Source organism: Molothrus ater, chromosome 3, assembly GCF_012460135.2.
Source record: "Molothrus ater isolate BHLD 08-10-18 breed brown headed cowbird chromosome 3, BPBGC_Mater_1.1, whole genome shotgun sequence".
Classification (NCBI taxonomy): domain Eukaryota; kingdom Metazoa; phylum Chordata; class Aves; order Passeriformes; family Icteridae; genus Molothrus; species Molothrus ater.
In genome coordinates this window covers 73,488,912-73,593,284 of record NC_050480.2, presented here as the reverse complement: position 1 = coordinate 73,593,284, position 104,373 = coordinate 73,488,912, and the positions used below count along the sequence as shown (strand labels likewise).

General features: G+C 42.8%; 3 protein-coding genes and 1 long non-coding RNA gene across 7 annotated transcripts; 1 reads left to right on the top strand and 3 right to left on the bottom strand.

The window, feature by feature from the left end:
• Positions 1 to 3,895: 3,895 nt before the first annotated feature.
• Positions 3,896 to 18,106, bottom strand: MATN3 (matrilin 3). Of its 3 annotated transcripts, none has more exons than XM_054514439.1 (7): positions 17,818 to 18,106; positions 15,555 to 16,124; positions 12,671 to 12,793; positions 12,129 to 12,251; positions 11,464 to 11,586; positions 6,190 to 6,294; positions 3,896 to 4,396 (listed from the first exon to the last, which is right to left on the bottom strand). In XM_054514439.1, the coding sequence occupies exons 1-7, from the start codon at positions 17,945 to 17,947 to the stop codon at positions 4,341 to 4,343; spliced, it is 1,230 nt and encodes a 409-aa protein (XP_054370414.1). In that variant the 5' UTR covers positions 17,948 to 18,106; the 3' UTR covers positions 3,896 to 4,340. The 3 variants fall into 3 exon arrangements, with proteins under 3 accessions (XP_054370414.1, XP_054370415.1, XP_054370416.1); XM_054514440.1 differs by having other exon boundaries at positions 11,464 to 11,591; positions 12,134 to 12,251; XM_054514441.1 differs by lacking the exon at positions 12,671 to 12,793.
• A 2,452-nt stretch (positions 18,107 to 20,558) lies between these two features.
• Positions 20,559 to 33,903, bottom strand: LAPTM4A (lysosomal protein transmembrane 4 alpha). 2 transcript variants are annotated; one of them, XM_036380373.2, is made up of 7 exons: positions 33,748 to 33,903; positions 27,030 to 27,150; positions 24,841 to 24,917; positions 24,626 to 24,748; positions 23,343 to 23,438; positions 21,865 to 21,963; positions 20,559 to 21,339 (listed from the first exon to the last, which is right to left on the bottom strand). In XM_036380373.2, exons 1-7 carry the CDS (start codon positions 33,844 to 33,846, stop codon positions 21,265 to 21,267), a joined length of 690 nt encoding a protein of 229 aa, XP_036236266.1. In that variant the 5' UTR covers positions 33,847 to 33,903; the 3' UTR covers positions 20,559 to 21,264. The 2 variants fall into 2 exon arrangements, with proteins under 2 accessions (XP_036236266.1, XP_036236267.1); XM_036380374.2 differs by having other exon boundaries at positions 33,755 to 33,868.
• A 245-nt stretch (positions 33,904 to 34,148) lies between these two features.
• On the top strand, positions 34,149 to 38,132 carry LOC118684928 (uncharacterized). Its single transcript, XR_004979907.2, has 3 exons — positions 34,149 to 35,470; positions 36,307 to 37,348; positions 37,669 to 38,132. It is a non-coding gene; the product is annotated as an uncharacterized LOC118684928 (long non-coding RNA).
• Positions 38,133 to 41,752: 3,620 nt separating this feature from the next.
• On the bottom strand, positions 41,753 to 72,536 carry LOC118684926 (protein LYRIC-like). The gene is made up of 11 exons (XM_036380195.2): positions 72,027 to 72,536; positions 61,527 to 61,586; positions 60,228 to 60,318; positions 57,791 to 57,859; positions 55,717 to 55,932; positions 54,758 to 54,832; positions 53,093 to 53,191; positions 46,644 to 46,747; positions 45,825 to 45,944; positions 44,425 to 44,554; positions 41,753 to 43,963 (listed from the first exon to the last, which is right to left on the bottom strand). Exons 1-11 carry the CDS (start codon positions 72,330 to 72,332, stop codon positions 43,908 to 43,910), a joined length of 1,326 nt encoding a protein of 441 aa, XP_036236088.1. The 5' UTR covers positions 72,333 to 72,536; the 3' UTR covers positions 41,753 to 43,907.
• Between the last annotated feature and the right edge of the window lie 31,837 nt (positions 72,537 to 104,373).

The following is a 104,373-nucleotide window of genomic DNA, read 5'->3' as shown; positions in this document are numbered from 1 at the left end:
GTGGTGGTCCAGTTTCCGAAAGGAAGAAGAATCCCATCTGGTGAAGTCCAGCTCCCCAGATGTGGGTCCACCTTTTAATTGCAAGGACTATAAATCTAATAACAGTGATGTCCAGCTTCCCTTGGTCAAAACCATAAATCCTTGAGGTGATGTTCATCTTCCTTTCTCAAGCTGCTTTTCTCTGTTTTGTTAAGGCATAAGATAAGCATGTTTCCTTTATATATATTCCAAAGCTATAGTTTCAGGGATACAAGCAATATTCTAAAATTATACTTCAAAAGTTTATTATTACAAAACTCTTTAAGGCTTAACTACAAGCAAAGAGCAACATCCTTAACACTTTAATTCAAATACTCCTAAATCAACTAAGGTTAATTGCGAACAAAAGATAGGTTCAAAGGCCTTCTTCCATGCTTTAGTCCTCAGTTATTATTAGAATTTGTCTTTATAATTGTCCTATGGTCGGTTTCCACACATATCACAATCACAAATACACACATTGTCTGTATGTACCTGACACAAAACACAGCTTTGTATTTCACACTAACAAGTTCTCAGTGATGCTGAGGTATTAGAAAAATAAATTACTTGTCACTAATACTGCCATGTTAAAATTTACAGCTGGACAAGTTTTGATGATCTCAGACCTAGGGGGAGGTTAATAAAGCTTGGGAAGAAGGATGTCACACTGATAATGGACACAAAGAATGCAGAATTTATGGGCCACAAGGCCCACATTTGGCAGAACTCCCAAGATAAGAAGGAAACTAATAAAGTCAACTCAGCATCGTGCGGCAATCAGCTCAGACTGGGTAACGGATAATTCTGGCAGGGCAGATTGCAACCATCGGACCCAAGAAATCCACCAAACCAAAAGCAAAAAGAAAGACTGAGCACATGGACTGATTAACATGAGAAGAAAGAGAATCATTGACCAACAGAAGGTAGAACACTAATTAATAGAAGAACTATGTAACTTGTAGCACTGTAACTCCAGCACCCATTGGCATTTTGGTCAGGGACTATCTCCTCATCCAGGAGGGGATAAGAGACACAAAGATGCAATATATGAAAAGAGACTGTATAAAGTAAATAGAGGGGTTGATATAATATTGTGGAATTGGTATTGTGTAGTAGAATTTTGGAAAACTCATACATGCTTGAGAGTGACAAGTGAGTGTATGAAGTCATGGTTAGAAATCTTTCTCTTTTTGGGTAATAATGTGGAATGGGGCAATCAGTTAAACCTTCTCCTTGTTCTCCATTGGGATGTATTTGGAATCACTGGGAAAAGTTTGGTGGAGAACTTCTTATAAAGTGGTAGTTAAAAGAATACTGTACTCAATGGTGGCCAAAATATAAATTGGATGGTGATAAAAAGTGGCCAGAAATGGGAACATTAAATTATAATAACATGCTACAACTGTTATTTTGCAGAAGATTAGATAAGTGGGATGAAATCCTGTGTGTGGATTTATTTCTCTCATTGAGAAATGGTCATAAAACAAGAAAGAAATGCAGGTAATTGGTGTCCGATTCAAATGTGTTAATGATGATGGAAGAGAAAAAGAAATTATCTTGTTGCTGTTCTGCTTCTAGTATAGAGAAAAGGTGTCTGAAAGTGGATAGTGAAGAAGAAGGTGTACAATTGTTGGTTTCTCTGAGAAAGAATCAGGATAGTGATAATTGGGACCAGGAAAGTACTGATGGTAAGACTGAATTAAGGGATGCATTTAGTCCAATTGCAGGTAGAATTTGGGCACACCAAAACCCTGTATATCTAAAAGTTCCCTTTTCAACCACTGATTTGATACATTGGAAGGAGTCTGCCAGGTTCTAAAAAAAATTTGAGAAAAATTTTAAATTCTGTATGGTACACCACATAATGTGAAACTGACAGGAAAAACTGACCAGATGATGTGGTAAGAGAAAAAGCTTTAACAGATTATCTCTTGTCTTTAAAGAAAAACCTGAGATTATTACACAGGTACTTGCTCTTTAGAACACCAGTCCCAATCAAGTCACCAATATATTCTTTCAAGCATGGAGATCAAGTCTACCTGAAAACCTGGAAAGAGATCCACTAGCTGAGAAGTGGAAAGGACCTTTTCAGGTACTGCTAACCACACACAGAGCCATGGAATTGAAATTATTGGACTCATGAATTCATTACACAGACCAAACGTATTCCTCCAACTTTGTGGTGGTCTTAACAGAAAGACCCCCAAAACTGAAATTGACTTGGGACTCATGAACTGCACATGGACAAAAACAGAATCTGTACTGCAATTTTATTGTATTCAGGAGAAATTTTACTATATTTTTGTGTTTTACTAAGTTTAAGAAGTTTTTATAGGCAATGTGCTTGATTTTTAGAACACCACTGAGCACCCAGACCTGGGTGCACAACTCTGAAATAAACAATCAGTCTCTTTTGAGTGTGTAATTATTGGCTTGTAGCACACTGGATAATAAATCCAATTTTTCTGAACAACAATATGTCCTATTTAAAACAAATCATTTATATCATCTTGGAGTTTTACTTGGTACTCACAAAGTGAGGCAGGTGATTGCTCAGTGGAATTGAATGTAAATATTATCACTTGTAAAACAAAATGAAGTTACAATTACTAGTGCATGAATCAAAGCCTGCCCAGCTGACAGTTTGCAAGATACATCTGGCCTCCAGGACAATATTCCACTATCCTATAAAATTTTACATCTCATCTGACAACTGGCCTTAGTGTAAATAGGACTGATGTCATCCCCTCCCAATTGCCAAGAACTTGTAAAGTCTTGCATTAGATTTACAATTTGTTTATTACCAATTACAGAGGCCAAGGCATACTTCTGGCCCTGTAAATGCCTGTATAATACTCATGCTTAAGCAGAGGACATGAAAGTAAGCAAAGTGCTGGATATAAAACTCCATGACTTGGAGAAATATAAAAAAAATATGCATGCACAGCACTTTGAAGAAATAAGTGTAGTATAATAAGGACGTCCCATGCTAACTTTAATTGTACTGCAGCAAATTAATATCAGTACAGGGACACACCACAAAATACAAAGCAGAGCCAAATCCAGCATTCTTGGAGGGTTTATAGTCTCATTTTTAGCCCTTACAGCTGAAGCTGTGTCCCATGTTCACTTGTGCTGTTTCGTGTTATATTCCAGCTTCACATTACTGTGCAGGCATACCTGCAGTCACACTCCCATGTGTAGTGAACATAACTGAACGTGCTTGAATGTGGTATGTGCAGGGTGTGAAACAAGTACAGATGTTGTTTCATACATCCTTGGCAAACCAGTTACCACATATGATATTTTGTATCATTATATTGCAAAGGTCTACAAAATACGTGGGATTTTTCCATTAAAAAACCCTATCGTTTTGACTCCTAATTTAAATATAATTTCTAAAGTATTTGGATGATTATAAATGCCAAGTGTATATAATTGGATTCCTTTAACAACTATTTTTTTAATTCTTAGCTTGTGTGTTTTTTCCTAAAAGCCTGACTGACACAAGTGTCAATAAAATCTGTAATGACAACAGGAAAGTCTGACTAAGAACATAAGTAAATCTTGCAGGATAAAAATATTAAATTGGAGGATTTTTTTGTTCTCCTACATTTTAAACATTATTAGTACTTGAAATTACTGTTCAATCTTTTATCTATATATACAGTTTATACAGCTTATATTACAGACATCTAAATTTTAAAATCAAATACCTCTTTTTCAAAACATGTGACGTGGGGCAGTGTTCTGTTTATTTCTTCCATGTATGCCTCCTTTATCCTTGAAGTTTTGTTTCCTTGGGTTTTTTAAACCCTTTATTTCATAACACATGTCCTTTAGGTTGAATACAAAATAACTTCCAACATCAATGTGCATATCATATTGTATTTTATTAAAATAAGTTACAAGATCCCAACTTTCCCATTTAATTGAAAGAATACATAGGCACATTTTTTCATTCTGCCTTGCCACTTCAAAGTTTTATATAATGTAATATACTGTATCCATTCTTTTTTTCCTGTATTTTCTTTGAAGTAAGAGAATAAAAAATGCAGTTACTACAGAAAAGCAGTATCTGCAGTAGACACTGAAGCACAGCAGGTATGAGTAGCTTCATGGCTATAAAGTGACTGTACATAAAGATCCTTAGGGTCACTGTATTTTCAAGACTCTTGTCTTCCTGAAATCTTCTTGATGTTTGTCCATAATAATTAACCACTGCTGTTTTGTAAGCTGTGCAATGAAATAAAGCTTCCTGAAAACAATAAAAAGGCTTGATTCTGAAAGATTATTTTAAAATAAAGCAAAATGATAGCTCAGACAATCTGCTGTCTGTCTTGATATGCCTGCAGCTTCTCAGACACTTCCTCTAGTGGTCAGTTGTTAAGGACAATAAAATAGATGTCTATAAGGTTTGTTTTATTTACAGTCTTTCTCATTGTTGCATTTTCAAAAAAAACCAGTCTGGTTTCTGGGTGAGGTCAATACATGCTTGAAACAGAGATTTCCAAACATATTAGAGCTCTGTCAAGATCTGGCATCTTCTCAAATAATCTCAACAACGCTAATTTCTTATAAAGTGTTGGATCAGGTGATACCCAGGGACGAGGAGCAGAAGGTCTCTGCTATGTTTTCCAGATTGTCTTGATAGGATGCTAGGGATAGAAATGGCCATCAAAGAATAACTTTGAAAGAAAGCCTCGGTTCTTTGTATAAAGTCTATTCCTAACTTAAACCTACAACATTTTCTTGTTTAACATGAGCTCTTGGGGCAGAAAGATTGATCTCTGAAGGACATGCTACTACTGAGATGACATTACAGGTTTAAATATCTTGGTGTTCAGATTTAACTAATTAGATTCCATGGAATTATATATTATAATCCAGGAAAATGTGAGTTCTTCCCCTTGCTTTTCCCAGGCAGATAAACTGAACTCCAAGCACACTGCATGAAGAGGGATGTGCAATTAGATCTCATAAAAATAACTTTGAATTTATCCAAAAACTGGGAAAGTTTTGTGTCCTTGGCAGAAGTGTTTATTTGACTTTCAGAAACTTTGGCAAACTGAAAAATTCTTGTGTCTATCTAAATTATGTATAAAGCTCTCCTTTTTTTTAATCTTAAATAGTCCACTCTTCCTTGGTTTTGAAGCCTCAGAGATTGGGATGATAACTACAGACATAATGCTCCTTTAAATCAATTCCTATTTGAATAAGAGCACCTTTGACAAAAAAAAGCCTTCAGTCTCAAAAATTTTCAGCGAAGAAAATCTGTGACCTTCCTTGGTAAATTGTAGCAGTGATCAACCACTCTCACTTCTAAAAATTATGCCTTATGATGTACCACAGCTTGTCCAACTTCAACTTCCAGTTATTAGTTCCTACCATGTCATCTGAGGGCATTTATTTCAGCATTCAGGCTTACTGTGGTACCACAGAGATCACCACTTTCTCTTTGTTTATTGCTTGGGGTTTCTTTTCTCTCCCACATGTTTGTGGAATGTCTGATCCGGGGGCTGACCGCGATTCCCTTCCCGGCTGCAGCTGCGGCACTGCAGCAAACGCAGCCGGCAAATCCCACCCCAGCCGGCACCTCGGGTCCCCCACGGGTACCCGGCCTGCCCAGAGCCTCCAGCACCCTGCCTTGCAGCCCTCTCATGCTCCTGCATGCCTGCATATTAACAGGCTCACACGTTTTCAGGGAAAAGAAGGTGCTTGAAAATCACTTGGGACAGTGCCTGCCCATGGAGGTGGGATGCAGAGGGATACCACAGCTAATGGGACTCTTGTCACACTGCCCGGGAAGTTGTCCCTAAAGTTTTGGGACATAATAGGAGGGCTCAAAACTGAGTGTCTGATGTAACAGTAAAAGCCACCCAGTAGAATTATGAGTTTGATGAACAGTGCTTGATGTTCAACATGGCAGATATAATCTGGGGAGTGTGGGCATATGCATTTATTTTATCTGTATCATGTTGCTCTTCAATGAAATGTGAAAACACAGTAGTGTTTGCAACAACCTATCTTTTTTTCCATAATATTTCTAAAATCACCCTGAAAATACTTTCTTCCCTGGATATTTCTTCCCTGGTTAATAACAAAACAGCTACCTCTAAAATACCAGGAAAATGCTGAATGCAGGTGATCATGTCAGAAAAAGGATATATTTTGTGGACAGAGCTTCGAGGCGTGAGGTCACTGAGTCCTGGAGGGCAGCTATGGCTTCACACTTACAGGACTCTTCAGTTACAAGACTGCTCGTTATGGCTCCTAAGAGAGAAAACAGCATTTACTATATTTACTACAGTTATTGAACATTTAAATCCCAAGAAAATTCTTCATCTTGTGGAAGGATCAAACCCACGCTGAAAGACTACAGCAAGCACTGCAAGCCAGGGCAGGTGGGAAGGAGGAGCAGCAGTGAACAGGGGCTGGTGTGTAGCCAGAGACCTGAGTGAGTCCAGGACAGGGACTCCAGGACAGAGAGCTCAACTCGAGCCAAGAAGGAAGCAGAGCAGGATGTTCCTCACCTGCCTACCTGGATCCTCTATACTCTTTAAATTAGACCATTACTGAGAAAAAATAAAAATAAAAAAGGGCCTGGCTGCAGAGACCAAGCAGCCTCCCTTTCAACTTTAATTGTGTTACCCCACAAGTACTCTTGGTTTCTGACATTTGCGACATGCTTGCCTAGGGAGGATGGACACAAATCCATTCAAATGTCACATGAATATAGATGGAGGGAATGACATCATTCAAATACGCCCAAGTGAATTTATAATCTGGCAGAAAGACCCAGCAATCTAACTGGAGGAGCCAGTTAGTATAACAGGAGTTACCAATCTCTTCAGAAAGGGAAAGTGATCATTGCTATATTCCACAGTGCTTCCATTGAATCTGTTCCTAAGTCTTGAACTCAGTCTTCCAGACTTGCAGGAGACCAACCTCAGCTGTCCTCAACAATTCCTTTTTCTCCATAATTCACAGAAAAAATCAGCAATGATGACAATTTCACTGTAGTATAATAATATCACGCATCAGTAGATGGCTGTGAGATCTTGGCTGTATGAAAGGCAATTTAACATCACCTACTCCATAAAGTAAATAAGTTAAGGCTGCACCACTTTGCTGAAGGCTGAGAACAAATGTATCAACAGCTACTGCAGCACAGGTACTGTAGTGAGTTCACCATCCACATCTGAGACTGGAATAATAAGCTTCCAAAAGCAAAGCCTTCTTCAAAGAGAGCCTACAAATACATTTTCAATAAGTTATCAAGAGGTATTACATGTATAAAATACCCATCTCTTAATAAATGGGGTTTTTTTTACATTACTTGCAAAGGCAACAATAGCATATTAATAATTTTTTTCTCTAGATATATAAATGCATAGCTGATCAATGTCAAACAATGTGTGTGAGCATTGTAACAGTAAATTATAGAAACAGTAAATTGTACACAAGTACATTTCTGTTTTTCCCTGGACTGTTTTGGCTTCTTTTTTTTTTATTTGTTTTGGTTTGGTTTGGGTTTTGGTGGTTTTCGTTTTTTTTTTTTTTGTCAATCATGCCATTAATACTCCCATTTTAAAAGGAAACTGCAAAATCTATGAGGTTGCAGATCTGGCAGTGCAGAAACTCATTTGTGTTAAAGCCAATGTTGAAATTGGTGTCTCCTTGATTCCACTGAGGCTGTATTTGTTCAGCTCCCCTGTTTGGAACATTCCACTGGCTTTATGGTCAATGTACAAAGAAGAGCTGTTCAAGAGTCAGCTGGAGAAAGGCCAGTTCAGAACATCACACCAACATGGTTGGTTTCCAACCAACTGCCAGTTAACTTTTTATGTCTGCATTTAAATTCTCCAATGATAGATACTGATCCTCCTTGGATGTTGTCTCTTTTAACAAAATGATTTTTCCAACCACCTCTGGCAATTGTTCAAAGGTATTCTGAATTCTTCTACAGTCCTACTGTGAAATTGAAAGTGTTCCAGTATTTGATATTCAAAATTTGGGGATTCCTGTTGCCCCTGGGATGCCCAACAAGACACACAAAGCATGCTAAGCTGTGTTTTTACACTGCCTTTGTGGTCAAGTCCAGACCAACAAGGAACTATTTTTGCAGATGGTGTTTGTCTATATCCACCAATTTTATAACTGTGCTCTTACACAGCATCTTCAGCCACTTGATGTGATGGCAGGTGATTCCCACTCTGAACCAGAGGTACAGCTAGGCAGCTCTTGAGGTCCCTTCCTACCCAACTTAACTTTGGATTCTACATCAAACTGTGGAGACGTTCTGCCAACACTTGATCCCAGTATTGCCCATCTGAAAACAGTTGGTGAGTTCATTCTTTCCCCACTGAGCTCAGAGGAGATGCCAAGGATGCAAGGTTTAGCATTGCAGCAGTTCTAACCTGAGTATTTGTGTTCCTCTGGGGACCCTCCAGCCACTCTCCAAATGCTGGTAGGCAATGGAGACTCACATCCCTGAGACAGATGCCCCAGAACCCTGCTTTCCCAACACCCCCAATTATTCCCATTTCAGGAATGCAGAGTGTATTTTTAAATACAGCGAGTCCTTCAAGGTGTGATGACAACATTAAACTAGCTTTAAATACAGCAACTGCTAAAACTAAAGGAGAAGAACCAAACTAGCTCAAAATATTTTGGAAAGAGGTATAAAAGAATGAAAAGGGATTATACTTCCTGAGAGCTTGTGAGTTGATAGACCATTTCTCAAACAGATTAAAGATGTTTAACACATTAAAACAAGGTGCTTCAATAAATAAACATATTCAGGAAAAAATCCAAATACTTGAGCATGTTTTGTCATCTGAATTTAAGATAAAGCCTCCATAGCAGTCACAGGTCTGTGATCACTCACACAGATCTGCTGCCAGTCATAGGTTCCTGGTGCACACACACCAGTTCACACAGGATGTGCTTTGGAGAAGCAGTTATCCAAAACTAAGATAACATTTTTTAATTCTTCCCAATGGCAATGCTTTTCCATGCTGGGAGCCTCTCCTCTATGAATCTTATCAGGGACTGCTGAGATGTGTAACTGATCTCACCTTGGAGCAGCAATTGTATTACTGGGGATTAATACATTAATTAATGCAAGGGATACCTCAGAGCTTGCTCCCTCTGACCCAGCTGTGTAACCCCACCAGATGTGAGATGCCACATCAGCTCCAAAGGCACACTAGGAAAGGTTTCCAGCATGCAATAACTTTACTGTAAGCAGACTGAGAAGGAAAGAAACACTTCTGAAATTGTTCTATTTTTACTGTAACACAAAGTCACTGAGAAGCTAAAGAAAGGAACAGCAAGATGAAATTCAGGCTGGAGGGGAGGACATCACCTCAAACTGTCTTGCATGGTGGTACACACATTCCACAGTACTGCAAAGTGTGTGACTAACCCCAGCTCTTCTCAACAATTTGTCACTTCTGGGTTTGCTGAATATTACATAAATTAGGGAAGGCCTTATTTATAAGTTGACAAAGACGGCATGGGGACTATTTACTAACATTGTTCTATATAAAGTTCTTTGTGTCTCTGACATTTGCTCAAGTGGGCACAGAACTGTTTTTTAACACCCAAGTGCAGGTGTAAGCTCCAAACTTTAGAGAATATCAACCCATATCCAAACTTTAGAGAATATCAACCCATATCCAAACTTTAGAGCTGGTCATAGTGATTCCCATTAGCAAATGTATCTTCATTTGCATTCACACCAGGATGTTTTTACTGCATGTCAGCATGCTGTTAACCAGAGCAGGGTGCACAGAGCATGTTTTTATCTGACTATCAACGTCACAAAATTAGTAGGAAATTTTGGAATACTGGCAACGCTTTTTTGCAGCTGTAACAGATGGCAAAAGGAATGGAACTGAAAGTGAAGAAGTTACAAAACAATTATCCAACAGAATTTCAGAGAACAAATATCTTGATTTTAAGAGACTATTTGGCATTATTTCAGCTCTAATTGAGTTGGAGAAGACACTGTTTTATGGAGTGAAAAGACCATAAACAGAAAAGTATATGTGGCTGCTAAAAAAGATGTGACACCCACTGCCAGTTACAAAGTGGGCACTTTATGTGTGAGGCTGCTGTTTTCTGCCAAATTTAACACGTCAATTCTGAAAGGGCAAGCTGAGAAGGAGTTCCTATATTTGGATATCTTTGCAGTAAGAGGGCCCAGCAAGGCACAAGAAAAAATAAAGAGTAGAGAAAGAAAGGAAGAGAGAAAAGAGAGCAAGAAAGAGAGAAAGAAAGGAGAAGGGAAAGGAAGCAAAGGAAAAGAAGAAAAAAAAGGAAAAGGTAAAAGAAAAGGGAAAAAAAGACCCTCTCCCAGACCTAGACTATTTTTGCATCATTTAAATGAGATTCAAAAGGGAAAAAAAAGTAAGCATGTGAAGAAAATAATTTAAAGTTTGAGTAAGCAGAAGGAGAATCAGGGCTATGAAATGAGGTTTGGGATTAGACTCCCAAAGGAGAGGCCTAACTGAATTTACATTCCATTACATGTTTATTGCCTCTCTGTAATGCCAGCTAAGAGCTCATCCTAAGCACCATATTTACAAAATCAGCTCCTAACCTAGGCAGGAAGAAATACTGAGACCCTCTGGCTTCACCTCTTTGAAATGTGAGACGTGTGACTTACCTTGAGAGATTTGCCCAGGAACTTCCTGGAACTGGAAGCCTAAATCCAACAGTTTGTCACACAAAATACAGGAAGGAAAAGGATTATAGTGGAACTGGGAGGAAAAAAGGATTTTGCCTAAATAAATCATGAGACATCCAAAGAAATTCAGAGTGAAGATCAAACCCTAATCAAGTGAAGATATTATAGAATAGATAACAATTTGTAGATAATATATACTTATGTGTACATCCCTGAGTACCAGCTACATCTATGCTCTTGTTCTCCACAAGAGACCAGCACTGAGAAGGAACATTTCCCTCTATCTTCTAGAGCCTTAAGGCTGGAATATTTTTTAAGGTCCAAACACATCCACCAGAAAGAGCAATCACACTCATGATGATACAGACTACAATCATTCTTCCAGCACAGTCCATGTTCTCCCTCATCTCATTCCCTTGTGCTGCTTTACTGCAGATTTTCTGACAGAAGTGGTCCAAATCACATACTGGATATGGCAATTCATGCTCCATGGGTATGAAAATACTGTGAAGTCCTCAAGGAAATGCTAAATGGCATTTTAATTTTAACCAAATACAACCTTCACACTACTGCAGAAGAGCCAAGGATCTCATTTTACTACTGTACGTATGGAAAAACAAAGTTGCCCTGAGTTTTCAGGAGTTGTACAGAAACTCTGGGATAATTTATCAGAAAAAATCAATTAGCCAGATTTTTAAAAGCTGCTTGCTTTCAGTGGAACACATTTTTCCTTAATCAGATCTTACCTGAGCAAGTCTTCTTGTCTGGATTCAGAGTGTATCCTTCATAGCAGCCACAGCTGTAGGATCCATCATTACTCAGACAGACTTGGGCACAGTCATGCCTCCCAGGTGCACACATGTCCATGGCTGTGGTGAGCCATGGTTTAGGAAAGAAACCTGTTAATCCCTCCCAGATACTGTTTTAAATGCTCAACATTTTAAATTATAATTCCCTTATGATTTAACCAGTGTCCTACTACATTATTTTATTATGCTGCAGACAGGTCAATTCAGTTATTAATTATTTAATGGAGGAGGCAGATACTGCAAGACATGACTACACCACATCTCATGCAGTTCTGTCTTTCATCAGCAATTCCAAGAGTCTTGTACATCCCCAGTAAGGATGAAGCTAAAAACCCCCAGGAGATGAGCAATAACCTGCCCTGTGTCAGACTAAGCAGCTAAACAGCGTTTATGGAATTCTGTGAAGAATAAACAAATAAAATAAAATGGTAGATAAGTGCAAAACTGCATTTTCTAATCAACAAATGTAAAGAATAATGCAATGTTACTGTTATTGGAAACAAGGAAAAGACTTCAGCTGAGTTCTCATTTTAGGGTAATTCACAGAAAACATGTCCATATCTCTATGAGTTTCATATAATCAAGTAGCCTTTAATTCTTACCTGAGCAAGTCTTTTTGTCTGGATTCAAGGTGTAGCCTTCATAGCAGTCACAGACATAGGATCTGTTGTTACTCACACAGATCTGGTCACACTCATGCCTCCCAGGTGCACACAGGTCCATAGCTTGGCAGGCATGTTAGAGACAAAACTTATTGTTAATAACAAGCAGTTTGAGATGGAGTGCACACTCCTATTTTTAAATAAATTTTGATTTGGAATCAGCTCAGAAATGGCAATAGTAATTGAAGGAATTAGAACAAGTGGTAGGAGAAAATATCTATAGTGTCTACATTTGGAGACTTTGTTCCAGCATCTGGCCCTAATGAATGGATCTGTAGGCACAATAAAAAGGACAGTGATAGAATCAAACTACATCTCACCATTACTTGCAGCTGAGTTTTATTTATTATTCATGTCTAGAATTCTTATTGAAAAAGATACACGTTTGTTGTTTCAACAGAAGCAAACAAGTAGCATCTCAAAACCACAAATAGTGTGGTTTTTTTTTTCCTAGTTGAACTCATTATCCAAAGGAATAATACCTGAGCAGGTTCTCTTATCTGGATTCAGGGTGTATCCCTCATAGCAGTCACAGAGGTGGGATGCCCCATCACTCACACAGAGCTGCTGGCAGCCGTGGCTCCCCAGGGCACACACGCTCACAGCTGCAAAGGGCAGTGACAGAGAGCTACTTCAGCCACCCCGGAGGACAGGAACAGGCATTACTCATTCATGCTTACACAAGTACATCTTGCACTGTTTGCTGGATTACTGGTAGTAAATGTCAGTGCAGTGTTCCTGTCACAAGTTACAGACCTCCTTTGCAGCACTCCATAGCCAGGAGAGAGAGGCCATAAACGGCAGGGAAATAACTCGTTACCTGAGGTGGCAGGGGAAAAGATGAATTGAAAATGAGATGGTTCAACAAGGAGAGATATTAAGCATTCAGTAACATTACACAGGAACTCAGCCATGAAAAGCTCTTCTGAGTCTTTGTATGCAATTCCTTTCTATTATGGGGAAGGGAAGGGAAGGGAAGGGAAGGGAAGGGAAGGGAAGGGAAGGGAAGGGAAGGGAAGGGAAGGGAAGGGAAGGGAAGGGAAGGGAAGGGAAGGGAAGGGAAGGGAAGGGAAGGGAAGGGAAGGGAAGGGAAGGGAAGGGAAGGGAAGGGAAGGGAAGGGAAGGGAAGGGAAGGGAAGGGAAGGGAAGGGAAGGGAAGGGAAGGGAAGGGAAGGGAAGGGAAGGGAAGGGAAGGGAAGGGAAGGGAAGGGAAGGGAAGGGAAGGGGTTTTACCTGAGATTTTTACTTAGATTTGTAGTTACTAATTAGTATTATTGTGGGTATGGACTACTGGTTAAATCAATCTCCAAAGTAATACTGGTGAGATAAAAAATCAGAAGCAAGAGAGCTTAAACCTTCTCATGTGTTTCTGAAAACAAGGCAATTTTGTGGCAACAAAATGGCAACATTCCCATTTTCTAAAACAAGGAAGATTTAGAATTCTTCTAAAAAAGGCTGATAGAGTTGTCTTGTCTTTCTTTACATTTTACATGAGCAAAATCTCTGGGTGATCTTTTCAAGCATAAGTGAGAAGCTTAGATTCAAATAGTCAGATTTTTGTGGTAGGAAAGTCAAACGTCCACTGACTTGGACAGCTACTAAAGGCTAAGACTTTTCCATCTCTGGGATGGCTTCATGCTGAATAATGCTCTCAGTGCATCAAGAACTTGATCTTAGCCAACTATTTTTCCCCTGAACATTAATTTCCCTGTTTTCAGTTCACCCTGCAAATAAATTAATTGCCTTGGTCAAAGTGAAAGAAAATCCTTATTGCCACTGGTGAGTCCAGATTTCTGACCAAAAAGCACTCTGGAGCTGTAAAGAGACCCAGTTTACCACACTGACTTAAAAGACCCTCTTAGATTCATTTGGTTTATAGGAGTCTTTTTAAAGACTGTTTTCCTTCACCCTGTTATTTTCATGAATCCCAGATTCTGGCAAACTGCACGCAAGCGACTCAGAGTTCCACTGGAAGTGTACATGTGTGAGCTCTCTGATTTACTCTCCAGCCTTGTAGGGGCCTAATTTCTATGCTACAGCACAATAAACAGTTTATTCCTAAGAACAAGAGATTTTTCTTTGCTGCTATGAAAGGGCTTGGTTTGGTGAGAACATAGTGGACACGAGTGCTGTGTTCACAGCACATGTACCTGTCCAGCTGGGTGGGCACTTGTGAGGGTCTGGTCACACCAGCAGCACAACGTGCTGTCAAGCCAAACCTCAAGGCATTTCCTATGCTAATTATTGGCAAAGTGTCCTCTCTGCAGATGGTCTTACACAATTATTTCATACCTAGAGAAAGAGGTTTATTCACTTAAAACATACTCAAAAGGTGTAGTGGTCATTTTTAGTAAGGCTCTGAAATAACAAAAGTAACACACTGCCAACCAAGTTCCCAAGAAAGTGGCTGTTATTTTAATTCTTTTACAATGTCATTTATACCTATTTTACCTATTATTTGCTGGAGATTTATTTTAAAGTAAATTTCTTAGAACTTCACTAGAAAAATCTACTTTGCACAAGTTTTTTAATTGTCAGAAAGTTGTATTTTGATTTTTGTGAGTAGGGCTGTGTCACAGCTATCTATAGGCAGTTTTAAATACTCCAGATGATCTTTTTTCCCTGTAAAAGACAGTAACAGCCCATTCTGGCCTAGCATTGTTAGGGGAGTTCTAGCCTAAACCAAATACATACAGCATTCTTTGAAGATGAGCCCTGAAAAAGCAAAGCTAATTAATCCCATCCCACAGTTCCTTGTCTAAATCAAGTTGTAGAGAAACAGAGGGAGATGTGAGCCTGGCACACTGGAAACACCCAGCAGTGCCTAAGGAGTGAAAGCCTGTCCTGAGATGATCTGCTGCTGCATTTGGGCACTTTATCCTGCACCAGATTGCTCAAGCCAGTGTGGTGGTTTACCTGCCACGCTGATTGTCCTACTCTTGAACCTACAGGGAATCCCTTCAGCTCCACACTCCCACCCTCCTTCCTTCCCAGTGAGATGGAAAAAGAAACGAGCAGCCTGCTCAGCTCTGGTGTACCTTCAGTAATTCAGTAATTATATACAGTCAAACCTTGCCCAGATTGCTGTGATTTCTCTTTCTCTCTAAATCTGACCAACTGCACAAGGAGGTTCACGTGAGTCAGGTCTGTCACCTACATTACACTAAGGTCACTATTCAAAATGAAAAGGCCATTACTTGGCCTCCACTGAAAAAGAGGGTTGGCTTGTTTGCCCAATGGATGGTAAAGGATGTGATTTAGATGTGATACATAACACTTCTGAAAAACGTCTTTCTTACGGAGTGCAACCACAGCAGCAGTCAAAAGGAGCCGAGTTACACTGCTCTCTTGGACTGCTCCGCTTACCACAGAAAGTCTCCCTGAATCTGGATGTCAGCTTTTCGATCACGCCGTAGGTCTCCACATAGAAGACGTGTTCATCCAGGGGCTCGCTGGCCATCATCCTCAGGGACTGCACGTCTGCCCGGCCCACTCCGACTGCGTAGATCTCGATGCCGGCCGTCCGCGCGCTCGCCGCCACACCTTGGACCTGGTCCTGCGGCCGTCCGTCCGTCACTACAATGACCACCCTGGGGATGCTGAAGGTTGCTGGCCGGGCGCCCATTTCCTCAGTGAAGACTTCTTCCATGGCAGTTTGGATGGCAAGGCCGGTCATGGTGCCAGCAGACAAGGGCGCAATGCGGGACACAGCCTCCTTCAGAGAGGCTTTGTCAAAGTGGGTCCGGAGGGGAAACTCCACCTTGACAGTGCTGGCGTAGTTCATGACAGCCACGCGCGTCGCTCTTTCACCCACATCCAGGGTATCGATCATTTCTGACAGGAAGAGTTTCACTTTCTCAAACTCTTCGGGTCGGACGCTGCGGGAGCTGTCTACGATGAAGAGGAGGTCTAGAGGCCGGTTCTTACAGGCAGTGTCTGCCAAGAGGGAAGGAAAATGCTGCAGTCATCTCCCACACGGGACAGGAGCTTCACCCAAGGGCAGCGAGTGCTGTCATGGCAAACTACTCCTGCCACATAATGCTGGTGATTCTTTATGAAGACGCTTCAAATTATAGTGAGCAACATATTAGAGAGCCGTAAATATTAATTTTGACAAGTAATAAATAACTGGGTTTTTCTAAGCATTAATAGATAGGTGCACATTTGAGCGCTCAAAATGTCTAACTATCCTTGAAACAAAGGGTGGTGGTTTTCATGTAACAGCCAACAAAGAAATGAAATAATTATATATAAATGTATTTACTGTTTATTTTCATAATGCCTGAATTCCAGTTTTTATAAGATAAAGAAATAAAATGGCAAAACATCTGACTAGATCATATAGGGAATGGATTGTAATAGATTTTTGGATAGTAACAATATAAACTGCTAATCAGGAATTATTTCTTGTTTGTAAATCACAATCCAAAATACACAACAACAACAAATAAAGGCCAACCAGGAAAAAGACACAAATGATGTTGTAAAAAGGCTTCTCTGGAAATTGTTATTGTTTATGGCTTGTAGAGCAGAGAGAGAAAAATGAAATTACTCATTAAATAATTTTATATGTAAAAATAAACATTTACACACACATTTCCAAAGTTCCTCACTGCCATATAAATCTAGACAGAAGCAGAAAAGCCATAGCCTAGATCAGAGACAAACATCACCTCTAGGAAGACAAAAACCAATCAAGACAGTGACAGCAGGCAAAGGAAATGCCCCCTCCCTGTCCTGATATACCACATCCTGACACAGACAGTACCTTGTACTTAATTTATACCATCAAGGCTGGATTTGCAGCTGAAAAATGGGCAACCCAAAATATGAGTATTTCTATAAAAGAGACATCCTGGCTCACCAGTGCATTAAATAGCAAAATATGAGGTGTTCAGTTTGAATTCACACCTTGAGGGCTGTTTTGGGAACCTGACCCACCTCTCCTGGCTACTATCAAGGTGACTTTTATTATTCCATTCCAGCTGAAATTTTAAAAAATCTTCACACGTATCTTAAAAGTAGAGGTGAGAACAGCACTTTTTTTTCCCCCAAGACACTAGAAACCTTTTTTTCTAATTCAAGTGAAAAGAGAGGGAAAAAAAGAAATTGCACAAATTCCCTCAGGAAGCACAGCAGCATAGTTGATTTTGCCTTTGGATGGAGTAATAGACCAGCCGAATCTAGGATCCCACACAGCTATATTCTATACAATTTTATATTCATCCTGTAACTCAGTTTCACTCAGTTTCGCCTTTGGGAAGCTGAAAAGAACATGAAGAAATGTTAGTGCATGCATGAGTAGCTTAAGACATGAAGAAAAAAAAAAAAAAAAGACAAGCAAGGTTTGTCCAAAAAAAAAAAAAAGAAAAAAGAAAGAAAAGAAAGAAAAAAGAGCTAGTGAGCCAGTGGAGCCAGTGGCCAGTGCAGTATTTGTAGGTAGAAAACTTCCCTTTTTTAGATTGAAAAGGAAAAAAACCTTTTCAGTAACCTGGTCCTTCCACGAGTCTGAAATAAAGATGTTTCGAGCAATGAGCGCAGGCAGGGAACAGCTACGCGGGGTTCAGGTAGGGAAGAGCTGCGCGGAACGGCAGCGGGAGCGCGGAGCGGGCCGGGCCCGGTGCGGTACCTGCGGAGCGGCCGCCGGGGCGCGGCTGCCGGCGCGGGCGGAGCGCGGGGCCCTGCGGAGCCGCGGGCAGCGGCGGCAGCGCCAGCGCCAGCGCCAGGCAGCAGCGCAGGATGCCGAGCGCCCGCCCCATGGTGCTGCAGCCGCCGGCCCCATGCCTGCCGCGCCGCCTTTAAAGCTGCTGGGAGCGGGAAGGGGGACGGGACAGCGAGGGGGCATCGGCCGCCCCCGCCGCCTCCTCCGCAGGGCAGGCCGGGAACCCTCGCTCCCCCGCCCCGACGAGCGCTCAGCACCGGGGAGAGAGACGGGGCGAGGATCAGAGCTCCTCGCTGGGAACGTGCGGCAGGGCCGGGGCGGAGCTCAAACCTGGGCGCAGCTGACACACCGTTCCTCCTTCCAGGCTAATTTTGCATTTCAGCCTCCAGGACAGTAGTTGCAAAGAACGGGAGAAAAGCTCCTAATGTGATCACCGAGGCACAAGGAACTGCCCGCTCTGTTGCCAAACGTGGCCAAGGACATTTTGGCCAGTTCCTGCAGGAAGCTGCAGTGAGCTTTTGGGAAAGCACGGCTTTAGGCACAAAGGCACCCTCATCTCCAGCACAGGGCGTTAGAAGACGCTTTTGCCAAATTGTATCTCGTCGCACTGCAGTGTGAAAAATAGGTATTTTATGATTGGCTTTTCGCAAATTTTAAAACTAATATTGTATGTGTTATGTTAGAAAGTTGTGTTAATTTTCTTAAGTAGTGTGTTAAATATAGTTTTAGGTTATAACATAATGTTAAAATAGAAACTATGCTATGTAAGATACTTTTTTAAAGAAAGGACTCACACCGAGATAGCAGCCACAGGACACCTAAATCTTTCAGAGAAAAAGAATTTATTGCTCACTTATCAGAAGAAAGAACTTCTTCCCGCCTTGCTCAGGCATGAAGACGCCGTCAGGAGTAAGAGGAAGAAGCTGACACTGATCAGACAGAATCCTTTGTTTGAATGGAATTTATGCATCATGTATGAGATGTATGAATATGCAACAGGCTATTGCTTTTAAGGGTTAATCCTCTGTTAACGTGTGTCCTTTTTCGGGCTTCTTTTGCCCAGAAAGAGGTACCCAGACCGTCCGTAACTCTTTGTTTTTATCGTCTCATATTGTCCTAATCCCAATTGTTCAAATTTTTATTACTCTAATTATACTACTATTTTTATAACCATTTTATTACTATTAAACTTTTAAAGTTCTAAAAACAAGTGACTGGCATTTTTGACATGCAGGATCATCTTCTCTCTCATCACCTCCATCAGGGGAACAGGAAGCCTTGATTTAGAAGAGGAACCACCAAGCCCCCAGCTGTACAGTATCAGGCAGGCACTGACTCTCTTCAGCAAGTTCTACCATGAAAGCACAGTAGAAGAGGCCACCATCACATTCCCAAAGGCTGCAAACGGTGGCAGGGAAGAGGGACCACCACCCTTCAGGCAGAGAAAGCCACAGGGCAGGCAGGGCTCCAGGGGAGTATAATGGTTTCTCTCTCTCAGAAGACACTGCAGCTTTTTTGAGCAAGAGCACATGCACACACCCCCCAGACAAATTTCAGGCAGTGCCTGCTGCTGTCAAATACTACTCACACACATGGTCAGCCACCCACCAGGACAGTCTCAGTAAACAGCCCTTGGCAGGAGCTCTTTGCCCACTCATGATCAGACACACAGACACTCCCTCACTGCAGAGGGACCCAGAGCAGAGTGTGCTGGAATCCATGTTTGAGCAACGCCCAGTTTCAGCTGTTTCTTATACGGCATGAAACCACAGTCGCACTGAAACAGTCCGTAGCAGCATCTAAAGATGCCCTGGGGTTGGAGCCTCTGTGGGAGTTCAGATCCAGTGCAGCTCCTCAGAATCTGGAAATAAGAGTGCAGCTGCCAACAGCACTGGGCCCACGCCGGGTACCCCCTTGGGGTAACCACCAGGACAGCACTGCCAGAACAGGGCAGAGAGGCTCTGAGACCACTGCACTTCAAAGTGCTCTCACAGGTGGCACCCGAGTTAATTAAAAAGGGGAAACTACTGCTGGTAGCACAGCCCTAACAGAGCATTTTTAAATGTGTACAGAGATACATATTGAAAATACAGGAATAACCCCAAAAATTCTACACTGCAACAATTTTAATCCATTTTCCCAGAATTTAACACCAGGAAGCTCTTCTCTTCCAAAGCAGTAAAGTGTTTTATTTCTTCAGCCATACTAAATCATTAAATAATCTTTTACCTCTTTACAGCTCTTGCTACAAAAGAGGAAGTGTGGAAAGTTTTTTGTACCTTGGTTTTTTGGTTTGGTTTTTTTGTTGATTGTAGAAGAACATCACTAAGTTATGGCATATCTCCAACAACTCTGGACATTTTCCAATGTAAATGTTGCAGTCCTACTGGGTGTCTGTCCTGCTTTTAATGCCTGAGCTGACCAGACATCAGATTTCCCCAAGGGCTCAAAGCCTCCAGTGTAATTCCCTTTTCCCAGTTCATGGGTAAGTACCAATCAGACAAGGGGAAGTCACCCAAGCATTTGAAATGCAAAGGTTTTAACACAGGACTGTGTGTTAGAGAGAATCCAAGTTCTCCAGCCACATAAGGACTTCTACTGAAGCATGGATCAACCACTAAACCTGCAACTAAGTATGCTGGACTGTCTGCAGCACACTGAAGCACTTAAACAAAAAAGTCACCAAAAAGATCAACCAACACTACTGGTAAACATTTTGTAAAAGATTTATTTAAGTATCATTTATCACAAAGAGGAAAATACATAGAAGATTAGAAGCATGCAACCATCTTCTACATTTCTATTTATTTTTCTTGCATTCCCAGCTCGTTGTAATAGAACTCCTGTGCCACCCTCACTTGTTCCTCAAAAATACTGTTTCAAGACAAAGGATAACCAAAAAAAACACAATAAAAGGTAAGATAACATATGAGAAAAGTGCAAAGTAAAAAAAAGTCACATATATACCACATTCAAACCCTTCCCCTTCCAAAAAATGGATAAAGGCAAACTGTCATTTTGCTGCACGATCAGATTGTCTTTATGAACTACTTTACAAAAAATTAATATAAATTAAGGGCATAATCCTGCAGACACTTATAATCACAGCTAACTTCAATCAGAGTGGCTCAATTGGTATTATTAAAAGCCACAAGTTAGTCACATGCATAAGTTCTTGCAGGTGTAAGGCCCTAAGGCAATAAAATGTTTAAGAGCACTAGGGAGAACAAAAATTAAAGCAAATGAAATCACTCTCAGATGTGTGTTGCTTAGTAAGTTTATATCAAACATATTTTAAACAGAACAGTTTGCTCCTAAAGCCCTGAATATTTCTATTACTTAAGCAGTTTTGCAAGATTAAAAGACAAAACCCCCAGGAAGCTGGTACAGATGTTAATGAACATAAAAATTGCTTCAGGCAGGTATGTAGGGAGGTGGAGGTTCCTTCTCAGGCATCTTCACTGCCATTTCATAGGTTGGCAGAACATACTAAGGAGAAGACATTTTGAAGTGATTAATGCAAGAGATTTCAAATGGGAAACAAAAAAAAAGAAAAAAAGAGAAAAGCATACATGGCTCATCAGCAACTTAATCCTCTGTTGCAGGCAAAGTTATTTTAAGAATTTACTGCTGTTCCTAGTAAGCAAATGAGGAAGTGAAAGAAGGTGCAGAAGCAGTTTACTGCTCTGCTGAGCCTAACCCTTGGTCCTTTATTCCACACCCCACTGCATCTTGACTTTGCAAAGCAGCAAGGAAGGCTCAGACTGGTGCAGTCAAAGTTTCCCTCTACCACAAGAAAAATATTCAAAGACTCCTCTCTAAAGACCCTTCTTTTAGACACTCAGAATTTAGTTAAGAAATAACCCGCCACAAAATTAGCTGCTTTATAATTTTTTATCTTTCCAGTCTTTCTTTAGAAAACTGGACAAGGCTTGGAAACATACATGGATGTGGTGATTTTTCTACTTCAAAATTAATGATACTGCTTCCTTTTAACTTGAAACGAGATTTTACCTGTGGAGGAGCTTCAAAAGCAGGGTACACAGCAATCTCTGGCAAATTTCTGCTGATGATGTATTTATAGCAGTTCCATACACAGTTAATTAGATATGCCTGAAAGAAGAGAGATTTTTCTTTTAAACACCTCATAAGCATTGGCCGATTCAGAAATTAGATGCTGGATGACATTCCTATGATAAAAAGGAGCATACATCAACTTAGACAACACATAGCTGAGGAATGGTTGCTATTTCACAGACCTGGCCACATACATATGTTGCTCTCCATTTTGCATTCACAGTGACTCATAGAGGATGCACCACACAGGTTTTAGCAAAGGAATTCACAGATCCATTCAACTAATCTCTGTCTGCCTCAGCAGTGCTAATCAAATTAATCCCCAACTGGCTGATGCTTCTGCAGATCTCAGTCCAAGCCTGCCAGGAGGAGGAGGAGGAGAGGCCAACAGTAGAATCCCACTCATCCCCCCAGTTAGCACTATAGCTCCAACTAACTGCCAGTGTTAAGGAGAGGGCTCAGACACACAACTGAGGCAGCAGCGAGAGCGTAGAGCAGTGAACCCCGAACTTCGAGTCAACACTGACTGCTGCAGAAAGAAACATTATCATGATATGATGAGGATTAGGGGTTTTTTATTACTAATTTGTGTAACATTAACCTCTCCAAATCTCTCACTGACAAGGTAGCACTGTTGTACAAAAGGTACCAAATTTCCCAATCAATACACAAGCGCTATCTACTGTATTAGGCTTTCACTCTCCCCAGTTAAACGTTCCTCTTGGAAAAAGTATAGAAAATCAGTAAAAATATTTTTCATTATTTATTTTTTCTTAAATGCAACCTGAATGCAATAAAGGAACAGTATCATGGCCAATGTATTTATAATATACATTTCTCTAATATACTTTGTCTACAGAAGAGTTTTTATAAACCAAATGAATGCCTCATTATTTAGATCTTCAGAAAGAAACTGCCTGCTACTATCACCCTTCAGAGAAGGGAGGAAGATGCAGGTCTAGAATTAACTTACATGTTTCCTCATTCTATCATCTTCCTTCCAAAACTTGCATTCTGGTGTGTTAGGCACAGTGAGAGATTTTAAACATTTTGTTTAGAAGCTTACATACATTAACTCAGTATTATTTCACTACAAGCCTAATTACAAATATTAAAATTATTTCCACATAGACAAAAAGTCTTTTTGCATTCCTCCTTTCTACTTAGGAAGGGCAGAGCTGCATAAGCACACCCCACTACACACACACAAGTTAGCTGAAGACACCAGTTCACAACAGATTAGACCTAAGTCATACTGGAACTGAACATCCTAACAATTGTGCTCAAAGAAGTTCTTACCTCAGCATTAAGAAAGCAGCTGGGTTCTAAATTCAGCATTGAGAATTAACTCAGATTGACACCATCTTAATATTTATTAACTCTTGAAACAGACACATGATTAAGTTTTAACTTACCTTTAAAATGATAAATAATACAAAGAACACCAGAACAATAAACAAGAGACAGCTGGAGTCCAAAGAAAGGAGATCCTCTTTGTATGGAAAATCCGGCTAGTGAAAAAAAAAAAAAAAAAAAACAAACGGGGGGAAGGGAGAGAAAGGGAAGAGATAAGAATGAACACTGCACAATCTAATATGATAGAAAAATATCCAAACTTCACACCAAATAAAACAAACCCTTGTGTAAACTACTCCCCTGAAACAAAAAGTTCCATTTCTAACAAGTTTCCTCTTTATCCTCCCACAAAGCACAGTATTTATCCTGTCTCTGTCCCACAAGAACAGATCACTACCGTACAGTTTGTGTCCCTGTGTCACTTCATCAGTCTCATGCCAACACAGATTCTTCTTCACAGCTGCAGGACAGTATTTGTACTCATGGTCCTCTACAACTCTAATGACTTACTGTTAATTACATCCTGTCAGTCCAACCTGTAACACACTGGTGTGCAGTGTAAGATGTCACCCCAAACTTGGGGGAGCAAAAACAGAGAACTTCTGCAAACCTGTCTCTTTTCCTTCCCTGACCACAGTAACAAAGCGTCTCTCAAACACCAATCCAAGATTTTATCTGTTTTAAAAAGGACTTGCTTTTAAACATCTACTTGAACAAATCACAGCACCAGCCAGACAGAGCTCATGGTCTGTCAATGCAGCCAGTACATTCCATGTATTGACTCTTCTTGCAGTTAAAACACAGGCAGTGTTAGTGAGCACTCCACTGCAGTTTCCTTAGAAAGTGTTGTTGCAACTTGAGAAGAGACACACAGAATGTAAAAAGGAAAGCTCAGATTCCATGTGTAATGCTGTGGGAACCCTTACCTACACTTCTACAGTCCTTACCTATACTTCTCTTCCTGTTCCCTACCAAATAAGGGTCAACACATTTTTAATCTGCAGTAGCAAATGTGCCATTGAGCCCCACTGCTTAAAAGGCACAGGTAAGTGTGTTAAAGAACACACTTTCAAATCCAATTGTAGCCAACACAGTTTAAACCAGTAGTTCCCATCACAATTCTTTCCTTACTCTCCCAGGCTTTCCTTTTAGGGAGCAATGACAACTTTAACTCTTCCACCTCTGGTAAGCTACCATGCCCATAATAACCACCTATGGCTGCTGCAGGCTGAATTCCTTTTTCTTATGCAAAGGGAAGTGTAGCTCAGTCACTGATCCAATTAAAAAAAAAAAACAAACTTTAATTTCAAATGTAAAATATCAATTTGAACTGAATACTTACCAACTGATCCAGGTAATCCTTGATTCTGGGCAAGTAGGTTAGAGAGCTGATGGCAACCAGACAACTGAGCACAAAGTCAAAGAGTTGGTAACAGAAAAATGGTATCAGCCAGCCTACACGATGCTAAGAAATAGAAAAAAGGAGGAGCATGTAAATTATTTAGTTAAAAAAAATCAAGTAGCAACTCTCAGAACATGGATTATAAATATACTTACAGCAATGGCACCATACACCATCATTGCACTGATTGTGAACATGAGGAGGGAGATAGCAAACAGTACACAGGCATTTTCTGCATTAAAAAAAAAAAAAAAACAAACAACAAACAACAAAAACAAAAAAACACCAGTAAGAATCAGTCATTTCCTGGAGCTGTCACACTGCAGCTGACAGGTACCCAAGCTTTGTCCATTACTATGATCTGTTCCCAACTGACTCAGCCATGCCAACTACCAGCAGCAGAATAGAGTAATTCAGATCCTTTGTAACAAAAAAAGATCTCGTTCAAGAAAACCTACAACTGCTTGGAAAAACCCCTCTGCCTTAATCAAAAGCCTGACTAAAGCCCAGGAACACCAATTAGAAGCTTGACATAGTTTGACAGTAATGCACCATAATGATGCTGATTTGCAATATGTGTCAGTGCTGAAAGTATGTGAGTGAATAACTTTACAACTGGACAGGATCTTAAGTGAAGCTAACACACTATCAACCTTTACACTTGAAAATGGTTTGGTTACATAATTTGGTCATTGGCAGTGGGAGCAGCACTGCTCCTTCAGTAACACTAAGGAAAACAGGAAATCACTGTGTGGAAGGTATCCCACTATTTACAAGAAAAGGCAGTTGAACAGAAACCAATTTGTAGCAAAATCCAGGACATTCATGGAAGCTGCATGATAAAGATTCTCCTTGTGCATCACAGTTACGGATTACAGAAGCAGAGCTGCTTTCCGCAAGTTAGATTAAACTTGTTCTTTTTGAAACACAAAGAAACCAGCCTGAGAGTCTATAGACACGGTAAATAAATGGGTTTTAGCAGTATTGAAGCCCAAATTTTTTTGTTCTCCTGCTTGAAAAAATTATCTGAGAATCCTTTCTACTCTGCAATTACTATCTACATACAGAGATGGCATCAAGGAAGAGCCCCCCCATGTCTGAAATGCACTGTGTTGATCAGACATAAGTCTCAGCAATCACCAGCGAGTGTGGCTGTCTTCTGAGGAGTTATTACTCACAATATACACTAGTACAATAACACCTGTAAGGTTCTTTCACACACACAAAGCCCTCCAGCCCAGATCCCAACATAAGGAATAAGAATTTTTAAGTCAAAAGCATGTGATAGATTTTACACTAAAGAGTGAAGAACGCACCTTCAGCTTCAGAAGCATCTTTCACTCATGTAAGCTTAAGGCTACCAAGTACCCCAAAGGCCTTTACAGGTCATATGACATTTTACAGACATCTGCTGTGATTTTACTTAATATCTTAGCCTCATGAAGAATTTGGTCCTTGCTCCCACTCCCATTTCATTAGTAGCAAATGTGAGTTACAGTCACAGGTCAGAACTGACAGATCCTCAACTCAGGTCATGAACATTAATCCAAAATGCTCAAAACCAGTTTTGTGCTGTTCTATTTAACTTTGCTGAATCTGACCCTCTCTAAATTTTCATGAAATACAACAGACTGAGGTAGATTAGAAGTGCCATACTAAACATTTCTGTACATTTAAAACCAAGAGAAGCAAAGCATATGCTCAAGTTTACAGATACAATAATTAAAAAGCTTGACACCAATTACAGCTGCATATATATACACTTAGTAAAAGAGTGAAAAGTGGGCACAATTCTGCTCAAGGTGCTTTCTCTCATTTATTCTGCAGGTGAAACCTCGAGAAACACTTTGGCTTCACTCAAATACTTGGCATCCCAATTGTTCCTCTCTTCTTCAAAAGGTATCATGGTTTTCTTCTCAGTAAATTCATATGCAGGAGCTCTAAGGTATTTCCTGATCTATGAAGATGACCAAAAATTCTGAAGAAAAGACTTTAAACTTGTTTTCTGCTGCTTGTTTTACTGAGTCAGCAAAGATAATTAATGTTTATGGAGAAAGTGAGTCAGAGATGTCCCACACATACTTCAACACTCAAAGTATCAGAAGGCCAAGAAATCTCGTGACTTAACATGCTTGGGTATAAAATTAAGTTATAATAATAATACATAAAGCTTTCTTTTTATTCTTGTAGAAGAATTCGATCCCAGAATAATCGAAGAGAAATTCAGAAAACAAGATAACAATATTTATGAAAAGTCGTATGCATATATTACAACCGAGTGTAAGACAAGTCCATGGTAGTGCATGCTGTATATTCCCATCAGCCAGCAGAGCTCTAGACCTACCAGCCATTCTCTCGGAAGCATAGTAATTTCCAATGACTTCATACTGGATATCAACAGTTGGAACCATATTTGGATGAGTCACTTCTACTGTCAACAAGATGCCCATCAGCAAGTTCACCACCTGAGAGAGATCACAGTTACCTCAAGGTTAATTACTTTGCAACAGCTAAGATGTTTTTAATGACCACTAATAATCCTTTATTTCAGTTAAAAATAAACTCTTCTCTTTGCCTCTATGTGGAAGAAGAAAAAAAAAAAAGAGCCCAACTTACAGTTAAATTTCAAGCTCATTTAATTAAATGACTACTAAAACAACTCAAAGAGTGTGGAGCACTTGCTAGGTTCGATGAATCACCACTGAATAACTTGGCAAATCGAGGGGATGGTAAGATTCCTAGGGATTCAAATAACATAATTAAGCTGATGCTGCCTGATGAATGTACAGGCTTGTGAACTGAAAAACTGGAAACAGTTAAAAATGGTCAGGAAGATAAAGGTACAGAATGAGGAATATTTTGAAAGAATTTCTGCTTTCTACAACAAATTGAGTTAATTTAACATACCAATAAGTTACTGGGTTTCTGCCACATTTCAGCCTTAATAAGCTAGAGAGAAGATCTTCCTCTGCTTCCCAGGTCACTTATTAAAACCTCACCTTATCAAAAAGGTCTACACAACCACAGGGGAAGTTAAAAAATTTCACACAAAGATCAACCCCCACAGCGTGTGCTCACCAGTCTTTCCCCTCCCTCATGCTGCCACTTAAGACTCCTTCTGTTGCCCCATTTTGCTACACACCAGAAATGTCTTCAGTAAGAGCTCAAAGACTCAGAAGTAGCTGAAGCCTCTGTAAAATTGCCTTGACAGCATTTATAAGGTATCCAAGGTTTACAGGGACATAGTTTCTGTTACTAGTATCTGGAGACACATGCCAAAGGTTGCATAACACAAAAAAACCCTCATGCTGGTCTTTTCTAGCTGCAGACATTTTCCAATCAGTATTCAGTACTGTCACCACCACAAGCAGGATCCCTTCCAATTAGCCTCAAAAGAAAAAGAAAACTGGTTTGTAGCTTCTAACAACTGAAGAATATTTGCCAGGTATTTCTTCTTCTATGGACATGGTTCCAGAAGTCATTGATGGTGGCAAGTCTATGCACAATTACTGAAGATTTCAGAAAGGAAAAAAAATCCGAATCTTGTAAAAATTTTGAGACTCATAGTTCCTATAACTTTTTTCCCCCTCACTGTTTTTATTAGTTTTTTCTTATTTTTCCCCTGGGGTTTACAGATATATAGTGATAAGCTTGCTTGCACTTTCTGCTAAAAGAACCCTTCAGTGGAATTAAAGTCCATAGTGCATTTCACTTTGTAGAAATGCAATCATCTCATCATGTATTACACAAATTTACTAGAATTTCCAGCTATTTTGAGCCACCTGTATTTCTATAAGGCATTTTATATAAAACATTGTAGCCAAAAGGCTGGCAGTGAAGAACTCTATTTAACCACCAATATCTTTAGCCTAGAACTGCACTTATTTTCACCCTCACAGGATACTTCTTAAAGGGCAAACTGTCAAGTTGCTCACCTGTCTCATTTTCAAATCTTATTTTGCTTCACTATTCATCAAAAATATGGAACACTTTCATCTCCCACCTGCTTCATCCTTCTGTACTCTGGCCTTCTGCTCTCAATACTCTCTGCATTTTCAACCCTCTATTTCCTCCTCTCAGTGAGTGAACTGGGTATGTTGGAAAATACCTTTCTGCACTGTACTTGTTTCAAAAAGCCTAAGTCAAGGTTCGTGTCTCTGGCAGCTGAAATATTGATCTCTACTTTATAAAGCACAAAAGTACATGTTCAATTACAACTAAATCATTTCTTGTTTATACATAGCCTATCATGGCAGTCAAACTCATGACTATCTGCCTCAGGATAAGGAGTAAGCAGCACCTGAATTACTACAGAAGTACTGAAGAACTTGAATGCCTCACAATTTTGAGATTGTAATTCTCAATCTGTCACTTTCTTTTTTATTTTCATCTCATCTGTGGTCCTAATTCAGTGTACCGAAGTTTTTGGTAATTTCACTAGTTACTGAGTGTAGTTCCAAGTATTAAAGGTTTATTTTCTCAACCATATATAGTATCCAAGTAAAACAGAAAATAAGAGTCATTCAAAATCCAATCTATTAGAATCAATGAGACAAAATAAAAATAGTTACAAAGCCAAAACAAATCTAAACAAAAACAAGTAACAAACTAAAACCATGGCAAATTAACACCTCAGAGTTTCCAGCGCTCCATTACTGCTGTTTACAAATCAATCACAACACTGAGCAATTAATTGAAACTCAGATGTTAAATGCAATCAAGACCTAGAGAGCCAGAGCCTCTATTTTAACTACTTCCATTCTTTCCCAGAAGCTTGATAACAGCAAGACCACGAGGCTAGCTTCAAAATAATCAGTGTAATAGGCAGCAAGAATATGGTTTGGACCACAGAACATTGTTAGAGATTTTAAGTATATACTCATGGCAAATCAAATGTATGTTCACAAATGTTTACATAGAGAAGTCAGAAAAAATGAAACTCATGTATGCCTCAGTATAATATGAGGATTAAACCCACCACCATCTCCCCCTCAAAAAAAAAAAAAAAAAGAAAGAAAAAAAAACCAAACTGAAAAAACCCCAAGCCTGACAAGACAGCACTCAGTGGATACTGCAGCACCCTAAAATAACACCTCAGAAATCTCAGCAGCATCATTCTGGTCTTTTTTGCTAAGAAATCAAAAATAGTAACAAAAAAAGTTTGCAAAAAGCATGTTCAAGTTCTTATTTAAAAAATAATCCCATTAAGATGAAAATAACCTTAATTTAGTTTTGTAATAGTTTAAGGAGTGTATTTTACATTTTCATATCTGGGATAGCTAAGTTTAATAGTTTGGTGTAGCTTGTATCAAAATTCAAATAGCTGAAATTTCAAATTCTCAAGTAGAAAGTCGTCATTTATTACACACTGGTAGCAGAAATATTAGCTCCCCATATGATTAGAACTCAAAAGACTGCGGAACTCTTAAGAAGCATTAGCTTTTTAATTAGTGAGTTTTATCTCCACAGTGTGCACTTTATGCCTCATCAGCTAAGTGCTTCAACTCTCTGGAGGCCCAAGCATGAAGTCAAGTTTTCCCCAAGCACTCAGAAGGACTTGGGCAAAACCAAGAATTCCTACTTAGAATTTGCTTATATTCTTTCATGAGGGGAAAGAGGGAAATTGCCTTGCACTACTACACTCATTTTCCTTTCACTTTTCCAGTATTTTTTCCCTAGACATGTTTCCAAAGGGAAAAAAAAAAAGAAAAAAAAACCAAACAAGATGGAGATTCTGATTTGGTTTGATTTATTAAGATATTGAAATAGTAAAAACTGCAGAAGAGTAATTTTAAATAGGGTACTTCAGAGCCTCTAGGAGTACCAGTACCAGACTGACAGAAATGAGCCAGTATAACTAGTCTCAATCTGGTTCAGTGAACACACAATTGCAGAGATCCCCCTCATGCTCCTGCTAAGCAGCAGCAATTGCATCACTGCCTGCAGCCCTGAAGCTTGCTGCCAGAAGGCAGCAGCCCCTCCCTCCAGAACAATACTATTGGCTTCTATGCTGTTTACTGAACTCTGATCCCATTTTTGCCAGGGCAGTGTTCCTGCTTCCGGTCTCTGGAAAGTGCAGTGCCCAATATGAAAGTTTACAGGAAGAAACAAACTTCAAAGTAACACGACTGCAATTATGGAGAGAGGAACAGGAGGTTTCTTTTTCCTTCCTACACAGAACAGCAGTGGGTGTTGCAGAGCTAACCAAGCTTTATCAGACCTGGAACTCAAGTACAATTCTGCCAGAAATGTTCTTAACTTGTCTTTTGGTAAATACACTTTTATGTACTGATATGTACACAAACAGCAGCAGCACACAGACAGAACTGTGCTTGAGACACACTCTGTTCACACAGCATCAGCAGCAGACATTTTAGAAAGTAGTCCTGGCTCTCTCTGGACTTGCAGAAGCACACAGCAAGACAGTAATAAAACTGTTTCAGTAAGGAGCAAAGTTAATTACAGGCATGATTTAAAAGTACACAAATAGCAAGGAATAGGAAAATGCCTAAAGAAATGGTTATGTAAGAATAACACATGTATTAAGAAGACAGAAGTCTTATCTTACTAAAACATCTGGAGTAGATTGCTGTGAGACTCCATTTTAAGTTTGATAGCAAATTCCTTCAGGACTGCACTGCACAAGAACACAATTTATACAGTAAATAGCAAGATTTTCAGTAAAATAAAACTATTCTTGAACAAAACATTCTCCCTCTCCAAAAAGCTACATCCTTCAAAAAACCCCAACAAAACCAAAACACACAAAACACAAACAAAAAGTCCCACCAAACCCACAAACCAAAAAACACCACCCTATACATAAAGTTATTACTACTTGCCCCACTGCAACTTAAAAGCAGAGATTACTTAATTGATTTAGAAATACTTCTCATAAGAACCTGAAAGACTAAGTTAGAGCTATTCGTAAATGGGGCATTAATTAACACGTCTAAAAAGTCTGACATGTTCTGGACAATTTTTTAAAGCTTGGCAGAAGGCAATTAAATTTAACTTTCACTGTCAAAACTGTATTTTACCTTCAAAAAAAGTGTAATCTATATTTGAATTCTGATTTTAAAGCATTAGGGAAGACCACCATGTTATAACCTTTTCCAGCTCAAACAGCTGTTGCCAGACGTTAAAGTTCTCACCCTTACCCAGGTGACAGCCGAGAACTGGATAAAAATATTCAACGCACGGCTTAACAAAGTGTTCCATACACAGGTTTTTTTTTTTTAATAAAAACTCGCACTTTGCATGCCCCCTGCTACCTTGAACTCCGCTCTACTTTTCCCTGCAGCGACCGAGCGGCTGCGGTCACACGAGATCAAAGCCGCACTCCGCCCCTGGAGCCGCAGCCCCACGGGTGCCCGGGGCAGCCGCCACCGTCCCCAGCACCCATTCAGAAAGAAGAAAGAGGTGCCGCATCCAGGCAACGAGGGGAAACATAAGCACAGCAGGAGAGGTAGAAACTGGAAGTGCTACCAGGTCTGTGGCCACGGAAACAGCTCCCTGTCCCCCGCCCCCAGCAAGTTCCTGGGTTTAGGGACACTCCCGCGAACAGGAATCGCAGTGCGGAAGGCAGCGAGGTGCTTTTGTTCTGTAACAAGGATCACCGTCCCCCTCGCTGTTCACGATTTATGCTTTTACTTCAGGGACCAGAAGCATATTCTTGAACTCCATCCATCAGCACAGGGTGGTTTGCAGGTTTCCAAAAGTTTGATTCTCAAAATTCCAATGGACCTTTTCCTTTGAAATGAACTTATAATGGAACTTAATCGGCACCAAGACTTTTGTCCAGTTTCATTTTGAAAGAGATACCTTTTCCCTAAACTTTTGTTACATTTCCAACGCCCTACCCTCCCTTTTCCTCAAGTCCTGTCTCTCCAGAGACTTTGTTTGCCTGTGCATTTTTTTTTTGCCAACTGAGGGACCAAGATGCATAAAAATAAAGGACCTCCCCATACTTGTTGAAAATAAACCATAAGCTCCCCAAAATCAAACCCCCGTGCCTCTAAAGGCAGTTTATGTGCATGGCTGTTTCATATCAACACAAAAATTCCGCATTGTTTGTTTCTTACAATTCGGAGAAGGCCAGAGGAGAACACACTTTTGATTACAGCTTCAGAAGAACAGAAAAGGTATGATGCAACTTTTGTAAACTATCCTCTCATTTTTACTGCCCACGAGGGTTAAGGGGAAGGAAGGATGAGGAAATTACTTCAATAAAGGAGAGTTCAGGCCCCCTTTAAGGGAACCAAGGGAAGTTAGGGCTCCAGGCCTTTAACTTGCTGCTACTGTTTTCACTTTTCTACTTTGCCCTAGTTCAGAACTTTATTTCTAGTATTTCGTCCGCACTACCACAGCTCTTCCTCAGAGAGAAAGCACTCACCAGTCAGAAAAATGGCAGCGTTTTGGGAGCCAAATTTGTTTCTACTGCTTTTCAATCACTGTTTCAGGAAAAGAGTATGGAATAACCAGGAACTTCCCTTGCCACAAAGTGGGGGACACTCATCTTCCTCTCAGAGGTTGCACACCACTCACGGGTACGTCATCTTATTCCCCTATTACACACTCCAAACTCCACTCTCCCCCAATCTCCTCCCTTACACGCTCAGTACTGTATTAAAGTCTCAACCCCTCCAAACTAAGAAAGAGAAAAGTAACACAATCTCTCTGAAACGCAGATTAAAACACTCTGAACTTTGTCTTCACTTTCTTTTTGCAAACACATCAAGGGGGGCTGCCGAGGGACAGCAGGACTTCGTTAGCCCAAAGGAGACCTCGGGAAAGAAGAGGGACCCGAGCCCCGCCGGGTAACCCCAGGAAATCCCCTGGTGCAGCTTCCCCCGACCTCCCCAGCACAGGGAACGGCTGCCCGGGACGGGAGCGGGACAGGAGCGGGGACGGAGCGGGGACGGGAGCGGGACGCGCGCGATCCCTCAGAGCGGCCGCGCGGGCGCCGCTCCTCCGCCCCACCGAGCACCCCGCGCACGCGCGCTGAGCACGGCCCCCACCGCCGCCCCTCCAGCCGCCGGCCGTCCGCCCCCGCCTCTCACCATGTACCAGGTGCCCAGGATGATGGTGCCGGTGCGCACATGGCAGCAGCCGCAGCACCGGGTGCTGTAGAAGCGGTCACGACTCCGCTTGAACGTCATGGCGGCAGCGCGCAGCTCCAACCGCCGGACGCACCACCCGCCCTCTCCAAGCAGTTCCCGACACCGAACACCGTAAAACCCCCGGCGCGCGTCACCGCCGCCCTGACCAATCAACCGCCGAGAGAGTGTCGTGGGGCGGGCCTTTGTTGCCGTGGTGACAGGTGATTGACAGCGCCTCTAACCAATCACAGTAGCTCTGGTACTGACGCCCCGCATTCACCTGCGGCGGCGGGGGCCGCACCTGAGGTGGGGGCGGTGCCCTTTCCGCCATGTTGGGCTTTGCCCGCCTCTGCTGCCGGCCCTCAGGCGGGTCTGGCAGGAAAAAGTCCTGCCCTGCGCTGCCCTGCCCTGCCCTGCTCGCCTGGCGCATAGGGAGCAGCTCGCCGGGCGTTTGGAGAACCGGAACTTGGCAGCCGGGGAGGTAGCGAAAAACCTATGCGGAAAGCTGCGTTGTCTAGAGACGTTCCCGTGTGCTTAGCGCGGGTGAGAGGCGGCTCGAATTCTCAGTTCTGTGTCCCTGAGTTCAGGAGGGACATGGAAGTTGTAGAGAATGTCCAGAGAAGGGCAACAGAGCTGGTGAAGCGGCTAGAGTAGAAGGAGGAACGGCTGAGGGTGTTTTGCCTGGAGAAAAGACAGCTCAGAGAGAATCCTACCGCTCTCTACAACTCCCCGAAAGGAGTCTGTAGCCAGGTGGGGTCGGCCTCTTCTGCCTCTTACCAGGCAGCTGGCAACAGCTTTAGAGGACACGGCCTCAAGCTGCGGCAGGGAGGTTTAGTCTGGACGTCAGGAGGAATTTCTTCATTGAAAGGGTGATGAGACGTTGGAACAGAAGTCAGTGTTCCTGGAGGTGTTTAAAGAAAGACTGGACGTGGCACTTAGTGCCATGGTCTCATTTGACATGGTGTTAGGTCATGGTTTGGATTCGATGATCTCACAGGTCTTTTCCAACCTAATTGATTTTGTGATTATGGACAGCCCTTAATTCTAATATAGTAATGAGTAAGTAATGTCTCCTGATGTCCTGATTCCAGCTGGGGTAGTGTTAATTTTTGCAGGTGCCAGGAGGGAGCGTGGCTCGGATGTGGAGGTTATTCTGTCCCAGCTCACATCATTGATCATTGCCAGGAGCAGGGGAAAAGGGTTTTTTCCTGTGGAGAAAACGTGGAGGAGGGAGCCGACTGGTATTGTGTATTGGGAGCGGGGGCAGGTTTCTTATCTCATTGATGTTTCCAGTATATTTTTGTGCCTCTAATTCTCAACTCCATCCTAATGCAGCAGGAAAGATGAGGGGAAGGGGGAGTGAGAGGGAGCAGTGTGTGGTTTGGGAAGGTCTCAGTGGGGGTCCTGAACTGAGAAGTACCATTATTAAACCGTGACACCTGGGCAGAGCATGAAGAGGTCTGCTGCCAACATCCTCCTGCTTTTGCTGAATTTCGCTGCAGAAGGTTTAGCTCACGTGAACCGTTTTGCTGTTCTTTTAATTCCTTGGATTAAAGAATAATATTAAGACTGTGTTACATGCTAAGAGCATATGCCATCAGAGGGAAAACAGAAGAGGTGAAATTTAGTCCACAGAAGTGCTTTACTTTGTTGGTGACTCCAAGCCCTACTCAAGCTCCTGCTGGTGAGTGGGTAATGGAAATGCTTCATTAGTTCCACTGAAGCCTGCGGGTGCTGCACTTTTGAATATGTTAGTTAGAAATAACGTGTGTAAATCCAAGTGCTGTCTTCATTTGTGTATGTGATAAGTTTCGCCACCACTTAGACACACAGTCTCCTGTTCCCACATGGAGCAGGATCTGTAAACTTCCCCTGACCCCATGGTTTCTGGAGAGACCTGTGCTGTTGGTGCAGAAGTGCACACAGTTTATTTAACCTTCTACTTGCAGCTGCAAGTATTTCCTTCTTGGCAGTGCACAGTCTGAGACACAGAACCATAAATATTTGCTGTGCCTATATACACCAAGATGTACGTCAGTATTGAGTTTTTTCACTTTGAACAATGAGAAGGTAATGGGGGTGACAGTGGTTGTCCTTTTGATACATTCCAGATTGTACAATTAACACATTTTATTGCTTTAGCTGCCTAGTCTGTTTCTAATGTGAGCTGTTGCTGAGTTGTTTGAAATTATTTACTTAAGGGCTTTAAAAGTGACCTTTTTATTTTAAATCCCCAGAGTTCCATAGTTGGTGTTTTTCTTCCTTAGGGCATATTTCATTTTTGAATAAACATGTTGTAAGTGCTGCTAAGATGGCTGTAATGATCCTCTTACAAACTATTGTTTGTTTCTTTAGTGCTATGATGTTCTCAGCCCTGTGCATAATTATCAACACTCTGATTTATGTAACAAGAAGGGACTAATTTTAATCAATATACACGTGTCCATGTAAAAAAAAAAATAGAAAAAAGAATGTGCATTTTGTTGTAATCAGTCATTTAAAAAATCCTTTTTCTCACAGATAGCACTTTGGGAAGCCTAAGCCAACTATTCCTGCTGCATGCATGCCTGAATTGATGGCATTGTTCTGCGGAGCTGAGAGATTCTCCTTCCTGTTGGTCTGTCCCTCTGTGAAGCAGGAGTTCACAGGATTAGAATGAGCCAGAAATTAAAGGAGGAGCCCCTCCCTCAAAGTTTGGACATCCACTTGGAAACCTTTAGATCCCACTCCCAGTTCAAGCGATTTGTGAGGGCAAGTGTTCCAGCTAAGAGCTTGCAGTTGGACACTGCCTTCGCTAAGATCAAGCTCTCCTCAGGCTCAGATTGTCAGGGCTATTTTCATGAGATGAAAGAAATCTTAATTAAGTGTTCATATCTTTGTCAGCCAGACTCAGAATAAAAAATGATGTGATTCCCTTGAGCTTCACTGCTTGTTATACTCTGCAAACGCTGCTTGTTATAATCGGCAACAAAGATACTGGGAAGAATAATGTGAATCTCATTTAACATCACAAAGAAGCTTTCCACAGCAGGAAAAGCTGATGTGGAACTATAGAATTTGCATAAAAAAAAACCCTCTCCACTTTCTCCTCCCCAAAAAAAAAAAAAAGGAAAAGAACGATTTAAAGAGTATTTTGAGAATGATGGCATTGTTTCTTGTACTTAAGGGAAGAGGTGATAGGGTAATGATTTTAGTCCTACCCTCTGTGAAAGATTCCAGTTCTTCCTTGCCACAAGCAGCCCAGATGACCTCAGGCAAGAGACTTCCTTCTCGCTGAGCCTTAATTCTCTCCTTTTTGCTAGTTCAAAGAGGATTTCTGAGGCTAATATATTAAAAACTCTGGGCTCAGCTTACAGTCATGACAGACCGAGCAAAATCTCAGAGAATCAGCGAGTACTAGTGATAAAACTTCCTCACGAACAGACCATGGCATGCAGGACCAAAGCATCCACAGCAGTAAGAGCAGGAAGCCATACACAGATCTGCAAGTCAGAAGCAGCTGCAAAAGAATGCTTGGGATTCCTTTACCAGCATGACGTTTTAACTCCTTCCCTCTCAGCAGGTAGGGAGGGTTTGATATCGAGGTGTTCCTCATTAGCCAAACTAGTCGGGCTTTCAAAACCCATGTCTAGACAGGAGATTTGCACTTCTGTCTTGAGAGAGCCTGACAATGTTTTACCAAACACAAATTAGTTTTGGATAATCAGATTTTAATAAGGTGACAGCAAAACAGCTAGGATGAGGTAAATGAGAGACCAGGCTTCAACTTCTTCAAAAATTTCAAGTCCTGCACTTGCAAGATGTCAAAACAATGCAGCACTAAGACTGTTTTCTGCTAATTTTTGTAATACCATATTTTCTCTCTTTTGTGCTGTTCTTCAGTCTGTCCTTGGCTAGAAGATGGGGGTTGAATGCTGTAACCACACACTGAACTATAGCCAGGATGGCAAGATTTTGAAGAATAAGGTGCTGTTCTGCTTCAGCATTTGCTGTGTTGTGTGAATGGAAACCTACAGACTCTGAACTGATAATCATATGCAACCTCGGGCAGAGCTCACATCACTTTATAGTGAAAATATTGTCCTGATGGGGGTTCAGAAACAGAGGCACAGTGAGATGATCTGATCTGACCAACACTACTACAGGTCAACCAAAGTTACAGGAACACCTTGTCCATTGGCTTCTTTGCCAGGAGATAAAAGGTGCAGTGCAGGACATGTTGGTGCTCCTCCATCCCAAATGGAAGGCACTTGAGTATGAGGGCAGGAACAAGCTACTGCTATTTTTAGTTTTTTTTCCTATAACTTTATGCATGTGCCTGCTACTCTGCATTCTAAAACTAAAAAAAAAAAAAAAAAAAAAACCAAAAAAAAACCCACAAAAACAAAATGGTTAGTTAGCTCCTCAGATTTGGTTATTTTCCATGCTGAACAAACATTTTTAGATTTAAAAAGTTTTTCAACGTCACAGAGAAAGTGGTATCTTTACATAGAAACTGCAAAATAAAGTATACTGTATCCCCTTAGCAGAATTTAGAAAAATCTATAGAACTGGTGCAGAAGGTGTGAAAAATACCCAGGCTGAAAGTATGCATTGACTTTTTGCTTCCTTAAAAAAGAGAAGAATGTACTCGAGTAAAAGCAATGGATTAACATATCAATGAGAGGAAAAAAAGCCCTCATATAAATTAGTCAGGGAGAAGCTTGCCTGTTGGTGACTCATACAGCAAAATCACAGATATCCTGAAGTCAGCATTAACAAATTTTACCATCCTTTTTCTCCAAGATGAATTTTGTAGGAAAACAGCCTAATTTGGAAGATCAGTGGTTTCTTGTAAAAAGGACTAGAAAGTAATAAAAATGTGTCACAATGAGTTTTGTGATTATTGAATTTTACTCTTGTTTACTGAATTAATCAACTTCATTTTGGGATTCCTAATGTAATGTTCCAAGCTTCTGTACTATTTGTTCTAGTTGGTTGCTGTTAACAATATGAATTATCTTTTACCAGTATGAGTCAGTTTAACTCAGTTCCAAACCTTTTAAACTCATAACAGATGGGTCAGAAAGTCAGGGTTAGAAAATAAGCTAAAATATGACAGCATGATATAAAGTTTCTCTAAACCCAGGACTGTTTCTGGGTTACTCACTGTATACTCAGATTTTCTAAGTCTTAAACACCGAATAAAAATTCTTTTCTTCATTTAGAGAATCAAAATATTCAAAACTGAAAGAGCTGTGGTTCATTTATAGCAGCCTCCACACAGTTGAGGAGCTATGAAAATGTCTAAAAATAACATGATCTAAAATGGTACTTGCAATATCTCAGTGCTTTCACATGAACAACAGTGAGCACTGGAAATTGAAAATCTCCTGTACTCACTGGCAGCCTCTCCCTTCCGGCCTCAGCCTGGATTTGCCCCTCCATGAATCTTGGCGGGGTGAGCAGGAGGAGCCTGAGCACCTGAACACTGCCTCCTCAGGGAGGCAGGGAGTCACCCCCTAATGGCTGTGGTTTCTTTACACATGAGCTCCTTGACTGGCTTTGCAGTTGGGGACACCAGCAGGTGTCCAGGAGGAACACTGGGCAGGAGACTGGTGCTGCCAGAAGAGCTCGATGAAGCCGTTTATCGTGAGTCCCTGCAAGGTGTGCTGCACAGAGCCACCACCAAAGGAAAATCATGTGTACTAGGAGAATCAAAGTTTGATAGAAAATAGTGTTTGCCAAGTTTCTGATACACTCTTGGTGGGATGACACAGGGGTCAATTACTCTTACAGTGGCCTTTTCCCCAGAAGACACAGAGTTGTTTCTGAGATCAATGCATTACAGTGTCTGTGCAGTCAGTACAGGAGGATCTTTCCTTTGCAAGAACACCCTGCAGGGCTGAATGTCAGGGATGGCACATACTAGAAAGTTCATTTTACCTTGAAAAGATCCCTGGGTCTCGTTCAGTACAATCAAAGAAGGCACAAGGTTTCCTATATCTGATTTTTGTGGCCCATGACTTAAAAAACCTCTCTCACAACATTCAGCTACCTTTAGAAAATACTCAGCACTACAGAATTGGCCCATGTTGTAAGCATAGCAAAGAACTTATTTCCTGCCAGGCAATTAGCATGTCTACCTGCTAGTCAGCTTGTGCACGTGTTGGCTGTGCCACTGATCTCCACATTGGGTGGGACCTTGCTAATTATAGACAATTACAGTTATGGATAATTATGGAACAGCAGGCCAAATTCCTCTCTATGGTTGCCTGTCTTTACCCTGGCAGTGTTACACCATGGTTTGAGTGTGAACCTTCAGCCTCTACATCTGCATCCTGCTGTCTGCCTGCAAGTAAACACAACTTTGTAGGTCAGGAGCTTGTCAGTTACATAATCAGCCACATCTTAATGCCTATGGATTCATCACATCTGGACATGGCTCTTTTATTAGGGATATAGCCAATCTTCCCCCTTCAAGAGCTGCCCACAAGAAAGAGCATCATTAGAAAAATAGAGCAGACTGAGTTTAGGAGAAAGTGGAAACTTAAAGCCATGTATTTCATCATTTACAGCTGCGGCTGTACCAATTAATTGCTTGCCCTTAATGAGATCATAGACGTTTGCCAGCCACACTTCATCCCACATCCCACACTGTGGCTGCACCAGAGGCTCGATTTCCAGCTGCTGGGCCATTTGCAGGCATTTGGAGAGCTTTTGGCTGTTCCTAAGGCAAGTGCCCCTCAAGCAGCTAATGAATTGCTTAGGGAAAAGGCAGGGGGTGCCAGCTGGACCTGGCCCATGAACTGGCAATTAGACTACACTGAGTTATTGAATGACCAGAGAGAACGACTCTCTGCTATTTACTCTTCTAAGGAATAACATTCAGTTATAGCTCAAGCAGTGCTTCAGCATGTTGGGGGGATGTTGAATCTTCTGTCTGAGGATTTTCAATAGTCTTCAGCTAGCAAAGATCAGAGACTGGGAGAATGCACACATCCAGCACACCCAGTTAACCCTCCTGAAGCCAGGAGCAGCAGAGCAGGCTGATGATCTGCACAGCCTCTGTCCTAAAAGCACAGAAACCAGGGATTCACCTGAACATGTGGTGATGAAGGGGAGTTTCTTCAAGAACTCAAAGCTTTGTCTGATTTTCAAAGCAACTGCAGAGACCATTTATTAAGCTGTGTGATGATTTTTCAGCCTCTGACAAATGGGAAGTGAAAGAATGGAAGTTGACAAGAGTTGCTTAGAGCTTTGTGTTTTGTGTTCTGATTTGGTTGTTTTTGTAAATTCAGTTCTCTCACTAAAGAACACTTCTGCATCCCTGGGAGCCTGTGCAGCAGCACTGCTGGGGGACGTGGTACTGGAAGGCTCCAGGCACTGCCACAGCCATATCAAACAAGCAACAACCAATATACCCTTTCCTAACTGCTGACAAAAGAGATTAATCACACAGGCATGCTGTACATTGCCACCTAATTTACCCTGAAAGGTGCTTTTCAATTATTTAGGAAGGCCTATGATCAAGAATATTTAGTTGTAGAAGTGTATTCTTTTTTGCCTACATTAGAGAGTGGTATTAAATAATGTACTGCTGTAAACTATTGAGCCCATCTCTGTATTACTGTGATGAATTCCCAGGGATGAAACAGTGAGGCCAGAAGGAAAACGCAACCGTCAGACACCACTGAAGTCAGGAAGAGGGGTACTGAAGAATTTGACACAAAAACAGTAATATCATTTGCTGCTGCTTGTCATCAGCACCTCAGTCAGCTTGTCAGTGTTATAAGTCTGGATTGTTCTTTCATCCCAACAACAAAAGAATGTCACTAGGATTTCCTAAACATTGAAGAGTTCAGATGAAGGGAATCTCTTAAAAAAATTATAGTACCTCAAAAAGGCTTGAAAATTGAATGGTTCTAGCAAAAAACACATGCTCTTACTCAAACACATACAAATTAAATAAAACACCTCATGAGTGTTGGGCTTTGGACAAAAGTTTTAATGTTTTATTATAAAAACAGTGGCATTTGAAATACTGAAAAATGTTGAAATAAAGCATAATTACAAAGACATCAAAACGTTTACAAGCAGATATAGAGAAAAAAAGCAAAAGAAATCTGTAGTCCACCAAGAGCTTTTCTTTATCTCTTTTTTTTCTTTCTTTCTTTTTGCATGATAGTGCTTCAATGCTAAGCAAAGGCCATGGGCAACATCCTGGCCCCAATGAGGTCAATGAATGTTTTCCATTGGCTTCGGAGATAGCAGAACTTTGTTCATTACCCACATACTCATTACCACATCTTCTAAATCCTTGAACTTGCTGTACCTGTTCCTCCAGCAAGGCCATGTATTTTCTTGTTATGCATCTATTCCAAACCAGTTGCTTTCCCCATAAAAGCTCTTTGGTTTGTTCAGTCCATTCATGAACTGCCAATATTTCACCTACACTGAGACACAAACACCAAGATGTGCAGATCCTAGACAGTGGGCTGTTAAGTGGCATCAGTTAAGATTACCCATCCCCTGCCTTCTGAAACAACCCTACTGTGCTAAATTTCAGGGCACACAGTACAGCTAACTACCCCAAAAATCACAGCACAAGAGTGATTCAACGTATAGCAGCTTCAACATGTAGTAGCTAAACTCTAAACACAAATACATTGCTGCAGTTAATTGCTTCTCTGAAGGGTACAGCCGATCTGACAGCTATGCAACAGATGAAGGCCAGCAGGGAAAAGTGTTGAGCTGCAAGTAAAGCTTAGACAAGCTGGGATTGGGGATCAGGGATGCAATGACAGAAGCACAGAGCTGTCCTCTGGCTCCATGATGCAAACAGGAGTGCATCTGTGGCAGTGTAAAGCCACGGACATCCCTGGTTATTCACTATCCTAGTGAAGAGTTTCACAGCATCAGCCCAAAGCCTACAAATGTGCACACATTTAACATGCATTAGTAACTGTCCCCCACCATCTCCAAAGGCACAGAGTCAAATGCAGATGGAGATTTGAGAAAAACGATCTCATCCTTTGAGGCAGCACTTCTGGGATGGGTCAGGCAGAGTCTCAGGACTGTCTACCAGCTACAGAAGACCCCCAGCTACCACCAAAGCTGCAGCTCCGCTGGGGATAAAAGGCTTCTGCTTTTAGTGGTGTCAGTTCAGCATTGTTTATAAACCACAGTATTCTATTGTAACACATTCTCCTCCATACTATGAGCCCTCTGACAAGGAGAAATACACACCCATCAATAAATACTAAACTGACTTAAAAACTTCATTCACAAATTTAGTTTACATTAGAATATTCAAGTGACAAAATGATACAAAACTTCCAAACATCAGGTTAAAAAAAATTATTTTTAAAAGTTACCTCAGCCTACTATAAGTACAAATGCAACATGCTTTGGACATACAGACTTTAAACTTTAGCCCACCATGAAATCCAGGGGAAAAAATGGGTTTAGACCATCTTTCCAAACAAGTTAAAAACCTCCTTTAGAAATGTTCCTTGAGGAGCAAACTAGTCTGATGTGGGGTAAAAAGTATAAATATGGCAAGGTAAGAGGCAAAAGTCTGACTAATAGCAGCCACCAAGGATTTAAAAGAGTTAGGAGGTTGGAGAGTGATCCATGTTATTCTCCCTTTGTTTCTGAACAGTGCTTCCTTCTGTACATTACTAGCCTGTCGATGAGCACCTCTGCAGAAATGCCAGGGGAGACCAGACTAGCTGGAGGATCCTCCACAGGACCAAAGTACAATCACAGTCAGGTACAGCCCGACTATTTCTACAATGGCATAGAACACTACAAGTTGACAAACAACGTGACAGCAAAAAACTGAAAGGACTTAATGCAACCAGTCAAACCCCATTCAACAGCTTTTGATCAAGGGCAGCAGCTTGCAATGAACAGCCACTCTGTTTCAAAACCACCTCCTGTGCACAGCCTGCTCCCTCTCTCCTCTCTCACACACTCACGCTCTCTGGCTCACTGCTCCTCTTCTCTTCCTCTCGCTGGGAGGTATCCCAGAGCCTCTCTTTGCCTGGGGCTCAGCAGCATCGCAGAAAGCAGAATCCTTGCAGCTCATTGGCATGTCTGCCCCATCAGGTTGGCACCCTGGCAGCGACACAGCTCCCTCAAGTCTCTTTCTTCATTTTCTTCCTCTTCCTCCTCTCCTTTTTTCCAGGTACACCTGCCGTACAAACAACAGGGACAATGCACAAACCTTCCACATGCAATTGCATCTCTGAGAACTTGGCTTTTTGCCTGATGAAGAGGATTTAAAGGTTTTTAGATGTGTTTTACAAGGGCCACCTACTTTCTGGGGTAATTCAAAATCATGGGGAGGACTCAGTGTTTTTAAGTGGGCTCTGACTCACTCATATTTGCTTCTGTTTCATGTTGGAAAGAGCTGTGCAAAAATTACAGTCACTAAATGCAATACTAGCTTTTTTTTTGCTCAGTAACTCTGAGAGGAACAGCAACAAGTATTTGACAGAATAGCCTCTGAGTAATACAGAGCCTCTCAAGGAATTAAAATATGCAGCTAAAGGAGAAGCATTTCACATATTCACTTAAAAATGCATTTGTGAATACTTCTTAGATTACACATTATTCTGAAAATTCATCAGATGTGCAAAAACAATCACTTACCATTATTGGGTGAATTATTAACAATGTCCAAGGATTTTTCGAAGGAAGCACTCACTGCATCACTGCTATCTCTTGTAGATATCAAGTCCCTGGGGCCTTCTTCCATTCTTGTTTGCAAACCTTGCTGGGGCTTAATTGAAACAATATGCTTCACTAAGCATATGAGTTAAACAAAGCATATGCAAGTACAAAATATGAGAGAAAATGTCATTATTGTGGGGCATTTAAAGAAACTGCAGGACAAATTAATTTTTATATGATTAGAATAGTTCACCATGTTGTCTACCTACCTCTTATTTATTTGTTTTAGAGGGGATTAAAGTGTTGAAGTTGTCTTTCAGTGTTATTTTTCCCCTTGCTTCTCCCAGTGAACAGAAGAGCAGCAAGAAATACTGAGATGAAAGTACTGTCATTGTGTAGTGACATTGAAGAGTAACATGTGCCCAGTGACTGCTAAGTGACTAGAGTCCACAGAAACACTGGAGTGGGATGAGCAACTTTGTGGATCTGGCTTCATAAGTAATTTCATTTTTTATGTCCAGAAAGGATATAAAAAGGTATGGCAGCACTCTGGGAACTCTAGGATGTCCTAATGATTATGTGGACTGTGGTCAGTCAGGCAGTTAAAACCTTTTCCTTAAAATGGGAGCATCAGGAGATCTGGGAGCAAAATCATCTCAAGCATCATGAGAGACCTCACAGTGGGTGTGAGGGGAAGACATATGATTAAAAAAAAAAAAAAAGCAGCTGTACATGTCCAAAACACATTCTATGACAAGTGAATGAAATACAATTTGGACATATCGGGCATTTCCCCCACAATTTCTCATTTCACTGAACACCAGTCACAGGCAAGCACTGGACCAAAAGCCAGTCAACATTCTGTTCCTGTGCACTTCCCATCCCAAATGAACTGACATTCTCCACAGCCTTTCTCTGTTACACTCTGAGACATTTTTCTCTCAATAAGCTTTTTAGTGGTATAACAATGGCCTTGTTTTATCTTCACTGACTTTTGGGAACCACCTTTTCATTACTGTTGATATCTCTGGGTGACCTTCAGCTACAGATGAAACACAGGCCAATTGTACACTAAATTTGGAGTGCATCTGGTTTTAATCATGGAAAAAATGTTTAGGCAGATGCATTCCAAGTTTAGTGCACAACATTCTGTACTGCAAAATCAAAGTGTTTTGAAAATATATTAGGGAATACCATGTTGCAAAACTCCACTGTTCCCTGTGCTCATAACTGCTTTTTATGGGAAGACAGGGAGAAAAGAGAAGAGAAAGCCAGAAGACAGAGAGGAAGAAAAGTCTCCCTTAGGTCATCCTAACAGAGAAGAATCCCCCTCTGCTAATGGAAAACCAAGCACTACTCTTGGAATACAAAATACTCACATGCCTCAGTCCAGCTCCACCCTTTGCTTCCTTCACTTCCATCTTCTTCTTCTTCCGTCGTGTTTTACTTTCAGGTCCAGAAAGACAGAAACGAATGCCTGCTTTGCCTTTTGGCAAATCCTGAAATCATCAGAGATTTTGTAAGAGGAGTCATGGGACAGCTAATTTTGGTTTTTTTCAGGAAAACTGATTACCTCCAGGAGTATGTGTTGACAGTGTACGAGGGGCTGTCTCTCTGGATAGGGTGCGCACCTCAGCTTATTGCATATCTTTGCAAAAAGCTCAGCCTGCTCTTCCCGCTGCTGCCCGAAGGGAACATTTCTCTGGGCTTCTAGAAAGCATTTAAACAGCAAGACTTCTGCTTCTACATCTCCACCCAAGATACCACTGTATCACTGTCACCAAACCCTCTTATCAGCAAACTTAAATAAATATGTCCTGGCTGCCTGAGATGCTGTGAAGGCTGTGTCAGCTCTGGACTCCACACCTCTTTTAAGGCCTGGGTATTTGAGAAGGTCAGCAGCAGTAGGGTGCAAACACCCAAGGTTTGCTACTTAGGACAGTGATCACAGGGGGATGATGAACTCCCAGAACCAACCAGCTCTCCCCAGCCCATCTCATGCCTCCTGCAAGTGTGTTCCCCAGCTCCAGCTATCTTAGACAGGTGAGGCAGGGACCATGCCAATCATTTCCTCCCAGCATGAGAAAGCCCCCACAACCAAAGGAGCCTGGCTCCAGGGCTGGACTGGAGACCCCAGTGTGGATGAGACTGACCCCAGTAGACCAGGTCTCCCTTGGCCATCAACAGCACTGCCTCACCTTCTTCTCATCCCTCATCTGATGTTCCTCAACTCCAGTCCAGTTTCCCCACTCCTCCGTGGGAGCCTTCCAGTCAGAGTCCAGGTCAATCATGGAAGGGTCACCTATTAGGGCACGCATATGAATGAATTATGTTCAAATCCATACTACTTCCCAGCCTCACATGAGCAGCACAAATGCTGCAAAAATATCTTCTTGCTTGCTCATGTGATATTTGGATGTGCATGTATGCATGTCTTAAATGTGTTAAAACATTTACAAATTTATTTTAAAAATGTATTAAGACATATACATTGACTGCCAATTCACAATTAGTGACAGCACTCTCCAGGACAGGAGAAAAATTAAAGAAGGGCAGAAAAGCACATACAAAACCAAAAGCCCTCCTAGTTTTGTAAAGCTTGTTTTTCAAGAAAACTCTGGGCAATTATTCATATGGAAGAGTAATATTAACAAAGGATTTGTGCATTCATTATTGCTCTCATTGGTGTTTTCTTTCTTACAAAAAATAGAACCAACTACATTCTCAACCTCATCTTCCTTTTCTATTTTCTTTTCTTGAATGTAAGCCAGAAAAGCACCATCCAGTACTGATTTCCAAACCTCCTTGATAAACACCTCTAAACAGGCATGAAATAGAGAACACCTACGCTGCGTCAATTCTGATAATTTCATGGGAAATGGGCAAAAAACTTTTCAAAATCGTTTAGGTTTCTCTGTCTTTCAGCATCTGGTACCTTTGAAAATCTGGCTGCAAGCCCTCAGCTGCCTCTCCACAAAGCACTGGCAAACTATCCTCAGTCAAGAAGGCAAAACAGACCAGTTTAATTCCTTCACCCAAACTGAATGAGGTGCAAAAAAGCAGATAAATCAGCATAAGATGTTGAAAGGACTACTTGATTATTTTTTAACAATTTGAATGTAACACTCTTAAGTCTTATCCTAACAGGAAGAATGACTTTAAAAACACAATATAAGTTTGAAAACATATAATAATAACTCTTAGCTGATTACTTCTCTTAAAAAAAAAATCCCAAGCGGGATGGAAAAACTTCTACTTGAAGCAGGGCCAAAACCAAAGGCATGCTGGGAATGATAAAAGAAAACTGTTTCCAAAAAGTTGCTCTGACCAGTTTGCTGTCAAATGTTATAAACATGATTATAAACATTGTTTAAGCTTCTCAGTTTAAAATCCACACCCTCTATATAGACAATATGTCTTTCCTTCTTCAAAGGGGAAAGGAACAACTTATTTTGAATGCATTCCCCCATAAAATTCCAGTCCAAAACAGAATTCAGCCTCCTGAGCTGCAAGGCAGCAGCTCTGCTGATGATGTTCTTGTGGGTGTGCAAGCAAAACAGACCATAACTTAACACATGGAAAGCCACAACTGTTGTTTACTCCTTTTTAACTTCTGATGTCTCAAAAAGTGCATTTATGTATATGCTTCTAGACATGAAAATAGTTTTGATTGGCCTGCAATGGGCTTACATTAATGCTTCACCCTTGTCACACGTGGGCATGAAACTTTGCCAGACAGTAGTGACTGCCTCACCTCAGAATTACTCCCCCAAATTACTGTGTCCCAGGGGTGTTTAAAATCAACTCAGACTAAAATTAAGGGCAATATAAGATTCTCTACAATTTGCTGGATTTGATGGGGAAATCGGATTAAATGTACTTATCCCAAAGCTCTGATTAATGTACTTATCCCAAAGCTCTGACTTAAAATCGCTTCTGTTGTGCAGCATATTTCCCTTCAGTAACATCTCCCACAGTGTCCTTAAACTTTGAATACTCTCTAGTATTATTAAATTTGATTCTCCTTGGGTCATCAATTCTCCAACAGGCTAAAACTGATCATTAATGCCTGTGAACATAAACACTAAAAGAAATGTGCCATGCATGTCCCCCTGCTCCCCATGTGGGTTTAGCCCTGACAGAGGTGATATCTCTCTCAGAACCAACACAGGCCAACATCTTAGCAATTCCTGCTGTTCATTTTTACAAAAGCAATGCTGTTGAATGTCATTTTCCATTTCAGTTCTTGCTTGCAACCCACCCCAGTCCTCCAGCAAACTCCACCCAGACAAAGCTGTACTTTTCTGTTGGCAGCAAACATTTGCAGAGTGCATTTCAAGGCCAAGGTAGTTTCCATGTACCCCATGCAATGAAAACACTTTTAGATCCTGAAAGGCACAACACTGAAGGTGTCTTCAGAAACCAGGGAGGCTGCCAGCACCTCTGCAGGCAGAAAGTCCATCCCAGCACCAACTACCTGAACGCCCTTGGTCTCCAGTCTCTCTCCTGTGTAACGAGGAGCGGACGGGGAGTGGATAGGCTGCACCCTGGGGGGGTGTTGGGGAGCAGGAAAACAGGGCCCCACAGCAGCAGGATCTGCTCAAAGGGGACAGTCAGCAACTTCTCTGTGTCTGCTGATAGGTAGGGTGGAGTACAGTACTGTACAGGCTGAACCTAATTATCTGGCCTGGAAAATGAAACTGGAAAGTATTGCAGCAAAACAGTCTGTGTCACCAAGAAGGGGATTCAAAATTTTCTAATCTGGAGTTGTACATTTGGATTCTAATCTACCAGCATCTCTCTTGCATGCTGTCACAAAAATGGGCAGCAGAAACTTAAGGGAGGCTCATCTGGCAGGGCAAACCCCTCAGTAGGCTGCATATCGTCCATGGCACTGAGCTTTTCTGTGCCTGCTGTAGAAAACCCATCCCTTTGCAAAGGGCAGTTTACTGTGTTAGGAACACAGTCCTAACCCAAATCCTTGCCAAGACATCACTTGTAGACTAAGTGTAATACATTCAGTTGAAATGGGTAGATAATTTCCAGTCTAAAGCTTGAATTTCTGTGTTACAGGTCAATAGCTGGGTGGAAGAATCCCTTATTTGGCACCTTCCTTCAGCCTAATTCAGTAGAGGCAAAATATCAAATAAACCCCAGACTGAAGACTTCTTTTAGTGGAAAAAAGCTACTGATTCCCATAAAACAAAGGAATTACAATTGATTGTAACTCTGGAACAGAAGGAAGGTTGGGAGTCAGGAGGCATAGGATCAGGAGACATTGAACTTTTCTTAAGGTTATGGGGAAAATTTGCTTTGGCAATCAAGAGGGATTCATTGGGAGGATGCCAGAACACAGATAAAAAGTGTCTCTCGTGGCCATGAGCTGTTGCATTTGCAAAGCAGAATGTGGATTTTCTGAGATTGCACTGCGCTGTTGCCAAAGCACAGGTCTGCTGCACTTGGAAGCAGATGCATGGGATAAAATTAGTATTCCCTTGCCTTGGAACCAGACACAAGTGCTCAAAAACAGCCCAGCTGGCCACACTGTGTGGGTTACATGTTTTATAACAGCAGAACCAGCCACAGCTTGCAATGCATTCTGTGGGACAGCAAAGCTCAAGTACATAAATGTCATCAAAGAGGCAGTGGCAGATGTATGCCATAGGTACAACAAAGGGAGTGTTAGGAAGCACATGCAAGTAAAGCTTCCCAGGCAGAGAACAGCCCTGCAGAACAGGAACAAGAAAGGCACCTGGTGAAAGCAGAGCACTTCCTGGGCTCAAAAATGAAGTGAATTATGTCAGGACCAGAAGAGGTTCAGCCCCCTTTCTTTCTCTTTGTGACAGGAATGAAAAGTATGCAAACACTAATGATGAGTAGGGGAAAAAGATGATGAGCAAAGCTTCCCACTTTGGGGCTCTCATGGCAGAGTCCTGGCCACCTCATCCTGCTGGTGGGACTGCTGGGACAGCAGCCATCAGTGCTGACCCTGTGGCTTCAACTCCAAGACACTGAATGCCCCCAGCTAACAAAGGCTCAGATTGCTAAGGACTAATTGTTTGAATATGCAGAGACAATGACTGATGACAGAATGACAATTTCAGAATCAATGAGGTTGGAAGTGGCCTCTGGAAATTGTCTAGTCCCACCTCATGTCTCTCAGAGGGCTCAGCTAGAGCAGGTTTCTCAGTAATGCAGCAAAGTTTTGAATATTTTTAAAGGTGGAAAGTCTGCAACACCTCTGGGCAAACTGTTCTGTTGCCTGACCACTTTCCCCATAAAAAAAAGTTTTCACTTATGGTTAAGTGGAAATTCACTTCTTACCCATTTGCCTGTTCCCCACTCTCCAGGCCATGACCCCATCTGGTGCTCATACACAGGCATGGCTGGACCTTCTCCAGTGTATCTCTGCTGTTTTGTACTGGGGAGCCCAGAAATGGACACAGGACTCCAGATATGACAATAATTGAGAATTAACCACCAGCAAGCGTGTATCATTAATGAATGTCAACACAGGAGTGTGTTGTTTGGAAACCAGCCTGATTGAGAGTCTTTTAAATATTCCAAAAGTGACTGCCTAGTTCCCTTTACCACTAACTCCCTCTCTCCCTATGTGTATATATGCTTTCAGTTGTGCCAACACTTAAATCTCAAGCCTTTTGTAAGTGAGGGTGTTATTATTGCTGGTACTTCACAGAAAGATAACCCGATGTGGAGCAGGGAGCAGGCCAAGGCAGCTCCACCAGCCAGGCCAGAGGCAGGAGTCCGGCATGCATCTCCTTTGGCTGTACCAGCCCAGCACAGAACAAAGAGACTCATTACATGTACTGCCCTGGATTTGATGAAATGACCCCAGGTCATATTTAGGCTATGAATGGCTTTTTTTTTTTTTTTTTGTTCCCAAGCCTGCAAGAGCTAACAGGCATGTTTAACTGTCTAAGAGCTCATTTTGCTTGCAGCGCCAACCTTCATGCCAACCATTACCTCATCTAAATTCAGGGAATACATGTTCCTGATGCACCCCTCCCCTGCATCAAGAGCAAGGCTGATGATTCAAAGGAAAAAAAATACCAGGACAGAAAAGCAAGCTGTAAGACAGACTGAATCCTCTAAAAACTTCTGCTCTGATGTTTGCAGAAGCAAGCTCCTGAATTTGCTCCTATCGTTCTACTCTCAGACAGATATCGAACTCCAAAAGCAGAGCTCTGCTTGGCTTTGCAAGTGCAGATCAAGCCCAGAGTGTGCCAAGTCTGACATGTGCTAAATGTAGTGCAAGAGCTGCCCACACTGCCTCCCTCCATCCCATGTGGGCGCAACGGGGCTCCAAAGTTGGAAAGGGCCAGGGCGCCCTTTGCAGCAACGCAGGGGTAAAGAAACACAGCACCAAGGGAAGGGAAGGCTCAGGGTTGGGGGTTTTGTTTTTATTCTTTTTAAAGCAAACAGTGTTATTTATAAAATCATGGCCAAAATGGTGCATCTGCTGCAGAGCTTCAGTTACCACTGAGCAAAGGAGGAAGACAACCACAATCTTTTCTCCTTAATGCATTCCTCCCCTCTGGGTTCTCCTGCAGTTAAGCAATCAGAGCAGCTAGAGAACAAAGAGGTTTGCTCAGCTCATCAGCCATCATTCCTGCAAGAGCAGGGAAAGGCTTCCCAACAACAGGGGTGTATATATATATATAAATACTTCACTTGATCCTGACCAAAAGGTCAAGTGAAAAGGTCATCTAATACCCACTCTGTTTATGCCAAATTATTCCAGCCACTCAGGACCCATGCTTGTCTTTCTTTTAAAACTAAAAAAACACCCATTACCAGTCATAAAAAGACTGAAATCCTGACTGCCACAATGCACTGGAGTTGTATTCTGCATCTGGGTTCAGGGCATTTCCAAGGAAATTTAAAGTTTTGGCAAAGGTACATGGAGCTTGAAAAGCACTGTCCTCCCATGGCTCTCCCCCAGCCACCCCACTGAGCCCAGGCTGCAGCTGCCTGGAAAAGGCCACTCTGCTCCACCTTCCCACATAACCATAGGAGGGAGGGAGGGAAACACAATGCTTCAGTTATGAAACCCAAACACAGCTTTGAACTCATTTCACAAATTTAGTAATCTGAGTTGACTGCTAACACATGGGGCTTTTTGAAACACAGAGCCCATCCTGCTGCCTCTGGCTCAGGAAGTCCCTGACCCGCTCTCTGCAGGGTGTGGGGAGGGATCACCCTGTGCTTGCCCTGTTCCTGTGCTTATCTGCCCACAGCTGATAGCAGGGCACTGCTGCAGAGCCTGCAGACAGCCCCCTACAGCGGCTGCTGCTGCCCAGCAGCTCTAGTTACACTTTGGACCAGTATGTACATACCAAAACAGACACTACCTACCACATTATTTGTTTTTCTTCAGAGGGAAGAAATAAATAAAATGCACTTTCTTGCCTTTCTCAAGGATTCCACCTGGACAACTGCTGCCCTGACTGACTCGCAGCAGCTCTGGGCACCTGCTCAAAACCAGACCCACATGGGATTTCTCCCTCATCAGCAAATGAACCCCATGGGAAGTGGACCCTGATGTCTGACGCTTAGGGAATGGACTGAAGAGAGTTCCTGTATTGGTCCACTTGTCTGTCTACAGAAGAAGGGCAAAGAGACGTACCCTGCCCCAGCCACGCATCATCTGCTGGGAGGAAAGTCGAGCTGCCATGCCAACAGCATCTGGAAGGACTGTCCTCAGATGATTTACTCTTCACGTTATCTGCACACAGGAAAGCATCTTCATTAAAAAATTAAACCAAAAAAGCCCAAATCCCAAACCTAAAAGATAATCACATAGGTATATTCACATTATTAAAACCAATTAGTCATGCCTCTGTCTGCTCGCTATGTCACGATGCCTGGATGTTATGTAATTTAAGCCACACATTAATCTCATCACTGTGGATTTATTAACAAAGGCTGGACGAGGACACTACATGCATAAGTTATTAAAAACAACTCACTCAGGAGTGGCTACACTAACAGCATTCAGAAAAGCAAACTTCTGGCACATCTCTGTTGGGGACCTAAGGAGGGAGCTGTAGTTCCTGCAGAACAAAAGCCTCATCCAGAGTATCCAGCTCCAACTCCCACCACTCTCAGTGAGAAGGCTTCTGCTCAAGCTAACAGAAATCCATAATTACCAAATTAATTGCTCCATGAAAGAGCACAGGTGAGAGAGATGCTGGAGGAAAAAGTTGCTTTGATGATTACTTTCAGTAACTGAAGCAACCACTAGGATTCTCATGCCTCCCTGAATGACTCGCCTTAGCCCCTTTCTAAGGCCTGTACATAAAAGATTAGGGTATTCTTTACATCTTTCATAAATTGGTTTTTTTTTCCTTTCTTCCTTTCACCTAATAAACTCTGAGGTTTATGCAGTTGTGTATCATTTTGTTTTTTTACTGCATAAATGCACATGTTAAAAAATATTTCTCCTTGTTGAGTACTTATACATTAGGAACTGCTTGAATCCACTGACAAAGTGTTGGAAAACAGATGGTTAAATATGGCATGTGTTATATTAATTGCCTTATCTGGCTTTAGAAGCTGATTTCATCATTCTGGCTAACATCACACACACTGTTTTGTGCACAGGTATCTAGATGTATCTATGCTTGTCTTTAGCATCTCTAATAGATTCAGGACCAGACTTCGCATTCATCATCAGCTAAACTTTCAGTCAGAGTGAGTTTCTGGTAGGCAGGAATGTATGAACCAGGGGCACATGCAGTCAATCAGTGAAGACTGACAGGTGCAAAGATGCAAAGTGAAAGCCAAAAATGAGGCTTAACTCAACGCAAAATGAGGAGATGCTCCATCCTTCTCAAGGCCATGCATGGAAAGGCTCAGGCAAGAAATCCCTCACTGTGCTGGATGAGAAGCTGCTGGCTATGCAACCTCTAACACAGTCTTTCCAAGCTGCACATTCACTCCCTCCCTCGCTCTGAAATTCTCTGAATTTGTTGGTTATCAGAGCACAACAGAAACCTTCTGTGTGAGTCAACCTAACAGAAACAATCTGCAGGGGAGGCAGTATTTTTTAAAATTTGTTCCAAGATGAGTACATGAGTTTGGAAAGCACTCAGTAAAGGTTCTAATGTTGCTCCCTAAAACACTGGTGTGCTGGATTGCAGATGTAAGCAAGCTCTGCAAGGGAGAGTGACTAATGAGACGTGGCTCCAGGGGAGAAGTGCCATGTGTGATCCATGAGAGCTCTTTTCAGCCAAGCAGCTAGGAAAGTGATAGAAGAATTCAGACAGAAGTACAGCAAGAGGCCACTCACCTAAATCCCTGGAGAGATCTGACAATGTCCCAAAGGTCACAGGGCAGGATTTTACATCTGCAATATCCCATGTTCCTGAATTTAAAATGCAAACAAAATCTCATGTCATGTTCACAGTTTCCACCTCATGCTCCCAAGCTCACTACAACTCTTCCATGTTCTCTTCATTCCAAGCCTACATTCACTGCTGTTGCTGAACAAGCATCCAGCAAGGAGAAATCACCTTTATGGACAGAGAGAGTCCAGCCCCATCACCATGTACACCTTCTCAGACCTTCAACGTGCATGTCACACCGGCATGACACTTCTCTGGACTTAAATTCCTCACTCATCTGAACTGATGCCCCCTTTATGCACTGCTGGCAAAGTTCTCATCATGTATTGGAATTTGGCCTTTTGAAAGCATTAGAGTAAAAATGGTAGTAATGTCCTCCCCCACCAACCCTGTACTTGGCAAGAAAAGAACTCTAGCAGAGAAGGCAACTCACATGAGGGCAACCTAAGAGCATTTTCTGAATCATCAGAGTACTGGATTACTGCTACTGAAGGTGAGTCATCATGTGGCCTTATATACCATTCAGTTCAGCCACCATGCTCAATAATCACTGAGAATGTAGTCAAAATCAAATGCTTTCAGTTTAGGAATATCCTGGCTTTTCCTTTTTTGAAATACATGGATATACCCTGCAGCCTAACTCTGACCATGTGTGAGCATCCTCAGAAGGCAAGGCTTTGGTTGTAAAAGACACAAATAGTACCTGTGGGTAGAAAACAACTTGCACCCAGCAGGTAATCTACAAGACAAGGAATTCCTGCCATAAGGACCCCTCTTTTCACATTGCTGGGAAATAAAGGGTTGGACAACACTGTGTGTGCAGGATGAATGCCAGTGGGGCTGCAGCAAGGACACAGCAATTTGTGAAGCTTTACCTCAGCAATACTGGAATGTCAACACTCACCTACATTGGAGAACACATCATCTTCTGATCTGGAGGTTGCCAATTCTTCCCGTAGGGCTCCTGAGCCCTTCAGCACAGTCCCACACTCTGCCTTGGCAAAGAAAGCACCTTTTCCACCACCACCACTGTCCTCTGTGAGCGGCCACACTGCTCTCTTCTCGTCCCAGTCAAAGGCTGGCTCAACCACTGAGCTACCCAGAGATGCTCTGCTGGGGTCTTCTCGGGAACAAACATTACCACAGGATAATCATTATTTTTAGTTACAAGGAAGAGTTTGTTCAAGAGAGAAAACAGATCAAAGCTTGATCTAAACCCATCAGACTCTCTCCAACTGAAATTATTTACAGACATGGTGGCAGTGAAACACAGCTCCTGGGATGGACACTGAAGTGGAGAACAGGAAGGCCAATGTGAGAAGGATGGCGCCACAGCGGCCTTGGGCATCCCTCCCTGGAGGGGAGGCTCAAGGCCTCCAGAGTCCTGCTGGGGGTCCAGAGCAGTAAAGGGAGAGAAAGAGAACAGCTGGACCTCCAAGAAAAAAGAAAGCAAACCTCTTGGATGTTGGTAGTTCAAGGCTGCTAGAGAAATCAGTGCAGGCATATGAATATCTTAAAAAATGACAGTTATCTCCAACATTTTTGTTCCAAAGGACTCTTCAAGCGTTTCATGACTCCAGCCTTCAGAATAGCAAAGCATTTTCTGGACCTCTGGTGAGGAGGAGACCACCAACTGCTGACACCAACTCCACCTTCACATCCCTTAATGGTGATGCTGCTGTTTCTCCCCTGCCAGGGAACAGCAGCCAGCACTCGGCAGGATTAGGGCTTCTTCCTGGATCAGATCTCACTACTCTGGAAATGCCCATGCCAGCATGATCAGGGGGTCAGCATTCTGCACTGCCCAGGCTGCAGGACTGCACAAAAGACTTCTGGTGCTTCAAATGAGACTTGGTGAACTGAGCTCCCTTTCCTGGGTCAGCAAAGCCTTTAACACCTGCATGACCTTAGGGTTAATCCCTGTGGGGTTTTGCAGATGGAGCTGGCACCACTGATGACAAGAAGTCAGCTTACATGAAGAAAGAAATGTGGACCCATTCACTTTGCTGGAGAGAAAGTGGAGACCTCAGCACCTCCAGCCTCTAAAGACCCTTGATAAACCTAGAGTTAAAAATCTAAACTCTTGATATTTAACTCTATATAACCCAAATCATAGATAAAGTGGTCCCAAGGTGTCTGCATATTTTTCTACGGAAATTTCCTGTTCCCTTACCCTTCAATTTTAATAGAGCACCTGAGAGCACTTTAAGAGCCTTATTGAAGACAGTGCACTACTCACACATATATCCAGCTACATCTCCTAATCCAGTTACATCTCTCCAATATCCAAACTCCTATCTTAGCTTCTAATACTTAATATTATAAACCTAAAGTTTATTTTGATCATTTTATCACAGATCATGAAAATATTTCCAAATGTCTTAATTCCATGATCTGCTTTCATATAGTGGTTATTACATATAACATGATTAGCAGACGTGTATAGGCATAAGTGAACAGCAGACACCCTGAAATCCCCAGAGAAAAAATGTGGAGTGAGCACCAAGTGTTGTTTCATTTTATCTCATTAGGATAAGAGTATATTCCTTTATAGTTCTTTAGTCTGGGCAATCCTGGACTAAAGAACCTGTTTAGAACTGAGAAAATTATTTGTGGTTTTAAACATCCAATATCCAAATTCCATCCAATTTTCCGTATCAGAAAACTTCCGTCAAGCCATGCAAAAAGAACAAGCCCACGTGACACCAAGCCTTCAGCAGATCTACCATCTAAGAGACATCTGCTTTCCAAGTCCTGTGGGTAATGCTGTGTGCTCTGCTGTGTGTTTTAATGAGAGCATGGAGTAAAAGACAAGCTCCCAAGTAAAAGCTCCCAAAGCTGTTTTTTCTTAAGTAAATAGCCTCAGTAAGTGCATGGATTTTGCTGCCAAATGATAAACAGAGCAAACAGACACTGGCACTGGGGAGGGGTAAGCAGCCCAGCCAGATCAGGTGTGTAAATTGAGCCTGTACATTTACCTTTTTGTTTCAGCCTTTCCTTCCTTAAGTGTCTCTTTTCACGGCTGCTGATCTTGGTCTGCCAGACTCCTGCAACATAGAGCGAAGTTCATTTTTAAGCTATCAAAAAACTATCTTCATTGCTTTTACTGCTCAGCAGCAAGGTAAATAGCCATCTGAAAGTTTCTGATGCTGGCTGTAAAAGAGGCATCAGATCTTGTGCAGCATGTCTCCTGTGTGCAGCCTTTGCTTCCTCTGCAGAGATGTGTTACATAAGAAATCCCCATCACAGACCTGTCTGTTGTGTCCTGACCCATGTAACTGCACATATTCTTCTGTCCTGTGTGTCAGGCTGATGTGACACCCATTCCCTTGGGAGAGGTGTCACAGCAGAGCATCAGCCACCTTATATGTCTGACAGTGGGGAGCAGATTATGTAACTCTTAACCATTAAATAAGGCTTCTATTTACTGGGTTCCATAGCCCTAAGACTTGTCCTACAATGTGGACACCCTCTCCCACTCAGCTGGTTTACACACACATTCATTCACACCAGTGGGGCCACATCCTGTCTCCATCCATGCCCTCCATGGCCCAAGAAGTCAGAGGAGGTGCTGGCAAAAATGGTTAATGAAGGAAAAACACAGCCCTGGAGCTGACCAAGACACTTCTTTTCTCTGAAGCATCCCTGAAGGACACATGAAGCATTCCTGAAAAACACATTAAACAGTTCAGCTGGCTCATCCATTCAAAAAATTACAGATCCATTTGCAGGAAGCCTCTGCTGTGTCCCCTTCTCCCCCAGCAGCCTCAGAGGCCCCAGGAAGGACTCTGGTCCAACAGCAGTGAGGGCTTCTCTTGCTCTCACCACCACACTAATCACAATGTAATCTTTTAAGCCCAGAAAAGCTTAGATTTGTTGTTTTCAGTGCAACCATGGTGGGGGGAGGCAGAGAGGGGCTCATGGGGTGCAATATATTTTACAGTGAAATTCTAGCTGCCTGAGCCTTGCTGGCCTCTGCCAGATTTCTCTGCAGATCTGCTTGAAACAAAGGTCTTGGGCTCTGCTCACAGGCATGCTGCAAGTTAGCTGTGAATTGCCCCAGCACCTTTACCAGCCTCAGTCATGGGCACAACAGTGTGCTGCTCCATCTGTGCATCAGCATGGCAGAGGCCACAGGATTAGGGGAAGAGCATGAGGAAGGACCCCTTGACCACTGGGCCTCTGACCACTTCAGAGATCCTTCCTCACCTGCAGATTTGCCCTCCCTGTGTACACAGTCAGGACTTGAGGAGTGTGGCAGGAAAGCACATGGCCCATGTCAGAGACTGAAATGTTGTGGTTTATGGCTTAAACATCTTTATGAAGGACTTTTGCCCCTTATAAGAAAAGTGCATAATGAAACTGCACCCCCAAAGCCCTCCCTGGATGGGCCTCCTGACTGAAACCCCAAACTGTGAGTTAAACCCATAGGACAACTTGAGATAAGGAGAGTGACACTATTGTTCAGAGCATCTGGAAGAGCACCCATGGCCCAGCCCAGCACCTGCTTCAAGATGGAGGCCACAGCCCCAGGTTTATCAGCTGCCAAGCTCAGACAGACCCTGCACCAAAGCGGGGAGGAGGAAAGCATTTGGGTGTGTGGCACAGCCTCTGGCCAGTGAGTGCCCAACCTCTGCTGTGCACACCAGCTCAGCTGTGAGGCCCCTTCACCCAGGACAGCCACATCCAAGGGACATCCATGTGAGGGACAGCAGAGGGGTGTCATGGCCCATCAAAGTCCCCTCCCAAAGGAGCCCCCAGACCCTGCACTGGAGCACTGCACGTGATGCAACAGATCCACAGTGCTGCAAGGGACAGTGTCAAACCTGCCCCCCTCAGGGGAGGCACATGGGCATTCCCACCTGCCCAAATGTATCCATGAGATTCTATACTTTAAGGCAGGGGACCCTCACCACCAAGGAGACCACATGGAGGGAAATAACGAGACATCATTGGAACCCATGGAGAGGTGATACATTTCTAACCTTTGTCACTCTCCCTGTTCCTCCACACACCTCTTTTTCTATTTTTCTTTCTTTTCTCTTTCTTTCTCTTTGCCTCTTTTACTATTAAATAAAATATATCAATTTTTTTTTATATCAACATCTAAGCTTGTTTGGTTTGAATCACGTTTTTTGGTTATATTCAAATCTTCCAGGGTTCAATCCATTTTATTCAAGGAGAGTTTAAAAAGTTCTCTTTAGTCCTCTGTAATTAAACCAGATCAAAACAGCACCTGTCCACATAGTTACACATAGGAAGGAACAGGTGATAAAATAACTCTCAAACTGGCAGTTTTCCCCACTAACACAGAACTCTAGAATAGTGGAGAATACCTCCCTTTTGACATTTTTCATCCCATGTTATTATTTGGTAGTATGCATCAGATAACAGAAGAATCAGATCTTTTGTTACCTTCTTCCTCTTGCAGTTTGTCTTTTTCCACAGAAAGCAGATCTTTTGGCACTTCCTTGTCTGAGCACTGGGTTTTTCTCTTCTTCTTAGGCTGCAGTATGGAGGAGATATAGAGCAGAAAGATAAAACAAGTATTTGTTAAGTTTCATCCGGAAGAAAAAAAGAGTCAGAGTAGTACTTGTGAAATGGAGACAACCCATGATACTCAGAGAGAGTAGAGGGTTGCTGGAGTCTTTTAAATGTGTGCAAAAGCCTTCCTGCGCAGATTTTATTGCAAATTCCAAACCAATAAACACTATTGCTTTGGATCTACAAATCCTAACTTATCTGCTAGATTAGAAAGTTCACATTTTAATTCAGGTACCTGCTCGAGTTTGAATACAAACCTGTAAGATTTGTATTCATTGTTCCTAAGTTCTAAAGTTCTTCCTCTGAAGGAGGAAAGTCTGAAGTATTTACCCCCTTTAAAATTAGAAAATCAGAGTTAGGACCCTGCCAATGCTTAACAAAAAAACCCCAGCCCCACCTTCCCACCCCACTTCAAACCATGGAACAGCCTATTTTTAATGAAGGTATCTGCAGTTTGCACTAATCTGAAAGGGCACGGGAGTAGCTGAGGCCAGTTGCATAAAGCTTGATGAAACGGTAGCACTAACCCTAAACCATAAATTTTGAATGTTCTAGTTTAAACTGTGGCTCTTGACTTTTCCAAGGTGGGAAACCCCTGCCAGAAAATGTAGTTCCATTCCCAGGCTCAGGGGCTGCTCCTCACTTAAAGTCACAAAATCACAGAATAGTTTGGAAGGAACCTTAAAGACCATCCAGTTCCAACCCCCCTGCCACCTTCCACTAGACCGGGCTGCTCAGAGCCCCATCCAGCCTGGCCTAGAACACTTTCAGGGACAGGGCAGAGAGCTTCTCTGGGCAACTTGGAACTTGCTGTAAAGCCTTGGAGGCTCTTTAAAGCATTAGCCTCTTCTTCCATCCCAGTACAAGTGCTCAATGCCCAAGGTAAAACCCTTAAACAGACCCAAGGAAATGTCCCTGTCAGAGTTGGAATGGAAATACCGGAGATTCCAGCACGCAGATTCTGGGCTTGGATGATGAGACCATCCCCCTTGTGGTGGCAGTGACAAACACTACAGTGTGGCTGTGCCAGAAAATTAAATGGTCTTATATTCCTACATCATCTCTTAAGTGCAGCAAACCAAGGAAGAACAAACTATCTTAAAAAAGGAACATTCTTAAAACAACTGTCTCTTAAAAGATAATATGTAAACTCTAAAACTCTTGCTGTACCTTGAGGAGCTTTTTCTCTCTGATGTTGACTGATGTGATAAGATGGCCATTCACTGGAACCTAGGAAGTGGACAATAACAAAATGCATTATAGTACATATACATGCATGAGTATGTGTAAATACATATAAAATATATTTAATTCAATACCTTTCTATAATACATTTAATAGTCTGAAAGATACAGCTAAGTAACCCCCTGTACAAATCTGGGCTAGGATTTGTGGCCTTATTCCAACTGGAGTAATTTATTCCAAATTAATTAGTGTATGCTAAGCCTTTATGAATGTAAATCCAGAAACTCCAGAAAGATTTATTCCAAAGCAGACATATTTGTAGTTTATCAGAAGATTTGTCTGGGATCAAAATCCTAGTTTTTGTTTTTGTTTCTAGGATCAAAATCCTTGTTTTTTAAATAGGGTAAACCTGTCTTAAAGAAACAGCATAGACATGAGAGGGCTTATTTTAATATTCTTATTTTTAATTCTTGTTTACCACTTGGGGTGGGCCTTATGTTCCCTCTCAAGTCTATCTGACCAACTAAAAGAATAGATTTTATCCTACCTAGATCCAGTAAACAATAAATGTTTAAGGACTTTTCAAATTATAGTTTGACTAATGTCTCAGCTGTCTCAGAATTCCCTGGGAATTGCCAGCCACCAGCTACAGGGATGGGAGGGTGTAAATCTGCAGCTGAGACAGCAAGGGCTGTGCCAGCCAGGACCACTGCACACTATGCAGAGCCAGCAGCATCCAAGACAAGGCTGAAGCTCCCTCCATAGGCACCTCTGTTTCCCCTGACACACAGAGCAGCTCCTTGCTGGATGTATGGCTGCTCCCCCTGTGCAATGCAGCTGCTGTTCAGCACTGCCCAGGCTTCCTTCAGCCCATCAGACCTGTTGGGCTGCCCAGCCAAACCCACATCTCCCAGAAGGGAGCCTGACTCAGGCTGTCACCCAAATATGTGATCCATCCTCTGCCTCCTCTGCCTGGGGCAAGGGGATCCCTGGCAGGTGAAGGCAGCCCTGCCTGGAGCAAAACCCATCTGATCCCTGTTGAATTCAGGTGCCCAGTTCCCTTGGGGAAGGGAAGGCAGCTGATGCTTCCCCCTGCCTCCTCCCTCTCCCCAGTCTGACAGGTCATCTCTGTCCCTGAGATGGGGCCATGAATAGTTAGGAGCAGATAAAATCCTGTGGGTGACTGCCCATGTCTCTCCCCAGCAGACCTAGTGGGGCTGCAATCCTTCAGACTCTTAATAGTCATCTCTTTGATATTTTGAGGATTTTAGAGCTATTTTTCACAAGTCTCAGAAGGTCTGGTTTGAAGTGCATGACAGGCACCTGTATGCTGGCAAATGCTTCATCCCTGGAGGTGTTTGCTTGAAATTCCAGACCAGCTACAAGCCCATGGTGGACACAGAACCAGCAGTCTGGTGTTCATCCCAAGTTCCATAATGATTAGGAGAGGAAGCCCCAAAATCGTGGACTTTGCACACAGACAATACTGATTTGGGGTCTTCCAGTAAAACGTCACAGCAGCAGGAGGCAAAACCCTGCCTGTTGTATCAGTAATTCCACCAGCTTCACATCACAAGCTTGAGCCAAAATCTCCCCCGTCTCCCTCGGCTGTCAAATGTAAACAATATAATTGTTTACAATTATGTTATTCTGAACATCAGTAAAATAATTACTTCTCTGTTAAAACCCAGCAACATTTGTTAGTAGCTAGCAAGGCTGTCTTGTTTTTTCCCATGGGCACTCTCTTCTAAGCCTCTCAGGTTCATTTACTAGAGGCACTCCATAAATCCCACCACAAAGCAAATCATTTTCCATTTCCTGCTCTGCTCAAGGGAAAAATCCCACTCTACCTGCAGCAGGGAGGGAAGCAGCTTCTCACATAAAATATGGGATATAAAACACAAAACCAGGGGCATTTTGGTGAAAATTTGAACCACATAGATATGGAAAATCTTGAGTTTATATTATTCTTTCTTTCTCAGCATATGTTTCTGTCCAATTAAATATGTGAAAATACAGATGGATCTTCTCTCAGTAGACAACAATTCCTATGCAATATAGAATCTTGAGGGAATTACTTTCAATTATATGACAGCACTTCAGGAAAACTGAATTTTATCAGATGAATGCAAGAAGAGATGAAGTCAAACAACATGTAAGTGAAATATTCCTTCCTGGTGTCATCAAACCCTGGTGTTTTTCCTGTTTTCCCATAATGAAATCTTCACTGTTTTCTAAAAGCTTTGCAAACGGACCTCCCAAGTGAAGGCACTTTGAGCAAGACTGCCACCATGGGCACAGAAATAGCAACACCAGCTTAGGAGGCAAGGAGGAGGATGCTTTTTTGCCATCTTTCAGAAACACACAGATGAGAGCATAAGAGACACCCCACCTCCTGTTAGCCTCTCTTTATATCAAGATGCTTCTGCAAGCACGAGGGACTGCAGGCAGAGACAAGGAAATGTCAGGATTAAGGACATGAAAGTGCCTTCCTCCCCCAGGCTGGCTGAGTGAGCACAGCCCCAGGCTGTACAGGGCCCTCACACAGGCAGGGAGAATCCAGAAAGAAAATGCTGAGTGCAATAACAGATTAGGGAAGATGCAAATGATATTGGCTCTGACAGACTTGTCTCAGCTGGGGCAGGATCACGTTCCTGGACCTTCTCTCTGTATAAATGACAGCAAGCAAGGAGCAGGAAAATTGCAGCACTTTGTTTTAGTGCTTTGCCAACCTGACTGCTGCGTACGTTTACCAGACAAGCACAACTTTTGCTACTGAAATGATATTTCAGCTGCTAGACAAACATCCCCCTGTCTCTCCATCACTGGCTAGGAGGTTAAATATATACTGTTGACAGTCATTTACTATGTCCCAGGGGTCTTCATGATGACTGAGTGTCTATTCAGCCCTAAGTGCCCACCTGGGACTCCTGAACCTTGTTGCATCCTTCCTAACAAGCAGTTGAGTGCAAAAAAATGCCAAACCTGACCACTGCCTGATGCTCAGCAAATGTCCCACCACTGTGGTGATGCTCTTTTTTCAAACCTGAAATATCTCTTGCTTCTCTGCCATCCTTCAGTAATACCAGCAACTCCCTTTCTTTCATCACCAAGAATTTTTACTGAGTTCTATTTCCTTTCAGTGGAAATGTATTATGTTAGCCTGACCTTTTGTATTAAATCCTGCCCTTATCCAACCCTTTTTCAGGCAGTAAGCTGGCTGTGTGGCTGAGGAACCCCACCCTACCCTATTCTTTCCTTTTGAAGCCCTTAGGGTAGGGGATTAGTCATGCCTCTCTATCGTGCCATTTGGCCACTATGAAAAGGAAAAAGGAATTTTCATTATTTTATTTCATTTAACCTAATGCAATCATTAAAGATAAATTAATATTGTCAGGAGAATTTTTTTCTTAATGAAAAATGTAGTTTTGTACGGGGAAAACACATCTAAATACACCACATTAAATGACTATATTAAGTCTTAAGTGCAATTCCAAATACATCAAATATATGCAGAGAAACAGAATCAAGACTTTTAGGGAATCAGACTTAGCATATTAATTTCTACTCACATTCTATGGAACAATAGAAAGATTATTTTTAGTTCATGGCCATTTGGTTCATGACCCAGTGGAACAGGATTTCCCCCCCCACCCCCTGCCTTTTTTTCCCTTTTTTATGTAACTTAAGGTTATATTTCTGATGATTGTTCTGAAACTAGCAATTTCTGATTCTCTTGAGCTAGGGTTTAATTTATTTCATGCTTTTAATATAGTTCTACATAAAGTCACAAAGAAAGGAGGCAAAATGATACAACTCCAAGTGCCAAAAAATGCTGGGTTTAGTATATAAACCTTATATTCAAAGCCATAAAGCTGTACACCTAGAGACTTTACCTTTATGCATTTTAATAGTTTTGCTAGACTAGTCATTTTTATAAAACCCAACACCTTTGTGTCTATCAGATCAGGCTGCCTGCTTTCACATCTCAGTGCCACCAACTGGTTAGAGGGGTAATTAAAAATTGTGTGAATATCAGCTTCAGGTTCACTAACTGCCCTTTGTCCCTCTTGGGAAAGGTGCTTAAAATTGCCTTCCTGAGGAAGGCATGGAAAGGTTTGCCCAGTAGAGGGATACTAGGACAAAATAAACTCAGCCTATGAAACCCAAAGGGAGCTATTATGTGCTTCACACACTGGAAATCAGGAAATTCATTTAAGAACATGAATAAAGATTCAGAAAATTGTTCTCAGCTACCACTTTCAGAAAACTCAAATTAAGTGGGTTGGACACTGGAAATGAAAGGAAGCAAAACTACCCCATTCTGGCAGGGGGTCTGTGAACACAAAACCATTTCCAGATTTAAGAAGTACTTCAATTAAATTGTTTCATAGTGTTCAATTCCAGTGAAAAAAACTGGAGGTTTTTTTCACTTTGTTACAACACATGAAAAATGTCATGGATGTAGGCCAAAAGGCAATACTGCTATGACAAAAGTAACACCAACAGGCATTAAATTAAAATATCAAGGCAGGGAGTGGGAGAAAAGAACAAAAAGGACTTTCTAAGCAGGGAAATAAATAATCTCCCTTAAACATGCTCTGTTACAACTGAACAAAGTATGACTGCACTTTTCAGCTTTCTCAGTAGATCTTCAACAAGCTGAAAAGTGAGCAGGAAGTCTTCATCCCTCTCAGCATCCTCTGGAAGATCCGGTCCTTGCTCCCTACTCTCCATGCTCTGAGTCACATTATTCACAGCACCACTTGAGGTGGGTTCTTGTCTCCTGTGCACAGAAGCAGGGGCAGGGCCACAGGGAGAGCAAACCCAAGTGCTGCTGCTGCTGCTGCAGCCAGACAGGGCTAGCACTTCTCCATCCACGGACAGCGAGCCATCGGCGAGACAAACGTGTTGGGAAACAAAGCAGGGCTGGCTTTCATTAACTCTGACTCATAAATGGAAGCAGACATCCTGGCCAGCCTGGCTTTGCCACATGGTCTCGTCCAGATGATGGACTTTGTTCTGGGAGACCAATTCCCCAAACCAATGGGGACCAGGTGAATGGGAAAAGACAAGCCTGCATTTGTCAGAGGAGAAAGGATGGGGTCTAGGCAGAGGCCATCAGAGAAACAGGAAAGTACCAGCTTCAAAGAAAATCACTCATTCAGTTCTAACAGCTAGAGAAAGGATAACAAAATGGCAATTTCTGCTCAGGTAAAAATGGAAAGCCAAAAAAAAAGTTGGGTTTGTTAGCAAAGGAAACTGAGTTGCTCTCCATGCATGGCAGAAGGACATAAAGGATCTTCTTTGGGACGTGGCTGCTCACAACACTACAAAGACATATCTGCAAAGGGGAGGGGAAAAAAAGCAGAATCCTGGGTTTTGATCAATACTGTAAGTACTAATAATTTTATTGTTAATAGCTGTTATTGATATATGGTAACACAAAGTTTTCCCTGGCAAAATCACTTCAGACAAATGTGTTCCCATTAGGAAAGAGGAGTTTGTTAGAAAGGAAAATTACATGGGAAACACTGCAATGAACAGACAAAATAAAGTAGAACTACACACTAGGAATATGTGAAATTTTCTCTTTCCCTTAAGGCACCTAATGTAGAAAAAAAAGGGGCAGTTCTCCCATCAAATGGATACTCCAAGAACCTTGTGGAAAAGTATCTGGGCCATCAGCACAAAAAACCCATTCATCTGCACATATTCCCAGGGATGGAGTTGCCCATAGGAACCCCTTGAGCACAAACACAGTTTGATAACAAGGAGTGGGAGGCAGGACTGCATATGTATGTAGCCATTCACATCCAAAAGCAGCTGCACAAGAAAATTTAGGGAAACATCCTTAAGATGATGCTGCCTGCATTACATGTCCTCCAGCTGGCCAGCCTTCCCTGGACACATGAGAAGCCACACAGCAGCCATAAACACAATCACACATGACACATACCTGCCTCAGTTCAGCTGCCCTCACCATCGGGGAAAAAAACATATCTGGGGAAAGACTTTCTGCAGCGTGAGTAGATTAAAACTACTGTTGTGAGGAGGGATGAAGAAATCAGTTTCCTGGCATCTTCTATTCTGATTAATTAGAGCACCATCTCAACAAGGCATAAAGGCTCCATTTTAAGGAGGCAATTACCAAACTCCAACACCTTCCAGGATACTTGAAAAATCAATGCTCATCCAAGATAGTTGTATAAAAATAATTGTGCAAGTGTGTTGCATTGGCATGAAAAATACTGTGTAACCTGAAAGGGTAAAAGAAAACGTCTGTTTGCGATTTGTGAAACTCTGGAGCTGAAGAGATGGATATGAAGTTCTGGTACTGTTAAGCAATCCTGCAAGATGCAAAAAGTACCTCCAGTTTATAAAGACACTTCAGAAAAGCAGAAATCTTTCTTTTGGAATGTATCAGATGGCACATATTTTTAGCAGCTTTTTAAGGAAGATGATGTCACTGCACTTGTAAAAAATGCTCTTCTTTACAACTGACCAATTTGCAGAACAGCCCAAAAACTTTGAATAAACACAAACCACCCAACATAACAACTGCCATTCAGATCAGATGGCTTCCAGCAAGTCTCATTAGCAATTTCCCAAAATTAAGGAAAAGGCAATTCTGAAAAAGACTAAACACACTCAGCATAATTTCTAGATGGGTTTTTTTTTGGTGTGTATGGCTGTGTGACAACAGCCAGAATGTAACTTTTTCTTCTATGCATAAGATGTGATCTCTATGCAGAGATCACATTCAAAATGTGCTTGTATGATTGTGTGGAGGCCATGTATCCATTGGAACAAAGTGGTGGGTGAGAGGCTGGACATAACACAGCCATGTGCTCTCACAGCCCAGAAAGCCAAGTGTGTCCTGGGCTGCACCCAAAGCACCAGGGGAAGGGGGATCCTGCCCCTCTGCTCTGCTCTGCCCTGGTGAGACCCCACCTGCAGGGCAGCATCCAGCCCTGGGGCCCCAGCACAGAGAGGACATGGACCTGTTGGAGCGAGTCCAGAGGAGGCCACCAAACCAATCAGAGGGATGGAAAGCCTCTGCTATGAGGAAAGTCTGAGAGAACTGGGGTTGTTCAGCTTGCAAAAGAGACAACTTCAGGGTGACTGTCCTGGTTCTGGACAGGACAGGGTTAATTTTTTGCAGAAACTGTCAGGGGGTGTGACCAGGACCCCAAGCCCTTTCTATCCCACATTACAGTCATTACCAGGGGTGCCAGGGGAAGGGACTCTCTTTTGGGGAGAAGGGGCTCCTTCCAGTCTGGTATTGTCTATTGTCAAGGGGTTTCTGTGTAAATAATTTCTTTTCTTGTAGCCTCTGTCATTAGTATTACTCTTGTTCCTGTTTGTTTTCTTATCTCGTTGCTGTTTCCAGTAAAGTGATCTTATCTCAGTTTACGATCTTTACCTTTTGTGCCTCTAAGTCTCAAGTCCATCCCACTGCAGGTGGGAGGGGAAAAGCTGCCGGAGCAGGAGGGAGGAGCATGTGGTTTTGAGGAATCTTGGTGGGCACACGAAATTGGGGACTACCATTCCTAAACCATGACAGTGATCCAACTGAGGCCTTCCCCTGCCTGAAGGGAACTTCAAGGGAACACAGGGCAAAACTATTTACAAGAGCACAAGAGGACAAGAGGAATGAGTTCAAATTGGAAGAGAGAAGGTTTAGATTAGATATTAGGAAGAAGTTCTTTACCACGAGGGTGGTGAGGCACTGGAACAGGTTGCCCAGGGAAGTGGTGGGTGCCCCATCCCTGCAGGTATTCAAGGACAGACTGGATGGAGCTCTGAGCAACCGGGTCTAGTGAAAGGTGTTCCTACCCACGGCAAGGGAGTTGGAACCAGATGATCTTCAAGGTCCCCTTCCAACCCAAACCATTCCATGATTCTGTGAAAGCTTGTTCAACAGACTGATCTCACAAGGGCTGTTGAAGCCACTCAGTCTGGGTCTAACAGGGACCGTGGCTCCTGGACATTTGCTATGGGGAGTAGGGACACACAAAGGGAAGATCAGTCCTACACCATCCTGCAGCCAAGTAAGAGCAGATTTCATGGGAAGGCAACCTGACAGCCCACCCCTGGGGCAGCAACTGGGAATCACTGGCAAACATGCATTCCCAAACTGAAAAAATAATTAACCACCTAGGTTCTTTTAATTAAGATCTTGACTTATCCACCACTCCAGGATATGCAGATGTTTGGCTGCTGGGATGTATCAACACACCTGAGCACTGGAGGCAATTTGTGTCTTGTTTTTTTCATATCTCAGCAGGCAGCAGAGAAGGGGTCCCATCTTGCACACCTCATCTTATCACATTGGCCATGTGTATGAATGGGAGACTTTGTTATTAATGACACCTCTGCTGCTGCTTTGGTGGAGATTTTCATATGCAAATTTCAGCATATCAAAGGTGTTTGGCTGTTCTGGCATCCTCCCATCCGCTAAGTGCCAAAGCAGTGCAGCGTTTTACACTTAAGTAAGGAGATACAGTTTTTGCCTCAAGGATATGATGTTCCACAGACAGAGAGAACCTGATAGGAAATGACAAGGAGCAGTGGAGAAGACACGATGGGGAAAAGAAAACAAAAGAGACAAACAAAGGAAGGAAAGGGCACGGTACTGTCATGGGAGGACAAGCCTTCGTTTTTAATTTCAGTATGCAAGATATTTTCTCTGGGTTATCTATCTTTAGGATCTAGTAAGTTATTCTTCTTGATCACCCTCTTCTCGTCCTCCACCTCCTCAGGACCATGTTTTCCATACTCTCCACAATAATCAGTGGGTCTCATACAGAGGATGATGCTACTGTGTAAATGCAACTGCTAGAGCCCAGTCCCTAAAGAGCAGGGATTGCTCAGCACTGGAAAAGATGAGATTAATGGCAGAAACTGCACATGACTGTAAACAAATTTATCCCTTCAGTTTATCCCTCCTCCTCTTTGGTTTCTGTTACTTAGGCCTGTGAGATGCAGCATCTCTGACTAGAAGATATCTATTCAAATCAATGCCTTCAGCTTGAACTAATAACCCTGCCACATCACAGCAACTGGACTGTCTCTGACACATTTCTGTTCATGAAGAACAAAACCATTTATTTTATAGCACATGTTTAAAAAATCCCTGCAAATTCATTTTGTTTGTCTTTTTCAGAACTGAGACTTAGGAGATAATAGTAACAGATTAAACAATAAAGTGGGTGTCTCCCCTTCCTGTCCCACACTGCCTCCAGTACTGGTTGCTCTGGAAAATTTTCATTTGTTCTGCAGGCAACTCAAGTTATCTAGTATTGATCATTATAAAGGTATGATAAAAATTGTTACTGAAATCCTTCTTCACCCCTTGACACTGGCAGCTCTGTTCAGATTGCTTTTGGATTTAATTGTTCCTTACTAATTCTGGGGCATTTGTGCTGCCAGGTCAAGATTCTGCTCTGACTGATGAAAAAAAATGCCCTAAAATGGAATAGCTATTTAAAATATAACTATAATGTAACTAAAAGCTAAAGCTTCCTTCCATGACAAAATAATAAACCCTTGAAAACTAGCATTACCATGGAAAGCCTGACACATTTCTGTTCCTGAGGAACGAACTCACTTATTTTATAGCACACTTTAAAAAAATCCTGCAAATTCATTTTGTTTGTCTTGCTCAGAAATGAGACCTAGGAGACAACTGTAACAGATGAAAATGTTAAAAAAGCTCGATGTATTAATTTTAAATACCTACTTAAGTTTGGGAAGTTACTCTGAGACCTTTACTTTCCATATTGCAGTGCCTTGGTGAAATTGTTTTCTGTAATTTACAGAGATTTTCTGCTACAGACAGCTTACAGTGTGTCAAAGCAACAGTCATGACAATGTCATACAGAAACTTCAACACTGCATCAAATCAAACTCACAGCACGTATTCAACAGGGTGGCCATGGTCATCAGCTCACAGCCAGGTATTCATGCAGTAACAACAGAGCTTTGATTTGAGTAAATACACATAATTAGCACATTGTATTAACACCGTAGTATGGATACTATTCTTGTATATTCCTTCTTAATATGATGGACATTAACTGGAGTTTTCTCAATTCCCTGCAAAGAAAATCAATCTCATATGGAGTTGTGCTGTCAGACAGAACGGCGGATGAAAGGCCAGTGCCAGCCCCCCCATCCAGGTGCTCGGGCAACCTGCTGCCTTGCGCTGTCATCTTGATTGCCCCACAGGATTCAGCGGGGAATGCTGAGCCCCTCACCCCTAAATCCCACCGAGAGGTTCGGGACGGTGCGTCCTGGGCGGGCCGGGATGGGATGGGATGGGACGAGACAGGGTGAGATGGGATGGCAGCAGCCCGGTGGGGCCGGACGCAGAGGGTGCAGGACTGTTCTCTGCCCTGAAAAGGTGCCGGGGAGGGAAGAGGGAAGGATGCTCGTCCCGTCCAGGAGAGCGGGCCAGGCGCGACCTCGCACTAACCTTACCTGCGCCGTGCGCCTTTGTTCCTCCGGCTGCCGCGCCGGCAGCGCCCCGGCCGCCCGGCCGCCGGCCCCCGCGGGACCATCCTCCTCCTCCTCCTCCTCCTCCTCCTCCTCTTCCTCCTCCTCCTGCGCCTCCCCGGCGGCGCGGCGGCGGGGGGGTCCCGGCACGGCCCCTCGGTCCCGCAGCCCCCGCAGGACGAGCAGCGCGGCCGCGGCGGCCGCCAGCACCAGCGCCGGCCAGAGCAGCGCCAGCAGCCGCCCCGGCAGCTCCCCCGCGCCCAGCGCCATCCGCGCCGCCGGCCCCAGCATGGCCGCGCCGCCCCCGGCGGGGATGCTCCGCTCGCTCCGCTCCCAAAGTTGGTGCCGGAGCCGCGCTCGCCGCCGCCGCCCCGAGCGGCACCAGCGCGGCTGCGGAGCGGGCGGGGGACCGGCCGGGCGGGCGGGGGATGCGGGGGGGCCCGGGGGGCGCGGACACGTCGGTGCTTACGGGAGCCTCGCGGCGAAGGGCGGGGGCGCCGAGCGGGGGGCGGGAGTGGGACCCCGGGCGCGGCCGATCGCTGCTGCGGGGGAGGAAGGGGTTAATGCACGGATTGGGTCTCCCCTGTGGAAGGATGAGAGTGGTGCGCGATGAAAGGTGAAGGCGATGCGATTGGAAGCAGCAGCGTTGGTTTGAGAGCAGATGTTTGGCCGGGGATTGGGGTACGCAGGGATGCTCACAAGTGATGCTTTTCTGCAAAATTCCCCGGTCTAGACGGAACAGTGTCTGGGGATGTACTTCTGTTGTCAGGCAGCGCTACGAACGTGTCGTTATCGAGCACCATGGCTGTGATGATGACAGGCGCTGCCATGTAACGCAGCGCGAGATGCGCTCTCATCTCGGGCTCATCTCCGAGAAGCAGCATCTCACCGCCGCCAGCGGAGCGGAGCGCCTCGAACCACAGACCTCTCTGCCGGGCTGGATGGAAAATTTCTACAGCCACCTGATGAATAAGTGCAGATGATGCTCTCAGAAAGTCTGTTTTTTCAAAGTCACCGAGTTTCTTTTGAAGTGGAAAGCTGAATTTTGCCGTGGTCAGTCTAGGGGGACAACCTCTGAGCAGTTAATAAACGTTGAATAGCAGTGAAGGGAAGGAGTGAGCTCCTCGTTCTCTCAGCATGGTTGGGTCTTGCACCTGGCACAAACCCGGGGGGCTTACCAGGGACCATAACTACCAAAAAAAACCCCAACCCCAACCCTCCCCCCACAAAAAAACCAAAAAAAAAAAAAAAAAAAAAAAAAAAAAAAAAAAAAACACAAAAATCCCCACAAACTTATTTAACTAAAACAGCATAAAAAGTCATGTTTGTAGTAAACCCAGCACAGAGAAAAGGCTGGTAAGAGAATGGCTTTTTATCTGTCATTGTTTATTTCACACCCAGCAGGGACTGATCTCTCTTGAGTGTGGATCCAAGTGCTGGAGCTCAAACTGAAACCTACTGAAAAGATAGCAATGGGGAAGGCTCATTATCCATCCTTCCATTGGATCACCAACTCTTCAGGGATTAAAGATTTATTATTCCCACATCCCGAGCTGAATTACAATTAATCCTAAAGAAGTCTAGGTTTTGAAAGCAAAATAAGGTGTTTATAGCACTCTAGAAATTTCCAGATGAAATACAGGAGAATTGTGAATAAAATGATATGTTGAATGGCCTTATGGGGAGAAGAAGGTTTTGGGAGGGAGGGAGGGAGGGAGAAATGCTTAATATACAGGGGGGAGCTGTGGGGGTATGTTGGTGCTTCAAATACTGTTGTTGGGATAGGAAGCTTCTGCTTAAACACAGATCACATAAGTTATCATTTGCTGTCTGTATCTCACACTGCCTATCTTCTAAAATTCAGCACTGAATCATCTTGTGGTTTAAAACCTCAGGAATGTGAGTGTTTGTGTTCCTAGGCCTGATACTGATGTTTTGTGAGAATATGTCTATCTTGCACCCATCTGGAGCCCTGAGCTGATAACTGAGTAATCATGTGCTAATGTCAGAGAGGGGGACTTCCTCCATAGTTAAAAATCGCAGTTAGGTGGTTAGTATATATACTTGTGTTTTGGTTTTTTTCCTTATCTTGATTTTTATTTTTTGCCCTTCTTTATTTCTCTAAAATGAAGATACATCTCTTCAGGTCTGAGCTGTTAAAATGCATACAATCTATATCTCAGCTCATACATAAATTCACTACTTTCGGCTCATCTAAATTAGTTTGTTTTTATTTTCCTGGGAAACATAAGCTGAAAGACATTTCAGGAGTCAGCATTGCTTAATCGAGTATGAGATTACTGCTTTGCAACATTCCTTTCTATTTCTTTTTTTTTCTTCAATAGAGGCAATTACTGTGGCTGGCCTCTAATGGCATTTATTTAAAAAGATAAACATCATCATATTAGACCTTTTTTTTCTAGTATTATTACAGGCTCATTTGGCAGCATATCTCCTACATTATTGCTCTATGAAAATAGCACAAATTATTATCATGTCATGTTATATGGAAAGACTGAAATTTTATTGCAAACATGAGCAGATATTTTTCCATTTATGTGTGACATGAGCTAATTGCAAATTCCAGATAGGGAATTGTTCTCCCTTCATACCTGGACAGAAAGTCCAATAATAAGGAGCTGGAACAACCTATCTGTTGTAGATCAAAATGTGGTGGATATAGTGCAGACACTAATGCCTGATGGGTCCTGGTCAAACCTGTCTGCTTCTGTGCTGAGTTTGTCATTCAGGGTGCTGAAATTATGAAGGTAGGTTTTGGGAAGTTTTCTAGAGAAAAATCCAGTCTTATTAATATTTAAATATTTCATGAAAGCTGTTTGATTTTGACAAAATCATATGATAACTGAAGAAAAAGGCAAAAATCTTGGTTTGGGCAGTTTTCATGGTAAAGGCAAAGCAGAGTTTTCTAGCTGAAATTAAAGCATTATTTTTATTTCAATTTTCTATTGAAACATTTAAAAATGAAATTTACTAAAAAAAGGAAGGAATTACATTATTTTTAATAGCATTTCACAGAAATTATAAGGTTCTGACCTGATGTATTAACAGTAGACTTAAGGATTCTTCTACAAAAGCTAAGAGAAATGCCCTACCCTGACACTGCTCATGTTTAATCAACAGCAACAGACATGATAGAAAAATTAGGGATTTCAAAGAAGTCAGAGATATAGAGAGGATGCTTTTAAATTGCCCCAGCAAAACCATCTTTTGAGGTCCCATCAAAACCACCTTTTGAGGGGCAGTGAGGAGACCTGTTTAATCAGATTCCCTAACCCTGAGGAGTTCAGCAAGCTGCATCTGGAAGAAGGCAGGGAGTTCTGTTTCCAAGCAGCTGCTCAGAAATCCCGGGGTCAGGGCAGAGCAGAGCAGGAGCTGTGCCTGCCCTTGGAGGAGCCCTTGGTGCTGACCAGGCTGTTCAGAACAGACCCTTCCCCTCTCTGATCTTCAGGGATTTGGGGTAACTGGGTGGAAACCAGTGGGGGTTTGCACCCGTTTGAGTGCCATGGAGCAATCCCTGTGTTTCTGAGCCCACAGCTGGGAGAGGTTTCGGGGGAGCACTGTGCAAACATGGGCAGGAGGATGTTTGGACGTGGCTGAGATCAAAGCACAGGTCTCTGTTTCAGGCATTTGGGGGCAATGAGATGCTGAGTGAGGACGTGTCCCCCAGCAAGCTCCTGCTGCAGGCCCTGCTGTGGGCTTGGACCTTCCTGTAATGAAGATATTTACAGGCTGAGATGGTCTCACACCCTGCTTGTTTACAGGCTTGAAGGGACACTTGCACCAAGTCCTGAGGCTCATCTGCTGATGTGCAGGACATGTATTTGTCACATATTTGTGTAATTTGCAAACTTCTCCCATTTTTCCTCCTGTCCGAAGCCCTGGTGCAGCAGTGACTTTCCCTGGACATGTCTAAAGCTGATGAAGCACTGAGCTTGCTTAGCCTGTGGATGAGGAAACTGAGGAAGGTGGTGGCTGCACGCCTGGCAGCAGCGTGACAATGACCAGTAATGAGAGAGGAGTGCTCCATCTGCTCAGACTATTCAGCTCTTTTGCACAGCTGCCCACATGGCCAGGTATTTGCCATTTAATAAGATGATTAATTCCTTGACAAGTTGGTATCTGGCCTAGCAGTCCAGCATTTCCTTTTGGCATCTGTGGCTGCTTTGAGGAATGCAGCTTTATAGAATTTTACTAATTATCTAATAGCTTTTCAATCTCTTGTTTCAGTACAGGGAACTGCTGTTAATTAATTGCAGATCTTCAGCATACCATTCCTAACTGATTCCCCTAGTAAATATGTTTAACACTTGCCTCGGTTTCCTGTACATGATTCATTCAGTTGGTAAGTGATCCATCTTTGTTTGCTGTCAAAGTCTTTGAGTTGGAAGACTTTAATCATGTTACTTGGCTTTCCTGAATAGAGAGAAGCAACGGAGTCAAAAAGGCACGCAATGGTAACGCAGTCAAAGAAAGACCATGGCCTGGGTTTCTTTCACCAATAAAAAAGTTGTGTAAGCTTCAATTTCCCTTTCATTTTCATAAAGAACATACTGGAAACATCTATTCAGCCAAAGACATGAAACTAAAACAAAGAAACAAAAAACATCTTGAAAGGAGGAAAGAAGGCACTTTCCCAGCTTATGCATTAATTAAGACCAGTCAAAGAAAACGGCTTCAAAGGAAGGAGGAAGCCAGTGGTAAGCACGGCTGCAAGTGCTTTAATGGGCTATAGCAATGACATGCATGGCAGGCAGAGCCAGAGCAGGCATCAATGCTGCAGTGGCAGTTCAAAGGCAACAGAGAAAATGTTGGAGGCCGAACTGAAGTTGCTGAATAGTAAAATTGTTTCACTAGCAGATTTGTCAGCCACACTGTGGGACAAAGGAACTTGTTTAGCAGAACACATCATCTTGAGAACCGTAAACACTGCTGGTTTAAAGATAAAATCAAAGGCCTTGAGAGCAAAGCAGAAGTAGACATAAAAGTATGCATGACTGGCTTTCCTGGAGGTGAAGAGGTTTGCATCCCTGTCAAACAATTCAGAAAGGAGCTGTTAAGTGCCCCAGGTCACTCGCACCCTGAGCACCCATTCTTCCCCTGGGTGGAAGCCTGTGCAGAGCTGCCTGAATATACAGCAGGATTGGTAGGTTTTTTGCACATCTCAGTGGTGATCTGGGAGTCTGGCAGGGAAAAAAAAAAAAGCTGAATGCAACGTACAACATACTATTATAAATATTTTATACAAGTAATAAATGTATTTGTTTAGCAGCAAAAGACAGGGCTTTATTATGCTCTTTCCATGCATATTTATTCTCTGTGCTTTTTAGCCTGTGTCCCACATCCAGCTGTCTGGGAAACCAGCTGGTAATTTGCTGTTTCTTTTGACAAACACTTCAAGCTCATGCTTTAAAGACTTCCTAGGTCTCTTCATCAGCAACCAGCAGCACGTGTGCAATTTTGCAGGAACATGATGTCTACAGAGAAGTCTCCAAATTAAGATGTCTCTCCTTGCTTTAATCCAAACTGGCACATGACACAGTGAGCATGCAGTAAATGAGTGATGACACACAGTTTATTGCTATCAAAACCAGCATTCTGAGAGATGCGTCTGACACACTGGAGGGAGGGCATCACTTCCCTCAGGGAGATTTTAGAGTCAAAAATGTCTGAATACACATCCACTGGTAAAAGTGTGACTACCCTGCAGTGTTGAGGCAGTTTCCCATTCTCATGAGATCAGGGTATCAAAGGCATGGCTGTCCCTGGATGTGCTCAGATAAACTTCGCATCTGAAGAGGATCTTCCACTTTGATCTGGAGATGCGGAGGTCTGAAAAATGTATCACATCCACCACATCCTCCATGGTTTCTTCTCATGTTTAGTCATCTGCCACGTGAAAAAAAACCTACATCTTGTTGCTAATTTAATGTTATCGAGCTCTGGTTTCCCACCACTGATTTCTGTGACTTGCTCTGACAGCGATATCATTCTCTTGTTCCTCCTGAGAAAGTGCTTCAGTGTCACATATATGTTACCTCTTAGACTCACTTCTTAAAAAAAAAATATTAAAACTGTATTTCTCACCAAAAGGCATTTCCAACAGGTCTCATGTTGGTTTTGGAGTCTCTTATTTTGCACATTCCCTTGACATCCTTTTTCTGCATTTTCTTATGGAGAGGTAACATTCAGCCTTTGTAACCTATTAACTTGATCCTAGACACATGGTGTGGGACCATTTTAGCTCTCTTTTCCTCATAAACGTATGAGGGGCACCAGTGGAGCTGGCTGCTCATGTTTTTTCTGCTTCCTAGCCAGTTTACTAATTTCCATTAAATAAAATGTGACCCTGGATCCTTCAAAGGGGGAGTCACAGTGAAGGGCTGACTCTCCTCCATGGCTGGCAGTTCCAGTGCACATAGGTTTGCTCTAACAAGGGCTCTGTCCTGTGAGCAGCCAGGCCCACAGGGCTACAGTAATCACAAAGAAAATTCTGGATCTGGGTTTTTAGTAGAAATCTCTATTAGCAACAAAGTCCTAAGGTTTTTCAAACTACCATTTGTCTGGATCCCAAGACTGTGTCCCTGAGTTGTGCCCCAAGGATCCAGACAATCAGGATTTGTTGGGTTTGTTGCTCTTCAGCTCAGCCTACACAAAAACCCCTCAGCCACTTGGGATAAGCCCCACATTTATCTCCACAACCCAGGGTGCCAAGATTTCACCATAAGGCATGTGACAATGAAATAAATGGCATCAATGGTTTCCCTTTTTATAATTGCCATGGCAACTATATTGTAACTTTTCTGATAACATTTCATTTCTGGGGCTGTATCTCTCACAACATGGCATAATTTAGCACTCAGTGCCATCCCACCAGCCTGCCAGCCACACCATACAGCAACATGTAGTTGCAGCAGTGCTACTGGAGACTCCCATGCACATGGTTACTTATTCTTCCAGATTTCTTCCCAGATAATGCAGCATTTTAGAAAGGAAGGCTGCATATTTGGTAGCTGTTTTTCAGAAGGGAGCACCTTGCAATTTTCTGAGTGTTAGCGGGAGTGTGTGCTTAAGCTGAGTTCAAGTCCTTTAGCAGTTCCTTACACTTCATGTTCCTTTCATGTAATGTTGTTCTAAATTTAGGGTATTGAGCTTAAATTCACTGTATGAGACATCTCCAGAGATGAGATGTGTCTTTTCTCAGCCTCCAAAAACTGTGCTGCCTGCAGCTTACCGTGGTCATTAGATACCATGCAACACATGCTATTCAAACATGCAAACCAGGAAAATAAGATCTGTTTACCTGGCATGGATCAGAGGCAGTCCTATTTTTAAATCCACCTCGGGAATGTGGCAAGCAAAGTGTCTCAGGAGGCAATCCAGGCTGGAAAATGTAGGCAGTCATGCCAAGGCTCAGTTTCTTTGTCTGAGTGGTGCTGCTGCTGGGCAGAGCTGTGCTGGCCTCGGGACAGGCAGGAGAGGGCAGCTGAGGCAGGAGCAGGTGGCTCCATGCCCAGCTCCAGCTGCCAGGTCTGTCCAGTGATGGCTGGATCCCAAGGCCTCCCTCCAGGAGGAGCTCACTTCCCTGGGTCTTGCTCTCACCCAAGCCCTCTTGGTGAAAAACTCACAGCTACTTTTGCCTCCTGCTTTCAGCCCTCCTGTTTTCATTTGCCTCCTGGTTCTGGCCCAAGGCTTGCTCTGAAACCTCCTGAAGCCAGGGAAACTGGGAAAGGTCTTCAGCATCTTGACCTCTGTACAGCTCTCCTCTAGTTAGCCTCAGGCTGCAGACAGATTGGAAGAAGGCAGCTCCCATTGAAAAAGGGCTTGGTGTGGATGGTAGGCCCTGTGGGAGAAACTCAGATCCTGGAAGGAAATGCTGGCCATCATTATGTCAAGGGTCTCTGCTGACACTTCATCCTGTTTCTATTTGAAATTGAATCATTTGCTGTTATAAACAAATTGTAAGATAAGTAAATGAAGCAGAGAAGGAACACCAATATTAGCCACATTCTCAGCCTGCAAAAGGGATTTTCTACTTGTGTTCCTGGTATTTTCCATTTTATTTCTCAACTAGAAAACAAACCATGGTTTACATGACCTTTGGGGGCCATGTTCACTTCCCAGCTCTGCTGGGTAACACTGGTGAAGTCATTTCAGCTCAGGAGCTAATGGCTTTGCTTTCACATCCTTTATTTGCTTGTCTTCTCAGATAAGCATTCCCCAAACTCCACCAGCCCATGGTCTACACAAGGCAACACCACCCCTTGCTCTCCCTGTGAGCCTCAGTTTTAACTTTGGAATGTGCTGTGCCTGTGAGTAGCACTGGGGCAGGTTCCACCAGCCATGGACTGCTGTGGCCAGCAGGGTCAGCTGGCGTGGCCAGGGGCATGGGCTGGCATGGCCAGGGGGTGACATTTTGGTGCAGGAACTGTTGATGGTAGGATGGACACCTAAAGCCTTGGGGACAAGTACTTGGAGGAGCACTGGTGTCGTGCCAGCTGCGAGTTTTAATGATGCTTGTTGATCTTGGTGGCAGTCACTCTACAACTGGGAGTTCTTCATGCTGCTGAGAGAAAAACAAGCCTTAAAACCTGCCGAAATCCTGCAGCAGAACAGGGTTTAAGGTGTATGCCTCAGGATTTCTAACAAGCTTATTGTGTGGTGTGCTGGCCATTCTCAGTTTGATCCCTAGGCATATACATCCCCCTCATTAGACAGGTGCCAAAGGTGCCAGGTCCTACAGCTCCCAGTAACAGAATCCTATTAACTAACTGCCCACATAATTCTGTGTGCAAAATGTAAGCATTTCCTTTTCTCATGTGTCAGTAGATAGGCATGTTGGTGATGTTAGGCAGTCAGATATAGTTATAACAGGAAGCAGGAGTGGGATTAAGACGTTCCAGGTCAGTCGTGTCTCTCAAAATGTGGTATTGTTCTCTTGGAGAGCTCATCCCTATACCAACTGCCTCATTTTTGGAGCACAGCATGCCTCTTCTGCAGCAACTGCCAGGAAAATGCCCTGCATTGAAATGTTAAACTTCAAAATGCATTTGGGAATATTTCCCTACCAGTCTTTCCTGGTAGACCTTTGAGCTCAGAAATGCTTCTGCAGAGGATGTGGGTTACCCTTGTGAGGAATCTGAGTACCCAGTGCACAGTCATTTTCAGTTTTCCCAAAGCGGTATCGCTTTCATGTTGGCAGATAGGAGAAGCTTGTGGTTAGGAGTGTAATCCAGTTTCAGTAGCAGAATAATATCTCTATTGTTCAATCTAGTTTTTAATAGCTCTGTGATCCCACAAGCATATAAACAATGGGAACTAAAGTATAAGATTGGGAAGGTGAAATTGCCCATTCCTTAGTTGCTTGTGCACCTTCTCTGTTCATGGAACTGAAGAGCAGAAGGAGGTTCTATTTTTTTGCTAAAATTTAATATTGTAGAACAGGACTATGCATCTCATGTGTGTCGTACCACCTTTGATACTTCTGAGCAGGAGGGAAAAATGGAAGCTCTTACATGTCCGTGCCAAAGCAGAGCCCTTCAAAGCAGTGAAATAAATGATCCTGGGATGGTTGAAGCCTCTGACAGGGGTGGCAGTCACTCTACAACGTGTCCCCCACCTGGGGCAAATCACCACAGACGTGTGTGGCCAGGCCGTCGGAGCTGACTACTGCAGACTCTGCGGACTCAGGGAAATCTGCAGTTCCAACAGCAGATGGCACAGTCTTAAAACTAAAACCAGCCTGCAAGAGGAAATGCTGCCTGGGCTGTGAATCTGAGCGTTCCTTCAAGGGGATCCTGTGGATTTGTCAGCCTAAGCATACTGGTTTTGAAAACAGCGTGTTTTCTTTTTAGGAGAAATAATCATAAAAGAAACTGCATATATGAGACAATCTGATAGCAGTGGAGTTTCGTTTAAGATTCTCAAGTACAGCTGACAGCTTAAGTGTAAGTATCAGCTTTTTGCATCCATGCCTGATAAATCACTCTTTTGATCATCCTTGTATGATCTAGAAACCATTTACAGTGGTCATGGATACAAAGAAATTCTGTTTACTGGAAAGAAAGTGAAACCCCAGAATTATTTAATTGAACAGTAATGTCTAAAATATGCTTTTATGTGGACATAATCCTTTTGGGATTCTTAACCATCATCCAGAAATGTACCAAATTAGGCATAAAAAAAATCTTCTGTTATCTTTGGAATTTCATGAACTAAGTGGGATATGGGTAAATCAACTCCATATTCCCAGCCCTCCACATGTGAGGAAAGCAGTGCAGCAGACCTGGCACTTTGGTTCCATCAGCAATTAGCATTTGGGCAGGCAAATGCACTTAGCTTGGCACTTTTTCTACAAACTTACAGAATAAAACCTAGAGATCTTCCTCCAGTAGGCAACATGGTAAGCCTGGATGTATAATACTGGAAAACCATTTCATGATGTTGAAGGAATTAAGAAACTAATCCATCCTTTTGAGGCACTAAGGAATTGCTAGAGGAATTGTCTAGTGGTTGTAGCAGGAAACTGTGAGTCAAGGCATCTGTTCCCCCCTTTGTCAGTGAATCATTTCCTCTTCTTTGGCCCCAGAAAACACCCAGACAGAATCTGTCCCCAAGTAAAATACACCCTTTATTAGATCTGGTCCCCATATAGCTCCCAGGCTTGTGGTAGAAGCTTTCACCTTAGAGTCAGAAAGATGTCAAAATAGAGAGATGTCTTGAAGTCCAGTACATGAATTTTCCCTCTGCAGGCTTCACAGAGCCCAGAGCTCTGTTATCAGCAGCCCTGTGAGAGCACATGGAAGCAGCAATCTTAGCACAGTCCTCGTTTTAGCAGATGTCAAAGTGCAGAAAAAAAGAATTTTCCAGTGGTAAGATTCTGTATTAACAGTGTTTGTATTAGCAATGTTTAAGGAGTGAACTATCCACCACTGTTAAGTATCCCATGACTTTCTTGCAGTTAGAGACACTGTTGTGTTCAGACAGAGATTCAATCTACAAATTTTAATTTTTTCCTTGGGATAGCATGAATTATTTTCTGGAGCTACCTGTCTCCACTGTTTGCAGAACGAAATGTAGAGCAATTTTACTCCTAACTTACTGCCTCAACTCAGTGCTTAAATGGGCATCCCAAACTCCTGACATAGGAGTCAGACCACATTAATTAGATATTCTTCCTAATTAGATATTAGGAAGAAATTATTTACTGTGGGGATGATGAAACAGTGGAACAGGTTGCCCAGAGAAGCTGTGGGTGCCCCATCCCTGGAAGTGTTCAAGGCCAGGTTGGATGGGGTGTTGGACAACCTGCTCTAGTGGAAGGTGGCCCTGACCATGGCAGAGGGTTGGAACTCCAACTCAAGCCATTCTGGGATTCTGTGACTCTGTGATTCTGTGATTGAGCACCAGCTAAGTCTAACAGTACTGGTCACTGTGTTCTACTTTCAACAGCTGCAGTTGCTGCTGCTGATTTTGTATTTGCCACACATTCCCAGCCTCCCACCACTTCACACCAAGCACTGCTGTGGCTCTTCTGCCCAGGGGTGTTTGCCCAGAAACCAGCACCTTCCCCAAGGCAGCCTGAGGCAGCAGCAGAGAAACAGCACAAGGCTTTACTGCCCAACACACCAATCACTCATCCCCTCCCACTGCTAATCAAGCAAACAAAAATATGTGCTCTCAGAGATAACAGGGCTTAAAGGTTTTGCAGTTATTTCCCAGAGGGATTCCAGGCATTCCCATGTTTGCAGTGATTCCCAGAAGTTTACATCGCAGTTGCCTACGCAGGGAAAGCAGGGACTTTCAATATTCAGAGAAACATGAGCTTCAAATCAAATAACTTTGCAGAAATATCTCAAATATTTGAAATTACTCCTTCAAAAACATCTGTCTGACACAAGAGGAGATTAACTTCACCTAACTACAGCTTTCTAAAAGTTAGGCGGATGAGCAGGAATCCCCAGTAACCAATGGAGGCAGGGAAGCAATCTCAAACAATGCAAGTATGAGAGAAATAATGCCTTAAACAAGGGAATAACAATGGCCTATTCTGTTCTTCCTCTGTTTGTCTTAAAAACAATTCCAACTGTAACTTTCTCAGGGAGAAAATAATTTTCAGTTTCCGTTCTCTGTTAGAACTCAGTTTGCATTTTCCTGATTTCTCCCAACTGGTATGTTTTTTTCCTACTCATCTGTTGTCAGAGGCTGTTGTGGTTCAGGTGCGTGCGTGTAGGTACACGGATGGTAGATGTTTACATCTGATTTAGCTATTTTGGGCTCTGATTACAAATACTTCTGTGAGTGCTATTTGTCATTCTAGGGTAGAGTAGGCCTAATGAACAGCCCCCCAGAGATGCTTATTTGTCCTCATTCACAGTGGGGAGAGCCTGGGGTCACTAGCTCTGGCGTAAATATCTGCACTGCAAATGTCTAAAATTAGGTGGGATAAATCTCATGCAAGGAGCTTGATACTTTAAGCCCCTGTTCAGCAAAGCACTTACTGACAGCATAAAATGAAGCCTGAGCTTTAATGCTTTGCTGAGCTGAAGCCTCAGTTACTGAAGGAACGAGAAGACAGTCGTGGGGATCATAGCAGTCAGGCTTGTGCAAGGTTTACGTTGGATTTCCACCGAGCAGTCCTACATACCACTCTACTCCCCTACAGAAAATACTCTTCTTCCCTTCAATTTCCTCCTCCAAACACATTTATTTCCTCCTCCCGGGGCTCCCTCTCCCTGGCTCAGTCACCCACACTGTGTAACCCAAAACAGGGGCAGGCGAGCCAGGGGCACCGCAGGCTGCCGGGATCCGCGGCTCTGCACCACTGCCTCTCACTGCTTCTAGCCTTTGGGGGTTTTGGCTTCAGTCTTTAGCATCAAATTCTTCACCACCCGGTTGAAAACTTTGTCTGAGAGTGGCATGGCTAAATAAATATTTGGTGGTGGACTGAGTGAGCTTTGTGTAATTTGGGGCTTGTTTTGTAACTGCCCCAGGTAGGTGGCTGGAGCTGGAAGTCTGACCAGCTTGTTGGGCGTGTTGGCACCAGCAAGCTCCAGGCTTGCAGGACACAGGTCCAGGCACAGGTACCAGTACCTGTTGGGATGTTGTTCCGGGTCACTGAGCTGCCCTGTGTAGCACTTGGGCACATCCAGCCCCAAAACACTCTCCACGTCCTGCCCCCTCCTTCTGGCTGCCAGGGACACCTGGCTGTGGGAATAAACCTTGACATTATGCTAATTCACAGACTCACAGAATCCTTTAGGGTGGAAAAGACCTCTAAGATCATAGAGTCCACCCATTAAGCAGCACTGCTAAGTCACCCACTAAGCCATGTCCCTGAGCGCCACATCTACATGTCTTTCTTTTAAATACCTCCATGGTAGTGACTCAGTTATTTTTGTAGCCACCTTGAACCTTTAGGGCAAAAATATAATCATCACTTTTGTGCAGGAATAAGTTACATTCATCTCCTGAGCTTGGCCAGGGATTTTGGGTACAAAAAAATAAATAGTGGCAGAGATTTATTATTGTTGTGCTTATGCTGTAAAGATGTCTGAGGACAAGTCAAAACACTCAAACCAAATTGACATGCTTTGTTTATATGTGCCATCACTCTGCTACATAAGAAACAAAAAAATTAAATTACTAAACTGACATCAGCCACCAGAATGAATTGCTGCAACCCTGAGGATGTGCAGAGCATAGACTCAGTGGAAACTATACTATAAAAACTAAAAAATAAAAATTAAAAAAAAAAAACTAAACTATAAAAATACAGGACCACCAATGTGATACTTTTTTCCCCCCATTACCACAATTTAGGCTCTGTACTTCTTGCTGGTTAATAGAATCAATGGAGACTCAATCCCAAGTATTGAGCAATACTGGTATTGATAATCACAGACACATGAATTCACACAAGTCATTACCTACCTAGTAAACCAAATAAGTAAATTAAACCCATCAGGGGCAACAGATATGTAGCTGAGAATTCAGTTAAATCCAGTGTCTGTCACTGCCATGGGCATGGGGGCTACATTAAGGGACAAAGGAGACCACGTTCAGCATTGCCTAGTGTACACTATGTTTCTTCCGTAACTCTGCAGAACTGACGCCCATTTCCTTGTGTCGAGTGCTTTCACCATGTTTACAAGTGCAAATATGAATCATTATCAAATGCATTTTTGCTTGTTTTTCTCCTGATATTTTCTATAAGAATTGCTGCAGATGTCCATGTAAAAAAAAAAAATCAAAGCATCCTGTCTTTCACTCCATTAGCACTCAAAAACTTTAGTCGATAATGAGGCATACTTAGGTTTCTGCTTTTTCTTCCTCAATTTTTAAATGAGAAATAAATAGTTTTTTCTTCCAATTAATTGTGTCAAGTTTTTATTATTAGGTTTTCATACCTACAGCAATAAATATTGTATTTTTACCTTTTTTACACCTTTTGTTTCCAAGAAACTATGTCAGTATTCTCAGTAAACTGGAGGCTGGAAAATAGATGTGTGTGTGTGTTATAACTTCCAGAAATGCTTCTTGGTAACATAAATAAATGCTTTTGAAGTGTTTCAAGGTGAGAAAACCTTTCTAATAGAAGTTAAAACACTGTTAATGAGAAATGTTTAATCTCTTCGACAAGTTCTCAGGGAGAAACGAGTGAACAAGATTTTTATTAGCTTCTCTTTTTCATTATGTCATGTATGAATTAAAATATCTCTATAAAATAAGCTGTACTGATAGGTTTAACTTTCCATTACTCTAAAAGCAGTATCAAGGACAAATTTGCCTGCAGTTCTTATTTCTAATTGTCAAGTGCTTAAAATGTAATGAGTAATTAAAAGCTACTAGCAGTGCAGAAAATGTACAAATTCAATAACAGTAATTAAACTCCCTCCTTGCATAACTCCAAGGTTTCACAATGCTCTAGCATTTCTCTTTTATATAAGACAACAACTGAGTCAGAAACTTCAACACATTTTTACAAGCTCAGTTGGTGCATGGCCCCTGTTTGCTTCCCAGCTATGGTCATGAGATGATCTACACCCAGTTAAGGCTCTCAGGCTGCAGGTTAGATATTCATTACACAACCCTGGTGACTGTGTGCTGCAAAATTGCATAATGTCTTTGTAAATCTCATTTCAATGAACCAGCCATTGAATTAAAAAGTGATGTAAAGCTTAGTCCTGCCCTTTCAGATGTTGTATTTCACTGTGCACTTTCGAGAATTAGCAGGTGGCAGGATGAGCCTTTGCTTTCCCCATGACAGCCTGGAGGCAATGGCTGGGCACCCAGGGTCATACTCTGACTTGCTGGCTCTTATAAAAGCAAGGTATCCACTGAGGAGTCAGAGTTTAGGCAGTTTATATTGCAGCCCCTATTCCCTTGGCATTTACTTTCGTTTAATTATATTAATCTGGGGGGTCTAAGGTTTCTGCCCACAGGAGGAAATGTCGTAAAATCTAAGGATACAATAAAATGCACGGCATTTTAAACCTTGGTCCTACAAATATAGGGGAAGCTGAAACTTTTTTATTATTTTATTAATTTGCAATAATTTGTGGCACGTGCTTTGGCTGTGAAGCTGGAGTTCCCATGTGCATCAGTGCACCACTGCCACTGAAAACCAGCACGCCTGAAGAGGACGTCATGTAAAACTTTTTGTTTTGATGATACCATAGAGGCAGGAGTGAGCATTTATTAAAGCAACCTTGCCTCTTCATGCTGGTCTAGATCACAAGGCCCCTAAATTGCCTGCAGAATGCTGTAGCACACCACTGCGTTACATAAAATTGCATCTCTGGCGTCGCTCAGTACATTTCCAAGGGAAGAAACAATAATGCTCGCTGAGCTGCCTTTGGGTGTGAGCTGTGCTGAAAGCACTTACAGCTGTTGACAATGAGCCCTCAAAAACCTGTCCCACTTGAAAACCAGTCCCCAGCCTTTTAACAAGAGCAAACAGGCAGAGCAGATCAAGGCAGCGATTTCAGTTTGCCGTCCTCTGACTCTGCAGGAGTGGCAAAATCGCCGTAATCCTGCTGATATTACTCACAATAGTGTAACTGATATCCAGCTCAAGAAATTAAACGTGTTTTTACCTACACGTAGCTCACCAAAAGTAATGCCTTTAGAGTTTTGTTCTTTTCCTTGGACAGTAAGAGCCTCAAACCTGGAGGGACGACAATTTTTTCTTGCTTCCCTCAGGAATTAGTTGCCAAGAGACTGCAGCACTGCCTGAGATAATTCCTCTGCCATCTCTTTCTTTCGTCCGGTGAGATGCCAGAGGACTGGAAAGTGCACAGGGTTTTGCTGACAGTCTTCCTGTTCAAAACTGCCCCTATGCCTTGGCCAGGCATTAAATGCGAAAGAAGGTTTGCAGTGGAGTTCATCCTGCTGGGAGACAGGTCACAGCCTGGCAAGAAATCCAACTAGAAAACTGATTCCTTGTTTCACCACGGGGGAAAACCACTATTTTTTGAGATGAAAAAATAATAGGAGCGAGAGAGCAGCCTCTCACCTACTTCAGCATAACCAAATGGTCACAATCCTTATTCCAGATGTAGTGAGAGGACATGGAAGCTTTCTAAATTTAGTTTTACAAACAGTATGTTTCTTCCTGAAAAAAAACGAAAAAGAAAACCCACCAAACTCCAAAACAAAAACCCCCACCAAAATCAAAACATCTTTAGAAAGAATAAATCTACTTATAAATCTGGGTTCAGTTTGGCCAAAAATATTGACCCTCAAAATGGAGACATATTTTTTGGAAATCTTACTTTGGTATCCCTTCTTGGCTTTTGCTAAACAAACCCCTTTACTTTTCACTGAAGAAAACCATCTTGAATTTTAAAATTATCTTAAATTTACCAAAAAAGCCTTTGAAGGTTTAAGTTATATCTCCCCTAAGAGACATGTTGGTTTAGATCACAAATATCTTAGATATTAACAGAAGTATTTCTCATCTCCAGAAACCCTAAACTTCTGTTTCTCGGTTCAGCCTAAGGGAAAATTTATCTTCTAACTGTTTATTCAATCTTTGCCTAAACAGGAAATGTTGTTTTCATACTCAGATATAGATTGTAGAGGAAAAGTCGAGTCCCTATTCTCATGTCCAGCTATTTGTAGAGAGGACATTGGAATCCTGGTCTAGGCAAAGATCTCTTAGTTACCTTTGTGTAATATTTTTCTCCTGTGTTAAGCAAAAAAGTCACTTCCTTTTCCCCCCCCTCCAGAACAGATACACATACTCTAAAAAATAGTTTGGTTCATATTAACCAACATTTTCAGATAGAGAAGGTTTCTGTAGGAAACGTTTAACCCTCTCTAGTTGCTGGGGCATTTGTGGGGTGATTTCCTTTCAAATTTCAACAATAGAAAAAGCTGTTGCGGAGGTGATAAATGAAGAAATTGGTCCAAAAAGCAGCCCTGCTGAGGGAGGCAGGGATTCAAACCACCTAGACCCCGTGGTAAGGGGGCAGAGGGGCAGCCTCAGCCCTGTCTGTCCTCAGCAATGCCATCAGGACTGGCAGGGAGAAGGACTGCTCAAAGCCCCTTTAATTTTTAAAAAGCTTGCCTTAATAAGTATTCCCATGGGAGCATATTCCAGCACAATGTGGGAGTCAATGAGCCCATGAAGCAATAACACATTACATATTTTAAAGGTTTTGAGAAGTAGTGGGAGAAGCAGAAGACAACCTGGGTAGAAGTTAAACCACATTTATGGCAAAACACCCTCATAATTAAAAAGAGAAATTCATTGTCTCACAAGCAGAAAGGCTTTCACTTTCTTTCCTCCTATGTAGGTAAGAAAGAGAAACCAGGAGATGAGAATCTGAGAAAGAAATGGTGAAAAAGCTAATTTTATTTCTGTACATTGTTGCTAACTTTAAGCCATGCAGATCCAGCCCAGGTGAGTGAGATCATCACAGCCATTTACAGGAGGGAGAGAGGTGGGATTTATCCAGAAGGGCTCTTCTGGTGATGGAGAAGCAGATTTCAGTAAGATTTATTTCATGAAGACACTCCATTGAAACAGGAGCCCAAACTTGATATTGCAAGGTCCCAAAATCTCCACCTGAGGGAGGGAGGGGGGAACAGGGGCAGGGTGGAGGGTTTGTGGTTTTTTTAAGACATTCTCTTCGATACAATACAAGTGAATTCTTGGCAGTTTTTTCCCCTTCCTGTAGTGCAAGGATGTATAAAGATCAGCTGTAGAGAGGACAGACGATGGGAAAACAAAGATAAGACATCCTTTAATTTGTACTTAAGCATAAAATGGCTGATGCCAGCCACGGGGAGGGCTGCTCAAAAATCGCGTGTAAATTGTAACAGGGCCAAGCCAGGCATGTGGCAGCAGACTGATTTTTTGTTTTTCTTTTGCTCTATGTGAATCAGGACTCTTCCACAGTGAAAGTCTCCATTTCATCTCACAACTCTTCACTCTTGGCACTGCCGCTCCATCCCAATGCCCGCGGGGCTGGCGGCAGGCCCCGGGCAAGGCGGGCCTGGCCCAGCCCTGGCTGCTGAGGGCTCCTCTCCTCCTCCTCATCCCGCACCGGCCTTGGCACGGCGCAGACCCGGCTGCTGAGGGCTCCTCTCCTCCTCCTCATCCTGCACCGGCCTTGGCAGGCCCGGCCCAGGCATTTCCCTTCTCCTGAAACACCACGGGCCCTTCCGTGCTCCGAGGAACGCGGACATTCGGCGTGAGGTGCCCGCAGGGCACGAAACCCAGGGCATTTCTGGCTGTGACAGGGAGCGGGGAATGTCAAATATTTTACATTTCCCTTGATTAGTGTATTTTTTTTTTTTTTTTTTTACTGTGAGAGGGTGCGAGGAATGTCAAATATTTCTCGTTTCCCTTGATTATTGTATCTCCATGAGTCAGCCCCATCGGGAGCGGGGCAGCCCGGCTCGGGGGCACTGGGATGGGAGAGGCGCTCACTGCCGGCTTGGGGCCAGCATCTCTCACACCCTTATCAAAGCCAAGAGCGCCGTGTCTTGGTGCCAGCAACTCTCACACCCTTATCAAAGCCAAGAGCGCCGTGTCTCCGCTCCCGGGCCGGGCCAGCAGCCCTGCCACAGCCCCGCTCCGGCTCCGAGGGTGTCACAGCAGCCTGAGCTTTGTCCCGTGTCACACACGGAGCGCTCCGGCCCCGCGCCTCGCACGGGAGACAGAAACAATGCCCACGGGCTATTCTTCAAAAATCTGAGTGCTGTGAAGGGCTGGGTTAACCCCGTACTTCGTGTGCGCAATGCGAATGGGGTTTTTGTAACATGTAATAAGGGGGAGAGTACATCCTGGGACCCGGGAGGAAGGTTTTGGAGAAATACAAGTATAGATTGTAATAGCGCTTGGCAAACCTGAACCAGATGTATTTTGTGCTTGATAGAAGAACCTTCAAGGCTAATATCAGTGCTAAACATGCTGAGGGTGGAAATGAGTATTTCCAGGCTCTCTTGGATGTCTCTAGCACCAGCGCCATTGTGGCTGTCCAGGCAGGAGGTGTCCTGGCCTGCAGCCCCAGGGTCAGAGTGTGCCAGTAGTAAAGACTTGTAGGGGAAGAAGGTGAAGCACTGGGGTATCCTCAGCGAAAATTAATTATGAGTAGGATATGGCTACACCATGTCTCAGATGGCTGCCTCTCTACCTGCTCTTTTGACCCATTTCATATTATGTGCTCTGCCCACTCTTTTTTTCCCCCTTGCTGTTCTCTGTGTTTTCTTTCCTTACCTCCCTTTGTGCCATTCGTCCTCCTGTACTTGAGCACACATCCCTTTTCTAGGGCATCAGGGGGCAGAGGGACATCATTCCTCCTTACATCCCCATCACCTCTGGCCATTAGGTAGAGTTACAATCTACAGACCATGTATCATTGTAGCACAGAAACCATCTTTGTCACTTGCAATAGTAATACCTAGAAACTTTACAATTTTTGTCCTTGGTACAGTGAAAACACATGGTAGGAGAACTGCTGCACTCAGGAGGCTTGTAAACATGATCCTGGATGTTGTAAAAGGTGTAGAGTTCACCAGCCCCATTGGAGAGCCTGGAGGAAAGGCACCCCCAGCTTCTCGAGGGAGCTGTGGGTGGGTGGCCCAGAGGTGACCCAAGCAAGTGATGGCTGCAGAGGGGAGCAGGTCCCTGGCTGTAAGCAAGAGCTGGTACTTCATGAGCCACAGCACCCTCTGGCAAAACCTGTGGCTTGGAGGCAACTGGGTACCAGTCAGGGGCAATTGGGAGCACCTGCCTGGCATGATGATTCCATGGGGACACCAGCAGCAGGGCTGGGAACATTGTCCATGGATACTCAGAGCCCTGGAAATAGCCTGAACAGGCACCCCAGTGTAATACCCTGAGCACAGACACGTTTCAAGGTGAATGGGACCAGGCAGGAGGGCAGTGCTGTCCCTTTGTGCTGTCACAGCTGCAAGCAGAAAGAAGAGTCCAGGCTAATTCCTTTATAACTCTGCTGAGGGGCAAGCCTAGGGCTGGCTGGGTGTTAATTCAGATTTCCCCAACTGTTGCTTCCTTCTGTTACCTTCCCTCTAATAAAGTTCTGTTCATTTAAAGCTTGCTGCTGTGACTGGTGAAACACTGCCTAATCCAAGGTGCACAGAGGAATTTAGTGTCCCAAGTTTCTGAATGTATGGTTGAGACAAGGTTGCTCCAGTTTCCAAGGACATGTGGTTCAAAATTGAACCCAGCTTAGCAGCACATGCTGAAAATGTTACAGAAGGTAGAAGACAAAACCCAAAAAATGGGATGACAATAATGAGGTGAGGGATGCTTCCAGAATCTCTCATAATCTCAAAATATCCTATAACCCAGCTATGGATCCCTTCCAGCCTGGGATACTCTGTGATCCTGTGACACAGCAGACCATCAACAGCACAGTGGAGATCTCTGAGATCTCGGCCTGTCTGACATGTCCCTCACAGGACTGGACATGGACATGTCCTGACAGATGCTAGGTCATGTGTTCAGGCTCAGTCTGGCAACTCTGAATGTGCCCAAGGAAGTCTCTACTCATTTATTTGCCAAACCACTCCGTTCTTACAATTGTCCCTTTGTTTGCTCTATTGGAAGTTCTCACTGTGCAGATCCTCAGGCTGAGAAATTCACTGTCACTTTCATAGAGGGGGCAGCAGCAGCATAGATATGTCCTAGGAATTTATCCCCACATTTCCTTTCTGCAGTCTATAAAAATATTAAAAACACTAGAGACCAGTGCTCTATCCAGAGACATGATCCACCCATGACCTTCTCTGAAAACACAATGCAATCTCACACAGATAAAATTCCAGTACCTAGAATTGGAATAAAGACTAATACAAAGTATGGAAATCCACACTGGTAGCCCTTGATATCTGTGATACCCCTCTATGCTTTGAATAAAACAACTAAGAGGAGCATGTCAATCTTTATAATTATCTTAATTAAAAGACCAATATATTATTTTATTTGTCTTTTTAAATTGATGACATTTATTACAAGTTTGAAAATCAATCCTTAGGAAGTTTGGGGTGGGTTTCAACTCTGTATTAAGAGGGGCTGTGGGCTCAGCTCCATTGACCAGACACGTGTCCTGGGATGCACAAGACTTTTATGTGGTGCTGTGGGAATTGACACAGCACAATCCCAAAGATGTTTGCACTGTTGTCTAGAAGCCAGAGAAAGTACCAAGAAGGTCTCAGGTGATAAAAACAACTTCTTCTTTACCTCACCTGTTGACACTTAGGTGTAGACACCTAAACTTAATGTAATAAATTTAATAATTACTTTTTTCTGCTAAGTCCTGGTGTCTGAATTGCTTCAGAGAGCTTCACTTGCTCCTTTCCTCTCATGTCCTGGCAAGATAAATCCTAAGATGTCACCACTGTGAACAAGAAAGTAGTTCTAGGACCCTTTCTGCCCCATGGCTTAGAGTTGTGGCATTCCTCATGACCACAGAGGTAAGCAACCTTCTCCCCAAAACCGAGTGGCCCCATTGTAAATGCCTGTTGGCAGTAGTTCAGCTCCTGAACCCTGCCTGAGCTGGGACTGCAGGAGCACAAGCTCAAGCTGGCCTGGGATGAGTGGTGGCCAAACCATGGGCCTCTCTACACCTCACTCATGGATTTGTATCATCTTTTCTGAGCACTTATTGTCAGTGTTATATCCAGCTTTTACGACAATATTTTAAGGCCAGCATGAAATGTGAATGAAATTTTCTAAAATAAGTGTGTTCTGTATAATGAAGTGAAAATCACAAGCACAGCGTTGTTTCACTTAATCCAGAAGCTTTTCACAGATACCCTGCAAATGGCAACTTTACTCAGCTAAGGCAAGCTTGCAAAGCCCAGGAGTGCCAGATTTTCTGAGAGTCGACTGGGTTTTGCCCTTTCATCCCACCTTGGCTTCACATTGTTAAAGTGCAGGTGCTTAGGAAATTGCCTCCAGGTGTTGAGTGATCTGAGTTTCACAAAAATAATAAACCTTGATCTGAGCTAGATGACCTTCTTGTCAGCATAGGATCTTCAGGCTTGCAGAAGAGAACTGAAAAGGGTCTTTCTGCATTCCCTTGCTCCTTGTGGAGCTCTTTCGGAGAGTCTCAGAGAGATACAGAATTGCTCTGTTTTCTTTGGCAAGAGTTTTTTGATACACACCAAGCAAAAGGGTGATTTGGGGAGCTATGGGAACTAATGCTAAAGGTCCTTCATTCAGGTGCTGTCTGCTAAGTTAGACGTGGCATTTCAGTACTCAGCATGGAGCAAGACATCTCTTTTGGAGGCATCCAGGACCATAAAGCTACCTGGTGTCTCTGCACAAAGGACTTGGAATGGAGATCTGCCCTCCAGTTCTCTTTGTACATCTCATGGACCTAAAGAACCTGGTTTTTCTGCCTTCGTTTCTTACACTAGAAAAAAGTGGCAGTACTATTTTGTTTTCTCTTGGGGGTTCTGTGTTAGTTGATTTATAAACAGGGATAAAATCGGGAAGTTTTTACATAGGGGCTTACTAGAATTCCAGTCCTTTGTCCCATGTCTCCCAGTAGACAAACTAATGCATTAGGGGCCTCTGATGTGCACAGTGGTAGCTCAGCAACTGCTGCCCAATTGTCTCTATGACCCATACAATATTTATTGTGCTGCCAGGTTCAACTGTGCTGCCAGGTTCAACAGTGCTGGAAAAAAATTAATTGTAGATGGAGTTTCACTGTAGAAATTGTTTAGAGCCTGCTAAAGCTTTAGCCAGAGCATGTGGGATTTTTTCTTCTATAAAAAGCCTGAGGGTTCGTGTCTGTTTAATATTCAGCAGGCAAGAAATGCTTCTAGCACTCAGAAATAGTGAAGAGCATCCTTGTGGGATCCCTGAGATGAGATACTAAATCCTGAACTTGCACTCCTTGTTCTCCTATTACAGCAGACGTGGAGGGGTAGCACTTGTGTCCCTGCACATCATCACCAGCAGCAACAAAGACATTAACTCAGTGCTGCTAATGAGGGCCGGGTGAGCACTGGACTAGGAAGCTGTGTTGACATTTAAAAGATCCCAGTCATCAGGCTCCATGTTGCCTAATTGCCAGGGCTGTGTGGGAAGCACTGCTTCAATGTCTCCATCTAGTATGGACATGACGGGCAGGAATACACTACTCCTATGGAATGTCAGTTACTTCAGGAAACAATTAGCCTTTCTGAATACTCAAAATATGTCAAAACATTCTTCCTTTTTCCCTTTTAGAGCTCTTCAAAGCTGTGAGTGTGTCAACATCATTCCACCTACTTGGAGGCGGCTCTGGAATATTTGATTCACAGACGTTTCTCTTGGTTGGTGTCAAACCTTGAGCTGCTGTAGCCAAATCAAATCTTTGCAAGTAATACAGGGTGAAAATGGATTTTGCCAAAGGGTGGTCTGGTCAGCATATACCACTACTATATTCCTTTCCTCTCCAAAATAGAGTGCCCATGTCCAAATTTCCTGTAACTTTGGACTATGCTTGTTCCCAAACTGTGCTAAGTGTCTGGGAGAGGGCCAGTTGACCCTGGTCAACAACACGTGAAGGACTGTCCTAACAATTTAATAGCATTAAATAGCATGTTCTGGAGTCTGGGCCTGGGTCCTGACACTTTAATTTACTAGCAGAAATAGAGCCAGTGGGTAGTAAGAACAGGATCATCTAGTCAACCGGTCTGATGGTGTATCACAGACTATTATGTCTCACCTTGCTTCCCTTTCATAAGGGTTTGCCTGGGGCACCTCTACTAGGAAGACATCCAATCTTGATCTGAAAACATCAAGAGACAGAGAATCCAGCCCTACTTTTGGTAAGTAGTTCCCAGGATTAATTGCTCTTACTATTAATAATGCATGCCTGGGTTTCTTTGTATGAATTTGTTTGGCTTCAGCTTCCAGCCGTTGATTTCTGCTATGCTCTCTCCACTAGATGAAGAAGATCTTTTGCATATGGTATTATCTTGTTGTGGTGGTACTTGTATGCTTTAATCAAGTCATGTCTCCATCTTTTTGATAAGGTAAGCAGAGAGATTCCTTCCAGGCTTTCACTAGAGAGAGACATTTTTCTCTCATCCTCTCTCTGACCTGTCTCCAGCTTTTACAATTAAAACACAAGGCACCAGAACTTTATGCACTTTGCCAGTATTAGTCTTACCAGAGCAGTGAGGAAAGATAAAATCAGCTCCCCACTCCTACTCACTACTTCCTTGTTCATACATCCATGAATCACATTATCCTCTCCTGCTTTACAGTAGGAACTCACTTCAATTCAGTCTGCGGTCCTTGATTTCCATGGCTGCCTGCTGTCTATACAATAGGCTCATTCCCTGGTCCTACAGCACTGTCTCTGTTAAGACATATCTTTAAAATCAGGTTTTCTGCATTGTCTGTGTTATAATGTCCCACAAGTGTGTTCTGAAGTTAAATCCCTGTGCTGCTCAGTTAGCATTTTTGTGCATGGAATAACGAGAATAACTAAAAGTTGTTCCTTAGAAAATGAATGACAAAATTCCCATTAATGTCAATAGGAGTGGGAAGAGCTCATAGCATTTGTTCATCAATACGAATCTGTAACTAAATTTTCCTCAGAAAATGTAAAAGCTTTGCTGTTCTAATGCTTTTCATATACAAGATCTTATAACAGCTGTAACCAGTGAATACAGATTGACTCCTTCCCACTGCTACTGACAATATTTTCTCTTCTTAAGAAAAAAATAAATCAAGTCTAACCTGTCTTTCCAGCAAAGATTTTCTGTTCATTAAAATCTGAGCACTGCTGCATGGATTTCGGCTTGATAGGCAGAACGTACCCCATTCATCCCAAAGGCAAGTGTAGTCTGTGTGGCAAAGCCAGCATTATGAAGGTTTTTTTTGAGTCAAATCAGAGCTATTCTTTGAAGGACTGTGATTGTGCAATCATCAAGGCATTTTTCAAGTTAGCAAGAAAAGACACAAAGCAAACTGATCTGACGCATTTTAGCGGGTATTTTTTAGATATGTAGATTGAAAGAACAGCCCTGAAACGTTTACATGAGCAATTCTTACATCTTTGGCCCTACTGATTTTGATGAGGTTTCTGCTTGGGAAAGGATTTCAGGATTTGACTTGCTCTAATACTTTCAGCCACTGATTTTTCCATGTAAATATGAGGTCACATTGATGTCATAAGACCAAGAAATCAGTCTTGTGGGCTCATTAACAGGGGACAAGCATCTAGAAGGCTACAGAGTTTTGTGGCCAGCTGAGGATTACAGAGTGAAACCAACATATTAATGCACGAAAGAAGAAAGTACATTTAAGTCCACACAGAGCACCCAGTTCCTGTGCACGATACACTTTATATTAAAGCTCAAGAGCTCACAAACTCTGCCATTAAAACAGGAGTTGGTAATTCTGAGGAACACTACAGTTTGTATCTGAAGCTACTTTTAGAGGCTACCTGTGATTAATGTTCATGGATCTGTCATTGTCAGATGGACACATGGAATGAAATGCTTATTATTCCTGAGGAGCTGGGATGCTCCCTGCAGCACTTCGGAGGGGGGACGCTTCTCCAACAAGGCCATGGCTCTTGTTGAGGGCTGAGCACGAGGCTGGGATGTTTGTGGAGACTTGTGCCTCTGCAATATGCATCGCACTGTGGTCTGCTTGTGCTCCCCCAGGTCCCTGTAGCACACCCTGTGTGTGAATGCCTCTCAGTGATGTATTAAACCAATCACCTTCCTGTCACATGCGTCTCAGATGCAGGTTTGCAGCCAGAGAGGAGAACTCACCCAGCTTTGGGCCTGTCCAGCATGTTCCCATGCAGTCACATTCTCTCTGCACTTCCTAAAAGTTTAAAATGAGCAAGGAAAGTCAATCACATTTTATAGAAACACAGCAAGATCATGAGCATGAAAATCCGTGTTAATAACAGTCTGCCCACAAAGCATTCTATGAGCAAGGGGTGGATTTTTGTGTCAGCGGAGCCGTAGCTGTCCCTGGCTGGGTGGCAGTGAAGGTGTGCTGGCCCGTGGGAAACCTGACCCGGGGAGTTCCCAGGCAGAACGAGGTCACGCTGCCGGGTACCTGTCGGGAGAGCAGCCGCACACCTCACCCTGCCCAATGCCATCTGCTGCAGCACCGCTGTCTGCCCAGCCTTTGGAAACTGTTAGAAACAGTGGTCGGATTGCCCAGCTGCCTAAAAACTCTGCTGAGAGAAGAATCAAAATAGCCACATGCAAAACATCCCCTCCCAGCCTCAGCCATTCCTGGGAAGCCGACATGTGGTGTTCTGCAAATGCATCATGGAGAAACCTGGCCAGCAGAGGTCAGATATAGATTTGAACAGTTAGGGAGAAAAACTTCTCTGAGATATTCTTTGGCTTGATATTGTCTCTTGATATTTGAGGATGGAGAGGTGTTTGGTGCTAGTATGCAGAGCTGGTATGCTTTGAGCCATTTTAGTTTATTGCTGTGGTTATATTTCCATCCTTATGGTATTTGCTGTGTTACTCTCCTTAAGTACATTTTAAATGGTAAATTTCATATATTGACTCAGTAATGAAAATTAGACTATGAGGAAAGTTATAATTTTAAAACAACATGTATGTATGTCCTTCCTTTCCTCTATTCTTTATTTCTTTTTTCCTCATTTCAGCCTTCCTTCCTTCCTTCCTTCCTTCCTTCCTTCCTTCCTTCCTTCCTTCCTTCCTTCCTTCCTTCCTTCCTTCCTTCCTTCCTTCCTTCCTTCCTTCCTTCCTTCCTTCCTTCCTTCCTTCCTTCCTTCCTTCCTTCCTTCCTTCCTTCCTTCCTTCCTTCCTTCCTTCCTTCCTTCCTTCCTTCCTTCCTTCCTTCCTTCCTTCCTTCCTTCCTTCCTTCCTTCCTTCCTTCCTTCCTTCCTTCCTTCCTTCCTTCCTTCCTTCCTTCCTTCCTTCCCTCCCTCCCTCCCTCCCTCCCTCCCTCCCTCCCTCCCTCCCTCCCTCCCTCTTCACTCTCTCTCCTCTGTCATCTATTCCCTCTTTGTCTCTCTGTTTCTATGCCCTTTTTTCTCAGGCTCACAGGCCTGTTTTGTGAACCTGGGTACACTGGATGATAGAGTTACACCCACAGATTCACCCTCCCTAAACACATTCACAGTCAGACTTGCCACTGCATGTTTCCCTCCTTTCTGAAGGAGGGAAAGCTGAACAAATTGCACAGAAAGAATTGAAACAACTCAGATTTCCTTTCTAGTTTCTTTAGATGCCACAACAACTGAGATTGAGTTATTCTTGATTTACTCTGCAGATACAGGGAGCAGCACTCATTGCACAGAGAGGGGAACTGGGGTGGGTTAGTCACAAGTGATAAACACCCTGTGGCTGTTCCAGAGGGGCTGGATCCCAAAGTGAGTGATGTTGGCATCCTGGCCAGGGCTGGGGCAGGGCCTGGGCAGCCAGTGCCCAGCCACAGCTGCTCAGCCTTTGGGCTCATGATGCTTCTCAAAGGTTTGATGGAAGAAAATTAAGACAATGTGCAAGAATAAACACACACTTTTATATATGTAAGTGTCAGGTATTGGTAAACATCAAAGCTGGAAGCCAAAGCCCTTTACTATTTGTACCCTGTTGACAGAAATTAAATACTTCTGGTCCACAGGTGGTTTCCTTTACATTAACTTCAATCATACCTCCAGTTCTTTGTATAAATATCTACTGGCAATAGTTTTAAAAGTTACATTTCTACTGCAGCTATTTGCTTCTTTCTTCACTCTTAGCATCTGTTGTAAGACAGCAGGTAAGCTGTTTTTTAGGAGAAAAGTATTCAGGCTAGGAAAGAAAGCACAGCCTTGGCAGAAGGGCAGCCCGTGACAGACATTTGCAGTTTTCATCATGAGCATCCTAACAGGAAAGATATTTGTTCAATCTAAGTTTGCCCTTTCCCCTTTAAACCACGTTTTGTTTGTATTATATAATTTCCTGAGCTCAAGAATGAGAAGAAGAGGAACTATTCTGGAGGAGTAGACCTCCTGTGAAGGTTTGTTTTCCTGCTGTGAGTCACACTTTCAGAGGGAGAGAATCCAGATTTTTGTCTCTCAGGAAGTGAGGTTCAACAATAGTAGGAATATTGTATCTTGATATAATAGAGCTGTACCAAGGTCAGGGTGAGAGGGGAAAAAAGGATTACACGAACTTCCCTCATCCAAGAACCCCTGTGAACACCATCACAATACCTGAAAAACACTTGAGGTGCAATGGACGTGGTTCATAATAAACAGCTCCTTTTCCATGTAAAGGTCTAAAAATGGCATTTCTAATAAATGCTGGAATTTATTAATCACCCACCCTTAAAAGTAGGTTGAATGTTTCAACAGGACTTATGATGGTACCATTTGTCTCTGCTAACAAAGGCTGTAAGCAAGTGTGAAGAACAGGTAATACAATTTACACCAAGAAACATCTCAGTAAATGCCTAATTACACCATTTAAACGGTGCTTGCTGAAGCCCTGGGCTATACTCTGCTGCTTGAATTTTTGTAAATCCTTGACATTACAGCTGTTTAAATCCATGCCAGGAGCAATACTGGATCTGTCAAGCAGAGATAGAGGCTTCATTGTCCAAAATTAAAGATGTGTGAAGCCTCAGATAGGTTTTCACTTTTAGCTGCTCTGCTCTGGTGTTGGGGAGCCTGTGTAAGAGATCCAAAGTCCCAGCTGAAGGATCAAACCCTTTACCTCTGTAACATGGGCGAAGGTATCTCTAGCACAGTGTGTCTGGATCATGAAGATACAGCACAGCTACCTTGTTTCTGATTTTCTTTGTGCTTTGTGAGCTCTGGAGCCACTCCTGCACCCTCAACAAAGCAGAGAAGTGCTGCCAGCCCAGCCCTGTGTCTGAGTTTTAACTAAATTAACTGCAGTCCTTCCCAGTGCAATGCTAGATGTCACCTGTGTAATCACGTACATCTCCTTTGAGTGCACTTCTCAGGATAACACAGCTAGAAGAACATTATTAGATAAATATGCCTACAGTATCATCAAGCTGGGACTATTTTCCTGAAAATAATCACATGGGAATACCTCTTCCACTTCCTTTTTGGAAAAAAAAAATTGGTTGTAGAGAAGGGCATCAAGTCATGTGTCAACAGGAGAGTCAGAAATGGCCATAAGCAAAAGGACTTCTGCCCAGATTTCTGCATAAACTCTTTTGCATTCTCTGCATTTTCAGAGAGATTAGAAAAAATAAAATTCAGAGCATGTGGACATCAGTACTCCCATTAAATGAGGCTTTCTCGGTCATAACACTCACTTCTCAATTTATCAAAATTGAGCTGAAAACTCAATATTTCTTCTTCCATGAGCCTTGCAATGGTGGGTCCTTCCTTTGGTGAGCACAAAACAAAGAAGTCAAATGTGCTGGGACACTAAAGAAACCTTGGCATACTTTTCTCAGAAGAGACATGGTATACTTGGGGATGAAAAGTAATTTCCACCATCTTCCAGGAATTCCTTGGAGATGAAGAGTAATGATAAATCTTTCCACTTCCTTGCATGGTTTAGGGTTGCTACATAGTGTTTGAACAGCTGCTCTTGTCCCATCCCTGAAGGTGGCTGCAAGTCAGTGGAAGAAGAAGAAATCTGAGTATATATCATTCTGAAGTGGAAGAAGGATGAGTTACTGGGATTTTTCCCACTGATAAATCCCTTGTTTCTGTTAGTGATACTGAACATGCCATGCAGTCATGACTGGGGAGTTTCAGCAACTCACCACAGTGCTCAGTGTGCCTGTCATGTAACAGAAAGGTTTATCTCAGTGTCCTGGCTCAAATTTCCTAATATACAAATCTCTATAAACTCCCTTTAAAGCCCCCAGAAGACACACCTCATGGAGCAAACTCCACTGTCCTGTGACTTGGGTAACTTACTAGTTACAGCTGTCCTGCAGTTTCCTAACCAGAGAGTTCCTGTAAAATAATGCAGTAAATATGTGCAGCCCCTTCTTAGAGGGCTTGCATGGAGTAAAAACGGCATATATGTAATTTCCCCCATATTTAGTAGCCTTAAAGGCATAATGGTCAAAGCCATTATTTATTTCCCCAACTGATCTAAGAAAGCATGATTTCTTACAGAAGAGGGAAATGTCTTCAGTCTACCAGTGATGCTACAAGACTGAAGGCTGGATAATTCCCCCACAGTGAGCACACATCCATGCTGGGTGCTCCAGCAGAGGAACCTCTAAAATACACCTCTTAAATTACCCCAGGGGACCTTAGTGAGTGACATCTCTGTGCAGCTGCATTTGGCTACGTCTGACTGGCATCTGACAGTCAATTTAAGCAACTTTCTTTGTGTCTGTAGTGGTGCCACTGATCTGGTAAACATCTCCATGGACACTTCCCAGTCTGCCGTGCTCAGTGTCAGCTCACTGCTTGCTAGCTTTCAGCTTTGCTGTGTCTCCACAGGCTCCTCCTGGTACACATCAGGCGCAGACTCCAGGTGGAATCAGCTTCACTTGAATTTCAACATGTAAAAGTTGTTTTTAGCTTCTCTCTGCCTTCTGTGGCATCAAAGGACCATGCTGAGGGGAGTATTCTCCTCATTCAAAGGCAACTGTCAAAGTTAGATAGGAAGAAAATTTTCCTCCAACTTCATTTTTTTGCCTCTAATGACTTTAAGGGGGTCTCAGAAGAGCTGAGACCTAAGTGACAAAATTTAAATACGTGAATGGAAGTGGTATGAGATCCATCATCTCTGTCTCTTAGTCCTTCCTGAAAGCAGGGGCCCACAAGCCCATTGCTGCTGGCCCTTAGGACAGTCACAGCTCCTAGGCAGGACAACCTGATCACTTTAATAGCAGGAGCTACCCAGGGAAGGGATGAGTTTGTGGAGCAGGTGGCAAGTTAGCACCTACACACAGAAACAGGCTTTGTGTGAGTTTTGTGGCTTTTCTTCTGAAAGACTAAAAAAAAGAGTTTAGATGGTTTAGGAATGCATAAAGGTTATGAATTCTGTGCAATTTCCAGCAGCACATCTGCTGGAGGCCAGCAGACACAACAGTCCCCAGTGAAAGCAGATCCTGTCATTCCTCTCTGCTTCTCCTTGATCAGCTCCAGGAAGAAACCTCAGCCTCTTCCCTCCCAGTTCTCCCACAAAAGTTCACAGGAGAGCTATTTTGCACCAGGCAGTGAACACCTTTTCTCTTCTTGTCCCTTTTATAACAGCAGAGGATCAGTAATATCCTGTGGCTGGTCCCATGCCATCACATTTTCCCTCTTCCTGGAAATCTAGCTCAAAATTGAGGTTAACATACAGAAAAGCTCCACTGTCCCTTACTTTTATAAAATAAAAACTTCTATAAAGAGATTTGTGATGCAGAGAGTTTGCAGACTCCAAGATTATTTCCACCAGTTGAAGGAACAGAGGGAGCTGCCCAGATCCCCAGGGGGAAGGAGAGCTGGAGGGATAGACATTGCATCACAGCATCTGCTGTCTTCTGAGGGCAGTACAGACTGTTGAACCCTTGCTTTACTACAGTAATCTGAAAATCTGCAGAAGAGTAATTTTTCTGTAAAACTCCTTTGGTCAGATAGAATTTGAATTTTCTACATGTACAGTGGTTATCTCTTCAGATTTAGAGAAACGGTGAATGTATAGTCGGCACAGGAAAATGTGCTGAGGGCTTGTCCTAAAAATTGTCTGAGGCTCACCAGAAAAAAATAAAGAACAGTTATAATTTTAAGAAAAGAGTTCAAATAACAACACAACTGTGCAGTCTGTTTTACAGCATGTTTCACATATTTCTAAAGTCCATATCAACCTAACAAGTCACCAAAGACTTCACTGCCATCTATGGAGCACCCTA

What these genes read in the sequence shown, in the direction of transcription:
- LOC118684926 (XM_036380195.2), bottom strand. Translation starts at nt 72,332, where the DNA reads ATGCTGGGGCCGGCGGCGCGGATGGCGCTGGGCGCGGGGGAGCTGCCG. An exon ending in GAGAGAAAAAGCTCCTCAAG is followed by an intron (nt 60,319 to 61,526) that starts GTACAGCAAGAG and finishes TCCATACTGCAG; the next exon opens with CCTAAGAAGAAGAGAAAAAC. An exon ending in TGATGTGTTCTCCAATGTAG is followed by an intron (nt 54,833 to 55,716) that starts GTGAGTGTTGAC and finishes TTTTAAATTCAG; the next exon opens with GAACATGGGATATTGCAGAT.
- MATN3 (XM_054514439.1), bottom strand. Translation starts at nt 17,947, where the DNA reads ATGGGGCGGGCGCTCGGCATCCTGCGCTGCTGCCTGGCGCTGGCGCTG. An exon ending in AGATAAGAGAACCTGCTCAG is followed by an intron (nt 12,252 to 12,670) that starts GTATTATTCCTT and finishes ATGCCTGCCAAG; the next exon opens with CTATGGACCTGTGTGCACCT. An exon ending in AGACAAGAAGACTTGCTCAG is followed by an intron (nt 6,295 to 11,463) that starts GTAAGATCTGAT and finishes TTTCTCTCTTAG; the next exon opens with GAGCCATAACGAGCAGTCTT.
- LAPTM4A (XM_036380373.2), bottom strand. Translation starts at nt 33,846, where the DNA reads ATGACGTTCAAGCGGAGTCGTGACCGCTTCTACAGCACCCGGTGCTGC. An exon ending in TCCTGGGCACCTGGTACATG is followed by an intron (nt 27,151 to 33,747) that starts GTGAGAGGCGGG and finishes GATCTCTCTCAG; the next exon opens with GTGGTGAACTTGCTGATGGG. An exon ending in AGGATTACCTGGATCAGTTG is followed by an intron (nt 23,439 to 24,625) that starts GTAAGTATTCAG and finishes TTTTTTCACTAG; the next exon opens with CCGGATTTTCCATACAAAGA.